The following is a 133,704-nucleotide window of genomic DNA, read 5'->3' on the forward strand; positions in this document are numbered from 1 at the left end:
CAACAAGGACCTACTGTATAGCACAGGGAACTCTGCTCAGTGTTATGTGGCAGCCTGGAGGGGAGTCTGGAGGAGAATGGATACATGTATATGTATGGCTGAGTCACTGTGCTGTGCACCTGAAACTATAATAACATTGTTATTGTTAATCAGATATATATATATATATATATATATATATATAAAATGAAGAATGCCTTTGATGGCTTATTAGTAGACTGGACGTGACTGAGAAAAGAATCTCTGAGCTAAAACATATACCAATAGAATCCTCAAAAACGGAAAAGCACAGAGACCAAAGACTGAAAAGAAAAAAGAACAAATATCCAACAATTATGGGACAACTACAAAACGTGTAACATATGCATAATAAAAATACCAGAAGGAGAAGAAAGAAAGAAAGGAACAGAACTATTTGAAAGAATAATGACTGAGAATTTCCCCAAGTTAATGTCAGACGGCGAATCACAGATCCAGGAAACTCAGAGAACACTAAGTAGGAAAAGTACTTTAAAAGGCATATCATTTTCATGCTACATAAAATAAAAGATAAAGTAAAAATCCAGAAAGAAGCCAGAAGGAAAAAAAACACCTTACCAATAGAGGAACAAAGATAAGAATTACATCCAATTTCTCCTTGGAAATCATACAAGGTAGAAGTGAAATATTTAAAGCGTTGAGAGAGAAAAAAAAAATACCATCCTAGAATTCTGTACCCTGTGAAATCATCCTTCAAAAGTAAAGGAGAAATAGAATTTTTCAGACAAACAAAAAGTGAAGAAATTTGCTGTCAGTAGACCTACTTTGCAAGAAACGTGAAAAGAAGGTCTTTAGAGAAAAGGAAAATAATGTAGGTCAGAAACTCAGATCTACACAAAGTAAGGAAGAACACTGAAGAAGGAATAAATGAAATTTAAAATTTTATTTTCCTTATTCTTAATTGATCTAACAGATAACTGCTTGTTCACGATAATACCAACAATGCATTTGATTATGTGTTTATGTATATATCTTATGTTTATGTATGCTTGTGTATACTTATATATAAGTCAAATAAATGACAGCAATGATAAAAGGGACAGGAGGGATAAACTATGATAATTTTGTTATTTTAAAAATTTTATTTATTTATTTTTGGCTGCATTGGGTCTTCATTGCTGTACACGGGCTTTCTCTAGTTGTGGCAAGCAGGGGCTACTCTACGTTGCAGTGCACAGACTTCTCATTGTGGACTCTAGGCGCACGTGCTTCAGTAGTTGTGGAGCATGTGCTCAGTAGTTGTGGCTTGCGAGCTCTAGAGCGCAGGCTCACTAGGTGTGACGCAGGGGGTTATTTGCTCCATGGCATGTGGGATCTTCCTGGACCAGGGATTGAACCCCTGTCCCTGCATTGGCAGGTGGATTCTTAAGCACTGTGCCACCAGGGAAGTCCATGATAATTTTGCTATTATAAGGTAATCACACTACCTGTGAATTAGTATAGAGGTATTTGAAAGTGGACTTTGATTAGCTGTAAATGTATATTGCAAATTCTAAAAAAAAAAAAACATTCAAAAAAAGTTTTTTAAGTGCTAAGAAGTATGCTAAGAAAGAAGAGAAAATGGAATCATTTAAAATGCTCAATTAAAACCATGAAAGGCGGAGGAGCTTCAAAATGGCGTAAGAGTAAGACGTGGAGATCACCTTCCTCCCCACAAATACATCAGAAATACATCTACATGTGGAACAACTCCCAAAGAACACCTACTGAATGCTGGCAGAAGACCTCAGACCTCCCAAAAGGCAAGAAACTCCCCACGTACCTGGGTAGGGCAAAAGAAAAAACAGAGACAAAAGAAGAGGGATGGGACCTGCACCAGTGGGAAAGAGCTGTGAAGGAGGAAAGGTTTCCACACACTAGGAAGCCCCTTCGTGGGCGGAGACTGCGGGTGGCGGAGGGGGAAGCTTCGGAGCCACGGAGGAGAGCGCAGCCACAGGGGTGCAGAGGGCAAAGCGGAGAGATTCCCGCACAGAGGATCGGAGCCGACCAGCACTTACCAGCCCGAGAGGCTTGTCTGCTCGCCCGCCGGGGCGGGCGGAGGCTGGGAGCTGAGGCTCGGGCTTCGGTAGGATCGCAGAGAGAGGACTGGGGTTGGCTGTGTGAACACAGCCTGAAGGGGGCTAGTGCGCCATGGCTAGCCGGGAGGGAGTCTGGAAAGAAATCTGGAGCTGCCAAAGAGGCAAGAGACTTTTTCTTGCCTCTTTGTTTCCTGGTGCAAGAGGAGAGGGGATTCAGAGGGCAGCTTAAAGGAGCTCCAGAGATGGGCGCGAGTTGCGACTATCAGCGCGGATCCCAGAGACGGGCATGAGACGCTAAGGCTGCTGCTGCCACCACCAAGAAGCCTATGTGCGAGCACAGGTCACTATCCACACCGCCCCTCCCGGGAGCCTGTGCAGCCCGCCACTGCCAGGGTCTCGTGATCCAGGGACAACTTTCCTGGGAGAACACATAGTGCGCCTCAGGCTGTGCAACGTCACGCAAGCCTCTGCTGCCGCAGGCTCGCCCCACACTCCGTATCCCTCCCTCCCCCTGGTCTGAGTGAGCCAGAGCCCTGGAATCAGCTGCTCCTTTAACCCCGTCCTGTCTGAGTGAAGAAAAGACGTCCTCAGGCGACCTACACGCAGAGGCGCGGCCAAATCCAAAGCTGAACCCCAGGAGCTGTGCGAACAAAGAAGAGAAAGGGAAATTTCTCCCAGCAGCCTCAGGAGCAGCGGATTAAATCTCCACAGTCAACTTGATGTACCCTGCATCTGTGGAACACCTGAATAGACAATGAATCATCCCAACTTGAGGAGGTGGACTTTGGGAGCAGCGATATATTCTTTTTTCCTTTTTTCTCTTTTTCTGAGGGTGTATGTGTATGCTTCTGTGTGTGATTTTGTCTGTACAGCTTTGCTTTCACCATTTGTCCTAGGGTTCAGTCTGTCCATTTTTGTTTTTGATTTCGTTTTTGTTTTTGTTTTTTAGTATAGTTTTTAGCACTTGTTATCATTGGTGGATTTTTTTTTTTTTTCGGTTTGGTTGCTCTCTTCTTTCTTTCTTTCTTTTTTATTATTGTAAAAAAATTTTTAATAATTATTCTTTATTTTTTATTTTAATAACTTTTATTTTATTTTACTTTTATTTTATCTTCTTCTTTCTTTCTTTCTTTCTTTTCTCCCTTTTATTCTGAGCCATGTGGATGATAGGCTCTTGGTGCTCCAGCGAGGCGTCAGGGCTGTTTCTCTGAGGTGGGAGAGCCAAGTTCAGGACATTGGTCCACAAGAGACCTCTCAGCTCCATGTAATATCAAACGGCAAAAATCTCCCAGAGACCTCCATCTCAACACCAAGACCCAGCTCCACTCAACGACCAGCAAGCTACAGTGCTGGACACCCTATGCCAAACAACTAGCAAGACAGGAACACAACCTCACCCATTAGCAGAGAGGCTGCCTAAAATCATAATAAGGTCACAGACACCCCAAAACACACCACCAGACGTGGACCTGCCCACCAGAAAGACAAGATGAGCCTTACCCACCAGAACACAGGCACTAGTCCCCTCCACCAGGAAGCCTACACAACCCACTGAACCAACCTTAGCCACTGGGGGCAGACACCAACAACAACAGGAACTATGAACCTGCAGACTGCAAAAAGGAGACCCCAAACACAGTAAGTTAAGCAAAATGAGAAGACAGAGAAACACACAGCAGATGAAGGAGCAAGGCAAAAACCCACCAGACCTAACAAATGAAGAGGAAATAGGCAGTCTACCTGAAAAAGAATTCAGAATAATGATAGTAAAGATGATCCAAAATCTTGGAAACAGAATGGAGAAAATACAAGAAACGTTTAACAAGGACCTAGAGGAACTAAAGAGCAAACAAACAGTGATGAACAACACAATAAATGAAATTTACAATTCTCTAGAAGGGATCAATACCAGAATAACTGAGGCAGAAGAACGGATAAGTGACCTGGAAGATAAAATAGTGGAAATAACTACTGCAGAGCAGAATAAAGAAAAAACAATGAAAAGAATTGAGGACAGTCTCAGAGACCTCTGGGACAACATTAAATGCACCAACATTCAAATTATAGGGGTCCCAGAAGAAGAAGAGAAAAAGAAAGGGACTGAGAAAATATCTGAAGAGATTATAGTTGAAAACTTCCCTAATATGGGAAAGGAAATAGTTAAGTCCAGGAAGCACAGAGTCCCATACAGAATAAATCCAAGGAGAAACATGCCAAGACACATATTAATCAAACTATCAAAAATTAAATACAAAGAAAAAATATTAAAAGCAGCAAGGGAAAAACAACAAATAACATAAAAGGGAATCCCCATAAGGTTAACAGCTGATCTTTCAGCAGAAACTCTGCAAGCCAGAAAGGAGTGGCAGGACATATTTAAAGTGATGAAGGGGGAAAACCTACAACCAAGATTACTCTACCCAGCAAGGATCACATTCAGATTTGATGGAGAAATTAAAACCTTTACAGACAAGCAAAAGCTGAGAAAATTCAGCACCACCAAACCAGCTTTACAACAAATGCTAAAGGAACTTCTCCAGGCAGGAAACACAAGAGAAGGAAAAGACCTACAATAACAAACCCCAAACAATTAAGAAAATGGTCATAGGAACATACATATCGATAATTACCTTAAATGTAAATGGATTAAATGCTCCAACCAAAAGACAAAGACTGGCTGAATGGATACAAAAACAAGACCTGTATATATGCTGTCTACAAGAGACCCACTTCAGACCTAGGGACACATACAAACTGAAAGTGAGGGGATGGAAAAAGATATTCCATGCAAATGGAAATCAAAAGAAAGCTGGAGTAGCAATTCTCATATCAGACAAAACAGACTTTAAAAAAAGACTATTACAAGAGACAAAGAAGGACATTACATAATGATCAAGGGATCAATCCAAGAAGAAGATATAACAATTGTAAATATTTATGCACCCAACATAGGAGCACCTCAATATATAAGGCAAATACTAACAGCCATAAAAGGGGAAATTGACAGTAACACAATCATAGTAGGGGACGTTAACACCCCACTTTCACCAATGGACAGATCATCCAAAATGAAAATAAATAAGGAAACACAAGCTTTAAATTATACATTAAACAAGATGGACTTAATTGATCTTTATAGGACATTCCATCCACAAACAACAGAATACACTTTCCTCTCAAGTGCTCATGGAACATTCTCCAGGATAGTTCATATCTTGGGTCACAAATCAAGCCTTGGTAAATTTAAGAAAATTGAAATCGTATCAAGTATCTTTTCCGACCACAACGCTATGGGACTAGATATCAATTACACGAAAAAATCTGTAAGAAATACAAACACATGGAGGCTAAACAATACACTACTTAATAACCAAGAGATCACTGAAGAAATCAAAGAGGAAATCAAAAAATATCTAGAAACAAATGACAATGAAAACACGACGTCCCAAAACCTATGGGATGCAGCAAAAGCAGTTCTAGGAGGGAAGTTTATAGCAATACAATCCTACCTTAAGAAACAAGAAACACCTCAAATAAACAACCTAACCTTACACCTAAAGCAATTACAGAAAGAAGAACAAAAAAACCCCAAAGTTAGCAGAAGGAAAGAAATCATAAAGATCAGATCAGAAATAAATGAAAAAGAGATGAAGGAAACGATAGCAAAGACCAATAAAACCAAAAGCTGGTTCTTTGAGAAGATAAACAAAATTGATAAACCATAGCCAGACTCATCAAGAAAAAAAGGGAGAAGATTCAAATCAATAGAATTAGAAATGAAAAAGGAGAAGTAACAACTGACACTGCAGATATACAAAGGATCATGAGAGATTACTACAAGCAACTATATGCCAATAAAATGGACAACCTGGAAGAAATGGACAAATTCTTAGAAATGCACAACTTTCCGAGACTGAACCAGGACGAAATAGAAAATATGAACAGACCAATCACAAGCACTGAATTTGAAACTGTGATTAAAAATCTTCCAACAAACAAAAGCCCAGGACCAGATGGCTTCACAGGCGAATTCTATCAAACATTTAGAGAAGAGCTAACACCTATCCTTCTCAAACTCTTCCAGAATATAGCAGAGGGAGGAACACTCCCAAACTCATTCTATGAGGCTACCATCACTCTGATACCAAAACCAGACAAAGATGTCACAAAGAAAGAAAACTACAGGCCAATATCACTGATGAACACAGATGCAAAAATCCTCCACAAAATACTAGCAAACAGCACGTTAAAAGGATCATACACCATGATCAAGTGGGGTTTATCCCAGGAATGCAAGGATTCTTCAATATATGCAAGTCAATGTGATACACCATATTAACAAATTGAAGGAGAAAAACCATATGATCATCTCAATAGATGCAGAGAAACTTTTGACAAAATTCAACACCCATTTATGATAAAAACCCTCCAGAAAGTAGGCATAGAGGGAACTTACCTCAACATAATAAAGGCCATATATGACAAACCCACAGCCAACATCGTCCTCAATGGTGAAAAAGTGAAACCATTTCCACTAAGATCAAGAACAAGACAAGGTTGCCCACTCTCACCACTATTATTCAACATAGTTTTGGAAGTTTTAGCCGCAGCAGAGAAGAAAAAGAAATAAAAGGAATCCAAATCAGAAAAGAAGTAAAGCTGTCACTGTTTGCAGATGACATGATACTGTACATAGAGAATCCTAAAGATGCTACCAGACAACTACTAGAGCTAATCAATGAACTTGGTAGAGTAGCAGGATACAAAATTAATGCACAGAAATCTCTTTCATTCCTATACACTAATGATGAACAGTGAAATTAAGAAAACACTCCCATTTACCATTGCAACAAAAAGAATAAAATATCTAGGAATAAACCTACCTGTAGGACACAAAAGACCTGTATGCAGAAAATTATAAGACACTGATGAAAGAAATTAAAGATGACACAAATAGATGGAGAGATATACCAAGTTCTTGGATTGGAAGAATCAGTATTGTGAAAATGACTCTACCACCCAAAGCAATCTACAGATTCAATGCAATCCCTATCAAACTACCACTGGCATTTTTCACAGAACTAGAACAAAAAATTTCACAATTTTTATGGAAACACAAAAGACCCCGAATAGCCAAAGCAATCTGGAGAAAGAAAAATGGAGCTGGAGGAATCAGGCTCCCGGACTTCAGACTATACTACAAAGCTACAGTAGTCAAGAGAGTATGGTACTGGCACAAAAACAGAAATACAGATCAATGGAACAGGATAAAAGCCCAGAGATAAACCCATGCACATATGGTCACTTTATCTTCGATAAAGGAGGCAAGAATATACAGTGGAGAAAAGACAGTCTCTTCCATAAGTGGTGCTGGAAAAACTGGACAGCTACATGTTAAAGAATGAAATTAGAACATTCCCTAACACCATACACAAAAATAAACTCAAAATGGATTAAAGACCTAAATATAAGGCCAGACACTATCAAACTCTTAGAGGAAAACATAGGCAGAACGCTCTATGACATAAATCACAGCAAGATCCTTTTCGACCCACCTCCTAGAGAAAGGGAAATAAAAACAAAACTAAACAAATAGGACCTAATGAAAACTTAAAAGCTTTTGCACAGCAAAGGAAACCATAAACAAGACGAAAAGACAACCCTCAGAATGGGAGAAAATATTTGCAAATGAAACAACTGACAAAAGATTAATCTCCAAAATTTACAAGCAGCTCATGCAGCTCAATATGAAAAAAACAAACAACCCAATCCAAAAATGGGCAGAAGACCTAAAGAGACATTTCTCCAAAGAAGATATACAGGTTGCCAAGAAACACATGAAAGAATGCTCAACATCATTAATCATTAGAGAAATGCAAATCAAAACTACAATGAGATATCATCTCACACCAGTCAGAATGGCCATCATCAAAAAATCTACAAACAATAAATGCTGGAGACGGTGTGGAGAAAAGGGAACCCTCGTGCACTGTTGGTGGGAATGTAAATTGATACAGCCACTATGGAGAACAGTATGGAGGTTCCTTAAAAAACTAAAAATAGAACTACCATACGACCCAGCAATCCCACTACTGGGCATATACCCTGAGAAAACCATAATTCAAAAAGAGTCATGTACCACAATGTTCATTGCAGCTGTATTTACAATAGCCAGGACATGGAAGCAACCTAAGTGTCCATCAACAGATGAATGGATAAAGAAGATGTGGCAAATATATACAATGGAATATTACTCAGCCATATAAAGAAACGAAACTGATTTATTTGTAGTGAGGTGGATGGACCTAGAGTCTGTCATACAGAGTGAAGTAAGTCAGAAAAAGAAAAACAAATACCGTATGCTAACACATATATATGGAATCTAAAAAACCAACAAACAAAAATGGTCATGAAGAACCTAGGGGCAAGACGGGAATAAAGATGCAGACCTACTAGAGAATGGGCTTGAGGATATGGGGAGGGGGAAGGGTAAGCTGGGACAAAGTGAGAGAGTGGCATGTACATATATACACTACCAAATGTAAAATAGATAGCTAGTGGGAAGCAGCGGCATAGTACAGGGAGATCAGCTCGGTGCTTTGTGACCACCTAGAGGGGTGGGATAGGGAGGGTGGGAGGGAGGGAGACGCAAGAGGGAAGAGATATGTGGATATATGTATATGTATAACTGATTCACTTTGTTATAAAGCAGAAACTAACAAACCATTCTAAAGCAATTATACTCCAATAAAGATGTTAAAAAAATAAAAAACATGAAAGGCAGAAAAAAAGTGGAAGAGAAAAATAGGAACAAAGAACAAGGGTGGGAAATAGAAAAAAACAATGAATATGGCAGATATTAATCCAACTGTATCAATATTCACTTTAAACATCAATGGTCTAAATGTACCAATTAAAACACAGAGATTGTCAGACTGGATCAAAAAATAAGACCCAACTATGTGTTCTCTACAAGAAACCCAGTTTAAATATAAAGACACATATAGGTTAAAAGTGAATGGATGGAGAAAAATACACCATGCTAACATTAATCAAAAGAAAGCAGGAGTAGCTATATTAATTTCAGACAAAATAGGCTTCAAAGCAAAGAAAATTATCAGGGATTAAAAAAAAAGGCATTACATAATGGTTAAGGGGTCAGTTCTTCAAGAAGACGTAACAATTCTTAATATATATGCACCTAACAATAAAGCATCAAACATGTGAGGCAAAAATGAATAGAATTGCAAAGAGAAATAGATGCATCCACTATCATTGTTGGATAATTCAACAATCCTATATCAGAAATGGACAGGGCTTCCCTGGTGGCGCAGTGGTTGAGAATCTGCCTGCCAATGCAGGGGACACGGGTTCGAGCCCTGGTCTGGGAAGATCCCACATGCCGCAGAGCAACTAGGCCCGTGAGCCACAATTACTGAGCCTGCGCGTCTGGAGCTTGTGCTCCGCAACAAGAGAGGCCGCGTTAGTGAGAGGCCCGCGCACCGTGATGAAGAGTGGCCCCGGCTTGCCACACCTAGAGAAAGCCCTCGCACAGAAACGAAGACCCAACACAGCCATAAATAAATAAATTAACAAATAAAAAAAAAAAGAAATGGACAAAGTCATAAGGACATCAGCAAACTCAATAACACTATCATTTAACTGGATATAACTGACATCTATAGACTATTTTATCCAGCAATGGCAGGGTATACATTCTTCTCAAACTCACATGAAACATTCACCAAGGTAGATTACATTCTGAGCCATAAAACATACCCTAGCAAATTTAAAAGAATACAAATTATGCAATGTCTGCTTTCACACCACAATGGAATTAAGCTAGGAATCAGTAACAGAAAGGTAACTGGAAAATCCCAAAATATGTGGAGTTGAAAACACTTCTAAATAATACATGGGTCAAAGAAGAAATCTCAAGAGAAATTTTAAAATATTTTGAACTAAATTAAAATTAAAACACAACTTATCAAAATTTGTGGGATGAAGTGAAAACAATGCTTAGAGGGAAATTTATAGCATTGAATGCAAATATTAGAAAAGAAGGAAGATCTAAAATCAATAATATAAGTTCCCACATTAGGAAACTAGGAAAAGAAGGCAAGTTAAGTCCAAATTAAGCAGAAAAAGTAACAATAAGAAATAGAGCAGAAATCAGTAAAATTGAAAACAGGAAATTAATAGAGAAAATCAATGAAACCAAAAACTGATTCTTTTTAAAAAATCTGTAAAATCAATAGGCCTCTAGCCAGATTAAGACCAAAAAAAAGGACATGAATTACTAATATCAGAAATGAAAAAAGAGACCTCACTACTGACCCTATGAGAATTAGAACATTAATAAAGGGATACTATGAATAACTCCATGCCCACAGATTTGATAATCACTTAGCATTCCAGTCTGAAGTGTTTGCACTTGGATTATTTCATTGATGACTGGAAGTCATCCAAGGTATCTGTCCCAAGACAACGAAAATATCTGCCCAAAGAAAAATTCCCTGATTCCACTGTTAGCCATTAGACATGTATTTCAGGTGATTTTAAAATAGGTATTTTGTCCCTGCTTCCAGCCATCAAGGGTTCTGAAACATTGAGGTCTAGACCCAGAATGGTCCAATCCAGCCAGTATGGAGTGAATCCTGGCTGAGTGGTGAGTAAACACTCAGTACTCAGACAGAAGAACATTCTGAATCCTGAATGGTTCAGGAATTCTCAGTGGGAATTCTGTCTCACTGAGCTCCTGGCTCTAGGAGAGGGACTGACCTAGGCAAGACCTCTTCCAGATTTGACCTGGACAAACTGGTTGTCAAGGCTGGGTGAGAAGTTACAACTTCTAATAGATGGATTAGCTCTTGTTCAGTGGAGACATCATTGGTCTAGGGGTAAGAAATTGGGGAGCTTCAAACTTCATATATCCTTTCCTGGAATAAACTATCCTCATAAGGCAAAGAACTGCTTTTTGCATATGACACTGGATGGAGGACTAGCATGAGTGTGGGCACAATGGTGTTGCTGCCAGGGACCCAAAGAGGATGAACCATGGGTCAGGGTGCAGGAAGCGTGAGGAATCTCTCTCGTCATCTTTCTCAGTGGGGACACCTCTGAGAAAGCTGAATTGGATCCTTCAAGGCCATGGGACCCTTGTAGAAAAGACAGGTGAGATGAGTACAAAGCGGAGTCTTCAGAGATGCTTTAAAAAGCTGAATTGTTGGCACCATGGAAATGAAAAATCATCATTAGTCACTAATAGAAGTTTGGAAATGGTGTGTGACCCCTGCTTAAGAGCCAGTTAGCCGTGAAGCAGCTTCTCAAATCCTATACTCACATTCCATCTGTAGATAATAAGGTTTTAGGGAATAAATCTTCTGGGAAATCCCTATAGAGAAAGACAATCACCTAGAGTCACACTACATTCGTGTCTGCCCACTAAGTCTCTCACAGGGATTCTGTGGAAATCTAGGATGAGACCCACATATCCAGGCTCCAGGACTCTTCAGAAGCCACAGAGCATGGATGTCTCCCATGACTGTCAGACACTGTCAGCCCATGCAGTGGACCCAGCAGCTGGACATCCTAGAAGCACTGCAGCCTGGGCCATGCCCCACGCCATGCAGCTTCTCATCAGCAAGCTTCTGAGGGAAGGGCCTGGGGGCTGCCCAGCAGGAACTTTTCCAAATCCAACTAGAAGGAGATGTGCCCCCACCTACATGTTTTCAATCAAGAAAATCCAGAAGCATATGGGGAAACGTAAAAAAAAACTCGAGCGTCTGAACTTTTGAGAGGAAATAACCTCAGCACAGAAGATAGGCAGGGGGCTTCCTTGGTGGCGCAGTGGTTAAAAATCCGCCTGCCAATGCAGGGGACACGGGTTCGAGCCCTGGTCCAGGAAGATCCCACATACCGCAGAGCAACTAAGCTCCTGTGCCACAACTACTGAGCCCACGTGCCACAACTACTGAAGTCCGCGCGCCTAGAGCCCGTGCTCTGCAACAAAAGAAACCACAGCAATGAGAAGCCCACGCACTGCAACGAAGAGTAGCCCTCGCTCGCCGCAACTAGAGAAAGCCCACGTGCAGCAACGAAGACCCAACGCAGCCAAAAATAAATAAAATAAATTAATTAATTTAAAAAAAAAAAGAAGATAGGCAGGAAAATCATCAGTCATGAGGTGTTTTTACCCCAATTATCCCCTTTCAGCTAGGCTTTCTTATTGTGTCAGTATTACAATCCCTTCCTTTACCCCCACTCTTAGACCCACTGTTTTAGAGTCTTCCTGTAGTATATGCATTAAGATTGTTCCACAGTAAAAGACAGGTAGATCACCACCCAGGGTCAGTAAAGGCTGGGGAGCCTCCCATTAATCAAGGTGCAATGGCCTTTTAAGACCACCTGGGAACTGGAGAGAAAACAGATGGAAGACCCATGAGAGAATCGAGGAAAAATAAATGAGTCACTCCCTGACCACAGGTGACTTTGAAATCAGCCCCTCATACACACACACACACATAAACACACACACACACACACAAACACACACATAAACACACACACACACCACTCACCACCCTTCTGTACTTTACTAATAAGGAGTCTCAAGTTACCGTCCTGAACTTTTCACTGGAACAGAAGAGTGTCCCATGACAGTTTAAGTGGCATCTCTGAATGGGAGGACACTTCTGTAACTGACATCCTGAGTATTTTTGTGGGCACAGTGACACTGAGGAAGAAAAAGCTGCAAGACGAGTGGGGGTTAGGGAGCAAAACCCAAGACTTTAAACCCTGGAGACTTGGCATCGGAAAGAAGAAACTTCCGAAGCTCCTTTAAAGAGCAGTGTGTTTTAGGGAGTTCCCTGGTGGTCCAGGGGTGAGGACTCGGTGCTCTCACTGCCAAAGGCCCGGGTTCAACCCCTGGTTGGGGACGTAAACTCCCACAAGCTGAGAGGCGCGGCCAAAAAGAAAAAAAAGAAAGAAAGAACAATGTGTTTTATTTTATTTTATTATTTTATTATATATATATATATTTCTAACATCTTTATTGGAGTATAATTGCTTTACAATGGTGTGTTAGTCTCTGCTGTACAACAAAGTGAATCAGCTATATGCATACATATATCCCCATATCCCCTCCCTCTTGCGTCTTCCTCCCACCCTCCCTGTCCCACCCCTCTAGGTGGTCACAAAGCACTGAGCTGATCTCCCTGTGCGATGCAGCAGCTTCCCACTAGCTATCTATTTTACATTTGGTAGTGGATATATGTCAATGCTACTTTCTTACTTTGTCCCAGCTTACCCTTCCCCCTCCCCGTGTCAAGTTCATTCTCTACATCTACATCTTTATTCGTGTCCTGTCCCTAGGTTCACCAGAACATTTTTTTTTTTTTTAGATTCCATATATAGAACAATGTGTTTTAAACAGAAACAGACTCATAGATACAGAGAACAAAACAGGTTGTTGCTAGAGGGGAGGGGGTTGTGGGGATGAATGAAAGAGGTGAGGGAGACTGATGGTGACAGATGGTAAGTAGACTTATCGTGGTGATCAATCATCTTGTATAGAAATATTGAATCACTATATTGTGCATCTGGAGCTAACAATTATACTTCAATAAAAATTAAAAAAAGCTTTATTGAGGTATAATTGACACAGTAAACTGCATATATTTAAGTTGTACAATTTGAGTTTTGACATATGCAAATACCCATGAAACTATCACCTTGATCAAGATAGTGAACATAACCATCTTCCCCTAAGTTTCCTCATGCCTCATTATAATCCTTCCCTGCAGCCTCTCCTGCCCACCCGCCTTCCGGGGCAATACCTGAACTGCTTTCTGTCACTATAGATAGTTTGCATTTTCTAGAGTTTTACATAAATGCAATCATACACTATGTACTCTTTCACATCTGGCTTTTTTCAGTCAGCATAATTATTTTGAGATTTATCTATGTTTTCATGTGCATCAATAGTTCCTTATACTGCTGAGCAGTTTTCCACTGTATGGCTACAGCAAAATTTGTTTATCTATTCACCCTGTTGATGGACACTTGGGTTGTTTCCAGTTTTTGCAAATAAACCTGCTATAAGAAATGTTTAAAAAGAAAGAAAGAACAGTGTAGTTTATTCTGACAAGTTGGTCAAGGGCTTATTCAAAGTTTGCAAGTCCTGCCATCTCTCTCTGACACCAGCTGGCATCCTGCAGTACAATTCTGCTGATAACCCCTGGAGTCGGAGTCAGATTCAGGCTCCACAGGCCAAAGGACACAGTTCCAGCAAGACTGCCCTCACTTCAGACCCCAGCCACACTTCAGGGGTCCCCAGGCCACCCACACTTCTGACCAACTGGCTACACACACGTCCAGAAGGCTTAGTTTGGTCTGCTATAACAAAAAGGCCATAAACTGGGTGGCTTAAACAAAAACACTTATTTCTCACAGCTCTGAAGGCTGAAGTCCAAGAAGCAGGCGCTGGCAGATTCAGTGTCTGGTAAGGAACTGCTTCCTTGTTGATAGACAGCTGTCTTCTTGCTGTGTCCTCACACGACAGAAGGGGTGAGGGAGCTCTCTGGGGTCTCAAGTATAAGGGCACTAACCCCATTCATGAGGGCGCCACCCTCTAATCACCTCCAATACCACCACACTGGGGGTGAGGTTTCAACATATGAATTGGGCGGCAGCACCAACCTCCGGTCTATAGCACACGACCTCCCCCAGCTTCAGTGTAAGTGTTACTCGAACTCACAGAGCTCAGGAAATCGCTACACTTATGATTACAGTTTTATTGTAAAGGATACAGATCAAGACTGCCCAAATGAAGAGACACATGGAGTGAGGTCCAGAAGGGACACCAACCCAGAGCTCCTGTGGAATCAGGGTGTTCAGTGGAGCTGAAACCATGCACCTCAGATTAGGACTTGAACCCATGTGCCGGGACTCAAACCCGGCCAAAACCCACGGTCTTCCAACTGAGATCACACACCTGGTTTCAGGACTTACTGAAGCTCGGGTTCTTGATGTCTCATTGCTGAAAGAATTCAGTGAGAGACAAAGTGATAGGTAAGAAGTGGCTTTATTTAGAAAGAAACACACTCCACAGACAGAGTGTAGGCCATCTCAGAAGCTGAGAGCAGCCCCAGGGTATGGGGTTCTCAGTTTTTATAGGGGTGGGTAATTTCATAGGCTAATGAGTGGGAGGAGTATTCCAGCTATTTCAGGAAGGGGTGGGGATTTAGAGGAATTGGGCCACCACCCACTTTTTGATCCTTATGGTAGGCCTTGGAACTGTCATGGTGCCTGTGGCTGTGTCATTTAGCTTGCTGATGTGTTAGAAAGAGCGTATACTGGACTTCCCTGGTGGCACAGTGGTTAAGAATCCGCCTGCCAATGCAGGGGACATGGGTTCGAGCCCTGGTCCAGGAAGATCCCACATGCCACGCAGCAACTAAGCCCGTGCGCCACAACTACTGAGCCTGTGCTCTAGAGCCCACAAGCCACAGCTACTGAGCCCACGTGCCACAACTATTGAAGCCCGTGCACCTAGAGGCCATGCTACACAACAAGAGAAGCCACCACAATGAGAAGCCCACGCACCGCAATGAAGAGTAGCCCCTGCTCGCCGCAACTAGAGAAAGCCCGCGCGCAGCAACAAAGACCCAATGCAGCCAAAAATAAAAATAAATAAAATAAATACACTTAAAAAAAAGAAGAGTGTATACTGAGGCTCAAGGTCTAGTGGAAGTCGACTTGTCCTCCAGCTTGGACTCATTTGCTTCTAATCAGTTTATGTCATGTCCTCGGGCTATGTCATTCTTTCAAAGGTTGTGCCCTGCCCCCTTCCCTCCTGTTTCAGATCTTCGGGGTGCCCAGCTTTCATCAGGGACGACTGATTGAATCACTGACCACATATTTCAACTCGATTTCCAGCCCCTCTCCCCTCCTGGGGGTGAGGCTGGCTCAATGAGACCAACCCTCTAATCTCATGCCTGGTCTCTCTGGCGACCAGCCCCGATCCTGGGTCATCTCACTTCTTAGCATAAATTCAGGTGTGATCCAAGGGGCTCATGAATAATAAGGACTCTCCTATTACTGGGGAAATTCCAAGGATTTAGCATCTCCCCACCAGGAATAAGAGACAAGAGCCAGTCAAATTATTATTCAACAACCTCAAATCCATACCAACCACAACTCCTACCTCTCTTCAAACAAGGATAAAAATCCGTGAACAGGGCCCGTTGCTGGCTGGTTTTTGTTTCATTTTTTAAACTTTTTATTATAGAAATTTTCAAACAGAGGCAACAACAGAAGGAATCATACAATGAACCCTCCCACTTCCATCACTGTTTCCCTGATTACCCCATTGTGGTTTATTTACCTTTTCACTCATACCCCTCCCCTTTCTCCCCACCCCCATCCTGATGCAAAGCCCAGAAGGACATCTTATCTGGCTGAGATTTCAGCATCGAAAGCTTCCTGAGGGGCTGCCACACCCATGGCAGCCTCAAATGGGCTATAGTTCTGCTGAAATCTCAGCCCCCAGGCATCTGGGGGGGGGGCAGCCAGAGGCCCTTGGACACCTCATTTGCTGACTCCAGCATGACAGATAAGCAATACTTTCTACACACACTGCAATGTGTGAAACAATACCACACACAGCTTTATTGCATTCAAAGCTTCTAAGGCATGTCAGCCAGCCTTGGCCCTGGTATTTCTCGTGGGTTTCAGAAGATCTGTGTCTACAGCCCTTACTATCTCTGAAAGAATCAACTCTTAAAAATATAAGCTCAAGAATATAAGCTGAAATACTCCTAATTATTTAAAATCAATACAGGTGGGGCAGAATAAGGTAAGAAACAATGTATCAATATTAGTTATAGATCACAGACCCATTTCAGAGTAATTATAACAGGAGAACCAATCAATCAGCCCTTGAATAATAACAAAAACTTGACCCTGACTTTTCGTTTATCACGCCAGAGTGACTGAGACAGCCCCTGATACCTAGGTTGGGAGAGTGTTTTTATGTCTGTGTATCTGGGAAGTTCTGACCCTTCCTCCAGGGTACCAGGGGCATCTAAGGAGGCACCTCCTCCATAATGGGATGTCAAGAGCGGTGACTGGAGTCATCCAATACCTCCCCATCTGACTTACTTTGCAAAACGGGAAGTCAGATGAACACAAGATTTCCCCCAACTCTAGGACTCTAGTGTTGGGCACCGGCCCCGCAGGGCAAGGGAGGGGATGTAAAGTCTCACCACTGGAAACAGAATGGTTCGGAATGCCCCTCAGTTCACGGAAAGAACCCACACAGGGCTCACCTTGGGTTACCTGTTTGCCTCTCATCAACAGAGGGGCTCATGCTTCCCTTTCCTGAGCTGGATGATCGACCATCAGGGAACAGCCCTCTTGGCTGCCCTCATTTCTGCAGAAGAGCCCAAGCAGGACCTGTGGTTTAATCTTCTGCATTCTCCTCTAAACCCAGCTGTTTCCCGAGTATAAACTGGCTTCAAGCAAGGCTTTTGTTTCAGGAGATCAATGAAGATGCTTTGGACCATCTCCAAAAGCAGAGAAGAATCAACAAAGAACTTTTCTTCCCAGGAGCAAAGGAAGAAAACTTTTAAAAACCACATTTCAGCTATTGCAGGGGGATCTTCCCTACAAAGATGATTTCTCTCCCAAGGAAGTGGAAGTTCTTGTTGGGAGGTGACACAGATGAACACATCTGTCAGAAATATCAAGTGCTCTGGGCCTGACTAGAGTGCCCTGGGGGCCCAGCACAAGGCCCCAGAAGTGCTAACTTGTCAAACCTCCATATGGAAAGGCCTGGGGTCCCTGTCTCCAGTGGTATTGTCCTTTTCATACCACAAGGAGCCTGACCTCAGCTCTCCTCTTGGCAAAGCCCAGAGCAGGACACATTTCACCACAAGAGGTTACATTTCTCTCACTTTGGGGATCAGAACTTACATCCTGACAATGCCAGGATATAAGGAGCTTGGGAAATTCCAGCAATCCATTCACTCCCGCCCTGAGTGGACTGGGGTTATTTTCACTGCACAGAAACACTGCAGGAAAAATCGCCCCTCGTGCTTAAGCCTGGCACCTTCTTTCCTCCCTGGTCCTTAAGTCTTCCTGACCCTTTGCCTGGTCAATTCCTACATCTGGAATTGGCTCAAATGAGGAAGAAAGCAGAAAGGGCTAGGGCCGGTGACAGGCCTCCGACTCACCCAAGGCCCAGTGCTGGGTTGAACAGGAATGTTGCTGTTTCCCATGGATCTGCTGGAAGGCCCTTCTGGCCATAGGTAGTCAGCCCAGCAGGTGACCGAGTATGGTCCCTGAGGTAGCCACACCTGGCCTGTCTGCCTGACAGCGGGCTTAGCTGAACGCTCCACTGTGCTGGCCACGGTGGTATCTCCACCAGCCAGTGCAGGATCTCACAATCCTGGGGAACGGAGGCTACCACTGAGAAGAGTGATCAGTGAGAAGGCAAGACGCTCTGATAAGAGCAAAACCACCAACTGTGAACGCAGTCAGGGTCCCTCTTGCCTGGTGAAGAGCCTTGCCCCAAAGCCTGCGCTAGGGGAAGAAGGCTCTGTAGTTGCAGCCAAGGCATCTCTGCTGAGATGCCTTTCATAATACATGAGAGTGGGAGGGGTTTCTAGCCACATGGGCCCTGGGTCACCTTGACCCTGAATCACAAATCCAAAACAGGCTGATTCAGATTATGGTTTGAAATCTTAGACTGAAAAGGTTCCTGTTGGACTAAACATTTTAAAACCATGGATGGGGTGCTGAGGTCCAAGACAGAAAGGGAAACAGTGGAGGAAAAGGACATACTTCTTTGGGAAACTCTGGTCTGGGTGAAGACCTGTTGTGCGTAGCTTCCCTCAAGTACAGAAAATAACCAGAAGTCTGAGCATTCACCCAAACTCCCACATGTAGGTAGTGGAGGGTGAATAATAATGAAATTCAATGACTTTGGAATTTTTAAAAAAATCTATAGAGTTAAGTAGCTCTATAGAGAATCATCAAAACTCCAAGATTTGAAGGCTACTCCAGACAGCAGAGAGGCGGACACCAGAGGCCTAAGGAAGAACCCACAGTGGCTATAGATTATGTCCAAGAGCAGAGGGGCACTAATGACTTCACTCCCCAAAGCCCCACCCGGCCACCCAGCAGCCTGGAGATCTACCAGAACGAGGGGAGGGGGCCATCCTGCCTGATGGGCACCAGGAGGCAGAAAGGCTTCCTCACCCATAACGTAATCACCCCATCCCTTTCCCTGGCCAAACCCATCCTCTTATCCCATCTCCCTAACCTCCCACCCTCACCAGCTCCCCTCCCATCCTTTCAGCCCCTGGGGACTCTCAGGAACCTCCCCGAGAGCTCCACCTACAGCATTTTCACTAGAGTCTTGGGCACCGCACAGGCAGTCAGGCCAAGCGTCCACAGCCTGCCTACTTGGAGCAGATGGAGATCGTAGCACCTGTGGAGAACAGCCAGAACGCCGGGTACAGAGCTTCAGCAAAGTCCACCTTGTACTTATACAACAAGTGGACCTTGTCAGCCACGGCGAAGAAGATGACAAAGCCATGGTCGCAGTTGAGAAGCACGCCCACTCGCGAGGCCTTTGTGGAGGGCAGGGTTTTCTCCACGTTGTTGTGCCAGGCAGAGACCTTGGTATTGAACCACTCCACGCACCAAGAGGCACTGTTGCGGCCGAGCCGGCTCTCAGGGCCCTGCCGTTCCATGCTGCCATAGCAGATGCCCACCCCACAGAAGTTGTTCTTCTGCAGCTCCACCTCCCAGTAGTGGATCCCTTTCTTGTAGCAGTGCAGGCCCAGCACCTGAGAGCAGTATGTGAACCTCTGGGGATGTTGTCGGTAGTTGTGGCATGTGTCAGCCACAGAAGCTACGGTGTAGTTCTCGGACAGAACCACCTTGCTGTGGGCAGTGTTGTAGTCCAGGATGACTTTAACAGTATCTAAGGGAGCATCAACGAGTCAGTTACAAGGAGCCCAAAGTGCTCTCACTTTCAATCCTTTCCCTAACTGGTAATATGTATTCATTTGTTTCATCCATCCACCCATCCATCCATCCATTCTGTCTAGCCAGGCAGACATTTGTCCATCTCTCTATCCATCAATCCAGCCGTCTGTGCATCTATTAGTCACCCATCTCTCTGTCTATTCCTCCATCTAAAACCATTTATTGAGCCCCTGGCTTATGCCAGATTCTATGCAGGATGTACAGCCATGAACCAGACATGGTGCCTGGCCTCGTGGAGTTCACACTCCCACAAGCAAGGCAAGCCCGTCAGTAATGACAACACTATGGGCCCCGCACTCTGCTAAAGGGCAGGCACACTGCTGGAGGGACACAGCCACGGGGCAACGGGTAAAGGGTGGGGAGAGCACAGGGGAACACTTCACACGTGGGCTAGAATTGGAGCTGAGCGACAGGAAGAGGAGGAGAATTAAACAGAGGAGAGCAGAGGAGGGAGAAAGGCTATGCTCGGCAGAGGGGACAGTGAAGGCAAACGCGGAGTCACGAGGACGGTGGACAGGTGCTGGGACCAGGGAAGGCTGGGCAGCTGGGAGCACAGAGGCCACAGCAGGAGGAGAGGGACACATGGAGCCACAAGTAGAGAGCTAAGCGGTCTAGTCTTTAATCGGTTGCAACGGGGAACCAATCAAGGTCTGTGAGCACACCAATGACCTGAATATACTCCTTGGTTGGGACACGAGCATGGCCTCCCCGCCCTTCCTGCCACACTTCCAGCCAGTTCTGGCAGGTCTGAAGACTGAGCAGAGTTGAGTGCTGTCCCCACCCTCCACCTCCTCCCCAGGACACACCCATCTCTGCCCCTCCTGCTCACAGGGAACCCTGGACCAGTGGGAGACAGCAGGCAGAGAAGGACAATCCCTAGCTTGGGAATTCAGGACTGGGGTTATCTGCCACTCCCTGGCTGGGAGGCTCAGGGAAGGATACTTTGCACTGGTTCTCCCCCAGGGCAAAATGAATGGCCTGGGAAAATGTCCTTTAAGATCCTAAGTCCCTAGAACTCACTTCCTCTGCTTACACGGCTGTATCACAGAGCGCAGGGGGCTCCACAAATCGGGGGCGGTGGGGGGAGGTTCTCGGGTGCTGGCCCGAGAACCAGGCATCCACTGCCCCCCAGCAAGCCTGCCGTGGCTGTGTGGAAAGGAGGGCCAGAGCGCACTTTGCAGAGAGAGGTTCTGGCCACTGCGTGGAAGTGAGCACAAGTGGAGGACGCTCTGTGGGTGAAGCTATGGGCGGGTGGGCCCTAGGCTGCCCTGGAGGAAGGAACTCCTACCACTTCCGGGCTGGAAGCCGGACAGGAGCAAGTAAGGGTGTGACAGAGTAGAGCACAGTGGGTCCTCTAGGGGAGAGGCTGACCAAGCTAGACGGAGGCAAGGGTAAGCAAGCCAGCAGCTACTCACACGCCAGGAGCTCAGGCCTGGACTTGGCTAGGAAGGTCTCCAGCACCTTGGCCTTGAGAGACACCGGGGTCGGCAGTACGGTGGGGACTTTGGCCTCAGCTGGATGAAGAACAGAGAGATGTTTTCAGAACAAACTCAGAGCGGGCAGCCCACTGCCCCTGGCCCACCAGAACTCACCCTCCTGGCCAGTTTGCTTGAGATCCACTAAATGTTCTGGGACTCCAAAGGTGGGAAGCTTGCTGGGTGAGGCAATGGTTGGGGCTGAGGGAGGAGACGCCATGAGTTGGGGACATGACAGAGTGACCTGATGGCCTATACTCCCTCCCACGCTGATTCTCAAGAGCTGCTTCCACAAACACACACCTGGACAGCCAGGGCGACACAAACGAGTCCAGACAGGGCAACACTCATCCTAGCGGTCTTACGCATTTACACTTGCCACCTCCAAGCCCAGGCCTGGCTGCCAGCACGGGACACAGTCACAGAGCCCAGACCCCCAAACCCATGGCTCAGCTTTCCCTGCTGGCATTTAGTTCTACACTCAGGCACTCAAGAAACAAAAAGATGCAGAAATGCGTAACTTACGAGGTTTCTTGGGTTTCTTTTCTTCTTCTGAAAAAGAAAATTTTCAGAATTAACATATTTTAAACACAATGACACTTTCAAAACACCATAATAACAATCAATGCACTAATGTGACCCATACAAATAAAGCTATGATGTTTTAACTTGAAAAAGATACGGGGTCAACAGGCAAATTAATCTACGGTGATAGAAACCTGAATCATGGTTTTGGTAGGGAGGGGCTCACTAATAAGGAGCACGAACGAATTTCCTGGAATAATGGAAATCTTTATCCTGATTTGGGTAATGGTAACACAGATGTATGTATTTGTCAAAATTAATCTAACTGTACTTTTAAGATCTGGGCATTTTACTGTAGGATTAAATCATATCTCCACAAAACAAAAAATGCAAAAACAAACACAAAAAAAGACACACATAGGGAGCCAGCCAAAAAAATGTGCTTGCCAAGTATCACGATCGTCTTTAGAAAGTATCCCGAGTGTGTGCCTGTGGGAACTGAGTTTAGCTGAAACACCCGTCCTCAAAGCGTGGCCCCCAAACCAGTAGCAGCAGTATCACCTGGGAAGCTGTAGGGATGCAAATTCTCAGACCCACCCAGACCAGCTGAAACTGAGAGTCTGGGGGTGGGGCTCAGAAGTCTGTCTGTTACAAGCCCCTGGGATTGCAATGAGGCTCAAGGTCGAGCAGGCTAGAAGATTTCAGGTTCCCTTTCTGGTACCTTCCCCACCGCTGAAATGACAAGGGGGGTTTTGGATCTCATCCCTGCCTGACTGCAGGATCCTGTACATTCCAGACCAGCCCTGCTCTCTCCCCACCAGACCCTCCCTGGTCCCACATGCCCCACTGGCTCCCCGTTCCTCCCACTTCAGAGCCGTTTTTCTCAGGAGTCGTTCTCACTCTCCCCATCTCCCCCCCTGCTCCTCTCCCGCCCACTGCCACTGGACCAGCATCTTGGCAGGACCCCGGGCTATGACGTTGGCCTCAGGCAAAGGGCCCCCTCCCCAGTCATCGCAATACCTAGGAGCCTCATCCACAGTGATAAGCCTACCCTTTCCTTGCCTGTTTCCCCGCCTCGGCCCCGCCACAGCTCACTCACGTGAAGAGCGGGCCTTATGAAGTGGGGCAGCGGGAAGGAGGCTTTCAGGGGCTGTGCCTTGAGAAGGACACAGGTTTACAGTACTTGTCACCTCCTCTTCCACCTCCCTCTTCACACAAGGTGCCCTTCCACGTTTTCAGGCTCCACTGATGGCTCCCTCCTCACCTGCCCCAGGCATCCCAGTCCGGGACCCCATTCCACTCAGGAACAGGTACCACACATTTGTCTGCCACAGACAACCACTAAACACTAACACCAAGCAAACAACAACAAAAACCAGCCCGGAGTTCTCTCATCCCAACCACCCAATGAGGGGCAGCCCTCCTCCGTCCTCGCTGACTTTTTGGCCAACAGTTTGGTGACATATGCCTGTCCTTTAAAGAGCTTTCACCATCCATGTCCCATGTGAACCTCACACAATAATCCCATGAGGTGGACATCATTATGGTCCAAAATTGATAGATGAGGAAACTGAGGACCATTCTTCACCCCAGCCCCACCCATCTCAACAAGGGTGATTTTGCCCCCAAGGGGGAGCAAAAATTGATTCTTAGGAGGTGAGGGGGAGAGAAGGATGGAAAAAACTTGTTCTTTTTATGTATAAAAGCACAGTGTATAAACAGATATATCATATGTGTGGTATTAAAATTTCATGGATGGGGGTGATTAGGAAAAAAATTTCTAAAAGGTCCTGAGAGGTAAGAGCAAAGGAGGGCAATACGGAAAAAAGGTTGAAGAGCTCTGTGATGGCAGAAACACATCCCAACCCGAGGCTGAACGGCACTGGGCTACGGTGAGGCTCAGCCTCTGCTCAGGGGGTCACCCCAAATGCCAGAACTCGGGCATCATAAGTATTTCTCAAGACAAGCCAGCTTCGGTCATCTTGCTGTTCCAGGCAGTCAGAATATCCAGTGCTGATGGCCGGTCCTCCCGCGTGCCCCAGCAGGGCTCCTGCAACAGCCCCGCCACCGCCCCTCAGCGGGGTCAGGCAGCACTTGCCTCCAGGTGCGCCCGGGCCCCGCGGAGCCTGAGGTGGGCTGTGCTCCGCTGGAAGGAGCCGTGTGACGCCTGCTAGTACCTCAGCCCGAGCACCGCCTGCCACAGTCGCTGCTGCCCCAGGGACAGAGGTGGGGTTACTTTACTTACTTGGGATCTTCTTCACAGGCCGTGGGGGTTTCACAATGTGCAGCAGGCCAAGTCCTCCAGGGCCCCCTGTGCCAAAGAAGAAGAGGGTAGTCTATGCGGCTCTTCCAAACCAAGCCTAGGAGCCAGCCCCGCCGTCGGCAGGCGGGGAGAGGGCTTACAAAGTTGATTTCCGCTGACCTTCCCCATCCGATCATTTACAAGCACTAGAAACAAGATAACTGAAAGACAAATTCGGTATGTTCCTTCTTTTCTCTGCCTTAAAATGTAGCCAGGGTGGAGTCTTTCCGCCACCAGCACCCAGCTGCATGACCTCTGAACCGTCTGTGAGCTTTGGTTTCTTCCGACGTATGACAGGGATGACTCCCCTCGCTCGTGGTGGTGAGATCAAGATGCCTGGCATGTCGTGGTAGCTCCTTTCCCTCTGCTTTCTCTCACCCCTCCGTCCCCAGACCAGTGATCGCTGACATAGCAGAAAAACAAATATGCAGGGCTAATTCATCAATGGCTTTCCCCTCTGTGCCAGGCGCTGGGGAGAGTGTTGGATGAAAACAGACCCAGCCCCTGCCCTCACTGATCACAGTCTGGTGGGGGAGACACATGGGAATGGCAAGGAAGAGTGAAATGACAGGTGCGCAAAGGGCCCCAAGGGATGATAAGGACCCGGCAACCTGGTCTGAGGAGCAGGAGTGGCAACAGGGGAGGTTTGCTGAGAAATGTAATGTTTCAACTGATCTCTGAAGGGTGAGAGGAGTCACCTGGTGAAGATGTTGGAGTCTGAGCCCTCTAGGCAGTGGGGGAGCATGTACAAAGGCCCTGTGGCAGGAAGCTTAACATATTTGAAGAATTGTAGAGTGTAGAGGGATGTATGGGAGGAGGGGGTAACTTCAGGGCTAACGAGACAGACGGGGCCTGACCAGGCAGGGGTTGACAGCCAGGGTCAAGAGTCTGGTCTGCAATCTAAAAGCAATGGAAAGTCTCTGAACAGGAGGCAGGGGAGAAGGTGCCAAGAAATCAGATTTGCATCCTGAAAAGCTCTCTACAGCTGCAACAGGAGTGGATGCAGAGGGACTCATTAGAAAGCTGCCACAGGTGATGGCAATGGAGAGCAGGTGAGTGGTGGCCGGCAGTGAAACCAGCTGACTGAATCAGGAGATATTTAAGAAGCAAAATCTGACAATGGGTTGGATATAAGTGGAAGGGTAGGGGGGATCAAGGAGGAATTCCACGTTTCTCTGACCCCCAAACTAGCCATTTCCCTACCAAATAACAATGAGAACCCAGAATCCATTCAACCCATCTGACCCAACCTCAGACTCAGACAAAAAAAGCCTATCTAGAAAGACCCTTCATAACATCCAGCCCCCAAAAATATTTTAGGAAGGACAGCTACAATCTCAGCATGAGGCAAAAACTCCCCACTACCTCCTAGATGGAGGGCAGATGTTTTGTAACCCCCGAAACTCAAGCCCCAATGCTCCAGATCAAGATTTCTCTCCCACCCCAAAACACTGAGGGGACACATCCCATTTCAGGGGTCCCAGTGGAAAGCACAGGAGGTTGCTAATAGTTACCTGGGATGATGAGCTCCTCAGGCTTCTTGTCCTGGAGCTGTTTGAGGTACTGCTTCAGCTCATTTTTGAGCTCAGAGGTGCCCTGACAGACACCCTTTAGCAGCTCGTGATTCAGCTCCACCTTGGGGACATAGACTGGCTTCGTCGTGATTCCTTGCAGTTTTGCTGCTTTCTGCAACAAGCCAGGGGGTTAGTTCAGGCAGCTCTGGTGAAGCCAGGGCCTGGGCTCAGGCCTCATGAACCCCAGAAGGAGCTTCCCTGTGCCCATGGGCACTAAGTCTAATCAGCCTCTCAAATTAGAGCCAGAGGTCACTGGGGGTTAAAGTGCCACTTCAAGACACAGTGATCTGGAGCTGGAAGGGCCCTCAGAGGTCGCTCACCTTACAAATGGGAAAACTGAAGTCAAAAATGACAAGTGTCTTTCCAGGACCTCTGCCAATTAGTGGCAGGGACAAAGCTGGGACCCAGATCTCCTGACCCCCATGGATAATGCTCTTTCCACCCCTCCAGCTGTGGCTGAAAAAGTACAGGAGACTCATCACCATGTCCATCCTGCAAGGACCAGCTCTGAACACGTGTCCTGAAAATAGACAGGAATGCCTGGAAGGCTGCAGGACTCAGCCGCATATCCAATGGAAAAGAAGGATCTTACAGAAGGTTCCAAATTTGGAGACCAAATCATGTCATACAGTATCAAGAGGACCAGATGTGGACTCAGAATCCTTCTGTAAGAGCTCAAGGCAGCTAGGTCAACAAACAGGAATGAGCACGTGCGATGAAACTTAATGCCATCCAGCCTAGGTGTGGCTAGAAGATCCTGAACAGAGAAGAGAAGACTGCCAGGCACTCCTGTCCCTCCTCAGGACCTGAACATGGAATCTGGGCCTTTGACAGGTCAAAGCAGCACGTCACCCAATCAATGGGCCTCCCCAGAATATCTGCCGCGTGCCAGACACTCTGCCGTGCACTGGACATGCTAGGAGGATGAAGGGCCCCGCCTGAAAAGAGCTGACAGCTTTTTTTTTTTTTTTTCTTTTTTTTTTGGCCACGCGGTGTGGCATGCGGGATCTTAGTTCCCTGACCAGGGATTGAACCCACACCCCCCTGCATTGGGAGCACAGAGTCTTAACCACTGGACTGCCAGGGAAGTCCCCTGACAGCCTTTTAAACAGACATGAAAACAAGCACATCTAAAACAACGTTGTCGAGGGCAAGAGCAGAGGCAGGTAACATGCTCCAGATTGCCAGCAATGGCAGAATAACGGGATCCGAGGAAGATGGGGGAACTGGGGTTGCCCTGAACAAAGGACAGGGTTTACTAGGCAGAGGCCAGCCACGGCCTTCCCTCCCAATGCCCGGTGCATCTGACGAATGCTCTGCTGTGGTTAGAGCACAGGGCATGGGCAGGGGGTGGCTGGCAAGAGATGAGGCTGCTGGCAAAGGCAGGCTGGTCACCAAGGCCCTATGGGAATGTGAAATCAGAAAGGGCGGGGAGGGGTGCCTATGCTTTAGAGAGACACTTCCAGGGGCCGTGCAGAGGCGGGATGGAGGGAAGCGGTGGAGGCCTATGCAGTAGGCAGCATGCTAAGATGGCCCCCAAGACTCCCGCCTGCCCCGGGTACACATCCTATACATCCTCTCCTCCTGAGTATGAGCATGACTCTGAGTATGAAAGGATATTACTCCATGGTTAGGTTACATTACATGGAAAAACTGAAGGAATACTGCAGATGTAATGAAGATCCCAAATTTGTTGGTTTTGAGTTAATCAAAAAGATGATTCTCCCAGGTGGGCCTCACTTAATCAGGTAAAAGTCCTTAAAAGAGAAACTGGGCTTTCCTGGAGGGAGAAATTCTCTGCTGGTTTTGAGGAAGCCGGCTGCCAACTCGAAAGAGGGCCACACAGCGAGGAATCACAGCAGCCTCTAGGAACTGCGGGTGGCTCCTGCTGACAGCCAGCAAGGACATGGGGACCCCAGTCCTGCACCACAGGGGACTGAGTTCTGCCAACAAGAATGTGAGCTTGGAAGACAACCTTGAGCTCCAAAAGGAATGTAGCCTGGTGAGACCTCAGCCATGCCCTGAGCCACAGAAAGTGTGAGATAACAGATAACAGTGGTTCTTCTAAGCCACTCAGCTTGTGGTAAGTTGTCATGAAATGTAGAAAACTAACACAGCATGTGTCTCAGGGATGCTTCCCATGACCTCATACAGCCTCAACTCCTCGAGGGCCCCAATGCACCTACAGTCAACATCATGACGCTAGGCAGAAAGCGTATTCAATGTCCTCATCTTGACCCACCTCCAGAAACTCATACTCGTCCCCCTTCGTCAGGGCAAGTTCAATCTCCTCCTTCAGGGTCTGGATCTCACTCTTCTTCTTGAGGAGAATCTGATAAATGCTGTCGAACTTGCTGTTGACCCTCTTCTCCTCTTCCTTTATCTTTCGTGTGGAGCTGGCCTCTGAGGCATCAATGAGAGCCTTCATTTCCAGGTATTCTTGTCTAAGCTGGTCCATCTTCCTGTGTGCAACCTCCTGAGAAGCCAAAACAAGAGGGCATCCATCAGACTGGCAAAAAAGCTAAGCCTGAGACATGGAGCGCCAGGAACTCTTACCTATACTTCATGGGAATACAAACAGACGCAACCACTTTGGAGAGCAAGATCTGGTGTATTTGAAGGTGCTCATACCCTTTGACCCAGCAACTCAGTCTAGGAATATACTCTAGAAAAAATCTGGGGACTTCCCTGGTGGCGCAATGGATAAGACTCCGCACTCCCAATGCAGGGGGCAGGCGTTCAATCCCTGGTCAGGGAACTAGATCCCACATGCATGCTGGAACTAAGAGTTCGCATGCCACCACTAAGGAGCCCACGAACCGCAAGTAAGGAGCCCACGTGCCGCAACTAAGGAGCTGGCGAGCCACAACTAAGGAGTCCTGGAGCCGCAACTAAGGAGCCCACCCGCCGCCACTAAGACCCCATGCAACCAAGTAAATAAAGAAAGAAAAAAATCTCAGAACCTGCCCAAGAGACACACAAGAATGCTCTAAGCAGCACTGTTTGAATTAGCAAAACCCTGGAAACAACCTGAATGTCTATCAATAGAAGATGGAAAATTATTCACAGGATGGAATATTAAACAGTAATAAGGGAAAAACAACTTGTAGAAGAAGACATACAGTATGATGCTCCTTACATAAAGGTTAGAAACAAACAGAATGGTAGTATTTATTGCCAAAGGAATACATACATACATATTAAAAGTATAAAGAAACACATGGGAATGGATAAATTCAGGATAGTGGTTACTTTTGGGAGAGAGGAAGGGGGATATAAAAAGGGAGAAGCAAAGCAGGGGCTTCATCTTCCATGGCAATATTTTATTTCTTAAGCTGGAAAGCAGTTCATGAGTAATTTTTTTTTTTTAAAGAGTAGTTTTTTTTTTTTAATTAATTTATTTAATTTGGCTATGTTGGGTCTTCGTTTCTGTGCGAGGGCTTTCTCTAGTTGTGGCAAGCAGGGGCCACTCCTCATCGCGGTGCGTGGGCCTCTCACTATCGCGGCCTCTCTTGTTGCGGAGCACAGGCTCCAGACGCGCAGGCTCAGTAGCTGTGGCTCACGGGCCTAGCTGCTCCGCGGCATGTGGGATCTTCCCAGACCAGGGCTCGAACCCGTGTCCCCTGCATTGGCAGGCAGACTCCCAACCACTGCGCCACCAGGGAAGCCCCATGAGTAATTTTTTAAAGGGTATGAAGCTGCTCTAGAAAACTTCCTCTAGAACTACACTATCCAATACCATAGCTACTTGCTACATGTAGCTACAGAGCACTTGAACTATGGCTAGTCCAAGTTAAGATGTGCTATAAGTGTAAAATAAGAGGAATTTGAAATATCTCATTAATACTTTATACTGATTAAAATAATATTTTGGATATACTGAGTTAAATAAAATATATTATTCAAATTAATTTCATGTGTTATTCAAATTAGAGTTACATACAGTATAAGGCTCACTTTATATTTCTAGCAGACAGCACTGCTCTAGAAGCTGCAGTTTCGCTTTACAAGTTGGGAAACCTCAATAGCTCAGAATCAAACGTGACAAACAGAAACACACTTAAGAGGGACAGGAAGATTGGAACTCAATTATTTCTTTCTTTTTTGGCCACGCTGCGTGGCATATGGGATCTTAGTTCCCCGACTGAGGATTGAACCCATGCCCCCCTGCAGTGGAAGCACGGAGTCTTGACCACTGGACCGCCAGGGAAGTCCCGGGAATTCAATTATTTCTTTAACCAACACTTTACCCTGCCACCTCCAGTGTGACTACCAATGTCCCCGAGGATTCATCCTCCTCCTGCTCCCGTCACTAAGAGAACACCCCTGGAGTTTAGACCGGCACATGGCTGCCCAGCCACAGACTACATTTCCCAGCATCCCCTGCAGCTGGGCTTGGTCATGTGACTAAGCTGCTCACGACAGGAGCGAAAGTGATAATGGCAACACTCTCCTTCCCTGTCCCCCTTCTCACAGGCTAGAGCAAAGATGTAATGGTGACCCAGCTGCAACCAAAGAGATGAGGAAGGGCAATAAAAAGGAAAGATCCTGAACTCTGAAGGATCACATGGAGCAGAGCCATCCCACTAGCCTGGGTTGCTCAGGTCCCACTAGCCTGGGTTGCTCACCTGAACCGTCACAGGGAGCAAAATAAATGGCTATCTTAGTTAAACCTCTGATTTTGAGGGGTATCTCTGTTACAGCAGTTTAGCCTGCCCCCCAACTGATACAGGTATTTTCATGTGCATCCTTTCATTTAAGCCTCATAACTCACCTTTGGAAAGAAGTTGTGATTGCTTCAAAACTAAGGTTCAGAGATCTGCCAACACAGGCTAGTATTCTAACCCAGATTTCATCTAATTAAGCCACAGCTGTGGCAATAAAACTGAATGCTGCAGCTCCAGACCAGGATGCTTAAAAATCAAATCTTCTTTCAATATAAAAACACTGTAACCTTATAAAAACTGTAAAAAAACTATCCCTAATTCTACCACTCCAACACTTGCAGTACTATTCCTTTACTATATTTCCTTCCAGTCTTTTTTCCTATACTTCCTGTAATGGGTTGAATGGCTGCCCCCCAAAAGATATGTCCATGTTTCAGAACTTAGAAAATGAGTCTTTGCAGATGTAATTAGGGTAGAAATCTTGAGATGAGATCATCCTGGATTACAAAGGTGAGCTCTAAATCCAATAGCAAGTGTCTTTATTAGAGACAAAAGAGGAGAAGACGGAGGAGGCCATGTGAAGATAGGGGCAGAGATTGAGTGATGCAGCCACAAGCCAAGGAATGCCTGAGCCATGAGAGGCTGGAAGAGGCAAGGAAGGATTCTTCCCCAGAACCTTCGGAAAGAGTGTGGCCCTGTCGACACTTTGAATTTGGACTTCTGGCCTCCAGAACTGTGGGAGACCACATTTCTGTTGTTGTAAGCCAAGTCTGCAGTAACTTGTTACAGTCGCCCTAGAAATGAATACACTTTTTAAAAATAGATACAACTTTTACTTCCTGTTTTTCTCCCCCTTAAATCATAACCATTTTTTATATCACTATATTTTAACCCTAATTTTTAATGGTTGGGCTTGTAGGTAGGCTTTGAGTCTGTGAAGCATCTCTCTGGGCACATAGCTTTTTGCATGTTTTGCACGGTTGAAGTTGAATTCTGACACTGTGAGTGAACCTGACACGAGCCTTGTCCTCCCCAGAGGCGGAGGGAGGCTCCAGGGCCAGGCTGGTGGCGGGGAGCCCTGTCACTCACCCGCACGTCCTGCTGCCTGGCTCTCACGTCCTCCAGTGCTCTCGACGCCCCGTTGATCTGACTGTACGTGACAGTCAGTTTATGCCTCAACTTGTTCTGCGGAGAAAACAAACCGAGTGAGAAAACACCCCATCCAGCCCCCCACCAGCACCCAACACCAGTGACTGCCCTCAAGTCTATCCCACAGGTGTTTCCACCACCCCAAGTCTCACCTGCTTGTAGCTATTTTTTTATTAAGTTTTTTTTCTTTTTTTGATGTGGACCATTTTTAAAGTCTTTATTGAATTTGTTACAATATTGCTTCTGTTTTATGTTTTGGTTTTTTGGCCACGAGGCACGTGGGATCTTAGCTCCCTGACCAGGGATCAAACCCGCACCCTCTGTACTGAAAGGTGAAGTCTTAACCACTGGACCGCCAGGGAAGTCCCTGCTTGTAGCTTTTTGAAGCATTCTCATATTTACTGCCTCCCTTCATCCTTTCAGGGGAACTGGACAGTAAAGAAGTTACAAGGATAGGATTTGGAGCCAGACAGACCAGACTCAATACCCAGCTCTCCAACTGTCTCTCACTTGTTTCTTTGGCCACGAAATAGATATCAATGCAACTGTTCCCACCCCGCGGGGCTAGTAGGAGAATTAACTGAAGCAGTGTAAGTCCTCAGCATAGTGCCTGGATCTTAGTCAGGACAAATGGCCTTAGTAAATTTCAGCTTGGATTATTATGAGCTTCTTCACTAGCACCCATTTTATAGATGATGAAACTGAGGCAAAGAGGACAGCAAGGTGGTCAAGCTCACACAGACAGAACGAGCTGGGACAGCTGCTTCAATAAGTGGCAGACGGGGTTGTTCAAACCAAGCCTCCCACTGCAAACAACCAGAAAAGGAGACAAAATATTGGGGGAGAGGGATCTACTAAAAACCAATGGGGAGCTAAGAAAGCAGGGAAGGATTATGTAATTAAGATCCAGAAGAAGGAAACCCAGAGAGATAAGGCTGGCATCGGGGGTTGTTCTCCCAGAGCCATCTGCCAGTTCCGGAAGACAGCTGGAAGGGCCTCTGTCAGCCTCGGAGAGGCAGGTGGACAAATATCAGAGTCCAAGGCTCACTTGACAAGCCCCACAGGCAAGGACCTCCAAGGGCTAAACCTTAGGAATAGGGACGAACCAGCAGTAAACCAGCCATCGACAGTTCAGTCCCTGAAATTGAACTAAGGTGATTCAGAATTGCTAGGCACCTAGCCTTCAGATACAAAGGTTAATTATGCACAGTGGAAGCTAATATCACCCAAGGCCTCTTAGTATTGCCATAAATTTTCATAATCAATATTCAATTTCACCCTACTCAGGTGAAATGCTGGGGCATAGAAATGGGTAGGAAAATCACCACCACCACCACCATAATGGCAGCTAGTGTTTATCATGCACTTACTCCAAGCCAGGCATTGTTCTAGTGCTTTCCATGTATTAACTATGTAAAGCTAAAAACAACACTAGGAGGTAGAGGGTTATCCGCCCTTTACAGATGAGGTCACTGAAGCACAGAGTAATTAAGTGGCTTGCCCTAGGTCACATCGCTATTAACTAGTGTTACAAGATCCTGGTGTTACAATTACAGACTTGTGTCCAAACTGAGCACATAGGAAAATTCTAGAAAAAAATGTATGTCCCCTAACTAACTGGCTCAACAATACTCTGGCCCTCCCTTCCTCTTCCCTGCCTCTCCCACTCCACCAGTGACCTTGACTCTGGATTTGAACAACCCAGAGACAGTCACATGTAAAGGCTAGAAGCAGAGACCAAGGCCACACTAACTCAACCCCAAAAGCCCAAGTCATTGATAGTGTTTCAGATGTGACCTCTGTGACAATGCCCTTTGACCTGGTCTCTAACAGTGGCCAAGATGAACTGTGGGCCAAAGGCAGAAGGCCAGGCCCGGGCAGATCTGGCCTCACAGGTCTCAGAGCTGGAAGAGACCTCAGAATACCTGGGGGCTGCCAAATGTTTCACCTCCAAGACTCACGCTTAGTAGTACACCCCTGAACCCCGTATTTTGAAAGATTTTACCCACCATTAATCAAATGCATAAACAGTCCCCTGATGGTAGAGAGGGGCCCACAGGGCTATAGATGACGAAAGGAAAGACACCCAAGGACTTTGACAGCAGCGACAATCCCCTAATCAAGGGTAGAGAACTTTTCGAAGTTCTGAGGATCCCTTCACAGACTGGGGACTTGGGTCCTCCACGTGGGAGGCACCAGAGTCCTGAGTCCGCCCCACACCAGTGACCGAGCCAAGCTGGGCTGGCTCTGCCACCAGTACTGACCAGCGGCAGGGCTGGAAAAGGAGACAGGTTAAAGGACTCAGCAAGCCAGGACAACGAGGGGTAGGGGAGAGATGGCAGGAAAGCCTTGTTAAAAGGATTAAAAAGCCAAGTGTGTATGGCATACAAATAATCTGGGCGCAGACTCCAGCTCCAGGCCCTGGAGGCTGAGAGGGAGCTGGGGTTCCAGACCAGGCGGAAATGGGTCCTTCTACCTCCTGGGAAGAACTTCTAGAAGGGTCTTTCGATAGGAGCCAGGCTGCCCTAGTCCTCAGAACCATGCATCCTGAGGCAATGAAGATCTGGGCAGCCTAACACCCTCTATGCAGCAAACTCTCCTCAGGGAATTTCTGAGTAACAGAAATGATAGTGGCAGTTCTATGGAGCATTAGCGAACTGTAAAACACCATTTATGAAACACCTCATTTAATCCTCCCAATAACCTTCTGAGATAGGTACTATTATTGTGTCCTTTTTTTGAGTTCCTAGCTAGGAAGCAGAGCCAGAATTCAAACCCAGATCTCAACATCCAGCTCTGGTCGGAGCCCGTGTCAACCAGCCTGACCCTGGGGCCCGCCTAGGAGGCACTTCCCACACAGTTCATCCCTCCGGAGCCTCCTGGTCACCCTTGGAGGTGGGGAGGGAATGCTATTAATCCCATTTTACGGATGAAGTTGAGGTTCAGAGAACTCAGTGACTTGCCCTGAACCACAGCGGATGCAGGGCAGAGCAGGGCTCCAGCCTTCGAAGGCCAGGCAGGCCCTTTCCTGCAACAGGCAGAGACCCAGGTAGGCTGGGCCTGAGATGGTGGTACCTCCAAACTCAACTGTCAGGCATTGCCTGACGTCTGACTTCTGGGACTCAGGGAGGAAGTACACAGAAACCCAGCTCAGACTGGAGAAGCAGACCAGGCCAGGGAGGAGCCGTGTCCGGACGGGAGCAAAGCCTGCACCCTGGCCCTGGTGCCACTGCAAACCTCCCACAGGCCTCACGTCTCCCCTGATCACACGAGGACAGCCCTTGTTCTCCCTGACAGCGCTGCGAGAGTGAAAGGAAATCAGGCTTCACTCTGGAGCTCAGACTGATACAACGAAAGGTAGTTAGACTACACCTTTTCAGCCTCTGCCTCGAGTCCACAGGGGGAAATTATGATCCCCAAACCACTGAAATCATCACAGACCCAGAAGGCCCCTTAGGAATGAATCCACCCGGTCCCACCTCCTCACTTTACTGATGAGGACCAGTCCTGTGCTTTAAAGTGGCACAGGAAGTATATAGGGCGCTGTGGTGCAGGAGCGTGGCGGGGCATCCTATCCAGGGATTCCTGGGACTCTGCCCCCCCTCCCACCCATAACCATCCTCCCTGGTCACTGGAAGTCTCTGGCTCACCAAAGGCTTTTCCTCACATGACCTCAGGAATGTCCTATGCTCTGAACTCTGCGGACTTGGCTTTGAGGCTGGTGCATAGGGAGAAACGGCAAATGTGGAGTCAGACCAGCTGGGGGCCCAATGCCCACTTGGCCACTTGGGTTAGCTCAGGTTAAATTAACTTCTCTGAACCTCCATTTCCTCAGCTGTAAATAACTAATTATACCCACCTCCTGGGTGTTACCCAGATTTATTGAGAGAACACAGGTAACCTCTAGCGCTCGTATTTGATGTTCAAAACCCTGTACTAAACATGTCAGACAAGTGCTAGGCTTAAGGCAAGCAACGTCCCTCTGTATAATGGGTGAGAGGGGTGGGGGCAGAGAAGGTGGACCAGGAATGATCCAGGAGGGCTGTATGTTCTCCCAGCCCCTTTCTACCTGGACACTGGGGATGCCCCTTCCCTGATCTCAGGCCCAGCAAGGCCCATTCCCCCGCACCCAGGTGATCCAAGTAGGCCAAGATGCCCACAGTGGTGCCCACTGCACAACCCAGCAGGCCCAGGCTGCCCCTCTGGGCCCTCGCCCGCCAACCCCTACCTCCAGGTCAGCGCTGGCCTGACTCAGGGGCGCAGGCGAGCAGGTCTTGTGCTCCACCACGCAGATGTGGCAGATGCACTCGCCGTGCTCAGGGCAGAAGAAGTCCCGCAGCCGGTTGTGCTGGGGGCACTTGCGGCGCATCAGCTCACGGATGGGCGGCTGCAGCGGGTGGTCCCGGAAGGCGGGGCTGTCGAGATGCGGCCGCAGGTGCTCCTGGCAGAAGGAGGCCATGCACACCAGGCACGTCTTGACGGCGGTCGCCTGCAGGCAGTGGTCGCAAGCCACCTGGTCGGCCGGGCTGGGGGCGGCGGCCCGGGTGGGCGGCGTCCAGTCGTCGGGGAGCTCGGGACGGGCCTGCTCGGCCTGCAGGAACTGCTCCACCACCGCACACAACACCGTGTTCTTGTGCAGCTGTGGCCGCGTCTGGAAGCTGGTGCGGCACTGCGGGCACAGGTACGGCGGGTCCTGGACGGCCCACGTCTGGTCCAGGCACGACCCGCAGAAGTTGTGGCCGCAGGGCGTGGTGACCGGCTCCTTGAAGGGCTCCAGGCAGATGGAGCACGACAGCTCCTCGGCCAGGGGGCACAGCTCCGCCATGGCGCTCCTGGGGGGACCCGACGGGACGCGCTGGAACCGCTGCCGCGTCTGCTGCACTATCGCCCGGAAGCCACCAAGGAAACGAAACTGAGCGGCGCGAGGGGCGGTCCCCGGCCCTTTCGGGAAGTCACGTGGGGCGGGCGGGGAGCGCGGGGGGTGGGGCGGGCCGCGCGGGGCCCCCGGGGTTGATGAGGTGCGAGTTGCGACGTTCGTATCCCGGTGGTTTCCGGGGGTTGGGTGCGGGGCGCTGGGCTCGGGGTTTCAGACGAGCCTCTGGACCACCAGCGGGTTCTTGCGGCCACTCTGCGGATGAGGAAACTGACGCCTCGCGTGGTGAACCCCGGATCCCGGGAGTGAGGGGACTACTGCACAGAAGCCCCTGCAGCAGGTCCCTTCCTTCGGAGAACTCATCCGGACAGGAGTTGTCCCCACCGCCCCCGCGAGCAAAGCTATCTTATCAGGACAGGGTTTTTAAAAAAATAACTGCAGGAACAGTAAACGACTGACTACCTTTTTTTTTTTTTTTTTTTTTTTAAATCCTTCCTTTCTCTTCCCTGGTCCTGGGCTCTGGCGTAAAGGCTTACAGTCTCTGCAGGCTGGAGCCCATGGTCACACACCCACACGCTCAGGCTTAAACTTGGTGATTTCTTTCCATGCCGCCGATATAACATGCTTTTTATTTTATTTTCCATTTCTACTTTACTGGAGTTCGGAGTCATCCCAGTTTAACAAAGTTTTCCTCTCACACACATACAAACACACTTGCCCGTGCACACACACACAAATATAATTTTGAAACATTTTTCTCAAAATTGTTTATTTAGGTTTATTTTCTTTCATTTATTTTTAGCTTTGTTTCCCTCCCTACTCTGGCCTGGGTGCAGGTAAAGTGGGTGTACAATAAGGGAGAAGTGTTCAAGAGAGGGGATGGGGAGCAAAGAGAAAGATAGTGTTTCGGGAGGAGTAAGCTGGAGTTTGCTTTGGGGATAGGGTGGGCAGCAAAAAGGTAAATGCTAATCGTGATCACTGCCATTTATGGGGCACCTGCTGGGTGCTAGACAAGTCATAGATATAATATAGATATAATCTCTTATAATTCTTGTAAGCACTACTAGACAGAGTCATTATATCATTTTACAGATGAGGGTCACATATTTTATACAAAATAGGACTGGGATGCTAGCTCAGGATTGCTTTATTTAATATCCTAATTCCCGCTTTTCCTGTAGTAATAGTAACAGTAATAGTAATTACTATAGTAATATAGTAATAGTTATTCTATTCCTCCAGGACTCTTTACCCCATTTCTTCTCTTTCATATTGCGTTGTTATTTGCACGAGAAGAAGGAAGACAGAAGAATGAGGAGGGTAGGAAATTAAGATTTATTTATTTATCTATTTAGTATCTCATTTAATTCTCCCACTAAATCTTTGAGGTATAGTTATCTCATGGTACAGATGAGAAAACTGAGGCTTAGAGAAACTAAATAACTTGCCTAAGGTAATGGTTATTGGCATCCAGACTATCTGATTCCAGAAGCAAAGCATTTCCTACTATAAAATGCTGCCCCGCCTCCATGGGGAGCAGTTGCCAGGAAATGAACACTATGAAATCCCCTCTGACCTAGCTCTTGTGTGCGAGGTGAGCTGACTCATGCCAGAAGGCTTGCAGAACTCTCCTTCCAGGCAGAGAAGTTTAAAAAGGCTGGTTAGCCAGTGAAGAACACTAGGAGGGGCATACTTTATGTTTATCAAATTCTATGCAGTAGATATTTACTAAGACCTACCTAAATACATTCCACTGTGGTTAGAGAATATACTTTGTATTATTTCAATCCTTTAAATTTATTGAGACCCAAATGTGGTCTGTCTTCTTATTGGTTACTATTTGTATGGTGTCTCTTTTTCTATCCTTTTACTTTCAACCTATTTGTGTCTTTGAAACTAAAGTGTGGTTCTTGTGTACAGCATGTAGTCAGATCATGTTTTTTGTGCATTCTGCCAGTCTCTGCCTTTTAATTGGAGCATCTAATCCATTTACATTAAATTACTAAAAAGATAGGATTTACATCTGCCATTCACTACCTATTTTTATGTTATATATCTTTTTTGCTTTTCAATTTCTCTATTACTGCCTTCTTCTGTGTTAAATATTTTCTAATATACTCTTTTTATTCCTTTGTTATTTCTTCCAATCTTCTTTCTGCCCTCCTTCCTCTCCTCTCCTTTAGGAACTCACATCATGTGTATGTTGGTGAGCTTGTTGATGTCTCACAGGTGTTTGAGCCTCTGTTCATTTTTCTTTATTCTTTTTCTTTTCTGTTTCACAGACTGGATCATCTCAGTTGATCTATGTCCTGATTCATGAATTCTCTCTTCTGCCTGATCAAATCTGCTGTTGAGCCCCTCTAGTGAATTTTTCATTTCAGTTATTGTACTGTTCAACTCCAGAATTTCCATTTGGTTCTTTTTAAAAAATAATAATAATTTCTATTTCCTTACTGATACTCTGTTTAAAGAGACATCATTCTCATGCTTTCCTTTATTTCTTTAGACATGATTTCCTAATGTTCTTGGAACATATTTAAAATAACTGATGTAAAGTATTTGTCTAGAAAGTCCAACATCTGTGCTTACTCAGAGACAGTTTCTGTTAATTTTTTTTTCTTATATGAGCCATGTTTTCTCGTTTCTTTGTATGTATCACCAACTGTCATCAATTTTTTGTTCAAAACTGGACATGGACATTTAAAATAATACAATGTGGCACTGTGGACACCAGATTCCCCCCTTCCCAGGGTTTGTTGCTGTGGCTGTTTGTTGTAGTTATTTGTTTAGTGACTTTTCTGAATTAATTCCGTAAAGTGTGTATTCTTCATCATGTGTTTCTCTAAACTCTCTGCTTGGTTAGCTTCCTGATCAGCTAATGACTAGATAAGGATTTCCTTAAGTGCCTAAAACCAATAAGCTTCCCAGTGTTTTCCAAGGGCTTGGAGTTATTTGCAGACTATTGGTTTTTAAGACTACCATGGAGCTAGGGTGGGGGTAATGGGAAAAGGTCAAGTTAAAACCCCACAAAGTCTGCTGTTCTTACCAAGATTCAACCACTTTCTTTGAATAAGCATTTTTCTGAATTGTTGCAAGCTTTATTGCTAATTTACAGAGTTCTGAAAAAGTTGATCCTGACAATTTTTGCTAGTTTTCTTTTATGGAGGCAGAATTTTCAGGGGTCCTTATTCTGCCATATTACTCTTTTAATGTCAGTAGACTCTGTAGTAGTAACCCCTCTTGCGTTCCTGATTTAAGTAATCTGTGTTTTCTTTCTTTTTTCTTGATTAATCCATCTAATAGATTATTTATTTTATTAATTTTTTCAAAGAACCAGCTTTTGGCTTTAATTTTCTCTGCTCTTTTTTTCATTGATTTCTTCTCATATCTGTTATTTCCTTCTATTTACTTTTGGTTTAATTTGCTCTTCTTTTTCAAGTTTATTAAGCTGGAACATCAGATCATTATTGTTAAACTTTCTTCTTGTCTAATATAGGTATTTAAAAATATAAATCTCCCTCTAAGCACTGTTTTAGCTATATTCCACAAGTTTTGATAAATGTTTTCATTATCAATTTCATTCAAAATATTTTCTAATTTCCTTTATAATTTCTTCTATGTAATTTCTTTGTAATTACTTATAAAGATATGGCTTCATTTCCCACTATCTAGTGCTTTCCAGTGTATCTTATTGTTATTAATTTCTAATTTAATTCCATTTTAGTCAGCTCTACTATCTCAGATGTTTGTCTTTTGAAATATGTTGAGACTGACAGGATGTTAATTTCAATATGATAATGAACTTGTCTATTTCTCACTTTGCATTTGTCCCTTTTTTCCCCCATGTATTGTGAAGCTTTATTATTAGGCACTATTATGCATTGAATTATATCCTCCCAAAATAGAGACACTAGGGTGGCTCTAATGCTTTGGCAGCCAACATAAGCAAAATATATGTTGAAGTCCTAACCCCTGATTTGGACATACGGTTTTGCAGGTTTAATCAATTAAGATGGGGTCATTACAGTGGGCCCTAATTTGACATGATGTAGGAAAATGCCATGTGAAGACAAATGCAGGTGACACTGAAGGCAGAGATTGAACTGCTGTAGCTGCAAGCCAAGGGACACCAAAGATTGCCGGAAAATCCTCATAAGCTAGGAAGAGGCAAGAAAGGAGCCTTTCCTACAGATTCCAGAGGAAGCGTGGCCCTCTGATACCTTGATTTCAGACTTCCAGACTCTAGAACTGTGAAAGAATAAATTTTTGTTTTAAGTCTCCTAGTCTGTGGTACTTTGTTATGGCAACGCTAGGAAACTAATACAAGTACATACACGTTAAGGATTTTATGTATTTTTTATTATTTAACCTCTTGAAAGTCCCCCTTTATCTCTCATAGTAATCTTTCTCTTAAAATCTACTTTGTCCAATAGCAACATAGTTACACTAGTTTTCTTATCTTACTACTTGCATGGTATAGCTTTCTTACGTGTTAATTTCTATTTCTCTGTGTCTTTATGTTTAAAGTGTGTCTCCTGTAGACTGAAGGTATTTGGGTCTTGCTTTTTATGCAGTCTGACAAGCTCAGCCTTTTAATTAGTGTGTTTAGTCCATTTGTATTTAACATACTTATAGATTTTAAGTCTACCAAAACGCTACTTGTTTCTTGGTTGTCTCTTTGTGTGTTTTTTCCCTATGTTACTCTTTTCCAGTCTTCTTTTGGACTAATCCAATATGCTGTACATTTCATTTTCATTTCCTCTTATTGGTCTTTTGCCTATACCTCTATTTCTTTCTTTTTTTAACTTTTTATTTTATGTTGGAATATAGTTTTTTTTTTCCAAAGGTCAATAACTGGACTTAAATGAATAATTCTGGTAAAAGCGTTTGTGCACAGATATGCAGGTATAAAACATATATCAAAAATGAACAAAAAGAGGGCTTCCCTGGTGGCACAGTGGTTAAGAATCCACCTGCCAATGCAAGGGACACAGGTTCAAGCCCTGGTCTGGGAAGATCCCACATGCCGCGGAGCAACTAAGCCCGTGTGCCACAGCTACTGAGCCTGTGCTCTAGAGCCCGTGAGCCACAACTACTGAAGCCCGTGCACCTAGAGCCCATGCTCCGCAACAAGAGAAGCCACCGCAATGAGAAGACCACGCACCGCAACAAAGAGTAGCCCCCGCTAGCTGCAAATAAAGAAAACCTGCGTGCAGCAACGAAGACCCAACGCAGTCAAAAATAAATAAATAAATAAAATGAACAAAAAGATTCCTTCTCTCCTTAAGTACATCTTAGAACAGCCATGACTAAGTTTAACTTGATATATATTTCAGAGCTTAAAACCCAAGAAACTAACAAATTTTTGCACAAGTTTAACTTGAGACACAAGCATTTATTGTCCTAACACTGGAAATACTTTCTTGACATTTGATTTGATACTCTTATTGGTAAGCTTTGCCTTTTAAAAGTTTTCCTAGGAGAAAATACAAGAAAAAAGTATCTATCCAGATTACCCATCACTCTTTGAACATTACTTAGGAATAACACAATCTCAAAATAGCTCAATTTTGAAAAACACAGAAAATGCTGGAGTGTTATTCTTATACTCAGGATCTCTCTTTTTTTTTTTTTTTTAAGACACCAACTGTACTTGAACATTTGTTACTTTTTTTTTTTTTTTAATTTATTTTTGGCTGTGTTGGGTCTTGGTTTCTGTGTGAGGGCTTTCTCTAGTTGTGGCAAGCGGGGGCCACTCTTAATCGCGGTGCGTGGGCCTCTCACTATCGCGGCCTCTCTTGTTGCGGAGCACAGGCTCCAGACGCGCAGGCTCAGTAACTGTGGCTCACGGGCCTAGCTGCTCCGCGGCATGTGGGATCTTCCCAGACCAGGGCTCGAACCCGTGTCCCCTGCATTGGCAGGCAGATTCTCAACCACTGCGCCACCAGGGAAGCCCCCAGGATCTCTTTTTGAAAAAGAAATGAGTATAAAAAAGTAATTTTGTCCTGACATTGGTGGGATGAGATACATTTGTACTGTTCACAAATTCTACACACAAGACTGTCTGTTTTAAATAAGATCAACACTAATAGGGAACAAGAAGTAGAGAAGCCAACTTTAGGAGATGCATTCATTCCAGGGTACTTGGTTAATGCCTCTCAGGTTTTACCAGCACATCTCTGAAAGGGGATGCACATCCTAATCTCACAGCTATTTAACAGTGATCACTTTCCTTATACACAGAAAATATGCTTACCTCTTTGACAGCTCCAGTCTTGACTGCAAAGAAAAGGTTATTACAAGAACACAATTCTAGGTGCCCAACTACATTTTATCATCACAAATAGCTCTCAGTGTTTCTTAACAGGAGGATTATTGGCATTGCGTGTAACATAATTCTTAGTTGTGGGGGACCATTCCAGACACTTAGCATTCCTGTCCTATTCACTAAAAACCAGCAGTTTTCAAGGTCACTGTGACAAGCAAAAACATACCCATGTGTTTCCAACTGCCCCTTAATGAGAATCACTGAGATCCAAGATTAAAATCTATTAACTTCGTGACTTGCACAGAAAGCAACTGCTTCATTACCTTCAGTAACAATAACTGAAGAGGAACACTTTGTTTAAAAAAACATTGTAATTAAATATTACTTTGGAAAGACAAGCTGATTTCTTCAAATGCACAGTGATCTGAAAGGATTAGATGCACAATGTGCCATACTTATTGTCCCCAAATGCACACATACATTCACAGGAAAATGACTGTTTACCTTCTACTGGCAAATCTTAACCCATTTATCTTTAGTATAAAAATACGTCCATCCACTACAATAAGATAAAAAAACGTGTAGATCTTCTTGATAAATTCCCTCACACTGATGTTCCTGGAAACTGCTGTTGTCTTTGCTCCAAAACTTGCTGATACAATAGTTGTTGCTGTTTCTGTAAAAACTGCACCACTTCTGGACTTCTTAGTAAGAAGTCTGTTTTGATTTAACACTTGTTCTAAAAGAGTAGGTCTTGAAGGTTGATCCCCAAAAGATTCTGTTCTCTCTTTAACAGTGGAGAGTATATTATCTGCACTTTCCTCAAGTTTGACGTTTCCCGCGCTGCCAGCCTGGGCGGCCTCACCACAGTTCAGGGCCTGGTCACTTTTCTTCTTCTTGTGCTTATCCTTGTACAGCTTGTTGCGGTGTTTCTTGCACATCCACGGCTTGCACTGTTTGGCCACCTGGCTCGTGGTCTCGCTGCAGCCCTCGTAGGTGCAGGCCTTGCTCATTCTGCCCCCGCCGCTGCCCCTGCTCCGGGTTCTCGTGCTGCCTCCCTCTCCCCCAGAGTGGGTCTCCTCGTCCTCCAGATCCTCCAAACTAGCTGTGCTCTCGCCGCCCCCCCGGGGTCCGAAGCGTCCAGCAGGTCTGTCTCGTCTTCCCCCGCCTCCTCCTCGCCATCCCCCGCCACTTCGCACAGGTACCGAACGGGCTTGCCCGCCCCAGCGCTGCCCCCCCAGGGCCGGAGCCTGCCGCAGGACGCATTTTGGCCGCAGCCTCATCCTGCCCTCCACAGGGGCGCATCACCAGCAGGGTGAACTGCGAGGCCACGGCCGGGACGGAGGCTGGAGCCAGGGCCTGGCCGGGGACAGGGGCGGGGGCCCTGGGGCTGAGCGCGCCGCTAGCGGCGCCGGCCCCGCGCCCTCGGCGACAGCCTGCACCTCCGTGCTGCTGAGACCTGGCGAGGGTCCACGACCCCAACCTTTCAGCACCTGCCGGGCCCAAGTGCACTTAGCAAACCAAGACCCGGGACCCGCGAGATGAAAAGGGGCTGGAATATAGTTGGTTAACAATGTTGTGTTAGTTTCAGGTGTACAGCAAAGTGATTCAGTCATACATATACATGTATCTATTCTTTTTCAAATTATTTTCCCATTTAGGTTGTTACATAATATTGAGCAGAGTTCCCTGTGCTATTCAGTAGGTTCTTGTTGGTTATCCATTTTAAATATAACGTTGTGTACATGTCAATCCCAAACTCCCTAACTATCCCGTCTTTCAATTACATTTCTGGTGGTTGTTCTAGGGATTATAATATGCATCCTTAACTCATCACAGTCTATTTAGAATGAATATATTAAATGAATGAATATGTAAAATATGAGAATCTTATTACATTAAAATTTTATTTACCACCTTTTGCTATTGTTGTCATGTATTTTACATATACATACATAATAAACCCCACACTATCGTGAAAGTCATTAACAAGGAAGCCATTAGACTAGGGTGGCTCTAATGCTTTGGCAGCCAAAGTAAGCAAGCCAAAACCTAAGCCAGAGTCAATTTCTATAAATGCCTCAAGGGAAAAAAATCAAAACTTGAGAACAACCAATCACAAACAGCCAACTAGACTTTCCCAAATAATGCAACTGCTCAAGCTAGAGCCAATTAAATAATTTCCTTGCTTTGCTCCTGCGACTGCTCTGTAAAAGCCTTTTCCCTTGGCTCGTGACAGTAAAGTGCCCTCTAACCAGTTTCAGTTTGGCACTGCCTGATTCAAATCAATGTTTGCTCCAATGAACTCTTCAAAAGTTTAATGTGCCTCAGTTTATCTTTCAACAGTATTATATTATTACATTTACTTTATTTTTTTATAAATTTATTTATTTATTTTTGGCTGTGTTGGGCTTTCTCTAGTTGCGGCGAGCTGGGACTACTCTTCATTGCAGCGTGCGGCCTTCTCATTGCGGTGGCTTCTCTTGTTGTGGAGCATGGGCTCTAGGCACAGAGGCTTCACTAGTTGTGGCACACAGGCTCAGTAGTTGTGATGCACAGGCTTAGTTGCTCTGCGACATGTGGGGTCTTCCTGGACCAGGGCTCGAACCCGTGTCCGCTGCATTGGCAGGCAGATTCTTAACCGCTGTGCCACCAGGGAAGTCCTACATTTACTTTAAACAGTCAGTCACCTCTCAAAGAAAATAAAAGAAGAAGAAAATACGTTATACATAAAAGGATAGATATGTTCTCCACATATTTACCATTTCCAGTACTCTTCATCCTGCCGATGGCTACAAGTTTACTTCAGCATATCCTGTAGTGCAGACCTGCTGGCAATGAATTCTTTCAGCTTTTATTTATCTGAAAATGTCTTTATTTCATCTTCATTTTTAATGGGTAATTTCACAGAATATATAATTCCTGGTTGACTCTCCTTTCAACACTTTAAAGATGTCATTCTGTTGTCTTCTGTCCTCCATTGTTTCTGATGAGATGTCAACTGTCATTTGTATTGGTGCTCCCTTGTAGGTAATGTATTTTATTTCCTCTGGTGGGTTTTGAGATTCTCTCTTTAACTGTGATTTTCAGCATATTAACTATAATGTGCCTAGATGTCTTTTTTTTTTTTAATCCTGCTTAGGGTTTGCTAGGCTTCTTGGATTTGTAACTTGTTCTCTTTTTCCAAATTTGGGCAATTTTTTTTGGTCTTTGTTTCTTCATTTTTTTGGCCTCATTTTCTCTCTCCAATTATATATATGTTAGCTTGCCTGATATTGTCCCATAGTTTACTGAGGCTTTGTTAATCTTTTTAAATCTTATTTTCTTTTTCTTCTTTAGATAGGATCATTTCTATTGATCTGATTTCAGGTTTACTAATCCTTTCTTCTGAAGTCTCCAATTTGCTGTTAATTCCCTAAAGTTAAATTTTAATTTCAGATATTTTATTTTTCCATTCTAGAATTTCCACTTGGTTCTTTTTTTATAGTTTCCATTGTTTTGCTGAAATTTACCATCCATCTATTCATTATACTATATTTTTCTTTAAGTCCATAAAAATATTTTAATAGCTACTTAACATTATTGTCTATTAATTCCAACATTTGGGTCATCTTGGAGTCTGTTCAATTGATTTTTATTTGTTTGTTTTTCTTCATCAGGGGTCAAATCTCTGGGCTTTTTCACAGTAATAATTATTTTATTGTATGCTGGACATCGTGGGTGATATATTTTTTTAATATTTATTTATTTATTTGGTTGCACCGGGTCTCACTTGCGGCATGCAGGTTCCTTAGTTGCAGCTCACCACCTCCTTAGTTGCAGCACTTGAGCTCCTTAGTTGAGGCAGGCAGGATCCTTAGTTGTGGCTCTCTGGCTCCTTAGTTGCAGCATGCAAACTCTTAGTTGTGGCATGCATGTGGGATCTAGTTCCCTGGGCAAGGGATTGAACCCAGGCTCCCTGCATTGGGAGTGCGGAGTCTTAACCACTGTGCCACCAAGGAAGTTCCCATTGTGGGTGATATATTTTAAGAAGTCTGGATTACATTGTCTTCCTTTAAAGAGTATTGATTTTTGTTCTGGTAGGTAGTTAAATTACAGGCATATCCTTTTGGCCATTTTAGCCTTGGTTTTATTCTTTATTAGAGTGGGTGTATTTCAGTTTGGACCTTTTTTTTTTTTTTTAATAAATTTATTTATTTATTTATTTATTTTTGGCTGCATTGGGTCTTTGTTGCTGCACGCAGGCTTTCTCTAGTTGGGGAGAGTGAGGGCTACTCTTTGTTGCGGTGCACGGGCTTCAGTAGTTGTGTCACGTGGGCTCAGTAGTTGTGGCTTGTGGGCTCACTAGTTGTGGCACACGGGCTTAGTTGCTCCAAGGCATGTGGGATCTTCCCTGACCAGGGCTCGAACCTGTGTCCCCTGCATTGGCAGGTGGATTCTTAACCACTGCACCACCAGGGAAGTCCCTCAGTTTGGACTTTAATCTTAGGGCTCAGCCCTTAAACTAAGACATATTCCTGACTCCTAAATTATGTCTTTTCTGGAGTCTCACCTGAAAGCCCAAAGTGCTCATAGAAGTCTCTGCACTCTGGCTTGACCAGACACTAATACCTCTCAGAACAGCACAACCTCTAGTATCACCGTTCAGCTCTCAGCCCACAACAGATCATCTTTGCTAGGCCTCACAGAGCCTCACCCTGTGCCTGTGCAGCCTAGCCCTCACCCAGGGACCATGGTGAATTCCTGTGCAACTTCCTCTTCTTTAATAACCTGCCCCCAATTTTCAGCTGCTTCAGTAGCCCAGTAACCCACTCCCTGCCCCCTCAGCTCAGCAAGCCATCCTTCCACTTAGGATTCACCTCCATGCACCACAGAAGAAATCTGCGGTGACTGTGAGGCTTAGTTCACGTGTTTCTTGTCTCTCCAGTATCATACCCCTACACCAACCACCTTTTGCTTGAAAAAAGGTGCATCACATATCTCGTTCAGTTCTATAGTTGTTCAATGAGAGGGAATCTTGTGCCAGTTACTCTGTTATAGCCAGAGGTGGACATTATTATGTCTTTTTTTTACTTTTTTTTTAAAATTTATCTTCTCATTTCTAATTTCTCTTTATTTATTTGTTTTGGCTGCGTAGGGTCTTAGTTGCAGCATGCAGGATCTTCGTTGAGGCATGTGGGAATCTTTCTTGTGGCACAGGCTCTTCATTGTGGCGCACAGGCTTCTCTCTAGTTGTGGCATGCGGGTTTTCTCTCTCTAGTTGCGGTGCTCAGGCTCCAGGGCGCGTGAGCTCTGTAGTTGCGACACGCAGGCTCTCTCATTGAAAAGTGTGAGCTCAGTAATTGTGGCGCACGGGCTTATTTGCCCTGCGACGTGTGGGATCTTAGTTCCCCAACCAGGGATCGAACCCACGTCTCCTGCATTGGAAGATGGATTCTTTACCACTGGACCACCAGGGAAGTCCCCTATTCTGTCTTTTTTGACATCAGATTCTTTCAGAAGTTTTTGTTTCTCATGTTTTTTGTTTTTGTTTTTTTAATATTTATTTATTTATTTATTTTGGCTGCACCGGGTCTTAGTTGCAGCACATTGGATCTTCGTTGCAACATGCGGGATCTTTTAGTTGTGGCATGTGGGCTTCTTAGTTGTGGCATGTGGACTCTTAGTTGTGGCATGTGAACTCTTAGTTGTGGCATGCATGTGGGATCTAGTCCCCCAACCAATGACTGAACCCGTGTCCCCTGGGTTGGGAGCATGGAGTCTTACCCACTGGACCACCAGGGAAGTCCCTGTTTCTCATGTTTTTGATGCTCCTTTCTACTGGGGCCCTAAGCTTAGGCCTAGTCCACCATTTAGATAATCCAGCACCACCCTGTCTCCTATTCCAATTTTTTCCCACTCTATCTTCTAATCCTAAAAATGGATTAGGATCAAGAGAATAAGGAAACAAGCCACAGAATGGGAGAAAATATTGGCAAAACACATAGCTGACAAAAGACTGTTACTCAAGATATACAAAGAACTCTTAAAACTCAATAATAAGAAAACAAACAACCCAAATAAAATATGGGAAAAACCTGAATGAGCATTTTACCAAAGAAGATATACAAATGTCAAATAAGCATATGAAAAGGTGCTCCACATGATATGTCGTCAGGGAAATGCAAATTAAAGCAAAGAAATACCAGTCTACATTGATTAGAATGGCCAAAATCTAGAACCCTGACAACACCCAACAGGAACTCTCATTCATTGTTGGTGGGAATACAAAAATGGTACAGCTACTTTGGAACACAGTTTGGCAGTTTCTTACAGAGCTAAACATAGTCTTACCATTCAATTCAGCAATCATGCTCATTGACATTTACCCAAAGGAGTTGAAAATTTATATCCACACAAAAGCCTACACACAGATATTTATTTCAGCTTTATGCATAATTGCCACAACTTGGAAGCAGTCAAGATGTCCTTCAGTAGGTGAATGGGTAAATAAACTTTGGTACATCCAGACTATGGAATATTATTCAGTGCTAAAAAGAAATGAGCCATCAAGTTATGACATGGAGGAAACTTAAATGTGTATTACTAAGTGAAAGAAGCCAAGGCTACATACTATATGATTCCAATTATATGACTTCTTGGATAAGGCAAAATATATGGAGACTCTACAAAGGATTAGTGGTTTCCAGAGGATTTTTAAGGTTATGAAACTATTCTGTGTGATACCATAATGGGGGTACATGTCATTTAGTAATACATTTAGTAAATGCATTTAGTAAAACCCATAGACTGTACAACACCAAAGTGAACCTTAGCATGAACTATGGACTTTGAGTGATAATGATGTATCTATGTAGGTTCATCAGTTGTAACAAGTGTACCACCGTGGTCTCTGATGTTGCATGTGTGGGGTCAGGGGATAGATGGGAACTCTCCCACAGCACAGTTTTTTGCTGTGACCCTAAAACTGCTCTAGAAAGAAAGTCTATTTTGCAAAATGGATTAGGAGTCAAAATGATGCTGGATTAAACAAATGCTAGAGGGAACTCCAGCTAAAGGAAATGTAACACACTTAGGGAATTTCCAGGAGAATGTGTTGTTTACATGGGTTATGAAGCCATCTAAAGCTAGACAGAATTCATTTATACTTAGAACATTAGCCCATTCTTTTAACTGGACTCACAGAGGAAGCAATAGGTCTACGAATTCAAAACATCAAATAATTGCTTAACAACAAACAAACACGATGGGCATTTTGGAGCCCAGGAGTTTATCATCCTGAGTAGTATGCTTTAGACTAATTTTAAAAATGAGTTGTATTTCTATGCACTTTATCGCCAGTGATATTCATTGTGGCTTTTTTTCATAATAACAGAAACCTGGAAACTATCTAAACATTTAGTAGTAAAGGACTGCTTAAGTAAATTGATACATCCATGTGATGTGACAGTGTACAAACCTTCACAAAAATGCTACAGGCGAATATTTAAGGACATGGGGGAATACTTTCATGATAACTTTATTTTTTGTTTAGTTTTTGAGGTGATTGTATTTTTATTCTAGCTTTAATTCCATTTTAAGAAAACAGTTTGCTAAAATGTTTTATCAAAAATTATAAAACATTTGGGGAAAACATATTTTTACTTTCTTTCCCTATCTCTCATTTTTTTTTCTTTTGAGAAAGACCAAAGACACACCATCATTTTGCATCTGTTATATTTACTTACATTCTTTTTTGTTGTTATTGTTCTAGCCATGATGTGATATTCTAGGTGAAGTTTTTTTGTTTGTTTTTTTTAACATCTTTATTGGAGTATAATTGCTTTACAATGGTGTGTTAGTTTCTGCTTTATAACAAAGTGAATCAGTTATACATATACATATGTTCCCATATCTCTTCCCTCTTGCATCTCTCTCCCTCCCACCCTCCCTATCCCACCCCTCTAGGTGGTCACAAAGCACCGAGCTGATCTCCCTGTGCTATGCGGTTGCTTCCCACTAGCTATCTATTTTACGTTTGGTAGCGTACATATGTCCATGCCACTCTCTCACTTTGTCACAGCTTACCTAGGTGAAGTTTTTAACCACTTTATAGCAACATCATTTGGGAGTAGGTTAAATAGCCATTTGCGTGTATTGATTTTATATTTCTAGATATTAATGTTTTTTCTTTTTTCCTTTTTGGTTTTCTTGAAGTATAGTTGATTACTGTTGTGTAATTTCTGCTATACAGCAAAGTGATTCAGTTATACATATATATATATATATATATATATATATATATATATATATATTCCTTTTTTATATTCTTTTCCATTATGGTTTATCACAGGTTATTGAATATTAGTTCCCTGTGCTATATAGTAGGACCCTGTTGCTTATCCACTGTATATACAATAGCTTACATCATGATAACATTTTTTTTTAATTTATTTTATTTATTTATGTATTATCTTTTGGCTGCATTGGGTCTTAGTTGCGGCACGTGGGATCTTTTTTTTTTTTAATTAATAGCTTCATTCATTCATTTATTCATTCATTCATTCATTCATTCATTTATTTATGGCTGTGTTGGGTCTTCGTTTCGTGCGAGGGCCTTCTCCAGTCGCGGCAAGCGGGGCCCACTCTTCATTGCGGTGCGGGGGCCACTCTTCATCGCGGTGCGCGGGCCTTTCACTGTCGCGGCCCCTCCCGTTGCGGGGCACAGGCTCCAGACGCGCAGGCTCAGCAGCTGTGGCTCACGGGCCTAGTTGCTCCGCGGCATGTGGGATCCTCCCAGACCAGGGCTCGAACCCGTGTCCCCTGCACTGGCAGGCGGACTCTCAATCACTGCGCCACCAGGGAAGCCCATGATAACATTTTTAAGTGAACAAAGCAACTTGCAGATAACATTTTTAAGTGAACAAAGCAACTTTCAGAAAAGTATATACAATTTGATCCTGTTTCATTTAAATTTATTTGTGTGTAGAAAGAGGTTATACATCAAAATGTTTAGTTATTTGTGGGTAAATGTATTATGGGCATTTTTCTTCTTTATCATTTATGCATTTTCTAGATTTGTACAAACAATGTATATATTGTTTTTAAGAAGAAAAATATATAATTTTTAAAATGAGTTGAATGATATGAACAAAAAGGAGTTAATGTTAGAAATAGGGAAGATGGTTGATTTTTATCAACTTTATTTCCACAGAAGAATGATGGCTCATGACATTAAGCAAAATGTTATTACATTAAATTAGAATCATACTAATCTTCTCATAATGTGCCCCCCGCCCAAAATAAGGAAGTAGTAAGTGGACAGTATTTTCTATAGTTTACCCTTCTTCTATAGGAAATGGCCGGGTATGCCTCTTATATACCAGGAGTTTTGTATCAATTTTTTAGGAACCCTCACAGCTCTGAGTTTGCGTTCTCCCTGTTTCTTCAGCTCCCCGTTTCTTCGGAGCTGTTAAGTGACTTGTCCAAGTTCATATATGACTTTTATATGAGACATCTGTTAAAAACAAACAAAACAAAAAACAAAAAAAACCCCAACAACCTACATTATAAGATTCCGAAATACACACTTAAGCGGCTTAAGATTCTTGTCGGTATAGCACAGTGGTCAAAGACACCAACACCAGCTCTGGAGCTCAGAATAGCTGGTTTCAAATCCCAAATCCGCCGTTTATTCTGTGCGTCTTCTGGACAAATTACTTGGCTTCTCGGTGCCTCCGTGTGTTAGCCATAAAAGGGAGGCAACATGACTTAGGGTTTCTGTGAGGATTAAATGAGTGAAGGTATGTAAAGCACTTAAAACAAGAACTCAATAACTGATAAGTGTCAGCTGGAGTCCAATGTCACATCCATTCTCTTCCATCCTAGGAGCCAGGTCATTGCTCAGATGCAGTATTGTGACTGGAAAGCAGGGCTCCAACTCTGCTGATCTATTGTTCTTAGCTCCTGTCTGCCAGGGAGCCCTCAGTAGTTTAAATCGCCATGGCCTCTGAGGGTGTGCGACCTACAAAAAGCCACCTTGTGGGTATGATCGGAGCATTAGTATACTCCTTCAGTTAAATGAGCCAAAAGAAATTCTCTAAAGTTGGAGTTTTTCATCTGAGGTCCTTGGATCTCCAGTGTTACCAAGGTATTTAAAACTGTGTTTGTGGCTGTCCTTCAAACCCACACAGTAAAATCAGGGACATTATATTATAGTCGTACCTCATTTGGAAACAAAGATGGTATCTCCACTTTGTCCACCAAACTTGGCTGTTTCCAGAAATTAAATCTGGAATTCAAAATAGAAGATTAGCCATATTTTTATCACTGTCATTACTGTAATTATTTGACTAGCTTTCTCTAGATTGTTGCCCAAAAGGAGATCCAAATAGGGTTGACAGACTGGCAGCTTTAATACAATAAGTGTTTGGAAATCCAAGGGTTTTATAAGACAGCATTTGTTTTAAAAAATGGGAAGGGGGAGCATGTTACCTATATTTCTTCTATTTCTATATTGTTGTTAAAAATCTTAATATGACCACGCATGACACATCATACATTTGGATTTATATGGAAGGGGAAAAAAAAAAACTAAAAATATTGCACTGGTTATTATCATAAAGAAATTAAAAAAAAAAAAAAGCAGCAAGACCCTTATTCATGTTGCACACAGAGCAGCTCATTCTAATTATCTATTAAGAGGCCAAAAACACATTCTTGAACTCAATTGTGCTTGGTTTTTTTTACCTAATGATTTTGCAAGAGCACATTCTTAAGAGATTTAGCTCCAAACCTTTTGCTCAGCTCCTAATGGTGGAATTTTGTTTGTTTGTTTCTTCTTGCTCAGCTATTAACCAGGTGATGGGGAGGTGGGACCCTGCACGTTTGGCCACACCCCATCAGCTGCTGGCAACTGGCCACTGCCAGGTTTGGATGTCTGCGGAGGCACCATGATTGAGGCCCTGGATCACATTTCCTTGGTGTCCCCCAGGCTCTCCACCCCCACAGAGGGTTATGCTTTTGGACAATTGCAGATCCCTTATTCTTTCCCCCGTCACCTGGGGTAACTGTGGAGCCTCAGGAAGACAGAAACATCTATGACAGTCAAGGTTTGCTGTACATTTCTTACTCCATGTTGGAAATCCATCAGGGCCTGTATCACTAGCTGCTTCTGCATCTTCTCTCCCCATGCCCACCCCAACCCTACAACTTCTCTCCTTCCTGTTGCCCAGTAGTTCTACTTCCTGATGTTTTCCTAAGTAACATTCCTGATACCATATCCCTTTAAAACATACTACAAAATTATACAGGTATGGCATGCTTGTGGCAATACATTTACAGAGAGGAAGGATTAAAACAGTGAAAAGCCCCCCTCCATCAGTCCCTCTGTGCAGAGGTGACCACTATCAAGTTTCACAGAAGTCCTTCCAGAATATTTGTATCCATATCCTGTATCAGGAGCCTCTTTTTTAATGCAAATGGGAAATATACTCTATAAATATATTATGTGCTACAATTTGCATTTTCACTTAATACTACATCTATGTCTTCCCTGGAATCTTCTACTGCTGGGGAGGTGGTAGACCTTAGTGGTTAAGAGGACAGACCCTGAAGCGGACAACCTAGATCTGGACCCCGGCTCCTTCATCTGCTAGCTGTGTGATCACAGGCAAGGGACTTAACCTCTGTGCCTCAGTTTCCTCTTCTGTAGAAAGGAAATACTAACAGTTCCTATCTCATGTAAATGAATTAACACATGTGAAGTGCTTAGAAAAACAGCGGGCCCAGAGCTATCGTCATCATCTCTATTTTCCAAACTTCCCTGTCACGATTCTCATCTCCAGCCGTGGGTCTCAGTCTGGGGCCAGAATGGCAGCAGTGGCCCCTCCTAGGCTATGAGGATGACCAGGCCAGCATGGTGGTAGGGCTGCTCAGAGTCCCTCAGGCCATGCTGGGTCCATTTCCTGCTCCTGAATGAACAGCTGTGTCATGAAACAGTGTCCAAATGTGTGAGGTGCCCAAAGGGCTCACGGCACCTGTGTTCCAAGACTTGGATCCCCACAGCTCTGGGCCAGCCAGAACCCATGGGTGGTCACCTCTGGCCACTAACAGTGTCATTTTCTCCTCCCAGTATGCCCTACCAATATAATTTTCTATGTGAGCCCCTGTGTGAGAAAGGTCACAAAGCACTGCTCACAGCACTCACTGAATGTATCAGTGCTGGCCCAAATAAAACATTCAGCCTCTGAAAGCCCTGAGCCAGCCCCCAGTTGGAGTAGCTGCATCACTGCCTTTTTCCTCTGCAATGAAAGAGAATCTCAGGTTTGCCAGGTCAGCCCCCAAGAGAAAGCTTCACGGCAGAGAGCAAGTGTAGTCAAGCAGAAGTCCCTTTGATTAGTCTGCTGGGCAGGGCAGTGCCAGCGTTCCGCCTGTGTCCTCCTCTGCCTCAGTACTTGGCAGATCTTCCTGTGCACGCGTCCCGTTTGGTTGGGGTTTGGTTAATGCAACTTCCGACACAGCAGGTCTGGGGTGGGCGGAGACCCTGCATTCCTAATCAGCTCCCAGGAAGGGGCCGCTGCTGATGTGTGGACCCACCGGAGCAGTAAGGTCTTGGCTTAGCCCACTGAACCCTTTCCCTTAGTGTTTGAAACCCAGGAGCCAAGAGAGTGGCCTGTGCCGTTGACCCTGAGGCTGTATCTCAGTGAAACTGACCTGGTTCAGTGGAAACTTGCTGGCTGACATGTGTAACCAACACAACCAATGCCTTTGGACTCTGTTATGATGGATTTGTTTTTTTTTTTTTTTTAATTCAGACATTACCTTATAGCCACATTTCATATAGTAAAACCCTCCCCAAACCCTGCCCCAATCCAGTCACTCAACACGTGGGGTAGCATTACTGCAAGGTTAACAAATTTACCAGCCTGTGTGTCCTGCAGAGCAAACTGCCAATCCCCTTGTATCCCAAATGCATTTTTTCTGGGGTTTCATTATACTTATGTTCCCATAATCTCTCACTGGTTCATCTCCGAATGACTTTTCTGTTAACAGAAACAAAACAAAACAAAACAAAAAACCACCTGAGTTGTTTTCTTAATATAACCACTTTGAAAGTGGAGATCATGTGTTCTAAGTGGCTAGAGCCCTGGGAGAAAAGCTGTACCACTCAAACATTAGAATAAGACACAACAGTTTGGAGATAATGGGTGGATGTGCAGAAATCTCCAAGCCTCCTATTCTAAAAAGCATCACTGGCTTCCTTGGTGGCACAGTGGTTGGGAGTCTGCCTGCTAATGCGGGGGACGCGGGTTCGGGCCCTGGTCTGGGAGGATCCCACATGCTGCGGAGCAACTAGACCCGTGAGCCACAACTACTGAGCCTGCGCGTCTGGAGCCTGTGCTCAGCAACAAGAGAGGCCGCGACAGTGAGAGGCCCGCGCACCGCGATGAAGAGTGGCCCCCACTCGCCCCAACTAGAGAAAGCCCTCACACAGAAACGAAGACACAACACAGTCAAAAATAATAAATAAATAAATAAATAAAAATTATTTTAAAAAATAATAAAAAATAAAAAATAAAAAATAAAAAGCATCACTGATGAGAATTAGATGACTGACTTCCTCCTACCTGAAAGAGGAAATCAGAGAAAATCTAAACATGACAACTATGATATGAAATATGACACAAGTTATTTCTAACAGGTGAAAATAAATTAAAAATAAGGGGGTTCAAGTGCTACCAAAAATTTGGAGCAGGACCCTGGGCAAGTCGCATAATGGAAACATAAATGATAACTAATGTCTCATCAAGCGCTTACTACGTGCCAGGGCCTGTGCTAAATGCTTTACACGCATTATCATCTCGCTCGGTCCTCACCGCACTCCTATTGGTGGGTACTGTGATGAGGAAATCGAGGCTCGGAGAGGTTAGGTAACTTGTCTTATGAAAAAACGACTAAGAAGAGTACAAGGCAGAACTGTACCTGGTTCATCAGACTCCAGCGCCCGTGTTCTAACCACAAGCATCTCTTGTTATTTCACCTACGCTGAGTCTGCCGTTTCAGGGTAAAATGGAGGTTGGGCTTCATTATTCCAAAGGCGGCTTCCGGCTTTTAACATTTTGTGACCCTACAATGACCGAAGATTGTGTGCTTAGATTCCAGTAAAGACTCACAGTTCAGACCGGAGCTCTACTTCCCCCTTGAGTCCACTGGGACGCGGAAGAGATGATATTCTCCTGGCTGACCCATTCCCCTGGGGGCGCCTGGACCAGGTAAAGAGCTGGATGCTCCCTGTAACCCCACCCTCACCTAGGCAGGGAATCTTCGGAGTGAGCGTTTTAGATCAGGATTCCTAAGTATAACTTGAGAGTGAGATGAATCCACCATAAAGAATAGCCAATGCTAATACTCGGTAGTGACTTTTCTTTCTGAAGGTTAAGCTGGACTGTACTTCATTTTTATTTATTTATTTTCTGGGGCCGCGCTGCGTGGCATGGAGGATCTTAGTTCCCTGACCAGGGACAGAACCCGTTCCCCCTGCAGCAGAAGCACAGAGTCTTAACCACTGGACCGCCAAGGAAGTCCCAGAGTTGGAGTTTATTGTTATTATTATTTTTTGGCCACTCCACACGGCTTGTGGGAGTTAAGTTCGCTGACCAGGGATCGAACCCAGGCCCTCAGCAGTAAGAGCAAGGAGCCCTAACCTCTGGACCACCAGGGAATTCGCCAGAGTTGATTAATTAGCTTCTTCTGAGTCTTATTAAAGTCTTAAGAGTAGACCAATACTTTCTGAATGTAACATTTTCAAGCATTACTTTAACCTTTCATTATAAATCTAAGGGTGGGTTAGTCTCATTCTACAAATGAAGACACTCACCCTTTTGTTTTTGTTTTTTTTAATTAATTAATTAATTTTTGGCTGTGTTGGGTCTTCGTTTCTGTGCGAGGGCTCTCTCTAGTTGCAGCAAGCGGGGGCCACTCTTCATCGTGGTGCACGGGCCTCTCACTATCGCGGCCTCTCTTGCTGCGGAGCACAGGCTCCAGACGCGCAGGCTCAGTAGTTGGGGCTCACGGGCCTAGTTGCTCCGCGGCATGTGGGATCTTCCCAGACCAGGGCTCGAACCCGTGTCCCCTGCATTGGCAGGCAGATTCTCAACCACTGTGCCACCAGGGAAGCCCCAAGGGGTTCCCTTTTCTGCACACGCTTTCCAACAATTGTTATTTCTTGTCTTTTTGATGAGAGCCATGCTAACAGGTGTGAGGTGATATCTCATTGTGGTTTTGATTTGCATTTCCCAGATTAGTGATGTTGAGCATTTTTTTTTTCATGCACCTGTTGGCCTTTACTATTTGTCTTGTTTTCCAAACCCTGGAAAGAAAGCATGCTTACACAAGAAACCCAGTGCCAAGATTCCATCATTCATGTTAATCTCTTTCTGGAGTCATACCTCTCAAATCAATAAATACACACTTTGATACGTATCGATGTCATGCAAATTGAAACTGGACAGCATCTCCTTTGGTCCAATAGCTCCCAAATCTAACGAACTCCACTGGACTAAACCTTGCAACACCAGAGTCTTTAGTCAAGGCAAACCTTGTTCCAGAAATTTATAATCTTTTGCATTATTATAAAACAATATAAAGCAATTTGCAAAACTCAACCGCACAAGATGACTCAGCACGGAAGTTTAGTTCAGTATGACTTTATTTAAAAATCTGCAAAGCTGAAGGAGGGATCTGATGTTTTGTTAAAAGAAAACAATTTTCACACTATATATTTTAGCCTTTTTAGCTCTGTGCTGAATAATAACAGAAAAGGAAGTTTCTGTTCAAGATCCTCACTCCAGCACACTCAGCCAGGTGCTCGGGACCTTGTAGCAAGATAACCCTGGTCTGAGCCCACAGTAAACCCTCTCCCCCGAGTGGAGCCCCAGTTCTTCCCCAGGCACACATACTTATTTCCACTGCTCTCCACAGGCCCTAAGAATCCTTCATTTTACAGTTGAAAAGAGTATGAAAGGATTCCTTAACTCATTGCCTGCAATAAACCCAACTACTGGTTAACTCTTGACAATTACAAGTATAAAATACTTGAAATGTATAAGATGTTCCATATTGAATGGAACATCTTAAATGTTAAAAAATTAAGTCAAGTAACATGCTTTCACGTTTTAAAATGTTACTTAATAAAACTTACTGAGACAAGATATGCAGCACTTTTTTGTACTTGGTATTATAAACTCCTACTGACAATGGCTACTCGATGGTCCAAAAAAATAAAAAAGAGAAGAAACCATACATATTGCTTTATAAACAATGCCTGAAGAATGTCATGTTTTGAATTTTGTTACTAAAATTAAGCCTGCGGAAAAAAAAGAGGTCTAAAAAAGCAACACCCATGTTATTTTAAATGATGAGGTAGATTTTTTCCTATGCGATAAAGATAACCAAAAATGCATACAACTCTCAAATCTTCTTTAAAAAAAAAAAAAAAAAAAGTTCAGGTTATAGTCACTTTCACAAATAAGACATCTATAAACCATGAGGTGGCGCGGTCATACTCAGGGAAGCTCCGCACTTTGTGTTACTTGGAGATTCGATAATCAGTCTTGGATCAATCAGTTCTCTCCAAAAAATGGTGATCTGAGGAAAAACAGAAAATATTCAGTTTAGAGACTTCATTTTGAGGTCGTATGAATTGTAGTCATTTAAAAAGTCAATTTCCATTTGCGCAGAATGCTTGAAGACCTGGAGTAATTTGAGTCCCAGTAAACTCAGTTCAATTAGGGTAGAAGGTCTTTTTTACCTAGAATGCAGCTAAATTTTACATTAAACATATTTCATCTTTCTTTGATTTAGAGCTGGGGCTGTGCGGGGAGGGGTAGCTAGATGGTTACAAAGCGGTCAGGAGGATTTGCCCAACAAGCCTCTGTGGAAAGGCAGCCCACAGATCTCCTGGGAGGCAGATGTGGCCCAGGAAGTTTATCACTATACTGTTGATGCCCTTTTGTGCAGCTCTGTAGTTCTCTTCCTGTGCTGCCTAAAAATAGGAGGTATTTCACATTTTACCAAGAGAAAGCAAAGCTAACATTGGCCATATGAATAATGAGAGCCATCTAGTGTCAAAAAAGGTAATCACAGGCCCTACTTCAGGCCGCTGTTTAGTAAGGCCTCCAAGAGGAAAGCCTTCAACGTTTAATTTTCCAATGTAGTTTCCAAGAACACATTTCAACAAAAAAGTGGGGCTGCATATATTGCAAATGAAGAAGTACAGGAGACTGGGCAAAATCTGCTGAGCCTACCACAGACCCTAAAAATGTGCTTTTGGAGTAAATCCCTGAGTGTCATCTATCCCAAAGACAAAGCAAAACATACAGTCTGCTTAGGGTTTCCACAAATTCACATTTCAGATAAAACGTGACTCTGCAATACTAAAACTCAGAATAATATCATAACATCTCAAGTATAAGCACCTTAAGAAGTGGTTTCTTAAATATAAATTCTCTTCACTTTAATGCTACCATACTCTAATGAGGCAGCCATTCCAGCAACCCTGGAAGTCTGGCTGCCTACAAAGCTCTAAACCATATATTTCCTAAAATGGAAATTTAAGGACTGAAACAAAATCAAAAGACAGATTCATCATTTTACGTCATTCTTCAAAACGCCCTGTGCTGTTATAAGTCAGAATCATGGTTAACATTTGAGAGGTAGTAGTAACTGCAAGGAGGCGTGATGGAGATTTCTGGAGGGGCTGCTCAGGTGCTATTTCTTGATCTGGGTGCTGGTTACTACATGGGGTATGTTCACTGGTGAAAATCGCCCAAGCTGTACATTTATGTGTACTTTTTTTTTTTCAATAAAAAGTTGTTAAAATGCTACTCTTTTCTACTGACACCCTTATAAAACTGTGATTTGATCTGATTTGATTTGATATTGATTTTTGGCAGTGCCACATAGCTTGTGGGATCTCAGTTCCCTGACCAGGGACTGAACCAGGGCCATGGCAGTGGAAGCCCAGAATCCTAACCACTAGGCCACCAGGGAACTCCCAAAACTGATTTTATGCAACTGTACCCTCTTAAATAAGATTTATTTGTGCATCTTGTCTTATAGGCTCTCTGACATTCAAGATGGCATCCTAACTTGGCACTGGGCACTGTTACAGCCACCCTGTAGGCATGACAGAGATCCCCAAGGCTGAGATCCTTTATGATTTTAATACAGGCAGTTCAGGAAGCTGCAATGTCACCTTCCAGGCCACCAGTAGCCAGTCAAGAGAGTGGACGACCAAGCAATCCCAAGAAGAGAAGCGTGCCTACCCTCTTCTCCTGCGTCACAGCGTACTCCACTACCTCAGCTCCATTTTCGTTGTGATAAACCAAATCAAATTTCCCAGGTTCTTTCACGGCTGAAACCAGACAGTAGGAAGGAGAGACAATAAGTCATTTCCCAGTAGTGAAATGTTCCTCTACAGGGAATTCATATCATTAGAAAAACAACCACAAACACACTGTCCATTGATGTGGAGGCTGGGGACACGCATGGAAGTATGGAGTGCTCAGTGACGGGAGAGCCTTCGAAAACCCTGCATCAACAGACAGGAGCTTCTCGGCTCTTGATCAGTGACAATCTTTCCTTCATCAAAAAGAAATGAGCTTGATACGCTACCACTAGTAATCCCGGAAAAGAACGTGTAACCACAAGATAATCCCCAAAATAGCTGGTATGTTTCAACAAGGGAAGGTAGTGTGAATTCTGCAAAGTTCTTGTATCTTGCCGTGTCCTCAGAAATCACACAGGCGTCCTACTTGGCAATACAGCAGTCCTCACTTCACATGGTAGGGTGGGGCCGTTAAAGTGACCATGCAGGCTGAAAGCATGCAAAACAATCTTAATCAATGGGAAAACTTATGACTGTCTCATGATCTTTCAAATTTTTTGTCAAAACTTTAAAACCTTTACTGTATAGGGAAATGAAAAAATACTAAAGCTGCTATTTATGTGGTACACTGATCTAATTTAAAACAGAAATACTGGGAATTAAAGTGTTCTACGTCTTTGTGAGAAACTTATCGAGGGTAGTCTGAGGAGCAGCGCTCACCTTCTTGTCATGTAACCAAGCACAGAGTGAGACTCTTTTCTATGCCTTACACAACTGTCATACTCCTCTCAGTCTGTTATTCTTCGAGCTTTTAACGCCACGCAATAGCTCTGAGAGTTTCTTTTTCACAGTTTTGCGAAGTTTTTGCTGATGTCACTTCTAGGACGTCCCCATCCCTCTCATTACAACCACTTTCCTCGCTGACGGCAAGAAGCTCACATAAAGCTCAATGTCAACATTCCCACAGTGAGCTATTTCTTCTATGATTTCACTTAAACTCGATTTGGGTGTCACTTTTAGCATTATCACTTTTTGTTTCTTTGTTGTGCTTTCATCTTTGTTGGCCAATTCCCTATTTCAATTATCCATTTTTGTGAAGTGTCACGTGGGTTTATCACTGAGAGACAAGAAAGCAGCACAACTACACACTTTGCTGTGTTACGGGAATTGAGTAACAGATGCACAGTGACCAACCACCAACAGACTTTGAAAGAAGTGTTGTGACTTGTCACTAATCATATGGCCATGTGTTATTTGTGCAGTGATTTGTGGACGGGAGAGCTAGCAGTACTCTATACAATTACTCACAGTTAAGAGTTAACATACCAATGTCACTGGGGAGCTGGTTTTATTTAACTAAACCATGGTAACTGAAATTCATGTATATTAGAACCATGCAAGGTGAGGACTACCTGTACTTCTGCTAGAAAACAGATAAAGTGTTTCTTGATGCTCCCAAAAAGAAAAGTTCTAAGTGGATGTCATCACTGTCAATCACCTGACAAGAAGTGATCAGGCTGTGTCCACAGAATTTGACCATGGACAAACCTCTGTCCACCATTCCTAAGAAGGGGGATTTCTTCAAATGAAACCTAATCAGAAGAAAGCTGGAAAACCAGTGGAAGTTTTTGTGTGTGTGTGTGTGTGTGTGTGTTTTTTCTGGCCGCACCGCACGGCTTGTGTGATCTTTGTTCCCCGACCAGGGGTTGAACCTGGGCCCCGGCAGTGAAAGCACTGAATCCGAATCACTGGACTGCCAGGGAATTCTCTGAAAAACCTTTTTGAATGATTTCTATGTACTGGAGTTTTGAATCTTTTACTCCCTACCTTATTTAAACACGAACAGAAAATAATTAATTCCTTAGAGCCTGCTAAAGAAAAAGAGATCTCCTCTACTCCCTGGCCAGGGACCCCTGCAAACACAACCCCAGTTATGCCATATATAGTAAAAGCCCTCTTATTCCAGGATTTCAGAACCAATAATGGGTGGGGTGAATCAGGGATAAAGCAGGGAACCATTTAAAATAATGTGTGAGAGTGTGGATACACTTATACTTTAGACATTTTACTTTGACTTAACACACAGAAGTATGTTCATTTGCCAATCTTTTGAAACAGAGCTAGTAGGTCTTATGAGTCCACCAACTAGAGCTGTCTTTCTTTTATAAATCATATCCTTAATGTAGATATGCGATTTCCACAATTTTTGAGTTTTGAGGGTATTTTTTAAGTGATGCAAGAATACAAAAGCTGGCAACGCAATGTTAAGTGCAGAATCTTCCCAGATTTTTACCAAATTCCTCCCAATCTCTTATAGCTGACCCACCACATATAATTCAAAAGGGAATTTTTCAGTAACAATCCTGAGTCAGCATTCAACTTAGGTTTCACAGACATAGTTTTTTTTGCCATCAATTTTCATCAATTTATGTAATTTTACGAAATTACATAACTACAGTAACAAGAACAACGTGCCTAACAGCTCTGGGAACAAACCCAACAACTCTTAGTAGACACGCACCTCCACTTGTGGGAGTGCAGCACCCACCCACCCGGCCACTCTGTGCTGACAGAGGTATGCAGAGTGCCAGGCAGCCACGGGGGCCAAGGAAGACAGAAGCGCCTGTGTGTGAAAGCTGTTTAGAAACCAGTGTAGATGTGAAGAGCCTACATTGCCAAATTCTTTTCTAGAACACTCACCAGGTAAAGATGAAAGAATTTCTATATCTACTTGCTGGGTCTCCGGATTATGGCTTAATATTTTTCCTTCCTTTCAAAAACAAAAGTCCAAGTCAAAAATCAACATGTGAAATATTATGAATATACTAAAACCACTGAATTGCACACTTTAAAACAGTTAAATAGTGAGTTTTGTTATGTGGGTTTTATCTCAACAAAAAAAGTTTTTAAATGTATCAACATGCATTTGAAATAAAACTCCCACATACCAAGCCAGCATCTCCCCTGGTCTCAATCATCCCAGGAGCAGGTACCAAACAGGGACAGCCCCTATAGCCCACAGCCTGCTACTTAGTCAAACTAGCCGATCCTAAGCTGTCTCCCTCACCCTGCCTTGCCTACACCAAGGAAACCCCAATAGAAGCTCCTCCCTCCTGCTTCTGCCTCCCAGCCACAACCAGGTGCTGTCACCTGTGGTCCTGCCTGGTGTGGCATCCCCCCTCTTCTCTCGGGAAATGTAAGTATTAAATTCCTTTCTCAGTAGCACTGACTTCTCTGTGTCATCACTCAGTCACCTCCATAAATTAAAATCCCACGGATACAAATGAGACAGGTTAGGGGCTGAGGAGACTACATTCTTTGAAGGTAGATTTGACTTTTAAAGACAAGCTTAATGAATAAAGCTGATGATCTAGCTGGATAACAGTACTTGACATCAAAGCAAAAAAGTGGTACTGATTTTCACCCTTGAAACGGTTTTGAAAGCAACTTCAAAAAAGTTCTAAAAATACTGGGAAATAAAGTAAGCAAATAGCTTTCCAAGATGATAACTATAATGACCAACATACATTTAATGAGTTTTAAAAAAATCAATATCATCTAGAATCAACACTTGGTAGAGGCTGTGGGACATACCAATTCACGTTTATCTCCATTTCCTCACGTATCACAGAATTAAATTAGTCATCTACGGTAGGGTGAAAAAACATCCTGGTTTGCCCAACACAGGTCCATTTACATTTCCTTTCAGTATAATTATTAATACAATATTAATCCTTTTCACTCACAAGTGTTCTGATTTATATAAGTTATGTGGTCACCTATATTAAGAGGCTAAGATGAAAAAGATGATAAAACACCAGTTACCCAGAACTAACCAACCAAATCCCTTCATGAACTGATTCTTCTTCTAGCCTGCTTTTGAAGAAAGATTCTTACCAAGATTTTAAAAGGCTACCAAGGTATCAACTCAGATTGAATCAAATCTTCTTATACCTTATCTGTATTACTATATTAACGCTATCAATTATTCCCTTAAAAAAAATGGACTTACATTCTGAATCTCACATCAAAATAAGAAAGTATGCATTTTAACAAGATTTTCAACAAAATTTTGAATGGGTGAGAAAGGGAAGGAAACATGTAATTACTGATTGAGTCAAACTTTTACTGAAAACTGTGATAAAGTTCATATGCCAATATGAAGTCCCATACAAATATTAAGTGAGTAAATTCCAAGGATAGTATTTGTGAATTACCTGTGGTTAACTGGTAAAGCAAAACAAACCATATTAGACGATAATAACCAGTAGTAATTCACAAATATATGAAATAGATTCCTATGCTGAAAATAATCATATTTTCTGGCTGAGAGCTATCTATTTTTCTCTTTCAAAGTTTAGGATCATGGGAGAGGGGTACTCAAATAACTTTGTGTATCTAAGCTGATTAGAAATAAATGAGTAAAAAAAAAAAAATTAAATTTGTCATTCTCATTCTATATTCTTCCCAAGTGTTAAGAAAAATAACACTGGGAGACTTCAAAGTGATACTATCAAAAAGTTTACATTTTGAAAATATTTTTATTTTCTACTTTATGACATTATTTACTCCATAAAAATCCATGTTATCCATATTAGCAGTATTAAATATGACTTTAGCTTCTTTAATATACTGACATTTGATGACTTTAAAATAAAGAAACTTACCTTATAGTCAGAAACATCAGGAGAATAATCGGATGTTAGTTCCAAAAGCTAAAAAAGAAGAAAAAAACTCACAAATACACATGCCCTGTGGCTCCTTTCCCCTACTCCTGAGAAAACAAAACACACAGTACTGGGGTGCCCACTCCGCCCACTCTGGGAGCCCTACCATGAGCCTGTGGCAAAACAGGTGTTCCAGTAGGAAAGGTTTTTTTGGATTTGGGAGGTTTTTGGGGTGATATGTAGAGCTTTTTTTTAATTGAGCACTTGCTATGTTCCAGACACCAAGCTGAGCCATTTCTACTCATTCAGAAAACAATTACTAGGCACCTACTACATGCTAGGCAAGAGAACACGGAAGATATGATCCAGGAAGAGTTATTATAAATATGATATAATATAAATTAGTTTAATAAATTTATTACATTTTATTAATATAAATCATATTAAATTAAATATAAATGTAACCTGACATGCTAATGAGTAAGTTTATTTAGAGGGAGAATAATCTTTTTTGTTGTAACTATTGTTGTTTTTTAAAAATATACCTTAAATGCAATCTTTTCTCCAACTTGAGGGGCAGCTGCTAAAAGCGGTAAGAGACTGTAGTCCTTCTTGTGTGTCTCTATGGGATTCTGAAAAACAGTATTAGTCGTGTGATTTTGTTACTAGTGAGAAACTGTGAACCCATGACGTCAATTCCAGAAACACTACGTGAGGAAAGGGGAAGAGGTAAACTCACGATAAATAATACTTACCTGGATAACAGTAGATGAGTTTGTCACCATTTCATTCAACTGCTGTTGCTTCTGATAATCAGCATTTCTATTTAAAACACAGGGAACAGCATGCCCTCGTCCTCGACCTCTGCCCCGCATACCCCGACCCCTCGCTCCCTTCCAAGAAAGAAGGTCCTCTCCCCTACTCCAACCTCTTCCCAAAGTGATGGGGAGAGTCACGTTGGGAGGAGGACCAAGGGCCTGTCTGCCACCATTTGAGTCCGACTGCTTCCATCCAGCAGCATTTGGAACCTGTGAGGATGGCCCTGGACAACGTTTTCCTGCAAAGAGACCTACAGTCTTTAAGAAATCTGCAGTACACACCGGGGTACTCTTTGACATCACACATTGGTCATCTGACTCTGAACTAGAGTCTGAACTAGAAGATGATGTTCTGGAGGTCTTGCCCTTGATGCGGGTAGAGGGAAAGCCAGTTTTTGCAGCCACTTTGTCTGCAGTTGTGGTTTTCATAGAGGATCCTTCCTTTGATACTTCAGTCAAGATTTCCTCTGGGGAATGTCTGACCTCCAAGATGACATTGCTGAGACCATCACTGGTTGATTCATGATACGACTCAGACTCTGAGGAGGAATCGGGACTATCTTTTGTATGAATGCCTGTGCGACCTTTTCTTTTGGCTTTCACAAGGCTGTTTCTAGCAGGAGGACCTTTTGGAGGACTGCACTTCAGGATGGTCCACTCTTTCACTGACTGTGCTTTAGAAGACTTGGGAGTCTTTGCCTGCTTTTTATATTCACATTTCTCCTTTTTCTTTGGTGATTTTCTTTTGGTCTCTCCACCATCAGCATCCACTACACCACATGTGGCTTTGTTTTTCCTCTTGTTTTTTTTACTCACACTCTGATCTGTGACAGCTTTTGGTTCTAGATCCAAGGTCTTCTCACTGTTATTGTTCTCATGCCTCTTCCAATGCTTCTTTGAATTTTTGTAATCTAGTTCGGTTTCTTCATCTTCCTCCAGCTTAAATGCCCGCTTCTTTGCTTTTCTAGGTAATAAACGAGTACTATCACCATTACTAACTGTTACAGGACTCTCAGCAACTCCTCTCTCTTCTAATTTAACTCTATCAAAAGAACAAGAGAGAAAGCTTTAGTAAGTAATTCATAAGCATGTCTCCAGGATGTAGTTATATACTAAGAGGACTGCAAACTGTCACTGTCATTAGGCAATGAAAAAATGTCAAATCACTTAAGGACAAAAGACTCTTTTTAACAAAATGGCCTATATGGCATCATTTATGGTCAACTTTCAACAAAATGGCCTATATGGCATCACTTATGGTCAACTTTCAAATGACTAGTTTTATTTATTGATCAACTACTGCATCCTGAACATTTTCTATAGATTTTCCCTAATCTAAACACCACCACGAAGTAGGTATCTTTCATTTTAAAACAGATCACAAAATTACGGTTCAGACACGTAACTGCCCAGTATCCACAGCTAATAAGCCACAGAAACAGGATTCAAACCTGTTTGTCTAACGCCAACGTCCACAATCTTTCCACTACATTATGTGCCTACGCTAAGTGGTGATAAGGCTAACTGTCCATTTTTGGTTTTAGCTGTAAGCAACTTTTTTAAAAATCAGATTTCATTTTTATTTTGTTTAAATTTAGGAAAACACCAAACAATTTATAATTTATGTTCTCTGGGGTACTGACAACCATCGTAAAATTCCATAACATTTGGTGATTCTTAATTTTATGTGCCAACTTGACTGGGCCCTGGGGTGACCAGATATTTGGTTAAACATTGTTCTGGGCATGTTTGTCGGGGTGTTTCAGGATCAGATTAACATTTGAATTTGTACACTAAATAGAGTGCCTTTGTGAGCAGACGGTCCCAGCGTGAATGGCCCTCACCCAATCCACTGAAGGCCTGAACAGAATAAAAGGCTGAGCAAGAGGAAATTCGCTCTCCCTGCCTGACTATCTTTGAGCTGGGACGTCAGAAGAACTTCTCCTGCCTCGGACTAGGAATCAGACTGAAACACACCATCTGCTTTCCTGGCCTTTGCACTTGGGCCGGAACTTTATCATCAGCTTTCCCAGGTCTCCAGCTTGCCGACTGCAGATCTTGGGACTTCTCTGCCTCCATAATCTCATGAGCCAGGTCCTTATAATAAATCTCATTTCTGTACCTAGAGCTATAGCTATGTCTATATCTATATCATCTCCTATTGTTTCTGTTTCTCTGGAGAACTCTGACTAATATACAGTTCATCCAAAATCATTTCACTATAGTAAAGGAATTCTGTTCCTCCATGAACTGGCAACAGCTAATTCTAATAGGCACAGCCCAGTGACAGAGAGCTGAGTGAGTGTCGTCAATGTCAAGCACATACTGGGTGTTTAAAAATGCCTGCTGGGGCTTCCCTGGTGGCGCAATGGTTAAGAATCCAACTGCCAATGCAGGGGACATGGCTTCAAGCCCTGGTCCAGGAAGATCCCACATGCCATGGAGCAACTAATGCTGTGCGCCACAACTACTGACCCTGCACTCTAGAGCCCGTGAGCCACAACTACTGAGCCCACATGTCACAACTACTGAAGCCCACATGCCTAGAGCCCGTGCTCTGCAACAACAGAAGCCACTGCAATGAGAAGCCCACTCACTGCAACAAAGAGTAGCCCCCGCTCACCGCAGCTAGAGAAAGCCCATGCACAGCAACGAAGACCCAACACAGCCTAAAATAAATAAATTTATTTTTTAAAAAATGTCTCCTAAAAACATACATTATTCTTTCAATACATTTACATCCAGCTATATCTTTCATCAAGTACTTTTAGTGACCAGGGAAAGATGTCGACAATCATATTTGAAAATAAAGTACAGGGCTTCCCTGGTGGCACAGTGGGTAAGAATCCGCCTGCCAATGCAGGGGACACGGGTTCGAGCCCTGGTCCGGGAAGATCCCACATGCCGCGGAGCAGCTAAGCCCATGTGCCACAACTACTGAGCCTGCGCTCTAGAGCCCGGGAGCCACAACTACTGAGCCCACGGGCCTAGAGCCCGTGCTCCGCAACAAGAGAAGCCACTGCAATGAGAAGCCTGTGCACCGCAACGAAGAGTAGCCCCCGCTCGCCACAACTAGAGAAAGCCCGCGCGCAGCAACAAAGACCCAACGCAGCCAAAGATAAACAAATAAAATAAATAAATTTATTTTAAAAAAATAGAAAATAAAGTACAATTGGTGAGTAATAAGATAGATTATAGGCATTCTTTAAATTTTTTTAAGGTATAGTGATCCTGTGGATTTATCTCAATGTGGTAGTTGAAAAAAATCCTCAATTATTCTTCAGAATACATAAATACACAGACACATACAAATGAAGATAAAATAAAAGCTACTGATACCAGGAGTAGGATGAAGAGAGAAATAAAACTCTGAAAGAGCAGGGACTTAAATAAAAACTCACTACCCCTTGTTCTCAGCTGTGGACCTTGCCACCTAGCAGCAAGGAAGTAATTCTTAAACGGGCAAAAGCTAGTTTGGCATCCTGTGAATCTAAGAACTACTTAGGAACTTCCTGGATATGGAACTTTCCATAACATTCTTGATCAATTTGTTTTCACTTGTAGCAATGCTATGATTCAAGTTTCAATTCTGAGATGACAATTAGTACCAAACTTTCCCTCACACTTTGAAAATGGATGCAAGACCTTCTGTTCAGTCACTGAGGTGCATTAATTCACTGGAACACTGCACGCACTGCATCCCGTGTAGGCAGGACCCCTGGCTTTCACAGGAGCCTACAACAGCATCACGTTTTCAAGAGCAGCTCCTGTCATCATCTCACCCATTCTGAAGATCATGGATCTGTGGATACTTGACCTGTGATTGCTGCAGCCTCGCTATCTGCTACTCCTGAAGAGAATAATTTCAGTTTGGAACATATTAAGACTGAGAAACAGAACACCATCCAGAGAACAAAAAACGTTCCACCTGGGTCTGCTCAGTTACCGTTCTTTTCAGGGTGGACACTTTCCCTGGCAATGTTCTTCATTTCTCCACTTGGATCACAGACAACAAATGTAACTGTCCTTTTGCAAAGAAAAGTGAATTACCTGTATAATTAGCAATGAAAGAGATTTGATTCCAAGAAATGTTTAAAACAGACTCTCCACTGTTCATTCAAACTCTTTGCCGGGCAAACTGGGCACTAGTATCAAAATGCAAGGTATTCCCTTTAAATCTGCAAGTGCACCTCTAGGATTCTTTCATACATAAATAAGACATGCCCATCTGCACTGCCTGACACCTCCCCACTCCCACTAGCCATTGCCTGCCAAGGCCAAAGTGACTGGATTCAAATCCTTCTTCTGCCTTTAGTTAAAATTTTAAAATATCATTACCTCAACTTTTCTCATCTGTACAAATGGGGGTAACAGTAATAACTATAGTACTCAAATGAGCTATCATATATATTTAGAGCAGTGCTGGGCTCAGAGCAAGTGCTATCTACACATTAGCTCTAATTTTTATCAATACAGTGAATGTTGTTAGTCCTCTGAGGGCAGGAGTCGGTGGGCTTTTAATGAACTTGTCCCATCAAATGGAGGTGAAATTCAACAAAGAGGGTGAAAGCAGGGACCTGCAATCTCTTTGGGTCCCACCTGTTCCCTGCAGCCTCCCTCCTGTCTAGCTGCTGCTTGCAGTGCCCTGCATTACCACCTGCAGAGAAGCGAGTTACCTGACCAAGGGTACACAGCTAATGAGTCATAGAGCCAAGATCTGAATCCAGGGTTCTGATTCCAGACCCTGAGCTCTTAATCACTCCGCTCTCTTCCCTTTCACACCATATTGAACAGAAGTAACGCATATATTTCTGGCATAAATACAGACCTGTACAACTCTTCTGGAGGCCAACTTCACAGTACTTATCAAATTTTAAAATTTGACCAAGGAGTACCCCTTCTGGGAATGTATCTTACTGAATCATTGCCCAAGTACACAAAGATATAGAAGAATACTCACCACAGCAGTATGTAACAGTGAAAACCAGACGACAACTGCCAAGGTCTGAATGTTTTGGTGTTCCCCCCAAATTCATATGTTGAAATCCTAACCCCCCAATGTTATGGTGTTAGGAGATGGGGCCTTTGGGAAGCGATTACATCATAAGGGTAAAGCCCTCATGAATGGGATTAGCGCCCTTATGAAAGAGACCCCCAGGGCTCCCTAGTCCCCTTCCACCATGTAAGGACACAGGAAAAAGGTACCATCTGTGAACCAGAAAGCAAGCCCTCACCAGACCATGAGTCTGCTGGCACTCTCATCTTGGGCTCCTCAGCCTCTAAACTGTGAGAATTAAATTTCTGTTGTTTATAAGCTACCCAGTTTATGGTATTTTTATTATAGAAGCCCAGTCAAACTAAGATTACAACCGAAAATGTCCATTAATAAGGGGCTGGTTATATAAATTAACATGGTCATGCAAAGGAATAATATAGCATTTAAAAAGAATGATGTAGCGATTGCATCACATATCGTATATACTAAAATGAAAGATACCCAAGATACGTTAGGTTAAAAAAAAAAGTGAGGTGCAGGAAAAAATGTATATAATGACATGTGTATTTAAAAGTGTAAGTATATATGTTTGTATATGTATGGAAAGGACACTCCAAATTTAACTGAGGATACTTCTGGAGAGTGGGGTGTAGGAAGAGTACGTGAGAAAAGAAATAAGGGATTTTGTACCCTGAACTATTTTGAAGTATAATTTTTTTTAACAATAAGCCTTTTTGTTTGCTTTGTTTTAATAAAAGAATAGGAAGGGACTATGAATGTTCCACAGTGAAAGCAGCCCAGGCCTAACTTCCACTGGTCTCTGTTTACCCATGGGCATTGGACAAACACACTCCTGAACATGAGAGAAGAGCTCTCAGTATTCTAAATCCCCAAAACCATCAGCACGCTACAAAACGAGATTTAGCGTCAAGAGACCCAGAGCTGCACAAGGATCGGCAGCCTTAATGGCAAGTACCTTCTTTGGCTCCCGAGGTTTCAGGAAACCAAACTGCCCTCAGCCTGGCTCAGACACTCTGTCTTCTTCACTCCCACTGCCAGCCTCACAGACATGTCAAGAGGGGCTTGGCTGGCTGTCCAAGGAGCCAATGATCACAGCAACATGAAATGAGAGCTCATCTCTAATGTTCAGTATTTAATAATCAGTATTAAATGCCGCACAGTCAAAAGAGTGCCAGAGGAGGGAAGGCATTCTGTTTCCGCACAGAATGACTCTTCAACAGGGAGCTCTCACTCCAGCTGGTTGCTCTCCAGGTGCTGCAGCCAGGCCTCTGTGAAGCTCTCTTCAGGGGGTGTTATGGGATGAACTGTGTCCCCTCAAAATTCTTATGCTGAAGCCCTCATCCATAGTACCTCTAAATGTGACTATATTTAGACAGGGCCTTTGAAGAGGTAATCAAGTCAAGATGAGGCCGTTGAGAGCGGGCCCTAATCCAATCTGACTGGTGTCCTTATGAGAGAGAAAATCTGGACACACAAAGAGACACCAGGTCACGTGCCTTTTTCTGAGGACAGAAAAAAGGTCATGTGAGGACACAGTAAGAAGAGAGACACCTACTAGCCAAGCAGAGAGAAACAAAACTTGCAGAAAGAAACAAAACTTGCCAACACTTAACCTTGGACTTCCAGCCTCCAGAACCATGAGAGAGAAATTTCGGTTGCTTAAGCCTGTGGTGTTTTGTTAGAGCAGTCCTAGCAGACGGATGGGGCTCCAGGCAAATGGGAGCACTTCCTCCTCCCAGGGGAGATGGAGACCACCTTCAGGAGCTCCATGTTAGCAGCCTGGGGGCACAGGAAGTCAGATTCTGGGAGCGCAAAAGAAGGGGCTGTGAGGAAGTGGCCGTGGCACACAAGCTCGCGCCTCCAGGGCTGGGTCTCAGGATTCCCACAACCAGGCCCCGCTTTTCCTCATGAGAGCTCTCTCAGCACTCCTGGCAATCCCAACAGAATTCTTCTGCTGGTCACACTCATCCCTTCACCAAGTCAGGGTAGCTTTTGCCTCCACAACTGTACAAGGCTATCCAACCTTCAAGGTACTGTGAAATTCCCTGACCATTTGCGTTCCACGATGATCTCTTCTTTCTCAACCATCTTCTGCACTTAGCAGCAAAACCTGGTATGATTATCTGGTCAGATAATTATCCAGTCCACATGACACGAGAAGATAATACACAGAAACACAAAACTAGTTGTTTTGGTCTACTCCAACAATATTGGGTACCTTTGAGAAAAGAAACTGTTTTCTTCTGTAGCTCTGAAGAAAAGTGAGTCTGTCAGGGGAAGACAGAGAATGACTATGGACATGAAACCACAAAAACATACAAAACTTCTCCAAATTCAACTTTTTCCTAAGATCTGCCCCATTTACCACTGAAGCTAGCTGCGGAGGTATTTCTTGCCATATGCAATTGTGCATTCTGGTGTTTAGGAGGAATTCTGCCTGCCATTGTGCTGTATTTATTTCCCATAACAGCTTTCATGGTTTGCTTTTGACATTGTTGACTTCATTATAAAGAGTCTAATTTCCAGATGATTCATTAAATGAAGTATAACTGCAGTTAGCCATCAGCAAGTTATTAATTCATTAGACAGGAGATAGATCAGAAAGCAAACTTAACAGGAGAGGATGCAGTCCTTACAACTGCAATATTTAAATAGTCCCTAAATTGCAGAGAGAATGGAGATCTATTTCACAGTGAATAAAAAGGAAAAAGACCTCTTTTGAAACTTGGATTTTTTCAAATTGTCACTGGAAACAGCTAAACATTATTAGTAAATCAGTGTTCCTGCTTTTAAAAGAGAGAAAGACTCACATATGCTCAAAGATATAGCAGTTGTTCCAAGTTAAATTACCTGATGCTCTGAAGAAATCTTATGAATCTGACATACTCTGGGGAAAGGAATATTCAACATGCAACAAATGGCAAGCAGAAGTAGCCTGGTTCACAACTCTAGAATTTTTTTCACTGTAGATGAAGCTTTTAAAAAAGAAGCCCTGAATAAATCAGTCCAAGATATGAATCCGAACTGAAATGATCGTGTCTTACCATTTTATTGAGACAAATCAACCACACGTGAGCAATTTACACCACAACCGCTCCTTGATACTCATCTCAGTATCATTTTTTAAAACTTCCAAAAGCATATTTAAAACTATTTTGTTTCCCAATTCACAACCCAAAAGGTTCCAAACACCTATTTAAGTGAACCCAGGTGAGACACAGAATGACGCCCACCAGTCCCAGGGGGTATCACAGGAGCTCAGAGATTGGACACGCTGCAAGCGGTGAAGAAAACATGACTGTTGGTCTGTTTGCTTGGGTCTCCGGCACCTGACCCTGCGAGCTGCCGGGAGAAGGCGGGGTCTCAGGCACGCCCGGCACCCCGCGCACCTAACACAGTGCCCGGCTAAATGAGCGCTTGCTAAGTCAAGGCTGCAAGAAACGCGAGCCCTGCCCACACCCAAGATCAGGGTTTTTCCAAGTGTGGTCCACCAACCTTCTGCATTAGAAGCTTCCCGGGGAAAGATGCTCGTTACAAGGCAGATTCCTGAGCCCCATACCTGACTGGACCAATCAGAATCTCCGGGGTTCACGGAAGTGCAGTTTGACAGCGCCCCCCCCCCCGCAGCTCACCCCGACCCTCACCCGGACCCACCCCCACACGCGGTCTCCAGTCGCCGGAGGCTTCCCCCGGGCGTGCGCAGGCGGGTCCCCGGCGCCCCACCGCAGCGCCCCCATCCCGCCCGCGCACCTGAGGCAGTCGTTGTCTCGTACCAGGCGCGCGCTCTCGGTGGGGGGCAAGAGCCCCCCCTCCAAGTAGAGGCCCAGGAGGGCCCCAGAACTGAAGCCGAAGCGCTGGCGGATGAGACTGATGAGATCCGTGACTACTCGGCATCTGTTCAAGTCGATGAGAAGCCAGAAGGACGTGCAGTGCGGGGTGGCTGGCGGGGGGTAATCGAATTGAAGGCGTAGCCTAACCGTCTCGGAGGCTGCCATCTTGCTCGATGCGCAACGGAAGCCGAGAGACTCCACTGGGCCGCCGAGAGGCGTGCGCGGGGCCCGCCCCCTGGAGCCTGTTAACGGGTGCCACCTGTTGGTGGCAAATGGCTGCTCCAGGCTTTGTGAATGATGAGAACGCGGAGCGGGATTGATTCAGGTCCGCTCAAGACAGGGCTACGGAAAAGAATAAGCGAAATGCCTTTATTCCTTTCCTGCTGAGCCCTACGTAGGGTCCGAATTTAGGCAACTCTCTAGATAAACAAGCACTGCTCAGCTGTGGTCTTCTTCTAAGATATTTGCTCATATACATAAAATAATTTCAAAAACGTAACTCCCCATGCATCTAGTTTACAAAATGTTTCATCATACAGAGTTGCAAAAGATGTAATTCCTAATGTATTGTAAATATTGACATTTTAAAATAAAACCATTAATCACTCTTTTAAAAGTATCCAGTGGAATTTAAATACCTTAGCAGTTTAATACCTACCACCATGCAAATTTTAAAATATAAAAAATACATCCTCTTATTAACTCTTAGGTAAGTGAATCAGAAATTTTACATCACTTGAACTTCCATTTCTTCGACATAATATATTAACTCCTTTAGTTTTCATGACAAAGGTATGAATTATGAGCTATTATTATTCCCATTTTGAAGATTAAAAAACAACAAAAAGTTCAGAGAGGTTAAGTAACTTCCCCAAGGTCACTGGACTAAGTACGTGGCTAATACCTAGCAGTCAGTAGATACGTTTTAAAAAAATTTTTTTGTTTTATTTTCCTGTGACCCTATAATGCTCTAGGTCTTCTGGATTGAGTTATTTCTGTTATTAGAGGTACACAATTGATCAAAATAGCATAAAACGCCACACATTTTGTTACATAATTATTAAACGGAGAAAATAAAATGGACATGGACCATGGACATCTATTAATAACATAAATGGAGCTCTGTGTGGGGTTTTTTTAATTAGTCCAAGTCTCTGTGAATGGATATTGCTAAATGAGACAGGGCTCCCCATCAATTCTGGACCTATTTTTTGTTTTTATAGATGTGACGCCCTGAGAAAACACGTTCATTTATGTAAGTAGATAAGAGTGGAAGGACTTATGTTATTGGCAATATCAGTCAATTCCTTAAAACTCTTTCCAACTTACATGCTAAAATCACCTAGAGATCGTTCGTTAAAAATTATTTTCAGTACTCCTTCAGTCAACAATTCAGTTAGGTTCAATAATGTTAAAAACAAAGAATTGGGAATCACATGACTTTCAAAGAAAGTGTTTACCCAGTCGCTAGAGTTGTTCAGTTTCTCAATATCTGGGAAGGCTCTACTAAGATTTAAGTGATTATTATACCACTTACTTTTACAATTAGAGGTGCCTGGTCCATGGCGCTAAAATTAGATGAAACTGGGGTAAAAATGACAATTCCATAAAAATGGGGATTATGATCAAAGACCTGTATATTGATGACAGATGGATAGAGAGATGGATGATTGTCAACTATTATCTATAGATTTATTAGCAATTTAATCTGATAGTTGAAATCAATTATGTTTATAAATATTCATTTGATAGAATTGGAAGAGCATATCAACATCTAAGAAAGAAGAGTTAATCCCAATAAAATGAAGCTGAGTTCTCAAGTTCAGGCCATTGTTACATTTTTTGTACGAATGATTGCTGTTATGGACATGATTTACAGCAGAATCGACTACATGTTTCCCTAAAGTTAATCTAAATTTAATAATAGCTGGTGGAAACGAACAAGTACAGTAGGTGCTGTAAGGCTATGTGGATGGGGTCAGGAGGGAGAAAGACACTTTGAGGAGAACAGAAACAGTGCACAGGCACATTCTCAGGCAATCAGCTGTAGGAAGGAGTCGCAGTTAAAGAGGGAGATGAACTGAATTCTCTTAAAACCACACAGGCCTACCTCTCCTTAGAAAGTGCATGCGACTCCTCAGGACACATTTACGCCCAGTTTGCAGACTGCTACTCCAAAACATGGAAAGTTACCTAAGCAGTGTTTACCTGGCTAGTCTTGTTTCCTTTCTGGAGATGTGCAAAACACCACCATTCCCCCTATTACCGGAACCTCGAGTGTGTCCTCCGTGGTTTCTGGTGAGAAATCTGCTATCCTTGGAATTGTCTTTACTTTATAGGTAAGGTGTCATTTTTCTCTGCTTTCAAGATTTTTTTTTTGTCTTTGGGTTTCAAAATTTTAATTATGCTGTGTCTTGGCATGGATTTTTTTAGGTTTATCCTGCTGGAGTTTCACTCAGCTTCGAGAATCTGTAGGTTTATATCTCATGCCAAATTTGGGGCATTTTCAGCCATTATTTCTTTGGGTACTTTTTCAGCCTCTCTTCCTAGGATTCCAATCGCTTAAACATTAGATCTCTTATTATAGTCCCACAGATCCTTGAGGCTCTTTTTTTTTTTTAACTTTATTTTCTCTCAGTTGTTCAGACTGCGAATTTTCTATTGTTCTCTTTTAGATCACTGATTATTTCCTCTCTCCCTTCCATTTTGTTGTAGAGTCCATCCACTGAGCTTCTTACTTTGGTAATTGTATTTTTCAGTTCTAAAATTTCCTTCTGGTTCTCCTTTACATCTTCTATTCCTTTGCTGAGACTTTCTATTTCCTTGCTGAGTCTTTCTTTTCTTTCACTCATTTCAACATGTTTATCCTGTCTGCTTTAAAATATTTGTCAGATAATTCTAACATCTCCATTATCTCTGTGTCGGCATCTATTAATTGTTTGTTTTTCAGTTTAAGATCTTCCTGGTTCTGGGCATGAAATTGAAGAAGTTGAAATCTGAACATTTTCATATTATGGTCTGAGATTCTGGATCGTGTTTATTCTGTTTTAGCTGTCTTTCTCTGACACTGCTCTGGTGGGGGAGGGGAGGTACTGCAGGTGGGGATTGAAGTCCAAGTTCCTTACTTGGGCTGTGTTAACACCTGAAGGCGCAAGTGGCACAGAAGCTCCTCCTTGCTGCTGCCACTGGTGGGAGTTCCCATCCTGGTTGACATGTAAGAATGGACTCAAGCAAACTCATTTGTCTCTGGTCCCTGATTTATTTTTATCTGAGTTTGGAAATTTGAGAAACAAGGTGCATTCTGATACACCCCACATATAGAGTTGAATTCCTGTTGTTGCACCTATAGGATTTAAATTTAGAAACTGAAGCTGAAAATAAGGAGCATGAAAAATAGCATTGGCCTCTCTGGGTTTTCCTTGCTCCTAAGAATTATTTCTAGTCCATTTCTTCTCTCATATTTTCCTGTTCTCACTCAGCTTTGTCAAGCGCACTTTTATCTTCCCTCCTCCTTGACTTGGGGGCTTTGTTATGATTCCCTGCCTGCTATCATCCTGTTTGAGTTTTGGAAATAGTTGCTATGGCGTTTAGCCCGGTTCCTTCAGGAAATTAGCCCTGAAGAAGAGAAAAAACACTTTTGTTGCAACTATGAAACAAAATTGCCTGCCCACGCAGATCTGGTCATGTGACTGCCTGCCTAATCCTCTTCCCCGGATTCACACCACCTGCAGTGAATCTTGAATTAGTAGCTTGTCAGCAGTAGCTGCATTCTGATCCAGACCGACCAAGACCCGTTGTACTTTATTCTCCAACAATTCCCCTATTACTTATAGCTCCCTGAATATGCTGGTGCCTCTGAGGCCCTGCATACAATAAAAGAATAATTTATCCCAAACTTGGAAAAAGGCAAAATGCTGTTTGCCTCTCTGATATCACGGCAGAGGAGTTTCAATAGGGCTGCATGGCTCTCATAGGATACTCTCAAATACTACTTCATGGTCAGGGTCTGTTTGGCCAACCATCCAGGACAGACTGATCCTCAATCTCATGGTGTCCACAGTTTAGTGAGGAAAATAAAATAAATAACCACACAAATGATTATTTTAAAACAATTATGATGAGCATCAGGAAGTAGAGGTACAGGATGTTGTGAGATCCTATGCAGACTTCACCTAGTCTGCAGTGTTGGGAAAGGCTTCCCTGGGAAGTGACATTTAAACTGACAGCTGAAGTCTCAATAGTAACTAGTCAGGTGCAGGGGAGAGAAAACATGCAAAAGGGCAGTCCATACAGGGAGAACAGCACGTTTAAGTGCACAGAGAAAGACACACACAGAAGGAAGATGGTGTGAAGACACACAGGGAAGAGACTGCCATGTAACACCCTGGATTGCAAGCCTATGCTCTGAAAATTCACTGGGAGGGCCTTTAACGAGCCCCCAGCCAAAGAGCCTCCATCAGCTTCTCATACCCTTCCCCAACATATAATTTAAAAAATAAAGTATTGTTGCAAACAGTTTTGAGATAAGTTCCCAATAGATTTCTTCCAATCCTGTTGCCTCCCCCAAAACTCTATTACATTTTTGATCTGTCCCGAGAAGATGAGTTTACATCACAGAAATGCAAGTTCAAACTGAACCACAAGGATCACCTTAAAAAATGTTCTTTTGCCACTCTCCATGAGAGAAAATTCCATTGGCTCTTCAGTCTTTACTCTCTTTTGCTGGTCTTTCTGCACAGTCCCCTTCTTTTCATCTATCTCTCTTCTTTGCTCTCCTAGAAGGAAACCAAATTCCTCTCATATTCCTGTGCAGCACAGTTTAGCAATTCTTTGTTGCCTTGGCTGATGCCCCTATACTCTCAGCTCCCACCTCCTAATGTCAAGGAACCAATAGGTTTCTTTTTTTCTCATTATGGTTTATTACAGGATATTGAATATAATTCTCTGTGCTATACAGTAGGACCATGTTGTTTATGTATTTTATGTATAGTAGTTCGTATCTGCTAACCCCAAACTCCTAATTTATCCCTCCCCACACCCTTTTCCCTTTTGTAATCATCCATTGGTTTTCTACGTCTGAGTCTGTTTCTGTTTCATACATAAGTTAATTTGGGTCGTATTTTAGATTCCACGTATAAGTGATATTTGTCTTTCTCTTTCTGACTTACTTCAGTTAGTACGATGGTTTCTAGGTCCATCCATGTTGCTGCAAATGACATTATTTCATTCAAAAAGATATTTTTCTTAAACAAAGACCATTCCAGTTCTTGGGAGGAACTGTACTACTGGCTCTTAGAATAATAATCTTTCACTCGGTTCCCAGGTGTGTTTTGTTGCTTTGATTCTAGTGATTATAAACTGTAAAGAAAAGGGAATATGTTAGTGTTTGCCCTCATAAAAGACCACCCAGTGTTGAAGGCCAGATTAAAATGGAGATTATAGGGCACCTACTCACAGTTTGCCGTACTTAACACCACATTTATCTACACAGCCACTGTAAGTGACTCATTGTTTGGTGATTCTTGTGTCATAAGAGCATTTTGGGGATTCCCTTGTTTGGTTAGCCTTTGCTTATATCGTCAAAAACTTAAAACAGATGAAATAGTATGCATTTCAAGTCCTAAGGCATTTTAAGAATGGACTTCTACAATCCACCAGAGGTCTAGTCCTACTTTTTCCTAGCTGACTTTTTCCTTATATCTTATTATAAAAATTTCCGGACACATATAAAGGTTGAAAAAAAAATATAGTGAACACCCATATACCTGCCATCCATACTCTACCATTAACATCTTACTATAATACTTGCTTTATCACATATTTATCCATCTATTCATTGCTCTTTCCACCCATCATTCCATCGTATATTTTGGATTCATTTTAAAGATTGTATACACTTCCTCCTAAACACTTCAAACCCATATGATTAACTAAAGGTGAAGTTTTGTTTACAATTTTTCCTTTTCAAGCAAAATTTGCCTCATATGAAATGAACAAATCAAGTGTATGTTTGCTGAGTTTCGACAAATATATACATCTGTTGTAATCCAAACACCTGTTAAAAACAAGACAACAGGACCCAAATGAAGTCACTTATGCTAAGCCCCACATCACCAAACCGAGACTTAATTACAGTTTTGGCTGTCCCAGAAATGGAATCTTAAACCAGTCCATCAGGATTTGCCTATTCAGCCCTAGTTAATCTGCCTGATAGACTCCTGCCATCCCGTAAAGGCAAGTAAACTTGCAATAACCAACCCACTTTTTTGTCTGTATAACTTCCTCATTCTGCTCCTTTCTACCTATAAAATTCTTTCATTTTGTACATTGGAGCTCTTTTCTATCTGCTAGGTTGAGTGATGCCTGATTCATGAATCACTGAATAAAGCCAATAAGATCTTTAAATTTACTCAGTTGAGGGGACTTCCCTGGCGGCCCAGTGGTTAAGACTCCACCCTCCCAATGCAGCGGACACAGGTTTGATCCCTAGTCAGGGAACTAAGATCCCACATGCTGCAAGACGTGGCCAGAAAAAAAAAAATTTTACTCAGCTGAATTTTCTTTGTTAACACACCTATCAAAATGTGCAATATTACCACTACCCCAGGAAATTTCATATCCCTTCCCTGTCAATGCCTGCCTTTTATCCCTTTGATCCCTGCCTTTTATCAACCACAGTTTCTAGTTGATTTTTACTCCATCATTTTATCAGGGAATTCCCTCTCCTCCATTACTTCTGCTGAATAAGCCCGTCCCATGATTTAAAAATAACACTTTTAATGTTATATCCAGTCGCCCCTCAGTATCTATAGGGGATTGGCTCCAAAACACCCCACAGATACCAAAATTCACAAATGCTCAAGTCCCTCATATAAAATAGTGTGGTATTTGCATATAATCTCCCATATACTTTAAATCATCTCTAGATTACTTATAATACCTAATACATGCTATGTAAATAGTTGTAGATACAGGCATGCCTCATTTTATTGTGCTTCACGGGTATTGCATTTTTCACAAATTGAAGGTTTGTGGCAACACTGTTTCAAGGAAGTCTACTGCTGCCATTTTTCCAATAACATTTGCTCACTTTGTATCTTGTGTCACATTTTGGTGATACTTCACAATTTGCCAATATTTCAAACTTTCATTATTATTATATTTGTTACGGTGATTTGTGATCTGTGATCTTTGGTGTTACTATTACAAAAAGAGTATGACTTGCTGAAGGCTCAGATGATGGTCAGTATTTTTTTTAGCAATAAAATATTTTTTAATTAAGGCATGTACATTTTTTAAGGCATAATGCTATTGCACACTTAATAGACTACAGTACCTTGTAGACATAACTTTTACATGCACTGGGAAACAAAAACATCTGTGTGACTCTATTGTGGTGGTCTGGAATCAAACCTGCAGTATCTCCAAGGTATGCCTGTACAATGTTAATGCTATGTAAATAGTTGCCTGCATGCAGTAAATTCAAGTTTTGCTTTTAGGAACTTTCTAGAATTTTTTCCAAATATTTTTGATCTCCTGTTGGTTGAATCCACGGATGTGGAATCCACAGATATGGAACCAGCCAATAGTGAGGGAGGGCTGACTTGCAGAATAACGGTTGCAGCCTTTAATGCAATAGTACCACTTCTATTTTATCTTAGAGAAATAACCCCAAATATGAAAAATACCATATGCAAAATATAGATATTTATCATAGTGCTATTTTTCTGTGAAAAAGTGAAGCCATAGAGTCTAATTATGGAAGAGTTTAAGTGTATTTGAGGCTCTGGTGACACAGAGCAACTTTGAATGTTTAGATAGGAAAAGTTTAGGACAATCTTTGTTACATCATTACTTCTGTTTGACTAACGGTGTAACTTTTATATAAACAGTATCTTTCAAATGTTTCTCCAGAGGCTCATCCCCAACACCAGCATTATGGGATTTTACTCATTCTGGAGCATCCCATGCTAAAGTTTACGAGAACCTGGTTGCATAGGGTTAGAGAAGGGAACAGGAAAGAGAGCTGTCACATGTACTTCATTTTTCTGTTTTGTCATATGCACCTTTGAAGCAGAATATCTAGAAGTAACCTGACCCTCATACCGCCCTGCACAGTCTTGTTTCCTAGCTCTGAGGTGAGTTATTCTGTACACCCTAAAATGACATTTAGACACACACACACACACACACACACACACAAGAAAACACCTCTCCCATCCTTTTTCCTCCCTTCCCCTTCCCAAACCTCTAATTGCCTCTTTAAAATGACTGTTGTCATGTTAACAAAAAGGTTAGGTGTCATTTAGGGGGCTCGGTCCTTTATGTCTCAGCGTAGAAAGAATTCAGCGAGAGGCAAACTGATAGATAAGAAGTGATTTATTAGAATAGGACGCTTGCGAGGCTTAACAAGCAGTCAGGCAAGCGTTGCGATGCCCCGAGTACTTAGTGGGTTACATTTTTATAATCAGAGGAAGAGAGAGGAGGGGGAGAAGACCTTCTTTGTCTTTCTTGCGTAGATGTCACGCTTTCCTCATCAGTTCCTCCTCCAGATTGGGTTTTTTGTCCCTACATGGTCAGGCCAGGACTGTCATGGCACTTCGGAAAAATTATTTCAGGTCTCAGTACAATGAGGACCTTTCACTTTGATATGTCACCTTTCCATAAATGATTTTTTTTGTGTGCACAGAACATGTGCCGGTTGTCATTAACTTGATGACACCACTGGGCAGGATATAGGTCTCATGCCACCATTGTTGTATTGTTTTGGGGCATGTCTCATGCTTCTGTTGCATGATTTTGTTGCTAATCAAGCTAGCTTTATTTTCTTGTTAAGCAAGCCTATCTGGCTTTGATGCTAAGCCACTTGTTCTGCTTTATGAGTCAAGCAAGCCCACATTTTTTCAGGATTTTCCCATTACTTTCTTGAGTGATCATTAATCTTACTGCGGTCTCCCAAAGTTCCCTATCAACAATCCCCTAATGGGGTTTCTAAGCTAACTATTTGATTAGCCTACTCAATCCCTATCATTAACAACACAGAATTATGCCAATGACAAATTATCGAGAAAAAAAACAGAATAAAAAATTTTATTATCGTATTTAAAAAGACGACGTAAAAGACTAGAAGAAAAAAAATCCCAAATGCCAACAATGTTTATGCAGTATCTAATTTTTTCCCCCAAATTTCCAAAATGTCCATTATATTCGTAATTTTATAAGAAAAATAATTTTAAGAACAAATCTATGAAAATGGAATCCCCCAGTTTCCAGGTTAAGCTGGCCAGGTTTAATCTGATTTGGGGCAGATGCAGCAGTTTGAAATGCCAGGTCTTTTGTTGAGGAAGGAAGAGATGGGCGGGGCAGGAAGGACGGTCCTCGTAGTTATTTCTCTGTAGCGTCTCAGTTCTGTCGCACAACTCAAGTCAAATCAATGCATTAAACGCCTCTTCCTTTCTGCTTGTCCCCAAAACGGCAAAGAACCACCTAGTGGGGCAAAAGCAACACCCCGAACGCCGTTGCAGGAAACCTAGTGGGCGGGTTGGGCAGAGAGCGCGCGAGACGTCGCTAGCCGCTCCACCCTCCCAAGCCCCGCCCACCCCGCCCCACCGCCCAGGCCCCGCCCCTGACCGCCCAGGTCAGGCCCCGCCCCCGTCCCGGCTGGGCCTCGCCTAGCCCCCCCCACCGTCACGTGGTGAGGCGCGGGGTGCAGCCCGTAGATGATGCTGCCGCGCGGTATTCATCATGGAGCTGGCGTCGCGGAGTTGTTCTCTGCCGCTGCTGCTGCTGCTCCTGGGCCTGAGCACGGGTAGGTTCGGGCAAAAGGTGCTTCAGCGGCCGGTGCCTCCTTCTCTTCTTTAGGGATGAGAATCTGTTAGTGGGTTTGTGCTTTTTAAAGCATATTCCTTTTCCCCTGTTTCTACCTTGCGTAATTATTTCGCTTTTGAGCCTTACTCTATTTTTTTTTTTTTTCCTGATTCAAAGTTCTTTTTCTACTTTATTCTGGCTCTGGGTGGTCTGCTGCCCTGTTTCTTCCCTGCGCGTAGGTAGAAGCAGTTTTGCAAAATGTAAGATTTGGAGAAGCTGCTGATCAATGAGGTTTCCACGATCTTAAGGCCACCTCCCTTTTCCTGCCGTGATTGGCTGCTAAATGAGATTATAAAGTTTTTTTATTTTGAGCTGAAACACACGGTACCAAAAGACTCTGAAAAATCCTACCACGAATGGGACGTTTAATTGAGAGTAAGCCTTTCTCCCTCTACCTGATCAGAACAGGCAAGATAATATGTCCCCTCACCGCAGTCCTTTTTGGCAAAAACAAATTCGTGTTTAATGGGATGACTTGCAAATTGATTTTCAGTCTTTTCTTTAAGCAAAATGAGCCCTGGTGTGAATCAAGAACTGAGAATTCGAACTGGCCACAAACTTGCCTTGTGATCTTAGGCAAGTTGCTTAACTTGTTTTCCCTTTTGTAAAATGGGGATATGACCCTTCGGCTTGTGTCTGGGAAATGTCGAATAGGTTGCCCCCCAGATTTTTTTTTTAATATAAATTTATTTTATTTTATTATTATTTATTTTTGGCTGTGTTGGGTCTTTGTTGCTGCGCGCGGGCTTTCTCTAGTTGCGGCGAGCGGGGGCTACTCTTCGTTGCGGTGCGCGGGCTTCTCATTGCAGTGGCTTCTCCTGTTGTGGAGCACGGGCTCCAGGCGCGCGGGCTTCAGTAGTTGTGGAACGCGGGCTCTAGAGGGCAAGCTCAGCAGTTGTGGCTCACGGGCCCAGTTACTCCGCGGCATGTGGGATCTTCCCGGACCAGGGCTCGAACCCGTGTCCCCTGCGTTGGCAGGCGGATTCTTAACCACTGCGCCACGAGGGAAGCCCTGCCCCCCCCCCCCCCCCAGATTTTAACAGTGGTCACGGGCAGGAAAGGGAGGAGGAGGAGTGCCAGGGGTTAGGTCAAAACGGACCAAGCCTTATCTATCATTTTTAAGGAGACTGTAATCTTGTGTTACTTGAATGTAGAATCTTATAGCCACGTCTATAATAAACATTATAGCCTTTCTGCTTTGCTCATCAGACCACTTTCTGCTTGTCTTAATCTTCATCCTTAACAAGTTTCAAAACAGCATTGTCTCCTCATATACTCCTCTTATTTTGGGGACCAGTTTTTGTTTTTTCACTTGCCACAGGGGCAATGAAGTTCAAAAAAGGAGGACGTAGAGGCGGACAACTCCAGTCACCAAGGATCACTCTCTCATCACCTTTCAACATTAGCCTTCTTTACCCACAGAGTAGTATTGGAGAAAAAAAGATACTGTAACTTGAAAGTTGTTACTTTAGCAAAGGTGACATAGAAAATGTGTTCAACCTACTCTTATACACATTTTGCAGATGCTAGAAAAGTTAACTTTGGTTAACTCTAAATTGGAAGAAAATTGGAGTTGCGGGATTAACGAATATATATATGGCTTTTATAAATTTTCTGCCAAACTGCCTTCCCAGTGTGCACTTTTGCCAACAGTGCTGAGGGCTGGTCTCCTGTCTCATTGTGGAGGTTGAGCCCCTGCCATCTGTCAAATAAGCAAAGGTTGTTTTAGTGACCTCATTATTGCTTTAATTTTCATATCTTTGAATATTAGTGATGTTAAACATTCTTTCACGTATTTATGACATTCGTATTTCCCTTTTCATAAATTATTTTCTCGTGACGTTTATCCATTTAATTATTAGGATCTTACTTTTTTTGTTGTTGTTATAATTACTGTTATTTATTGAACGCCTAGTAAGTGCTAGGTATTGTACAACTATCTTGATTGTTGCAAGGCTCTTGCATTTTTTAGTTGGTCTAACGATTAAGGAAATACCCTTTTTCATATTTGTTGCCGATCTTTCTTTGTTTTTTTTTTTTTTTTAAACTTTTATTTTTTTTTAAATTTTTATTTATTTTTAATTTATGGCTATGTTGGGTCTTCGTTTCTGTGCGAGGGCTTTCACTAGTTGTGGGAAGTGGGGGCCACTCTTCATCGCTGTGCGCGGGCCTCTCACTATCGCGGCCTCTCTTGTTGCGGAGCACAGGCTCCAGACGCGCAGGCTCAGCAATTGTGGCTCACGGGCCCAGCCGCTCCGCGGCATGTGGGATCCTCCCAGACCAGGGCTCGAACCCGTGTTCCCTGCATTAGCAGGCAGATTCTCAACCACTGCGCCACCAGGGAAGCCCTCTTTGTTGTTTTGCCTTTTATTTTTGTTGTACAGAAATGTAACAAGTTTCTGTCCTCAACTCTTGATATTTTGTTTTATAGTCTCTAGGGTATGCTTTAATCATTTCCCCATCCAGCAGTCAAAAAGACATTCAACTCTATTTTCATATTGTTTTTCACATCTAAATTTTAAAATTGAAATATCTGATCCACTTGGAATTTATTTTGGTTTATAGTGTTAAGAAAGAACCTACATCTCTATTTTTTTTCTTCAAAAATCTAACAGTTGCCCCAGAGTAATATAGTGAGTAATCTTGCCCCACTAACTTGTGATGCTTCTTTAATCGTATATTAAATGAGGAACAAAAATCAGCATGCTGCATTTTGAGATTTTTTCTTTTTTCCCCCAAGTGTAAATCTCTCTCTCTTTTAAACAGAATTATAAACACGTTTTATGCTTGCTGTTAAAAATCCAAACATTACAGAGGGTGTAGGTGAAAACGTGAAAGCCTCCAGCCCCCTGTGCCACTATTAAGTTTGGTATGTTTTTTCATAACTGAGTTTTTGGGGGTTTTTTTTCCTTATCTCCATAATATATTGGAGTAAATAAATTGTCTGAAATATAAACCAAATAATCACTAGCGTAGCCCAGCCATGTCTCCTGGGCTGGGAATTTAACTGGACACAGACATTCTTCCGGAAAATCGAATTGTGCTTCTGTTTCAGGAGCTGCCATCAGCTGGCCCACAAAAGAGGGCAAGGAAGTATGGGATTATGTGACTGTCCGGAAGGACGCCCACATGTTCTGGTGGCTCTATTATGCCACCAGCCCCAGCAAGAACTTCTCAGAACTGCCCCTGGTCATGTGGCTTCAGGTAAAATTGGTTTCACTGCCTGGCCTGAGGTTGAGGCCAGGTTTCCTCCACTTACCACCTTGCTTGCCCTTAAAGGCTCACAGCTCAGCAGTGAAGAACTGATGTGGTCCAGCAGCCGGCTGGGGCTCTCCTAGGCTTGGGGATTCAGCGTCCTTCTGAGGCAGGCAAAGGCGATGGTACAGACAAGGAAGCCAAATCAGAGAGTGAGAGGTTCTAGCCTTTTACGGGGGTCTTTTTCTGTTGAGCCTAGCACAGGCAACGGTAGGAACCCTTACTGGAAGCTCCTGAAGACACATTTGACAATATGCTGACAGAAGGTGTTTCTGGAAGGTTCCAAAGCAAAGACTGAGGTACCCTGACCAGCCCTTCCTCTCCCTCCCCTCCCAGTCCTTTCCTAGACCTGAATTCCTTGCCCCTAGAAAAACTGATATTTTGAAAGAACTCAGCCTTTTGTATCTTAGCATTAAGTGTTGGGCCCTATCCTTCTCCCTAAAGAGTGTTTGCATTTTAATCTTGAGCTCTAGTGGTAGGATTGAAGACAGGAAACTGGTTGAAAATTATTTGAGGGCAGGCAAAGGATCCTTCCTTTCATTCCTGAAATGTCTGTCCAAAGGTGGCCCACACCCACCTGGAAGACCAAGATCTAGGGAGGGGTTGAGGAACGCAGGTCTTGCTTCACCTTCTGGAAACTGTAGGCATGGCCCAGCTGGGGCGCCAGGTTGCTCACCAGTAAATAAGGCACCCTGATACTCACCCCCATGGGATGTAAATGTCACTTCCTCCAAAAATGTCATTATTCATAAGCAGCCTCCCAGTGCCCCCAGCTTTGCCTTCCAGACCAGTGGCTACAGGCTTCCTGATGAGATAGTGAAGAAGAGCAGTTTGCAGGGAGGGGCCTTTCTCTCTTGGGATTATCGCAAGTATTTTCTTTGAAGGCTGGGGTGAGGCTCAGCCCGAGAGTGCAGATAGGAAAATGTCTCAGAAGAAGAACCTGTCTGTGTGGCCCAGGGAGCTTTTGTGCATCCCGGGCGGCTGGAGATGAAGCTGTGGCAGGGCTGTCAGGGAGAGCCGTGCAGTGGACAAGCCCAGTTCTGCCTTCCTGCCACTTACAGCTGTGGCAAAACACTTCCCTTCTCTGGGCTTTGGTTTTCTAATCTGCGGGATTTCAGCGCTTTTCAAACTTTTTATTAATCAGCAGAACTTTTTCCACTCCCAAGTGAAAGCTTGCAGACCAGCCAAAGCAGAAGAAAGAAGTGCTGGGGCCGAGGTTGGGGCGGAGTGCCAAGTCCCACCCATTCAGCCTCCCCTTTGTCACATGCTACCCCTCAGGTACTTTTTGGGCTTCCAGGAACACAATTTGAAAACCACTGAATTTCAGAAACTACAAACCTTCCTTCTGGTTGATTGCAGAATAGGGCAGTTGTTTTATTTGAATGAGTTACCAACATTTACAAATCAAGACGTTTCCTTCCTTTTTCCAAAAACCAGGAGATGTGATTACTTGGGGCCTGAACTTGCTATCCCGGAGCTGAGCGGTGGGGGCCCTCTTGCACACAGGCAGGAGCTTCTGGAGGAGGGGACCCACCTGCCCTCTTTGCTCCGTGTGGTGCACTTCTGGCCCCTCAAGACCGTGCAGTTTGTGACCTTTGGTTTCTGTGATCTGAGATGCTATTTGATGGTTATCAGCTGGCCAGCTGGCCTGCTCTTCATCTCCTCAGAGGCCCAGGGGAAGAGGAAAAGCGTATGATTAAGGAAGAAATAATTAATTCAGGTTAAAAGGAGATCTGTCTTAGCAGCCTACTGAGAATCCGTGCACTGACTTCTCTGGACAGGTCTTTGGGAATCAAGGTCACGTCATCTGAGTGAGGTAGCTCTGAGTGATGTAGTGTGCTACTTTAGGTACACTTTCAAGCCATTTCAGCGTTTTAGTTTGTCCTTTGACACACTTGCCATATTTCAGAGTCACTGCATAGTCCCGGGCCATGACAGTACCCCATCCCAGAGTTCTAGATGAAGAGATTTTCCAGTGGTATGTTATCAAGTAGAACAGAACAGGAGAATGGGATTTCTCCCACGAAGACCATACCTCTAGGATTCCAGCTTCTCTCCTTTCACTTTGGTCCTATCCCAGCCCAGTAAGTCCACTAGGAAAAAGGGGCCCAGCTTTCACTCAAGGACCCTTGCTTTTATTTTATTTTATTTTGTTTTCGTTTTTGTTTTTTTGCTTTGCTTTTTTTTTAAATTGAAGAATAGTTGGTGTACAGTATTATATGTTACAGGTATACAGTATAGTGATTCACAATTTTTAAGGGTTCTACTCCATTTATAGTTCTATAAATATTGGCTATATTCCCTGTGTTGTACAATATATCCTTGTAGTTTAGTTTATACATAGTGGTTTGTACCTCTTAATCCCCTTCCTTTACATTCCCCCCTCCCCTCTCCCCGCTGGTAACCACTAGTTTGTTCTCTATATCTGTGAGTCTGCTGCTTTTTTATTACAGCCACTAGTTTGTTGTATTTTTTAGATTTTCCATATAAGTGACATCATACAGTATTTGTCTTTCTCTGTCTGACTTATTTCACTTAGCATAATATCCTCCAAGTCCAATCATGTTGCTGCAGTTGGCAAAATTTCATTCTTTTTTATGGCTGAGTAGTAGTCCATTGTACATATATACACCACATCTTCTTTATCCATTCATCTGTTGATGGGCACTTAGGTTGCTTCCCATATCTTGGCTATTGTAAATAACGCTTCTATGAACATTAGGGTGCATGTATTTTTTCAAATTAGTGTTTTTGTTTTTTTCAAATATATACTCAGGAGTGGAATCACTGGATCATGTGGTAGTTCTATTTTTAGTTTTTTGAGAAACCTCCATACTGTTTTCCACAGTGGCTGCACCAATTTACATTCCCACCAACAGTGTTACAAGGATTCCCTTTTCTCCACATCCTCACCAACATTTGTTATTTGTGTTCTTTTTGATGATAGCCATTCTGACAGGTGTGAGGTGATATCTCATTATGGTTTTGATTTGCATTTCCCTGATGATTAGCAGTGTTGAGCATCTTTTCATGTTCATGCTGGCCATCTGCATTTCCTCTTTGGAAAAATGTCTATTGAGTTCTTCTGCCCATTTTTTAATCAGGTTGTTTGTTTTTTTGATGTTGAGTTATATGAGCTGTTCATATATGTTGGATATTAACCCCTTATTGGTCGTATCATTTGCAAATATTTTCTTCCATTCCATAGGTCTTTTCATTCTGTCAACGGTGAGGACATTGCTCTTAATTTATTGCATGTTACATGCATTTTTCAACGTTGCCACGTAGTTTATCATAGTTTGTGATCCTAAATGGCAGTGTCACATTCCGTCCTATAGACGTGCCATGATTTACTAACCCATTTCCCTACTGCGGGACATTGGAGTTTCATCCTTTTGCTGTTATAAATACCACTGCAGTAAACAGCTCCCTCTGACTTGTGAGCTTTTTACCACTGTATTAGGAAATCTTAAGATACAGAGTGCATATAATTAGAGGGATTTATAGCCTCCCAGTTTTATAATAGTTAGCTTGGTGTCAGTTCAAAACATTCGTTTCATAAAGTCTCTCTGTTGGGGTCCTTTAGTTACCCCTGAGCCCTGACTATGTCGTCTTTTTTTTCCTTTAGATTTCCCTGTACAGATTGCCCTGGCTTCTGTTTTGCCTGAGCTGTTTCCTTCCATCTTTGCGTATCTCCCTTTCCTATCCATCTTGCACAGGGAGACAACATCCTTTTATTCAAGGCCCTCGGCCTATCCTGTTGGCTCAGATGGCCCCTGAGGTTTTGTCCAGAAAAGCACTGACCATCCTTTCCCCTGACCATCTCCTGAAGGACCTCCTCCCCTCTCTTAGCCCTTAGAACCCATAGAACCTCTGCCTCTCATAGTCTGGGGCCCCAGCACTGAGCTTCTGTTCAGAATCCTGCCTCGCCCCTGGCCTTGGATGCCCACGGTATTGAGTGCTTCCTGCCCTGGGACTTCGCATTTACTATGTTATATCCTGGGGATCATCTTGATCAAACTGCCCCTCAGTCTGGGTCCCTTGTAAATCCTCAGGGACACTGAGGAGAGGGTGGTGGAGAGTCACAAGGCCCCGGGTCCAGTCCTGGTGGAGCCCCTAATTGCCACGTTCCCTCTCTGGGCCATACTGCTCATCTTCGAAGGGAGAGGGTTTGGACGAGATGTTTTGAAGTCAGCAAACCCCACGTGAGGCCAAGGCTCAAGCTCAGAGAATCAGAGGTAGGAACGTTCCCTCTGGGGGCTCTTAGCCTGGTTGCTTCTTCTTTTTAGAAAGACTTGAGCAGTTACCAGGGGGCTCAGTTAGTGCAGACACTGGATCAATTGTGTCCTGGGTGTAAGGTTGACCCAGCCATCACTGACTCATAAATTGTTTATAGTGAATGGGGTCATGGTTGTAATGACGAAGGTTTGACTAACATTTTCTCTGACTTTATTTTTGTTTGTTGTTTTTTGCTTTCACAGGGTGGTCCAGGTGGTTCCAGCACTGGATTTGGGAACTTTGAGGAAATCGGGCCCCTTGACAGAGAACTCAAACCACGAAGAACTACTTGGGTACAGTGAGGAAGGCCTCGAACTCACACTGCCGTGTGGCCTCCCCCAGGCTGAGTCCCACCCAGCCCTACCCCATTCTGGGTGGCGTCACAAGTTGAGCGATCCCACTCCGCCCCCCTCCCTCTTCCTCTGTGTCCAGGGGGACCTTGCGTACTTGTCCACAGGCTTCCTCTCCAGCCAGCCTCTTCCATTTCTTGGGGCAGCTTATCCCACACTGGTCACCTTCCCAACTCGGTGACCTTTCTCTCCACTTGCCTGCAGCAACCTCTGTCTACTCTAGCAGACCCCCTGGACCTTGTCATTACCCACATATTGGCCATCCCTGCAATCTGGGACGCCGGGGTCCCACCTTCTGGCCACAACCTGCAGTCCTTTCCCCTCCTGCTCTCCTGCTTCGATTCTTGTCTTCCTCAGGACTTCAAACCCCTTGTCCTCTGCCCTTTTGATGTCTCTCTAGTTCTCTGTCTCCCCCCCGCCCCCTCATTCTTAGCTTCACTTCCTTACCTAACCCCCACCCCTGGTTCCCTCATCCTTCTCCCTCCACATCCTTGCCGCGCCCAGCCTGGGGTCAGTCCCCCTGTCCACGTGCTCGGCCCCTTCCTCCAGGCCGCCAAACACTGGTGGGCAGCACCACCCCAGTGGGCAGGGTGGGGCTGTTGCTCCCAGCTGGTGGCCCCCCTCTGCTCTGTGCTTCTCCTCTGCTCCTCTCCCGTCTGTTGATGGACACTTAGGTTGTTTTCACCTTTTGGCTGTTGTGAATAATGCAGGGAACATTAGCGTGCAAGTATTTGTTTGGGCCCCTATTTTCAATTTGGCGGGGGGTGGGGAATTGCTGGGTCCTATGGTAGCTCTATGTTTAATACCCAAGTGTTGTTAATGTTCTTCATCCACCCCTTTTCCATCGCCTCTCATGGGTGCTTTCAAAATGCACCCCCCCCCCACCCCCAATCCACTTCCCACATGGTGCTTAAGTGAAACCCTCCAATGGCAGTCACTCCTTAGTTTACCGTCTTTCGGTTCCCCAAAGATTGGATCCAGATTCCCGGGCATCAACTGGCTCCTGCTACCTCTAGCCACACCTCCCAGCTTCTCTCCATGTGCACTCTTCCTTGAGGCCTCTGCGTGGGCCATTCCTGGGCTTGGACTTAATTCCTTTGGTCACCCGGTCACACCTAGCTCACCATACTCACCTCTAAGGCTCAGTGCGGGAGCACCTCCACCTGAAGATCCCCTCTGAGCCCTTTGATTTTCTTGTCTGTCTCCATACTGGTCTTCTTTAAGCACATTTTACTTACTCTTGCCTCAGGGTCTTTGCACATGCTGTTCCCTCAGCCTGGAACATCCACATACTCACTTCCAGTAGCAGAGTACCCGACTGGCTTGTCCCCAAGTCTCCCACGACTAATAGGGTAATGTGACTGGGGCAGAGAGCCTGAACAAGAAGTGAGGAGGTGCTGGCCTTGGTCCTGATGCTGCCATCACCTATCCAACTTTGTGACCTTGGACAAGTCCTGGGCCTTTTCTGGGCTTTAATGTCCTGATCAGTAAAGGACATGGCTGTAGTGTGTCATCACTAGGGATCCTTCGGGATGTAAAATTCTATAACACTAAGCCTCTTTGGGAAAGGTGTTAGAATAAATTCTGTTCTTGTAGTGTTCAGCAAAGCCAGGCCACTGTGGAAACTGGATTCATCTTAAAGAAAACAGAGGTGTGGTATTCCGACCTCTCACTGCTTCGAGCCGTTGCTCAGACTGACACCGCATGGTTCTACCTGCACGAATGAATTACATTCAGGACATTTGTAGTGTGTGAAAGTAACAGCCTAGATGCTTCGATCCCTGTGTATATGTTAATCTTTCCTTCTTGTTTCTCCTTTTCTTTGCCTTTCTTTGCTATACTAGTCTATGTTCCTGTTCCAAATTTTTTTTTAATCCATTTTAGTAACAGATCATAACCACACTGATATCCTCACATGTGTGGTTTTTGTTGAGCTCATATCAGATGATCAAAACATAGTTGATGACTGGCTGGCTGATTGCAACATTTGACTTTCCTCTGTGGCTTGTAGCTCCAGTCGGCCAGTCTCCTGTTTGTGGATAACCCAGTGGGCACCGGGTTCAGTTATGTGAACAAGAGTGACGCGTACACCAAAGACCTGGCCATGGTGGCATTAGACATGATGGTTCTCCTGAAGACTTTCTTTGAATGCCACAAAGAATTCCAGGTAAGCAAGCTCAGAGGGGGGTTAGCAGTTGCAGCACTGCATCCATCAGATGCAAACTTCCCTGAGAGTTACATGTCCAGCTGATTCCAGAGAAAACCTTTTTGCACCCAGGATCAGATTGTGGGCTTCTGTTTCAGTCATCACTAAAGGTGGTTTTAGCTTGGAAAAACATGACCCTGCAGCCAGTATTCTAATTAAACATAGTAATCACATATGGGAGGAAAGATCAGCAAAAGCAGATTTGTTTTGTCTGGCCATTACATGCAATAGAAATTTGAAATTGATTCGTGTGAATTAAAAGGCATTCAGGATATTAATTCTTTGTAAATTCCTTTTCTTCCTAGACGATTCCATTCTACATTTTCTCAGAGTCCTATGGAGGAAAAATGGCTGCTGGCATTGCTCTAGAACTTTATAAGGTAACAAGGAAGATGACTTTGTTTTGGTGTTGGACAGAAACTGATTATCTTACTTGTTGTAGTCACCTGATAATTGAATATTCTTTGAATAGGACCTTGTACATACAGAGTAAGTCTGTAATAGTAACCATGAAAAGTTTCAAAAAGAACAATGAAGTTTGCCCCACCAGATATCGAACAGGCTATACAGCTAAGCGAGTAAAGCAATTTGGGGCTGCCATAGCAACAGAGAAATGCAGATACATGCAGCAGGCTAAAGAATCTAGAAACATATTTTATATATACTTATGTATATGTATATATGTATCTGTGTATGTTTATAACACATACATAGGTATCATACTTACATATGAACGTATATAAATGATAAGATGGTATTTCAAATCATTGAGGAAAACAGAATGTTCAATAAATGATATGGAGACAAGTGACTATCACTTTGGAAAATAGTAAAGTTAGATTCTTGCCTTACATGAAACATCAGTTCTTTTTTTTTTTTAATTTATTTATTTTATTTTTGGCTGCGTTGGATCTTTGTTGCTGTGCACGGGCTTTCTCTAGTTGTGGCGAGCGGGGGCTACTCTTTGTTGCGTTGCGCCGGCTTCTCATTGCGGTGGCTTCTCTTATTGCAGAGCACAGGCTCTAGGCGTGCGGGCTTCAGTAGTTGTGGCTCACGGGCTCTAGAGCGCAGGCTCAGTAGTTGTGGTGCATGGACTTAGTTGCTCCGCGGCATGTGGTATCTTCCCAGACCAGGGCTCGAACCCGTGTCCCCTGCATTGGCAGGTGGATTCTTAACCAATGCACCACCAGGGAAGCCCCGAAACACCAGTTCTTGATAGATTAAAAATCTAAACATAAAAATCAAAACTGTATGGGCTTCCCTGGTGGCGCAGTGGTTGAGAGTCCGCCTGCCGGTGCGGGGGACGCGGGTTCGAGCCCCGGTCTGGGAGGATCCCACATGCCGCGGAGCAGCTGGGCCCGTGGGCCACAATTGCTGAGCCTGCGCGTCTGGAGCCTGTGCTCCGCAATAGGAGGGGCCACGATAGTGGGAGGCCCGTGCACCGCGATGAGGAGTGGCCCCCGCTCGCCGCAACTGGAGAGGGCCCTCGCACAGAAACAAAGACCCAACAAACACAGCCAAAAATAAATAAATAAATTAAAAAAAAAAAAAAAAAAAAACTGTAGGGGCTTCCCTGGTGGCGCAGTGGTTGAGAATCTGCCTGCCAATGCAGGGGACACGGGTTCGAGCCCTGGTCTGGGAAGATCCCAAATGCTGCGGAGCAACTAGGCCCGTGAGCCACAACTACTGAGCCTGCGCGTCTGGAGCCTGCGCTCTGCAACGGGAGAGGCCGTGACAGTGAGAGGCCCGCGCACCGCGATGAAGAGTGGCCCCCGCTCGCTGCAACTGGAGAAAGCCCTCGCACAGAAACGAAGACCCAACACAGCCAAAAATAAATTAATTAATTAATTAAAAAAAAAATCAAAACTGTAAGAGAACCTGAAAATATAGGAGAAAAGTTTTATAATCTTGGGTACGAAAAGCTTGCTTTTCCTTCATAAGATAAAACACCCAAAAGCAAAAAGAGTAAGTTTGACGTATTTAGACCACATAGAAATTTAAAACTTCTTAGAGTTTCATAAACAATTTTAAAAGATATACACACACAAATAAATATATAGTAGAAGTAGTATTCACATCAATAAGTCCATTAAAAAAAGATAATATTCTAATAGGATATTGGCCAGAAAATACGGGCAAACAATTTATAGAAGAAATGCAAACTGCCTATGGACATGTGAACAATGTTCAACTTTTATTAGTAAGTCAAATCTGTGAGATTTGCAAATATTTTAAAAATTTGGTGGGAAGTCCCTGGGGGGGGGTCCAGTGATTAGGACTCCACGCTTCCACTGCAGGGGGCACGGGTTCGATTCCTGGTCAGGGAACTAAGATCCCGCATGCCACGTGGCATGGCCAAAAAAATAAATAAAATAAAATAAAGTAAAAATTTGGTAACCCCCAGTTTTGGTAAGAAGTCAGGGAAATAAGGGCTCTCATGCACGTTTGATGGGAATGAAAATTGGTAAATCATTTTAAAGGGGCACTTTGGCAGTATCTATAAACTTTTAAAATGTATGTGCCCTTTGACCCAATAATTTCACTTCCAGGAATCTGTCCTGTGGGAATACTTATATATGTGTGTGTGTCAGAGGACGTTAAGTTCATCGTTGCTTATAATGTCCATAAATGGAAAACAAGATCAGTGGCTGTCTGTAGAGGATTACTTAAATGAAATACGTGAATCCTTCCGTGATGGACACTTTGAAGCCATCAGAAAGAATGAGTAGATCTTTGCCTATGTATACATGTATGTATATATATATATGCTTGTGAAAACAAAGAAAGGAGTTAGAAGGATATATACTATGTTAACTGGTTAGTGAGCGTGAGGGTGCAGGTGGGGCAGAGGTAAAACTTTTTTCACATTTTCTCCTGTCTCCTTCTGTGATTAAATTTTTTACAGTGAGCTTGTATGAGCTTTTTTTTTTTTTTTAATAGACTTTTTTTTTTTTTAAGTATTTGTTTATTTACTTATTTATAGCTGTGTTGGGTCTTTGTTTCTGTGGGAGGGCTTTCTCTAATTGTGGCAAGCGGGGGCCACTCTTCATCGCGGTGCGCGGGCCTCTCGCTGTCGCGGCCTCTCTTGTTGCGGAGCATAGGCTCCAGACGCGCAGGCTCAGTAGTTGTGGCTCACGGGCCTAGTTGCTCCGTGGCATGTGGGATCTTCCCAGACCAGGGCTCGAACCCGTGTCCCCTGCATTGGCAGGCAGATTCTCAACCACTGCGCCACCAGGGAAGCCCTGAGCTTTTTTTTTAATTGAAGTATAGTTGATGTACAATATTATATAAGTTACACATATACAATATACTGATTCATAATTTATAAAGATTATATTCTATTGATAGTTGTAAAATATTGGCTATATTCGTGTTATACAGTATGAGCTTTGTTTTTTTAAGATTTATTAATTCTCTTTAAAAATGAACCTTTTATAAGAAGCAGTATAGGTGCATAACAGAAAATTAGAAAATACAGCAAGCACAAATTTAAAAAATTAAAAAGAGATCACCATTGTTAACACCTTAGTGTATAGCCTTTACATCTTTTTCTGCGCTCTTAGAAATAAGTAAATTTTTTAACCAGTAGGAGGTAGTAGTATACGTAGTGTCTGTAGCCTGCTTTCTGCCGTCACTAGTCTTCCCTTTCCTACTTCAGTAAATTTCCGTCTCAAATATTCAGGCTTTAATGATCCCAACACGTCCTTTATGGTCAGTTTGTTTAAGCCAGGACTCAGTCCAGATCCGTGAATTACATGTGGCTGGGATGTCCCTAAAGTCTGTTTTCATCTAACACAGTTCCTTTCTTATGACCCCCATTTGGTAAAGAAACTAGACTACTTACAGAATATCCCATTTTCTGGATTTGTGTGGTAGCATCTTCATGGTGTTATTTAGTTTATTCCTCTCTTCATGGTGTTTCCTACAAAACTGGAGGTCATAGTTAAAGGCCTGATGCATTCAAGGTAAAAGTTTTTGATAGAATATATTATAATAGGTCAGATTTCAGGAAACGATGGCCCATAGGTCAAATCTAGTCCACCACCTGCTTTTATATGACCCATGAGCTAAGAATGGTTTTTACATTCTCGAGTGACAGTGGTGGGGTGGGGTGGATTAAAAGAAGAATAATATTTTATGACACATGAAAATTGTGGGAAACTCAAATTTCAATGTCCACAAATAAAGTTTTATTTTTTTGTAATTTATTTTTAACTTATTTTATTTTTTTAACGTCTTTATTGGAGTATAATTGCTTCACAATGGTGTGTTAGTTTCTACTTTAAAACAAAGTGAATCAGTTATACATATACATATGTCCCCATATCTCTTCCCTCTTGCATCTCCCTCCCTCCCACCCTCCTTATCCCACCCCTCTAGGTGGTCACAAAGCACTGAGCTCATCTCCCTGTGCCATGCGGTTGCTTCCCACTAGCTATCTATTTTACGTTGGGTAGTGTATATATGTCCATGCCACTCTCTCACTTTGTCACATCTTACCCTTCCCCCTCCCCATATCCTCAAGTCCATTCTCTAGTAGGTCTGTGTCTTTATTCCTGTCTTGCCCCTAGGTTCTTCAGAACTTTTTTTTTTTAATGTTCCATATATGTGTGTTAGCATACGGTATTTGTTTTTCTCTTTCTGACTTACTTCACTCTGTATGACAAACTCTAGGTCCATCCACCTCACTACAAATAACTCAATTTCGTTTCTTTTTATGGCTGAGTAATATTCCATTCAATATATGTGCCACATCTTCTTTATCCATTCATCTGTTGATGGACACTTAGGTGGCTTCCATGTCCTGGCAATTGTAAATAGAGCTGCAATGAACATTTTGGTACATGACTCTTTTTCAATTATGTTTTTCTCAGGGTATATGCCCAGTAGTGGGATTGCTGGGTTGTATGGTAGTTCTATTTTTAGTTTTCTAAGGAACCTCCATACTGTTCTCCATAGTGGCTGTATCAATTTACATTCCCACCAACAGTGCACCCTCTCCGGCATTTATTGTTTCTTGGTTTTTTGATGATGGCCATTCTGACCGGTGTGAGGTGATACCTCATTGTAGTTTTTTTTTTTTAATGCTATTCTTGTCTGCTTACATTCTTTTTATGTATGTATGTACGTATGTATGGCTGTGTTGGGTCTTCGTTTCTGTGCGAGGGCTTTCTCTAGTTGCGGCAAGCGGGGGCCACTCTTCATCGCGGTGCGCGGGCCTCTCACTATCGTGGCCTCTCTTGTTGCGGAGCACAGGCTCCAGACGCGCAGGCTCAGCAATTGTGGCTCACGGGCCTAGTTGCTCCGCGGCATGTGGGATCTTCCCAGACCAGGGCTCGAACCCGCGTCCCCTGCATTGGCAGGCAGATTCTCAACCACTGCGCCACCAGGGAAGCCCCTCATTGTAGTTTTGATATGCATTTCTCTAATGATTAATGATGTTGAGCATTCTTTCATGTATTTTTTGGCAATCTGTATATCTTCTTTGGAGAAATGTCTATTTAAGTCCTCTGCCCATTTTTGGATTGGGTTGTTTGTTTTTTTGATATTGAGCTGCATGACCTGCTTGTAAATTTTGAAGATTTAATCCTTTGTCAGTTGCTTCATTTGCAAATATTTTCTCCCATTCTGAGGGTTGTCTTTTCATCTTGTTTATGGTTTCCTTTGCTGTGCAAAAGCTTTTAAGTTTCATTAGGTCCCATTTGTTTACTTTTGTTTTTATTTCCCTTTCTCTAGGAGGTGGGTCAAAAAGGATCTTGCTGTGATTTATGTCATAGGATGTTCTGCCTATGTTTTCCTCTAAGAGTTTGAAAGTGTCTGGCCTTACATTTAGGTCTGTAACCCATTTTGAGTTTAATTTTGTGTTGGTGTTAGGGAGTGTTCTAATTTCATTCTTTTACATATAGCTGTCCAGTTTCCCCAGCACCACTTATTGAAGAGGCTGTCTTTTCTCCACTGTATATTCTTGCCTCCTTTATCAAAGATAAGGTGACCATATGTGCATGGGTTTATCTCTGGGCTTTCTATACTGTTCCATTGATCTGTATTTCTGTTTTTGTGGCAGTACCATACCGTCTTGATTACTGTAGCCTTGTAGTATAGTCTGAAGTCCGGGAGCCTGATTCCTCCAGCTCCATTTTTCTTTCTCAAGATTGCTTTGGCTATTCGGGGTCTTTTGTGTTTCCATACAAATTGTGAAATTTTTTGTTCTAGTTCTGTGAAGAATGCCAGTGGTAGTTTGATAGGGATTGCATTGAATCTGTAGATTGCTTTGAGTAGTAGAGTCATTTTCACATTGTTGATTCTTCCAATCCAAGAACATGGTATATCTCTCCATCTATTTGCATCTTCTTTCTTTCATCAGTGTCTTTTTTTTTTTTTTTTCAACATAGAAACAGAATTTTTCAAAAATGAGTTACAAAACAGCAAAATTTAAAAAAAATTAGTTATAGATAAAGTTTGCAGATAACGTTGTCATCCCTCTTTTTTTTTTTTTTTTTTTCCACACACACACACACTGTATTTTATTTTTACAAGAGATAAATAGACTGACACCAAGCATTGTACATGGATGACCACAACAAAAGCAACAATGATTGCAATTACCAAACATGAAACACACTCATACTATGTCATAATATTGCCATTCAGTCCAGTAATCCTCCACTGTAACAGCTCCTTTACTTTGCAGTGAAAATTGATTTGTATATTCCCTGCCTCTGAGTCCTTGTGGGATTTTTTTTTTTTTTTTAATTCAGACAGAAAGTCACAAAAATTATACTCATCCTCATCAGTTCACTCAGTCCCATGTAATTAATTGTTGTTTTTTTTTTTTCATCTTGATCTTTTGTTAGCACTTTTATGAGTTCATCAGTTTTTCATCAGAGTTCTGAAAATGCTTATTCATTCAGTTCAGCAGTACAGTCAGTTACCAGAAACCTGTACTTGTCAGAGTCTTTTCCATGAATTTCTTGAAGATCATCAGTGTCTTATAATTTTCTGCATACAGGTCTTTTGTCTCCTTAGGTAGGTTTATTCCTAGATATTTTATTCTTTTTGTTGCAATGGTAAATGGGAGTGTTTTCTTAATTTCACTTTCAGATTTTTCATCATTAGTGTATAGGAATGCAAGAGATTTCTGTGCATTAATTTTGTATCCTGCTACTTTACCAGATTCATTGATTAGCTCTAATAGTTTTCTGGTAGCATCTTTAGGATTCTCTATGTACAGTATCATGTCATCTGCAAACAGTGACAGCTTTACTTCTTCTTTTCCGATTTGTATTCCTTTAATTTCTTTTTCTTCTCTGATTGCTGTGGCTAAAACTTCCAAAACTATGTTGAATAATAGTGGTGAGAGTGGGCAACCTTGTCTTGTTCCTGATCTTAGTGGAAATAGTTTCAGTTTATCACCACTGAGGACGATGTTGGCTGTGGGTTTGTCATAGATGGCCTTCATTATGTTGAGGAAAGTTCCCTCTATGCCTACTTTCTGGAGGGTTTTAATCATAAATGGGTGTTGAATTTTGTCAAAAGCTTTCTCTGCATCTATTGAGATGATCATATGGTTTTTCTCCTTCAGTTTGTTAATATGGTGTATCACATTGATTGATTTGCGTATATTGAAGAATCCTTGCATCCCTAGGATAAACCCCACTTGATTATGGTGTATGATCCTTTTAATGTGCTGTTGGATTCTGTTTGCTAGTATTTTGTTGAGGATTTTTGCATCTATGTTCATCAGTGATATTGGACTGTAGTTTTCTTTCTTTGTGACATCTTTGTCTGGTTTTGGTATCAGGGTGATGGTGGCCTCATAGAATGAGTTTGGGAGTGTTCCTCCCTCTGCTATATTTTGGAAGAGTTTGAGAAGGATAGGTGTCAGCTCTTCTCTAAATGTTTGATAGAATTCTCCTGTGAAGCCATCTGGTCCTGGGCTTTTGTTTGTTGGAAGATTTTTAATCACAGTTTCAATATCAGTGCTTGTGATTGGTCTGTTCATATTTTCTATTTCTTCCTGGTTCAGTCTCGGAAGGTTGTGCATTTCTCAGAATTTGTCCATTTCTTCCAGGTTGTCCATTTTATTGGCGTATAGTTGCTTGTAGTAATCTCTCATGATCCTTTGTATTTCTGCAGTGTCAGTTGTTACTTCTCCTTTTTCATTTCTAATTCTATTGATTTGCGTCTTCTCCCTTTTTCCTTGATGAGTCTGCTAATGGTTTATCAATTTTGTTTATCTTCTCAAAGAACCAGCTTTTAGTTTTATTGGTCTTTGCTATCATTTCCTTCATTTCTTTTTCATTTATTTCTGTTGTGATCTTTATGATTTGTTTCCTTCTGCTAACTTTGGGGGTTTTTTGTTCTTTCTCTAATTGCTTTAGGTGTAAGGTTAGGTTGTTTATTTGAGGTGTTTCTTGTTTCTTAAGGTAGGATTGTATTGCTATAAACTTCCCTCTTAAAAGTGCTTTTGCTGCATCCCATAGGTTTTGGGTCGTCATGTTTTCATTGTCATTTGTTTCTAGGTATTTTTTGATTTCCTCTTTGATTTCTTCAGTGATCTCTTGGTTATTAAGTAGTGTATTGTTTAGCCTCCATGTGTTTGTATTTTTTACAGATTTTTTCCTGTAATTGATATCTAGTCCCATAGCGTTATGGTCAGAAAAGATACTTGATACGATTTCAGTTTTCTTAAATACCAAGGCTTGATTTGTGTCTCAAGATATGATCTATCCTGGAGAATGTTCCATGAGCACTTGAGAAGAATGTGTATTCTGTTGTTTTTGGATGGAATGTCCTATAAATATCAATTAAGTCCATCTTGTTTAATGTATCATTTAGAGCTTGTGTTTCCTTATTTATTTTCATTTTGGATGATCTGTCCATTGGTGAAAGTGGGGTGTTAAAGTCCCCTACTATGATTGTGTTACTGTCGATTTCCCCTTTTATGGCTGTTAGCATTTGTCTTATGTATTGAGGTGCTCCTATGTTGGGTGCATAAATATTTACAATTGTTATTTCTTCTTCTTGGATTGATCCCTTGATCATTATGTAATGTCCTTCTTTGTCTCTTGTAATAGTCTTTGTTTTAAAGTCTATTTTGTCTGATATGAGAATTGCTACTCCAGCTTTCTTTTGATTTCCATTTGCATGGAATATCTTTTTCCATCCCCTCACTTTCAGTCTGTATGTGTCCCTAGGTCTGAAGTGAGTCTCTTGTACACAGCATATATATGGGTCTTGTTTTTGTATCCATTCAGCCCGTCTATGTCTTTTGGTTGGAGCATTTAATCCATTTACATTTAAGGTAATTATCGATATGTATGTTCCTATGACCATTTTCTTAATTGTTTGGGGTTTGTTATTGTAGGTCTTTTCCTTCTCTTGTGTTTCCTGCCTAGAGAAGTTCCTTTAGCATTTGTTGTAAAGTTGGTTTGGTGGTGCTGAATTCTCTTAGCTTTTGCTTGTCTGTAAAGGTTTTAATTTCTCCGTCAAATCTGAATGAGATCCTTGCTGGGTAGAGTAATCTTGGTTGTAGGTTTTTCTCCTTCATTACTTTAAATATGTCCTGCCACTCCCTTCTGGCTTGCAGAGTTTCTGCTGAAAGATCAGCTGTTAACCTTATGGGGATTCCCTTGGGTGTTACTTGTTGTTTTTCCCTTGCTGCTTTTAATATTTTTTCTTTGTATTTAATTTTTGATAGTTTGATTAATGTGTGTCTTGGTGTGTTTCTCCTTGGATTTATCCTGTATGGGACTCTCTGTGCTTCCTGGACTTGATTAACTATTTCCTTTCCCATATTAGGGAAGTTTTCAACTATAATTTCTTCAGGTATTTTCTCAGTCCCTTTCTTTTTCTCTTCTTCTGGGACCACTATAATTCGCATGTTGGTGCGTTTATTGTTCTCCCAGAGGTCTCTGAGACTGTCCTCAATTCTTTTCATTCTTTTTTCTTTATTCTGCTCTGCAGTAATTATTTCCGCTATTTTATCTTCCAGGTCACTTATCCGTTCTTCTGCCTCAGTTATTCTGCTATTGACCCCTTCTAGAGAATTTTTAATTTCATTTATTGTGTTGTTCATCACTGTTTGTTTGCTCTTTAGTTCTTCTAGGTCCTTGTTAAACGTGTCTTGTATTTCCTCCATTCTATTTCCAAGATTTTGGATCATCTTTACTATCATTATTCTGAATTCTTTTTCAGGTAGACTGCTATTTCCTCTTCATTTGTTAGGTGGGTTTTTGCCTTGCTCCTTCATCTGCTGTGTGTTTCTCTGTCTTCTCATTTTGCTTAACTTACTGTGTTTGGGGTCTCCTTTTCGCAGGCTGCAGGTTCGTAGTTCCTGTTGTTTTTGGTATCTGTCCCCAGTGGCTAAGGTTAGTTCAGTGGGTTGTGTAGGCTTCATGGTGGAGGGGACTAGTGCCTATGTTCTGGTGGATGAGGCTGGATCTTGTCTTTCTGGTGGGCAGGTCCACGTCTGGTGGTGTGTTTTGGGGTGTCTGTGGCCTTATTATGATTTTAGGCAGCCTCTCTGCTAATGGATGGGGTTGTGTTCCTGTCTTGCTAGTTGTTTGGCATAGGGTGTCCAGCACTGTAGCTTGCTCGTCGTTGAGTGGAGCTGGGTCTTGGTGTTGAGATGGAGATCGTTGGGAGATTTTCGCTGTTTGATATTATGTGGAGCTGGGAGGTCTCTTGTGGACCAGTGTCCTGAACTTGGCTCTCCCACCTCAGAGGCACAGCCCTGATGTCTGGCTGCAGCACCAAGAGCCTGTCATCCACATGGCTCAGAATAAAAGGGAGAAAAAAAAGAAAGAAAGAAAGAAGAAGATAAAATAAAATAAAGTTATTAAAATAAAAAATAATTATTAAAAAAATTTTTTTAAGTAATAAAAAAAAAGAAAGAAGAGAGCAACCAAACCAAAAAACAAATCCACCAATGATAACAAGTGTTAAAATCTATACTAGGAAAAAAAAAAAAAACGGACAGAACCCTATGACAAATTGTAAAAGCAAAGGTATACAGACAAAATCACACACAGAAACATACACATACACACTCACAAAAAGAGAAAAAGGGGAAAAAATATATATATATATCGTTGCTCCCAAAGTCCACCTCCTCAATTTGGGATGATTCGTTGTCTATTCAGGTATTCCACAGATGCAGGTACATCAAGTTGATTGTGGAGATTTAATCTGCTGCTCCTGAGGCTGTTGGGAGAAATTTCCTTTTCTCTTCTTTGTTCACACAGCTCCTGGGGTTCAGCTTTGGATTTGGACCCGCCTCTGCATGTAGGTCGCATGAGGGCGTCTGTTCTTTGCACAGGCAGGACGGGGTTAAAGGAGCAGCTGCTTCGGGGGCTCTGGCTTACTCAGGCCAGGGGGAGGGAGGGGTATGGAGTGTGGGGCGAGCCTGCTGTGGCAGAGGCCAGCATGACATTGCACCAGCCTGAGGCGCCATGCGTTCTCTTGGGGAAGTTGTCCCTGGATCACGGGACCCTGGCAGTGGTGGGCTAAACAGGCTCCTGGGAGGGGAGGTGTGGAGAGTGACCTGTGCTCGCACACAGGCTTCTTGGTGGCGGCAGCAGCAGCTTTAGCGTCTCACGCCCACCTCTGGGGTCCACGTTGATAGCCGCGGCTCGCGCCCGTCTCTGGAGCTCGTTTAGGCGGCGCTCTGAATCCCCTCTCCTCGTGCACCAGGAAACAAAGAGGCAAGAAAAAGTCTCTTGCCTCTTCGGCAGCTGCAGACTTTTTCCCGGACTCCCTCCCAGCTAGCCGTGGCACACTAGCCCCCTTCAGGCTGTGTTCACGCCGCCAACCCCAGTCCTCTCCTTGCGATCAGACCTCCGAAGCCCGAGCCTCAGCTCCCAGCCCCCGCCCGTCCCGACGGGTGAGCAGACAAGCCTCTCGGGCTGGTGAGTGCTGGTCGGCACTGATCCTCTGTGCGGGAATCTCTCCACTCTGCCCTCCGCACCCCTGTGGCTGCGCTCTCCTCCGTGGCTCCGAAGCTTCCCCCCTCCGCCACCCGCAGTCTCCGCCCGCGAAGGGCCTTCCTAGTGTGTGGAAACCTTTCCTCCTTCACAGCTCCCTCCCACTGGTGCAGGTCCCGTCCCTATTCTTTTGTCTCTGTTATTTCTTTTTTCTTTTGCCCTACCCAGGTACGTGGGGATTTTCTTGCCTTTTGGGAGGTCTGACGTCTTCTGACGTGTTCAGTAGGTGTTCTGCAGGAGTTGTTCCACATGTAGATGTATTTCTGATGTATTTGTGGGGAGGAGGGTAATTTCCACGTCTTACTCTTCTGCCATCTTGAAGCTCCTCCACAAATAAAGTTTTCTTAGAACTCTCACTTGTTTACATATTGCCTGTGGTTGCTTTATCAGTACACTGGCAGAGTTGAGTAGTTGCAATGTAGTAGACTTTTGTTTTACAAAGCCTAGAATATTTAATATCTGCCTCTTATAGAAAAAATTGCCAGCTTCTGATGTAGGGGATGTTGTGCACTTCATTTTGCTTTGAATCAGAGGGCACATAATATCCAGATCTAGTCTGATCCCTCCATTGAACTCCTATACCCTCCGCCTGGACAGAAAATGATCTGAGTTGTGTTATTTTCACACGACATGGATGTCCAATTCTTCATCCATCTTTCGCTGAATAATGGTTTTAACATCAATTTTTAATTCTTATGCAAGTCAGTAATTTCATTAGGAGTTTCCAAATGATGGTTTTCTCCTCCCTTCATTTTGTTCACATTTGTTAGCTGGTATTCTCCTATAAAGTGGAACTTTTCCTCATCAGCTGGGACTACTTAAGTAACTTGAAATAAGTTCCTTTTGGAAAAGCCAAAGAATGGCATAATTTTTTCTCTTTTATTACCAGTGTTCAAAGTCAGGCTATTCATTGTTTTCTTATTTTAGATCTGTGAATAGCTTGTGCATTCACATAATTCAAAATTCAAAATATGTAAATGGTATGCTATAAAAATTCTCCATCTTGCCTCTGTCCCCCGCCCAAGGCAACCTCTGTTAGTTTTTTCTGTACCTTTTCAGAGTATTTCATGCCTATATAAGCTAGTTCTTGTGTATTCTTTTCCCCCATTTTTATACAAATGATTGTATATACTGCACACTATTCTACATGTCTCTTTTTTACTTTAACAGTATACCCTGGAGATCTTTTTATATTCGACCATAAAAAGCCTTCTCATTCCTTTTTTTTTTTAAATTATTTAATTAATTAATTAATTAATTATTTTATTTTTGGCTGTGTTGGGTCTTCGTTTCTGTGCGAGGGCTTTCTCTAGTTGCGGCAAGTGGGGGCCACTATTCATCGCGGTGCGCGGGCCTCTCACTGTCGCGGCCTCTCTTGTTGCGGAGCACAGGCTCCAGACGTGCAGGCTCAGTAGTTGGGGCTCACGGGCCTAGTTGCTCCGCGGCATGTGGGATCTTCCCAGACCAGGGCTCGAACCCGTGTCTCCTGCATTGGCAGGCAGATTCTCAACCACTGTGCCACCAGGGAAGCCCCTCATTCCTTTTTTTAAGCTGCATCATGCACCATGGAAATAACCATAATTAATTTAGCCCATCCTATTGATAAATATTTCAGTTGTTTCCAATGTTCTGCTACTGGGTAGATGAATTCCTTTTAAGTGGATAAAAGCAGCAGGGGGCATGAGTTCCCAGTCCTAAGGCATCCACCCACCCTCAAGGACCTTCTGAGGAGGCCTCCCAACTCTCCAGTGACGGCCACTCAGACAGTGGCGATTGTACCCAGAGAGCCCCCAGAGCACCTTGTGAGAAATCAGAGACCTCCCGGGGAAAGGGTGCCAACGTCCCTTCTAAGGAAGAGATAGGGGCTACACCAGATCCCCCGCACATCCTGCCAACACCCTTGGGAAAACTCAAACAGTTCCTACTCATTTTGCAAATGGCAGCAGGAAAGAGTTACCCTTACCCTCTAGTGGGCATCTGTTGTCTTTGGATATCCAGCGTATCCTGGGTGGGCAGGAGCTTTCTCTGCTCAGGAAAGGCAGTGTATAAAGGCTTGGCTCCCTCATGTTGAGGAAGGGATGGAGGCCCCTGGGTCTTCTTGACACGGATATTTCTTGGCTTCTCTTTCAGGCCATTCAGCAAGGGACCATCCAGTGCAAATTCGCCGGGGTTGCTTTGGGTGACTCCTGGATCTCTCCCATCGGTAAGTAGGGAATTTTCAGACATTTTAAAATTCCCTTTCCCTACTCTTCGGGACTTTGGGCTGTGGTGTCTAGATCAAAGAACAAAGCAATGGAATTCGCTGGGTCCTTGAAGAAGTCAACACAGAAAGTGTTTGCCCCAGGAGTATTCCAAGAAATTCGGGGGTGAGAACTCATTTACAGAGCACCTACCATGGACTGCTACAGGCTGAACCGAGGTCTCTTATTTGATTTTCACAACAAAAGAATCAAATTTTACAGTTGAAGACATTCTAGAGACTTAGAAAGATGACGGAATTTGCTCTCTGACACACAGAATGAGTCGCCTGGGCAGGATTCAAACCCAAGTCTGTTTGTCATCTCGTCCTGTCCACCATCCTTATGCTAACATGAGCATTTGGGGTGAAATTCCCACCTGTTGCTCATTTTGATGGTGAGGCAGGGCTACCATCTGGTCCTGTAACTCAGAGGTTCGAAATTTCATAACCTGAGCATCCTTGTTGGGAGTATAGATAAAAGTTGTTTGGATTGTATACACCCAGGGTGTGGCTTCAGGCATCTGAAATAGTCGCTGTGGTAGGGTTAACTCTAGTGAGGATTTCTAAATCTCAGCAATGTTGACGTTTTGAGCATCATGTGATTCTTTGTTGTAGGGGGGTGTCCTATGCAGTGGAGGATGTTAGCAGCATCTCTACCCGTTATATGCCAGTATTTCCACCCCAGCGTGGCAACCAACAATATCTCCAGACATATTGCCAAATGTCCCCAGGGGACAAAATCACCCCAGTTAAGAACTACTGCCCTAACCTAACAAAAGGTGACTTTTCACAGGCAAAACCAAACTGTAGAGTTAGATTTCAGAAGAGAAGTTGCCTCTGAAGGAGGGAGGGGAGTAAGCTGGAAAGGGACACGAAGGAACTTTTTAGGCTCTCGTTGGGTGGTTGTTACATGAGTGGATGTGTTAATCGAAACTCTTCTTAATGTATGTCTATGGTTTGTGATGTGTGATTATGCCTCAGGTTTTAAAAAATAATAATTTATAAAAGGTAATATTTTCCCGTTAAAAGATAGAGATTTGGCTTGTTACAGAGCCATGTCCCTGATGGATTCAAGACATTCTGAAGCTGCTTGGAATGGTTATTTCTTGCCCTCGTTCTTGGCATCTTCAGGGCAGGACTGAAAGGACAGAACTGAGAGCTCAGTCCACGTTGTGAAAAGGGCTGCTCTTTGTGTTTCCTTCCTGGATGTACTTCCTAGGACGCCAAGATGTTGCAGAAGCCTTGACCTGAGGCGTGAGGGGGCCAGCAGGTTTCCTGCCAGGTGTCTCACTCAGAGTGACAGTACTGGCCTCACGCTTCCTTCGAGGGTCTCATCACAGCTGTGTTAATAACACTAAACACTTTTCATGTGTTAACTTCACTTAATGCTTGCAACAGCTCCATGGGATGCATGGTATTATTATCCTAGTTTTGGAGGTGATGAAATGGAGACTCAGAGAGGTTAAGCAATCTTCCTAAAGTCACACAGCTAAAGCCAGGATGCACATGAAGGCAGCAGGCACTGGAATCCATGCACTTAACCATTACCCTGCATTCCTTCCTGAGACCAGTAAGTTAGCCTCATGGCTTTGCATGTGCTCTTCATCTGGTCCAAAATCTGCCGAATTTCCCTTGTTGTGACCCACCTCCCCTTTTGAATCTTCCTGCCCAGCTCTTAATCCCTCCTTCCAGGTCCACCTTGATCCTTCCTTCCAGATCCACCTTATGTATCACTTTTCCACCCCTGAAGTACTCCCGTTTTTGAAGAAGTACTGTTAATTTTCATAAGCAATTATTAATTGCTTGCTAGGGAGTAGTTGTTTTGTTGGGTGCTAGGAAAGATACACAGACATGCTTCATTTCTTCAAGAAGATCTGCACAGTTTAATATGGTAGCCATAGCCGCATATGACTATTTAAATTAATTAAAATACATAAACTTTTCCATCTTTCATTTGTACTACCCACAATTTCAAAGTGCCCAATAGCCATATGTGGCTGTTGACTACTGTTTTGGACCACACAGATATAGAACATTTGGGGAATTCCCTGGCGGTCCAGTGGGTTAGGACTCTGTGCTTCCACTGCAGGGGGCACAGGTTCAGTCCCTGGTCAGGGAACTACGATCCCACAAGCCTCGCGGTGTGGAAGAAAAAAAAAAAGAAAAAGATATAGAACATTTCCATCATTGCAGAAAGTTCTGTTGAACATCAGAGGTCCACATCAGAGTTCAGCAAACTACAGCCTCCAAGTCTGTCCTGCCACTCTGCTTTGGTAAATAAAGTTTTTACTGGCACACAGTCACCCCTATTTATTTACATATCCTCTGACTGTTTGAAGGCTGCAAAAACAGAGTTGAGTAGTTGTAACAGAGACCAGCTGGCCTGCAAAGCCAGAAATATTTATTATTTATTTCTTTCTTTCAGAAAAAGTTTGTCAGTCCCTGGTCTAGATCAAGCAGGGAATGGGATGCATTGGAGAACTGCAGATGATTCTTTATAAGAAACTGAGGCACAGGCTTGATGGTTTAGGGTTTAGTTGGAGAGGTGAATGACAGCTAGGTCCTGAAGGACCTGGTGTGCCTGCATTTCTCAGGGTGTGCTCTGAAGAATACCAGTCCAATGAAGTGCTATGCAAAGGGCTCCATGACCAAATAAGTTTCAGAAGTGCCAAATACTGGTCCCACTTCCTCAAGGTTCACAGGTACATTAAAGGCTCTGAGAAGTCCTGCAGTAAAAAAAAAAAAAAAGTGTTTTCTTTTGCATAACCCCAAAGGTATTTCACCAGCAAGTCATTTTTCCTTCTAATACTTAGGTTAACATTCTGTAGAACTGGGGTTATTTGAAACAGACTTTGAGATACTTGGGCTTAGGGGGAACCATTGAAGGCTTTTAAGCAAAGGAGTGATGTGTTTAAATGTGCTCTATAAGTTGTGGTCCTTGATGTAAATCAACTATACTTCAATTTTTTTTTTAATTACAGAAGAAAAAAAATCACATAAGCCAAAAAAAAAAAAAGTTGTGGTCCTTGCTACTTTTTTGGCACAGCTCTCAATGGCACTAGCCGTACTTAGTGTTATGGTAGTTGTGAACTTGTCCAAACCAAGCCCAACTATTCTCTGTGAAGTCAGGTATTGTCTTACTCAGGTTTATATCTTATAAAGCTCCTTACTGGCTTTAGGCCCATAGTAAACTCTCAGTACATTTTTGGAATTGAAATGAATCGATTGGCGGTACAGCACAGACACTTGTTGTGAGGTCATTAGCCTTCTTCCTTAATTAGGAAGCTGGCGTCCCCACATTGGAGGAGCAGGCAGGATGCAGAGCAGAACTGTGAAGGTGGGGAAATATTTTAGGCTGTCACAAAGTCTAGAAGTCTGCAGATGAGAGCCTCCACTGCACACGCACTGCTTGCCTGTGGTGCCATCCCTGGCGATGACTCACTGGCTGCGCCAGTATCAGGCCAAATTAATGTGGCATTTAGTCCTGAGTCACCAGAAAGACCCCCACAGCCTCGCCCCACCTCCCAGCCACCGAGACATCAGCCCTGCATGGGCCCTGGTGAGTTAAGGAGCCTTCAGACCCAAAGCCACTGCATTTCTTCTGTCTCTTTCTGCTTTGGATGGAGAACTAGTTAGGTATTTTGGGGGGAGGACAGAGCCACAACAAACTTATTTTATTCTTATGTGGTTTCCTTTAGATTCAGTGCTCTCCTGGGGACCTTACTTGTACAGCATGGTAAGTAGGTGAGTCCCCAGCTCTGCACCTTCTGTGGTTAACAGCCCAGCTGACCTCTTCTGGCTCTGTCCGAAGGAAGGACAAAGCTAGCTGGGTTTGCCTATGTGGTTGACACTGCCCCTTAGGGACTTATCAAATAATCCATATCAAATCAAAGACCCTAACCAACAGCCGGCCTTGGGGACAAATTTAAAGAAATATCAGCACAGTTATCCCACTTCTCCAGGTACAAGAAATGCACATTTTTAAATCCCCCCCACCAGCTTTTTATTACAGACATTTTTTTTATGAATTATTTTATTTATTTATTTTTGGTTGTGTTGGGTCTTCGTTGCTGCGCGCGGGCTTTCTCTAGTTGCGGTGAGCAGGGGCTACTCTTCATTGCAGCACGCAGGCTTCTCATTGTGGTGGCTTCTCTTGTTGCGGAGCACGGGCTCTAGGCATGTGGGCTTCAGTAGCTGTGGCACGTGTGCTCAGTAGTTGTGGCTCGCGGGCTCTAGAGCGCAGGCTCAGTAGTTGTGGTGCACGGGCTTAGTTGCTCCGTGGCATGTGGGATCTTCCCAGACCAGGGCTTGAACCCGTGTCCCCTGCATTGGCAGGCGGATTCTTAACCACTGCGCCACCAGGGAAGCCCCAGACATTTTCAAATATGCAGAAAAGTTGAAAGATCATGGTGGACACCCATATACCCATCACTTAGACTCAGTTACCATTTTCCTATATTTCCTTCATCAATAAACACAACACTTGTAATGCTGTGCTTTCATATGGACGGTCCCCTTTCTCCTTCCTGCCACTCTTTCTGTTACCCATCCCTAACTGGAGCAATGCCAGATTTGTGTCTCTCACAAAGTGGGCCTTTTAGTTCTTGCTTTGCGTTCCAGTCTCTTCTCGACGACCGAGGTCTGGCAGAGGTGTCTCGGGTTGCAGAGCAAGTCCTGGATGCCGTAAATAAGAGACTCTACAAAGAGGCCACCGAGCTGTGGGGGAAAGCAGAAATGGTCATCGAACAGGTAAGAGGGGACACGCTTGGGGCCAGCCTGCTTGGCTTTTCCCCTTGGGTGAAGGGCCCTTGGTTGGTGTTGTTAGGATTGGGATCTGTCCTGAGACTGCCCACAAGTTGAGAAATGATGTCAAACTAAACGATACATCTGACGAGTCTGAGCAAAGACAGGGTCAGAAAGCCACCCAGCCTGCAAGACTTGCCTGCCCCTCGACTGAAGGTATGGCTTCTATAAAAAAGAATATGTCCCACAGAGGCAAGTGTTTGGATCCTTGCCGAGCAGTGCTCTGGCCCCAGTGAGCCAGGAGGGAAGAATGCACAGGCTGAGGACTTGAGTGTGTAGGACACTGTAGCTCAGTTTTCCCTGGTAATTAACACACAGGCCCTTGATTTTCTCCTGCGGCATCAGAGCTCACTACCCCAGGAGACCGGGCTGACACTGCTGGTCTCTGAGCCTTCAGGGCTACATTTCTTTCTGGTCCGAGCAAATGTACAGAGTTAAAGCTATCCTCGGATAAGGTGGAGAGCCAGGTGCCGTTCTGTTTTGCAACTTTGATAATGAATAAATAAAACAAACAGCCAAATATATTTCTTCTGTATTTCAGAACACAGACGGGGTGAACTTCTATAACATCTTAACTAAGACGTCTCCCATGTCTACCGTGAAATCGAGTCTAGAATTCACCCAGAGCCACCTAGGTGAGTGGACCTTGAAGTTGCTAGACCCTGTCTCAGCCTCTGTGTGAGAGGAAACCAATTTTTTAAAAAGCTTTATTGATATATAATTTACATACCATAAAATTCACCCATTTTAAGTGTGTAATTTTCCATGGTTTTTAGTTTATTTACAGAGTTGTGCACTCATCACCACAATCCAGTTTTAGAACATTTCCATCACCCCAGAAAGATCCCACATGTCTGTCTGCAGTCAATTTCTGTTCCCACTCCCAGCCCCAGGCAACCACTAATCTGCTTTCTGTCTCTCTAGATCGGCCATTTCAGGACATTTCACATAGATGGAGTCATGCACTAGGTAGTCTTTGGCATCCGGCTTCTTGCACTTAGATAGTGTTTTGAAGTTTGGAAAGCAGCTTCTGCACATTGAATTACGATGTCAGTTGTCCTAAAGGCTGGATTGAGTTGTCTACCCTGCGGGTACTGAATGCCTGGTATCCTCCCGCCATGCAGAAGCTGCAGGAGGCCTCTAGATTCCACTCAGCTGATTGCCTTTGGCCGTGCTGGATAATCTCAGTGGCCCCAGAGTACATAAAATGCAGCAATCAAAATCAATAAAGCATCTCCACTTTGAACAGGTTCCTGACTCCCCCCGCACCCCCCCGCCATCTGGGGGGAATCAGGGGGACACTTTCCTTTTTCCAGGTGCAGGCCTCCCTCTTACAGCATCCCCGGCAGCTTAGAAAAGAGGTTCTCTTGGTCTTATTTCCAGTCCTTTGACTCACCGTGTACCAGTTTGTTTTAGTTCATCTTTTCCAGCGCCACGTGAGACACTTACAGCAGGATGCCTTAAGTCAGCTCATGAATGGTCCCATCAGAAAGAAGCTCAAAATTATTCCTGAAGATTGCTCCTGGGGAGGTAACTTGTGTGACCTAATTAAAGCGTCTTTTGTAGAGCTGGGGGGTGAAAAAGGTGGAAATTCAAAGGCCTTAATTTGTTGAATGGGTTTTGGTGGTGGCGATAGTGTGTTGCAGGTAGAACAGTATCGACATTGATAGATGAGCAAACATAGAAAGACAGTAAATAACATGCCAAAATTGGTTCAAAATCGGGGGTTCGTAAGGGAAGTGGGTGGGGAGAGAAATGAAGCGACTTTCTGTAAGTGGAAGCCTGGAGTGAGTACACGGGAATCATCACACCCTCCTCTTTACTTCTGTATCAGTGTGAGGTTTTCCATAATAAAAAATTGAGGTTAAAAAAGCCATGCCCAAGGCCACAGTTGTTTGTGGGTGAGACTTCCAGACAAAGGTCCTTTCGGACAGGGTTTGAGAGCTCTCTCTGGCTGGCCTCTGCAGGCATCCTGATGTAGATGTGGTCTGGCATCTATTGCATTCTGGTCTGAAGGTCATAGTGGGGAAATACTGGGGTCCTCAGGGACTGAGACCAGGTAGAAATCTTGCATAAGTTCCTGCTCAGTCTTACAGGGAAGCCATGAGTAAGTGGGACTCCCAGACTCCTGGAGGGGAAACACTCAAGCTGAGGAGGGTTTTGTTCATGTCTAAGAGACCCCAAAGCTATGCCTCTGTTAGGGCAGAACCTTGACAGCGGCGTAGAGGCTGGGACTTGGCTCTGGCCCTGGCTTCTTCAGGGGACGCGGCCATCCTCCCAACATGCAGTCAGCAGAGGACTCGTCCTAGACCTAGTGTCTTCATTTCCCCCTCACCGCTTAGAGTTTTCTAGAAATGAGGGGAAAGTTAGCTCAAATAAAAGAATGTGGTGTCAGAGCTTTAAGGGGTACAGACACCCACAGGAGGTTGGATGCTGAGAAGGAGGAGATGTGAGTACCCCCAGGAGGCCAGGTGAAGGTCAAGCTCACAAGAGCACATCTTTTCAGCTCAACCCCCTCATCTTACCTTCATGACCGTGTTGTCCAGCCCCAGCTTCTCGCGTTATAGGGACCCTACCTCCCTGCCCAGAGTGGCTGGACGGGCGAGCCAACTACACTTTTGCAGATGAAAACTGCTAAGAGCAAACTCTCCCTGGCTCCGGGTGTGCCTGTGTATGGGTCTGGAAAGGACAGACTGCACTTTCTGGGTACCCTCAGTGTCCCAAGTCCAGCTTGTAGTTAAGACCTACATACTTCGGAGTCAGCCAGGCCTGCGTTCCTGGTCCCACCTTGCCACTGGCTGTTTCGCCCGGGGCATGTTTCTCAGCCTCTCTGAGCCTTATTTTCTTTAGCCATTGCACAGGCTAAAGAACCTAACCTCGCAGGGCTGGTGAAGGAAGGAGGCAATAGGGTGTTGCTTACAGAGTGCTTACTTAGCACAGTGACTGGCAACTAAAAATCAATGATGGCTGCTGCCGTTGTTCAGTACGATGAAGGTGGTGGTCAGGGATCCAGCAGGAAGGCTGTGCGGACCGCCTCCTCTCTTGCCTGGGCCTAGTCATCCACACGACTTTACCAGGGGCCGGCTCCGAATTGGTTTAGGGCTGATTTGTTGGTTACTAAGGTAGCCCTCCTGGTTCAGAGCTTAAAACTTGGCCCTGAAAAAGCAAAAAGAAAGCAAAACAAAAAAACCTTGGCCCTGGTATTACTCAGCAAAGGAGGAAAACTAATGTTCACCCCAAATCAGTTTGTCCCCTGAGAGGACCAGCCCAATGGGTATTTTCTTTTTTTTTTTTTTTTTAAATTTTATTTATTTTTTGGCTGCGTTGGGTCTTCATTGCTGCGCGCGGGCTTTTCTCTAGTTGTGGAGAGCGGAGGCTACTCTTTGTTGCGGTGCGTGGGCTTGTCATTGTGGTGGCTTCTCTTGTTGAGGAGCACGGGCTCTAGGCACGCGGGCTTCAGTCGTTGTGGCATGTGGGCTCAGTAGTTGTGGCTCGCGGGCTCTAGAGCACAGACTCAGTAGTTGTGGCGCACGGGCTTAGTTGATCCGTGGCATGTGGGATCTTCCCGGACTAGGGCTCGAACCTGTGTCCCCTGTGTTGGTAGGCGGATCCTTAACCACTGCGCCACCAGGGAAGTCCCTCAAAGGGTATTTTCTAAACCTCCCTGTTTCCTTGGGTGTTAGCTTTCTCTGGGTTTCCATCCCTCATGACAAATGGCATCTGCTGTCATCACAAGCACCTGGATGAACAGACACGTGTGCTGTTTGGGCTCCCCTTCTACACGGCCAGCTCGGGGCACAGATTTCTGGGCCAGCTCATCCCTGTTGGCAAAGCATCTGTGTATTCGGTCTTTGTTAGGTGCTGCATGGTGGTCACTTTTGGGTGCTGGATGCTCTGGGCTGAAAGGTGCCTCTTGTTCTGGCAGGTTCCAAGCTGCTACCTCTTTCTCCTTCCCCTTGTACAGGCCAGGCTTCCAGTGTCTTCCTGAACATGGAGGGGGACTTCATGAAGCCAGTCATCAGCATTGTGGACGAGCTGCTGGAAGCCGGGGTCAACGTGACCGTGTATAATGGACAGCTTGACCTCATCGTGGACACCATGGGTAGGAGCCACTCGGGGCCCATGGAGCCAGTGTCGTGGGTTGAGCTGGAAGGGAACTGGCCTCTTGGGGGACTGTTGACATTGAAATGGCAGGAGGAAGGCCATTTCCTGTTACATGCATCCACCCCTGACCTGACTCTTTGAAGAAGGTAGGGCTGCCCGAGGTTGTGACCCCTCAGAGAAGCCTGGCCTGTCCAGCTTTTGAGGCCTTAGGTATGATTACAGAAAAGGATAATACCCACCCCCACCTCGAAATTTAAAAAGAAGACATTTCCCTAGCCACTGGACAAAGGCACCATTTAACTGAGGGAAAACCTCGTTTTTGTGCAGCGTCACAGGGGATGGTAAGCACTGCAGCATGAATCAAGACAGCCCTGCTGACCCTGTAAAGATGAAGACCCAGGGGAAATGGTCTTGGTGGGGTCCCTCCCGCACTGGCTGCCACCTGTGCCCACCTCTGGTTTCAGGGAGGGCCAGGGAGTAGCTCAGGCAGGTTCTCAGAACTGGCAGAAAAATCGAGGCACGTGGTCTGGCAGGCGTGAGCGCGCCTCAAAGTCAGCAGGATTGAATATTTTTGCGACTTGGGAGCCAAGGGTACTGAGGATGATGTGAAAAGGTTCCGTGTTTCTTCCATGAGCTCCCCCGTGTGATCCACCATCTCCTTACCCTGAGGCTTCTCCATCCTCCTGGCAGCCCTGTCCACCTCCAGAGGTCCCCGATTTCCTTCCTACAGAGCATAGGGCAGTGGGAGGGTCAGGGGCAAAAAGTAGTCACAGCTGTTAGGTTTCTCCCGGGCAGCCTGGCTGTGGACACCCAGTGCTTCAAATGCAGAGTCCCAGGCCCTGCCCAGACCTACTGCATCGGAATTTGCATTTTAACAAGATCCCGGAGTGAGTTTTATGTACAGCCCAGCTTGCAAATTCCATGCCGAATCATGGGACCCAGATTTTGGTTTCTACTCCACTCAGCTCTTAACGCTGGGCCCTTCTTCATCCCTCTCGCCAGGTCAGGAGGCCTGGGTGCGAAAACTGAAGTGGGCAGAACTGCCCAAATTCAGTCAGCTGAAGTGGAAGCCCCTGCACAGTGACCCTAAGACTTCAGAAACGTCTGCCTTTGTCAAGTCCCACAAGAACCTGGCTTTCTACTGGATTCTCAGAGCTGGACACATGGTGAGAGAGGGTCAGCGTTTGTTCCAGATTTGCCACTCGAGCTGGGGGTGGAGGAGCCACACGCACTGGTCTCATAAGTGCGTTGGGTTTGGGGGTGTTTTGGGGTCGCTAATGAAACTCTATTTGTGCTTCATTGAAAAAGTAAATCCTCCTGAGAGACTTACGCTGGGTTCTCTATCCTCTGCTCTTTAGGTTAAATGAGTTGAATGTTACTTTCCTCTGGACAGTTTGTCCTGAAGGAACAACTTGTCCTGAGGGAGGGAGGGAGAAATCGTCTTTCCCTGACATTTTCAGGGAGTGAAATCAGAGCTCGGTGGTCTGTAAGGCTGAGCACAGTGCAGAGTACAAGTGTTTGTGAGGAGTGGTGGCTCTGGAACTTCAATTCAGAAGAGGCTTCACCTGCAAAGACGGGCACGGAGGCTGCAGCACTCTTGCACTTGCCTAGCGAACACGGTGTTTTCCCTTAGGCTGTAGGTGGACTGAGTAGCTTTCCCTGGGCTGAGGGAGATTATGGAGGGATGAATACACTATGCAAGCACATGCACACACGTGCACACGCATACACACACAGACTACCTGCAAAGGAGCCAAAGGCAGGGATGCCCAGGAAGCAGAAGGGGCCCAGGTGTTTCCCTCATGGTTATGCTTTGGTCCAGCCATTTAAATGCAGGCTCTCCTTTCGTCCCAGATGGCAGTTTCCTGGAGGAGATCTGTGGGAGAGATGGTAAGGCTTGGCGCCATTGTGCTAAGACAGAATCTCCACAGAGAAGGGGCTGAGGGACAGCTGTCTGGCTAGAAAGGAGGGCCTGAGGAACTGGCCTTAAAGCTTCATTTGCACAGTGAGCACATCATAGAGCATTCACTTGGACCGCCAAGGAAGTGCTCAGGGACTTGGGGGTTACCAATAGTGGTTCTCAACTGGGGTCAGTTTTGCCCCAAGGGGACTTCAGCGATGTCTGGAGACATTTGGGATTGTCACAGCTTGGGGAAGGTTGCTACTGGTATGTGGTGGGCAGAGGCCATGGATCCTGGTAAACATCCTGCCACACACAGGCCGGCCCCCCGCCACAGAGAATTGTGCTGCACAAAACGTTAGTCGTGTCAAGGTTGAGAAACCCTGATCTAGAGGAAAGTGGGAGCTTGGGTATATGGTATACTTGTTCTTACAATATTTATTAGGTATCTTGACCATGGATAACTTATCCTCAACCTCTCTGACCCTTAGTCTTTAATTTATTTATTTATTTAATAAATTCATTTTATTTATTTATTTATTTTTGGCTGCATTGGGTCTTCGTTGCTGCACGTGGGCTTTCTCTAGTTGCGGTGAGCGGGGGCTACTCTTTGTTGCAGTGCGTAGGCTTCTTATTGTGGTGGCTTCTCTTGTTGCAGAGCACAGGCTCTAGGCGCTCGGGCTTCAGTAGTTGTGGCTCGCGGGCTCTCGAGTGCTGGCTCAGTAGTTGTGGCGCACAGGCTTAGTTGCTCTGCGGCATGTAGGATCTTCCAAAACCAGGGATCGAACCCGTGTCCCCTGCATGGGCAGGCGGACTCTCAACCACTGCGCCACCAGGAAAGCCCTTCCCTTAGTCTTCTCTTAAGAACCTCCCAGAAATGAAGATGCTGCAAGCTTTAGGAGAAACCAAAGTTACTCTTTGGTTCCTTTATTCACTGAGCAAACATTTGAGTGTCTCATAACCGCTCACCCCTGTGCCAGGTACTGGGAGTACACAGATGGATGACACACCATCTCTGTCCTCCGGGAGCTCATGGGCCAGAACGGCAGACAGGCAAAGAGACTCTAGTAACGTGGGGTGAGAAATCCCAAGATGGGGCTTGGCCCTGGGAAGGGGGCCCAGCCCAGGCTTGGGGGTCAAAGACGAGGCCCTAAGGATGGGCAGGAGTTAGCTGGGTAAAGAGGAGAAGGTGTGGGGTCAAAGAGAGCAGTGCGTGCAAGTCCAGAGGTGCCTTCAGGCAACTGCGGCCTTGGAGGGTTGTCTCCGCATCACTGAGGAGACATGAGGCTGGAGAGGGAGACTTTGCATACCTCTGTAAGGAGCTTAGACCTACCCTGAAAGCAATGATGTGCCACTGGGGAGTTTTAAGGAAAGGAGTAAAATTACCAGATTTGTCTAAGAAATAAACATTCTAGCCATAGAGGACGTGGGACAAGACTGGAGCAGAGAGCTGATCTAAGATGCTTTTATAATAATGCAGACGGGAAAGACATAGAGGAATTTGATGTTAGAAGGGAGAATAAGCAGGACTTGGTAACTGTTTGTCTATAGACCAGCCGAGTGGGCTGTCCATAGGCAATTGACTATATATAAACTGTGTATTTGTGGGTCTGGAGTTAAATGTTTGTCCTTAGAGATAGAGATTCGGGAGTCAAATATGGAAAAGGCGAGGGTCAGGGCCCTGGATACACCAGTATTTAAGAGGCAGGAGGAAAAAGAAGGACCCACAAATGAGACTTGAGAAGAGAACAGCTAGAAAAGTAGGAGGGAGACCAGGGACATCCCCAAAGCAGAGAGGGGCCAGTGGTGTCGAATGCTGCCAAGAGCTCAGATAAAGGACTGAAGTGTAAGCAGTGATTTGGGTGCACCGGTGTTGGTGGTAATTGTGGCAAAAGCATGTTTAGTGGATCGGCAGGCTCAAGCCAGCACGGAAAGGACAGAGCGAATGAATGAGCAGTGAGGGAGAGAACACAACTTCCCTTAAGAAACAGGAAGGAAGTAGTAGCCCACCCTTTTAATAAACTTGATCCGAAGAGACAGTGGACAAGGCAGGAGGACACAGGGTTAAGAAGGCATTTTGTCATGGCTCTGAGTACCTTCGGTGTTGACTGGGAAAAGGCAGTAGGAGGTCTTAGAGCACAACACTATTCCAAGAAAGGGTCTCTGCGGAGTCAGAGAGGAGGGGGAGGCAGGAGGAAGCAGCTGTGGGCTGTCACTGGTGTGAGGAGTTCAGGCCTGGTTCCTCTTGGTTTGTCACCGGTAGAACAAGGCATCAGTTGGGGGCAGCCTTAAAATAGCTATTGGAGACTGTTATTAAATCATCCCCCAACCACTTCCTCTTTAGTTGATTAAGTGTCATTTTGGCATACCCCACTGTGCCTGTGCCTCCTGGGGACCAAGCCTGGCAGGAGAGTCGGGGGCAGGAGTGTGAGAGAATCATGGAGCCGCAGAATTTCAGAACTTGGAGCCATCTACTCTACCCCCATCTTTGTGGAGGACAAACTGAGGCCCATGCCCCTCCCCCTTTTGATGGTGTGTGGGAAGGAGATTTTTTACGAGAATTATTTGAAAAATCTTACAGGAAAACAAAAAGTTGAATAACTGTGTAAAAGCAGGGGTGCCCCAAACAAAGGGTCTTTTTGGTTTACAGATTTGCTGTTAGTTTCCCTTCCACTCTGGGACCCTTCCTACACAGAGAATCCTTTAAAATGTTTACAGTCTTCCCTCTTCCTTGCTGGATCCTAGTAACATAAGCACAGCCCTTATAAAGAAATCAACAGGGACTTCCCTGGTGGTCCAGGGGTTAAGACTCCACGCTTCCACTGCAGGGGGTGAGGGTTCCACCCCTGGTTGGGGAACTAAGATCCTGCATTCGGTGTGGCCAAAAAAAAAAAAAAGAAAAGAAAGAAATCAACAGATCAGCCCCAAATGGAATAGGAAATTCCTTCCTAAATGCTGGCTTCTCTAGACCCCTGCAGCCCAGCAGGTGGGGGCCCAGAAGAGGATTTGTCCAGCGTAGGGTCATTTCACAGAAGGGACGCTCTCTTGAGGAGTGGCACCCAGGTGCAGCTGTCCTCCCAGGTTGCTGTCACAGAGCTGGCCCCCCCAGCTCTGTCCGGGATGATGGCCCTGACCCCAGCCCCAGGCGTGGAAACAGGAGTGCTAACGCGGATACTGCTTGCTTCCAGGTTCCTTCCGACCAAGGGGACATGGCTCTGCAGATGATGAGGCTGGTGACTCAGCAAGAATAGGATGGCCTGGGCTGGAGGTGAGCTGCTTGGCCTCGGGGCACGGAAGCCGAAGCAAGCACACTGAAGGTGTGGGAACCACTCTTCTCCCTTTGAATCTGACTCGGGGGGAGAACCTGACTTGGGCTGTGATTGTGAAGGGTCCCATCAGCTTCGACAGAGGACAAAATCATTGCTTCTGTGACAACTTGGAAATCATTACTGCTTCTGAAAACTAAGTTTTAAAAAGATGGGTTTGTTTTCATCAAAATGAAGGGTTGAAATAGATTAACATTTTCTTATTACAAAAGCAAGTTATGCGATTTATAGAAAAAACAGGAAATACAGGCAAACAGAGAGCAAAATGAATACTCATATGCTCCCTTCCCAGGGATAAGCACTGTTACCACTTAAGTGTGTATCCTTGCAAATCTTTTTTTGCTATATATACAATATATATTTTTTACAAAAAACGCAATCATTGCTATGTTATTTCACAGTCTATTTTGTTCACCCATCAGTATGATGTCTGCTGAGCATTCCGTTTTATGGATGTACCATAATTTACCTACCAAATGCCCAGTTGTTTCCCATAAACAGTGTCTAGTTTGTCGCTTTTATAAACGGTGCTCTGGTGATTTATCCTGTTAGTTACATTTTTACACACATCCTTATCATTTTCTTAAAATAATTTCCTAAAAGCATACTTGTTCAGTCAAAAAATTGTAACATTTCTTTAAAATTAAAATGATGAGTTCGGGACTTTTGAGTTTTAATTCATGGCTCAAGATCTGCAAAGGGACCTGATAGCTTCTATGATAGCCCTGAAAGAAATACCACTTCCTGTAGTTGTGGGGCTGAGATTTTGAAAACCAAACCCGAAGTCTCGTCCTGCAGTGTGTGAGGAAAGAGTTACTAACAGGTTACGCCTGCGTGACCAGCCCCTTCTGACCTGAGACTAAAACAGGCTTCCTTGGGTGGTACTCCACGCTTTCCCCACAGTTTGGTTTGCTGTTGGGAAGAGAGGGCTCCTGTACTCCTGTGTGGACAGGGAAGAAGGCCAGAGGCTTGTGCTGGGTCCCCCTGGATCCACCAGTGCGTATCGTTCTCCTGCTGCTTCTGCTGGGTATCATTTCCTGGAAAAAAATTGAACTATGAGTATAACTAGTTGCTGAGTCTTACGAGTCCTTCGGGCGTTGAATTACAACACAAGTTGAATTCCCAACCTCACAGAGTCTTTTTGTTAGAGGTTAAGGTATTTGGGGGGAAGGAGTGCAAGTTTGAACATTAGGATATGTCATATGGGCAGATTCCAATGAACCTGGCACCTCAAAGCTTTTTTGCCACTGGAAGCAGCCCTTCCATCCCTGTCTGAGGAGGTGAGTCTCTTGCCCTAAGATCCTATAGCAAATTCCCAGACTTGCCTAAGGCCCCTGTTCCTGCTACATTGTATTCTCTCTCAACCCACACCCATGCCTTCATGGGATTCCCTATGATGTGTTGACTGAGGAAGAAAAGTCTCAGGCTTGGTTTGTAAATGGTTCTGTGTGATAGGCATGCATCACCTGAAAGTGGACAGCTTTGGCACTGGAGTTCCTCTCTGGGACAGCCCTGGAAGGTGGTGGTGAAGGGAAATCCTCCCACTGGATAGACCTGGGCGCAGTGCACCTGTTTATTTTGCCTGCAAAGAGAGATGGCCAGAAGAAAGCGTCTGCCCCAAGTCATGGTTTGGTTGGGTCGTTGAACTGGAAGGAGCGCAACTGGAAAATCGAAAGGTCTGAGGATAGAGCTCTCTGATTGGCAGAGCCTGAAGATATTTGGGTTCCATGTGAATGCTCACTGAAGGGTAGAGGATGGTTTTAATAATCGGGTGGATGGGATGACCCATTTGATAGACAACAGACAGCCCCGTTCCCCAGCAACTCCTGTGGACTTGTGAACAGAGTGGCCCTGGTGACAGTGATGGAGGCTATGCATGGGCTCAGCAACACGAACGTGTGTTCACCAAGACTGACCTGGCTACAGCTACTGCTCAGTGCCCAGTCTGCCAGCAGCAGAGATAGCGCTGAGCCCCTGATGTGGCACCATTGCTGCAAGGAATCAGCCAGCTACCTGGTGTTAGGTTGATTACATTGGACCACTTTCATTTTGGAAGAGGCAGCAAGTTGCTCTTACTGGAACTGACACTTGCTCTGGACATAGATTTGCCTTCCCTGCCCACAATGCTTCTGCCAAAACTACCATCTGTGGCCTTGCAGAATGTCTCATCCACCATCATGGTATTCACAGCAAATGAAATACAGCAGTGGGTTCATGCTCTTGGAATTCACTGGTCCAACCCTAGTCTTCATCATCTCGAAGCAACTGCTTTGACAGACAATTGAATGACTTTGAAAATTCAGTTATATTGCCGAATAGGTGGTGACATCTTGCAAGGGCTGGGGCAGTGTCCTCCAGTTTGTGGTAAATTCTCTAAATCAGCATTATGTTTCTCCCATACCCTGGATTCAGAAGTTCAGGAATCAAGGGATAAATATGAAAGTCAGTCCTCTCAGTATTAACCCTAATGATCCAATAGTCAAAGTTTTGCTTCCCATCTCTGCAGTTTTAGCATCTGCTGGTGTAGAGATCTTCATTACAAAGGGAGAAATGCTTTCACCAGGAGACACAGCGAAGATTGCATTAAATTGGAACTTGAAGCTGCCATCTGGCCTCTTTGGGCACTGAATCAATAGGCAGAGTACTGGCTGGGGTGATTGACCTGACTATCAAGGGGAGACTGGATTGCTGCTGCACGGTGGGGGTAAGAAGGGGTACTGCAGGAGACCCTTTGGGGTGCCTCTTAGTACTCCCATATCCTCTGATTAAGATCAATGGAAAACGGATAAACAACAAGGTCCTACTACTGTATAGCACAGAGGACTATATTCAGTATCCTATGATGAACGATAATGGAAAAGAATATTAAAAGAATATATATATAACTGAATCACTTTTCTCTACAGCAGAAATTAACACAACGTTGTAAATCAACTATATGTCAATAAAACAAACAAACAAAAGATCAGTGGAAAACTACAACAACCCAATTTAGACTGCTAATGTCCCAGATCCTTCACAAAGGGCTTGAGTCATTCCACCAGGCAAGGAACTATGACAACGGAGCTGTTTGCTGAGGGCAAAAGAAATATGGAATGAGCAGTAGATGATGATAGTTATAAATACTAACTGTGGCCTTGTGACCAGCTGTAGAATGAGGACTCTAATAGTTTAAAGTATTTCTTCCTTATTTTGATGTGACTATATTTTAATAAATATTAACCAAAAATTTTTTATCTCCTCTCTCAATCTCTATCATCTAACCTGAGATGTGCTCATAATCACTTTATATGTAAGTATTTTAAGTTACAAGATGTCCAAACAGGAGTGTGAATCAGCTAGGAAAAGAATGAACGTTATCCAAAGACAAAAAAGGGACCTTGATGCTCTCCTGGGGATGAGGTTAGAATGGTTTTGGTTGTAAGAGGGATAGTGTGTCATGTTAAGCAGAAGCATAGCTTTGTTTTTGTGTTTATTTGGAGATTAAATGGGGTTTCAGGCAACGTGTGGGTGGCCAGTTGAGAAGGGGTGGACTGTAGTCTTTGTAATGTTTCAACTTGCCTTGGCTGAACTCTGTTTTCTGGAATTAAATTTCCTCTATGTTTCTGATTAGAGTGGCCCAGAAGACTGGAGATTCTATGACTTTTGGAGGATGGAAATTGATTTTTCCTAGTTATGCCAGCTGCTGTTTCACCTTATTAACTGTTGTCTTCTCATCTGTTTCTTAATTTCTTATTTCATGAACGCAGTGTTTGCTTTAATTTCCTTGAGAGGAAGCAAAGTGTTTAGTTTCCTAGTACAAACCTTCCAAGGAATGTTTCTCATCTGTTTCATCTATCTTTAGTATTTTGTGTTGATTTCCTACATTTTAGTTGAGGTTGGTTGTGTGTGTTTTTTCTTTTTTATTGTGTTTGCTTGTTTATGTATACTTATCTTTGAATGAGGGTAGTTACAGAATAATCTCATTCCCCATCCTGTTCGTTTGGTTAATTTTTAGATTGTCCCCTTAGTTCTTATTCTGGAAGATTGGATGTTGTGGGTCTATATGGTCTGTTTAGTTGTTCAGGTACGTAAGGGAGGTGGATACTGGGATCTTGAGCAATAAGAACAGATCTTCCTCGACTTTGATGGGGTTACATCCTGATAAATCCATCATAAGTTGAAAATAAGTCAAAACTGCATTGAATATACCTAACCTACCAGTATGCACTCTCTTTCTCTTTATCCATGACCTCAGTATGTAGGCCCCGGGCATGCCTGTACCCTCCAGGGCTTGTGAGTAATCAACCTTGCTTTTTCATAGTTCCCTGAGGGTTGCTGTGAGGTGCATCTTACAGTCATGATCAGAACCACAAGAGCTAATCCAGCCACAACACTGGCTCCAGTAGGGGAAGAGTAGGTTCACCACAAGTAGCAGGGGCCCAGGTGAGTGCCTGCAGGCATTCCTAGCAGGTAGGTAGCATCACTGTCAATAGGCTGAGACTGCCACAAAACAGATAGCCATCAGATAACTCAGGCTTCCTCATTGTGGAGGATTAAAGTGGGGCAAGAGCTCTGAGTCTTCAGGAAGACTTAAAGCCAGACACAGGGAAGAAGCCTTTCCCCTCTCCACTCTTCAGCACCCAACACTGAACTTTTCATGTGTCCTTCTTATTGAAAGACCTCCTGCCCCTCCCCACGTAGCTACTTTCTTACTAATCTTTCAGGTTTCAGCATAAACCTGACCTTCTCTCATAAGCCTTCCCTGATTCCCCTGGGAAGTTAGGAGCCCCCTTACTCAGTCTCACAGCCCTCTACCTGTGCTCTGTGATCCTCAGTCTTCTAGTGATTACTTCCTGTGGCCCTGGTACAGGGTAGGCCTTCAGGCTTCGCTAGTTGTTTGGCTGACTGGCACTCCAGAGCGGGAATGAGGAATGAACACAGTGGACCTCCTCCAAATTGTGCAGTCCCTGAGCTGCACTTGAGTTTGCTTTGTTCCAGGTGCTTACCTTCCTCATTGGCTCTGACTGGGATTTCACCATTCAGTGATACCCACTTTTTGCCATATCTGTGCATGAAAATTTGCCACATTTTCTTGTTTCAGAAACTTGACCTTTTCATTTGTGCCTTTCTCTTTCCAACTTTGTTGGCAGATGTAGTTCACTGTTGCAGAAGTCTTGGGAGCAACGTCTTCAATGATAGCAAGAACAAGAATTGTATTTCTCACGAGGAATTGTGCCCCTGACTTAGGGCCATCTGTTGCAAGGTTAGTTACACTTTATGGAGGTCTATCTATGCTGTAGGATAGGTAATCGAGCAGGTTGTAGGCTGAGTGTGCCAATATGAAAGCCCTTCTGAATTAGGTATCACCTCACACTGGTCAGAATGGCCATCATTAAAAACTCTACAACAGGGCTTCCCTGGTGGTGCAGTGGTTGAGAATCTGCCTGCCAATGCAGGGGATACAGGTTCGAGCCCTGCTCTGGGAAGATCCCAAATGCCGCAGAGTGACTAGGCCCGTGAGCCACAATTGCTGAGCCTGCGCGTCTGGAACCTGTGCTCCGCAACGAGAGGCCGCGACAGTGAGAGGCCCGCACACCGCGATGAAGAGTGGCCTCCGCTTGCCACAACTAGAGAAAGCCCTCACACAGAAACGAAGACCCAACACAGCCATAAATAAATAAATAAATAAATAAATAAATAAATAAATAAATAAATAAATAAATAAATAAATTTTAAAAAGAGTAAAACCTTTATAAAAAAAAATAAATAAATAAATAAAAAATTTTTAAAAAGAGTAAAACCTTTATAAAAAAAAACAAAACTCTACAACAATAAATGCTGGAGAGAGTGTGGAGAAAAGGGAACCTTCCTACATTGTTGGTGGGAATGTAAATTGGTACAACCACTATGGAGAACAGTATGGAGGTTCCTTAAAAAAACTAAAAACAGAATAAAGATGCAGACGTAGAGAATAGACTTGAGGACATGGGGAGGGGGAAGGGTAAGCTGGGACAAAGTGAAAGAGTGGCATGGACATATATACACTACCAAATGTAAAATATATAGCTAGTGGGAAGCAGCCTCATAGCACAGGGAGATCAGCTTGGTGCTTTGTGACCAGCTAGAGGGGTGGGATAGGGAGGGTGGGAGGGAGACGCAAGAGATATGGGGATATATGTATGCGTATAGCTGATTGACTTTGTTATACAATAGAAACTAACACACCATTGTAAAGCAATTATACTCCAATAAAGATGTTTAAAAAAAAAACAAACCTAAAACTAGAACTACCACATGATCCAGCAATCCCGCTCCTGGCCACATATCTGGAGAAAACCATAATTTGAAAAGATACATGCACCCCAGTGTTCACTGGAGCACTATTTACAATAGACAAGACATGGAAGCAACCTAAATGTCCATCGACAGAGGAATGGATAAAGAAGTTGGGATATGTATATACAATGGAATGTCACTCGGCCATAAAAAAAGAATGAAATAATACCATTTGCAGCAACATGGGTGGACCTAGAGATTATCATACTAAGTGAAGTCAGACAGAGAAAGACAAATATCATATGATATCACTTACATGTGGAATCTAAAAGGATGACACAAATAAACTTATTTACAAAACAGAAACAGACTCACAGACTTCGAAAACAAACTTATGGTTACCAAAGGGGAAAGGTTGGGGGGAGGGATAAATTAGGAGTTTGAGATTAACATATACACACTACTATATATAAAATAGAGGGGGTCAAGATGACGGTGTAGGAAGACGCGGAGTTAGCATCTCCCCACGACTAGGGTGCCTGCTGGCTGCTGGTGGGGGACTCTGATGCCCAAGGAGACCGGAGGAATGCCAAAGTGAACCGGTAGGATGTAGGGGGACTAAGGGGGGAGGAGAAGTGGAGGCCAGACAGGATTGGCGCTCCTGAGGGTGGGGAGATCAGGAGAGGCAGGCGGGAAGGACTCTCCAGGAAGAGCAGGAGAGGAGCAGAGGGCGATCGCCTGGCCCACTCGGGCCGGGGAGCCTGCTGAGCTCCCAGGCTGGTACCCGCCTCTCCAAAGCCCCATCCAGGCCACGTAGGTCCTGGGGGCATAAGAGGGAGGCTGGGGAGATAAGGAGAGGCAGGCAGGAGGAGCCATCCAGGAGGAGCAGGAGAGGAGCGGAGGGTGATTGCCCTGCTCACTTGGGCCTGGGGAGCCTGCTGAGCTCCCAGGCCGATCCCCTGCCCTCCAAAGTGCCCTCCAAACCCCCCTCCAGGTCGTGTGAGTCCTTGGGAGCATAGGAAGGAAGCCGAGGGGAGAACAGGAGAGGCAGGTGGGAGGAGCGGGAGAGGAGCGGAGGGCAATCGCCTGGCCCACTCAGGAACAGGGAGGCTGCTGAGCTCCCAGGCTGATCCCCTGCCCTCCAAAGCCCCCTCCAGGCCTCACGGGTCCTTGGGGGCATAGGAGGGAGGCTGGGGAGATCAGGAGAGGCAGGCGGGAGGGGCCCTTCCAGACCGAAGGAGCAGGAGAGGAGCGGAGGGCGTTTGCCCTGCCCACTCGAGCCCAGGAAGCCTGCTGGGCTCCCAGGTGAGGTCCCCTGCCCTCTGAGACCAGGGATGCGTGGTACACCTGGGCCCCTTCTGTTTCTTGAGCCTAAGCCCCACCCCCCACAGCCCCCAGGGCCTTTTCTGATTCTGTGGATCCTGAGCATTGGCCCCACCCACTGCCCAAAACTTGCTCTTGTTTAGTCCCTGCCCTCCACAGCCAAGGCCTTTCCCCACCCTTTTTTTTCCCTTTTCCCTCCTCCTCTTTTTTACTGTTGTGGTACTAATGTACCTTCTGGTTGTTGATTCATCTATATTTTTATTTTTATATTCTTCCTAACATATCTGTTAGTTTACTACTCTAATTTTATTTTTTACTTTTTTTATCTTGCTGCCCCAGGCAGCTTGAAGGATCTTCATTCACGAGCCCAGGGTCGGGCCAAAGCTCCTGAGGTGGGAGCTCTGAGTCCCAACCACTGGACTAACAGAGAACCTCAGACCCCAGGGAATATTCATAGGCGTGAGATCTCACAGAGTTCCTCATCTCAGCACCAAGACCCAGCTCTACCCAATAGCCTACAAACCCCAGTGTTGGAAGCCTCAGGCCAAACAACAAGACAGGAACGCAATCCCACTCATTAAAAAAAAAAAAAAAAAAAAGGCAAAAAAATATGTCACAGATGAAGGAGCAAGGTTAAAACCTACAAGACCAAATAAATGAAGAGGAAATAGGCAACGTACCTGAAAAAGGATTCAGAGTAATGATAGTGAACATGATCCAGAATCTAAGAAATAGAATGCAGACATGAATTGAGAAAATACAAGAAACGCTTAACAAAGATCTAGAAGAAGTAAAGAACAAACAAACAGAGATGAACAACACAATAACTGAATTGAAAAATACATGAGAAGGAATCAATAACAATAAATGAGGCAAAATAACGAATAAGTGAGTTGGAAGACAAAATGGTGGAAATAACTGCCAAGAAGCAGAATAAAGAAAAAGGAATGAAAAGAATTGAAGACAGGGGACTTCCCTGGTGGCACAGTGGTTAAGAATCCACCAGCCAATGCAAGGGACACGAGTTCGAGCCCTGGTCTGGGAAGATCCCACATGCTGCAGAGCAACTAAGCCTGTGAGCCACAACTACTGAGCCTGTGCTCTAGAGCCTGTGCTCTGCAACAAGAAAAGCCACTGCAATGAGACGCCCACGCACTGCAACGAAGAGTAGCCCCCGCTCGCGGCAACTAGAGAAAGCCCACGCGCAGCAACGAAGATCCAACGCAGCCAAAAATAAATAAATAAAATAAATAAATTTATTAAATAAAAAAAGAAGGCAATCTCAGAGACCTCTGGGACAGCACTAAACACACCAACATTTGAATTATAGGGGTCCTAGAAAAGAAGAGAGAAAGAAAGGGTCTGAGAAAATATTTGAAGAGACTATAGTGGAAAACTTCTCTAACATGGGAAAGGAAATAGGCACCCAAGTCCAGGAAGCACAGAGAATCCCATACAGGATAAAACCTAGGAAAAACACACCAAGACACATATTAATCAAACTAACAAAATTTAATTCAAAGAAAAAATATTAAAAGCAGCAAGGGAAAAGCAAAAAATAACATACAAAGGAATCCCCATAAGGTTATCAGCTGATTTTTCAGCAGAAACTCTGCAGGCCAGAAGGGAGTGGCAGGATATACTTAAAGTGATGAAAGACAAAAACCTACAACCAAGATTACTCTACCCAGCAAGGATCTCATTCAGATTCGATGGAGAAGTCAAAAGCTTTTCAGACAAGCAAAAGCTAGAGAATTCGGCACCACCAAACCAGCTTTACACCAAATGCTAAAGAAACTTCTCTAAGCAGGAAACCCAAAAGAAGAAAAAGACCTACAAAAACAAACCCAAAGCAATTAAGAAAATGGTAATAGGAACATACATATCGATAATAACCTTGAATGTAAATGTATTAAATGCCCCAACCAAAAGACACAGACTGGCTGAATTGATACAAAAACAAGACCCATATATATGCTGCCTACAGGAGACCCACTTCAGTCCTAGGGACACATACAGACTGAAAGTGGAGGAATGGAAAAATATGTTCCATGCAAATGGAAATCAAAAGAAAGATGGAGTAGTAATACTCGTATCAGATAAAATAGACTTTATAATAAAGACTGTTACAAGAGGTAAGGAGGGACACTACATAATGATCAAAG

General features: G+C 44.0%; 3 protein-coding genes and 1 pseudogene across 5 annotated transcripts; 1 reads left to right on the plus strand and 3 right to left on the minus strand.

Moving 5' to 3' along the window:
- Positions 1-15,125: 15,125 nt before the first annotated feature.
- Positions 15,126-36,725, minus strand: TRIM25 (tripartite motif containing 25). Of its 2 annotated transcripts, XM_082440016.1 has the most exons (9): positions 36,035-36,724; positions 31,747-31,842; positions 28,233-28,466; positions 25,931-26,102; positions 24,360-24,425; positions 22,115-22,141; positions 21,707-21,790; positions 21,530-21,628; positions 15,126-20,049 (listed from the first exon to the last, which is right to left on the minus strand). In XM_082440016.1, the coding sequence occupies exons 1-9, from the start codon at positions 36,629-36,631 to the stop codon at positions 19,523-19,525; spliced, it is 1,902 nt and encodes a 633-aa protein (XP_082296142.1). In that variant the 5' UTR covers positions 36,632-36,724; the 3' UTR covers positions 15,126-19,522. The 2 variants fall into 2 exon arrangements, with proteins under 2 accessions (XP_082296142.1, XP_082296143.1); XM_082440017.1 differs by lacking the exons at positions 21,530-21,628; positions 21,707-21,790 and having other exon boundaries at positions 36,035-36,725.
- Positions 36,726-37,756: 1,031 nt separating this feature from the next.
- Positions 37,757-44,252, minus strand: LOC309650214 (regulatory factor X-associated protein pseudogene; annotated as a pseudogene). The gene has a single exon. The product of its transcript is annotated as a regulatory factor X-associated protein pseudogene (transcript).
- A 14,365-nt stretch (positions 44,253-58,617) lies between these two features.
- COIL (coilin) lies at positions 58,618-75,859 on the minus strand. Its single transcript, XM_082441804.1, has 7 exons — positions 75,567-75,859; positions 66,737-67,841; positions 66,527-66,613; positions 65,982-66,029; positions 64,015-64,084; positions 61,253-61,341; positions 58,618-59,573 (listed from the first exon to the last, which is right to left on the minus strand). Exons 1-7 carry the CDS (start codon positions 75,809-75,811, stop codon positions 59,463-59,465), a joined length of 1,755 nt encoding a protein of 584 aa, XP_082297930.1. The 5' UTR covers positions 75,812-75,859; the 3' UTR covers positions 58,618-59,462.
- A 9,463-nt stretch (positions 75,860-85,322) lies between these two features.
- SCPEP1 (serine carboxypeptidase 1) lies at positions 85,323-124,621 on the plus strand. The gene is made up of 13 exons (XM_082440064.1): positions 85,323-85,454; positions 88,569-88,717; positions 93,250-93,339; positions 95,408-95,563; positions 95,908-95,982; positions 109,717-109,789; positions 113,524-113,561; positions 114,446-114,574; positions 115,170-115,263; positions 116,045-116,158; positions 118,593-118,730; positions 119,735-119,898; positions 123,821-124,621. Exons 1-13 carry the CDS (start codon positions 85,391-85,393, stop codon positions 123,881-123,883), a joined length of 1,347 nt encoding a protein of 448 aa, XP_082296190.1. The 5' UTR covers positions 85,323-85,390; the 3' UTR covers positions 123,884-124,621.
- The last annotated feature ends 9,083 nt before the right edge of the window (positions 124,622-133,704 follow it).

Source organism: Balaenoptera physalus, assembly GCF_965194825.1.
Source record: "Balaenoptera physalus genome assembly, chromosome: 20".
In the NCBI taxonomy this organism is placed as follows: Eukaryota; Metazoa; Chordata; class Mammalia; order Artiodactyla; family Balaenopteridae; genus Balaenoptera; species Balaenoptera physalus.

Coding starts and splice junctions, on each gene's coding strand:
- TRIM25 (XM_082440016.1), bottom strand. CDS start 36,631: ATGGCGGAGCTGTGCCCCCTGGCCGAGGAGCTGTCGTGCTCCATCTGC. Junction 26,103..28,232: donor ACGAGTATGAGTTTCTGGAG/GTGGGTCAAGAT, acceptor GGCTTGTTGCAG/AAAGCAGCAAAACTGCAAGG. Junction 20,050..21,529: donor CAGGCCTGAGCTCCTGGCGT/GTGAGTAGCTGC, acceptor ATGCTCCCTTAG/ATACTGTTAAAGTCATCCTG.
- COIL (XM_082441804.1), bottom strand. CDS start 75,811: ATGGCAGCCTCCGAGACGGTTAGGCTACGCCTTCAATTCGATTACCCC. Junction 66,614..66,736: donor ACTCATCTACTGTTATCCAG/GTAAGTATTATT, acceptor ACTGTTTTTCAG/AATCCCATAGAGACACACAA. Junction 66,030..66,526: donor GAGAAAAGATTGCATTTAAG/GTATATTTTTAA, acceptor CTTCTTTTTTAG/CTTTTGGAACTAACATCCGA.
- SCPEP1 (XM_082440064.1), top strand. CDS start 85,391: ATGGAGCTGGCGTCGCGGAGTTGTTCTCTGCCGCTGCTGCTGCTGCTC. Junction 113,562..114,445: donor GACCTTACTTGTACAGCATG/GTAAGTAGGTGA, acceptor TTTGCGTTCCAG/TCTCTTCTCGACGACCGAGG. Junction 115,264..116,044: donor ATTCACCCAGAGCCACCTAG/GTGAGTGGACCT, acceptor AGTTTGTTTTAG/TTCATCTTTTCCAGCGCCAC.